The 113,426-nt window shown below is 41.7% G+C and overlaps 2 protein-coding genes across 5 annotated transcripts; both read right to left on the bottom strand.

Annotated features, from left to right (window-relative positions):
• Positions 1–24,581: 24,581 nt before the first annotated feature.
• On the bottom strand, positions 24,582–68,799 carry lrrc4ba (leucine rich repeat containing 4Ba). Its single transcript, XM_085454929.1, has 3 exons — positions 68,469–68,799; positions 36,575–37,112; positions 24,582–27,484 (listed from the first exon to the last, which is right to left on the bottom strand). The coding sequence occupies exons 2-3, from the start codon at positions 36,818–36,820 to the stop codon at positions 25,538–25,540; spliced, it is 2,193 nt and encodes a 730-aa protein (XP_085311055.1). The 5' UTR covers positions 36,821–37,112; positions 68,469–68,799; the 3' UTR covers positions 24,582–25,537.
• Positions 68,800–80,132: 11,333 nt separating this feature from the next.
• med25 (mediator complex subunit 25) lies at positions 80,133–111,594 on the bottom strand. Of its 4 annotated transcripts, none has more exons than XM_085454924.1 (20): positions 111,456–111,594; positions 109,265–109,414; positions 109,138–109,183; positions 108,783–108,907; positions 108,586–108,684; positions 107,619–107,739; positions 107,309–107,465; positions 105,094–105,218; positions 104,872–104,944; positions 104,397–104,629; positions 101,548–101,640; positions 97,602–97,687; positions 97,457–97,514; positions 97,258–97,365; positions 96,476–96,652; positions 85,422–85,535; positions 85,131–85,202; positions 83,496–83,666; positions 83,288–83,408; positions 80,133–80,646 (listed from the first exon to the last, which is right to left on the bottom strand). In XM_085454924.1, exons 2-20 carry the CDS (start codon positions 109,408–109,410, stop codon positions 80,543–80,545), a joined length of 2,229 nt encoding a protein of 742 aa, XP_085311050.1. In that variant the 5' UTR covers positions 109,411–109,414; positions 111,456–111,594; the 3' UTR covers positions 80,133–80,542. The 4 variants fall into 4 exon arrangements, with proteins under 4 accessions (XP_085311050.1, XP_085311052.1, XP_085311051.1 ...); XM_085454926.1 differs by having other exon boundaries at positions 85,422–85,532; XM_085454925.1 differs by lacking the exon at positions 111,456–111,594 and adding an exon at positions 110,873–111,014.
• Between the last annotated feature and the right edge of the window lie 1,832 nt (positions 111,595–113,426).

The raw sequence follows: 113,426 nt of genomic DNA, 5'->3' as shown, positions 1-113,426 counted from the left end.
AACGGGTTCATTTAGTTCTCTCTGTGTGCATTTGATCATAATGTCCTCACCTCTGCTGGCTCCTCATCATTAACTCCCAGGAATCCTGCAACAGTGGAAGTTTGTCTCTTCAGACTGTCACCGACCAGATTGGACTATTACAGTGCCACCACACACACGCACACGCATGCACAAACACACACAACCAGAAATGAGAGCGTGCGAGAGAGCAACAACACACACTCCCCCAGTGAAGAAGAAACTGCAGTACTGCTTACTAATCTCTGCACTTTGGGAGTTTTTTTCTCATAGGCTCTTCTGCAAAGGAAAACCCTCGCTGTTGAATTAGATTTGCTTACTCGTCCTCACCCATCTTCAAAGGACTCAGATAACTGAATATACCTTTTATTCATTTCATGGCACTGTAATTGTTTTTTTTTAACCACTGAGCAAATCCTGAGCAGGTCTTTGGGGAATAGATTTGTGTATATGACTGTTCTTTCATCTGCATTGTGTTTAGTAATAGTATTATTATTTTAGGGTATTGTTTTTTTTCCTCTTTTTTTAAACATTGCACTATTTATTATAGTTTTCTGCTGCTACGAGCTTTCTTTTCTTTGCTCCCTCAATGATTTTGAGGACAGCCTTGTGCTTTAGGTGAAAAGGACTCATCTGCTATCACAGGGTGAAGAAAAAAGAAAATGCCTTCAGGTCTTTTCATTAAAACAATTACGCTAATTTTACTTTACTTGTTAAAGAAAAAAAAGGAAATGCTTTATTTTAAAAAATCCAGGGCTGGTAAAAAAAACAAACTGCAAGCAATGGGAAAGTGCGCACAAGCTGAAACATGGAAGAGGGATACAAGACAGGATGAGCACAAGACTGAGACTGTCATGATTAAAGCGGGATAATAATTAATGCGTGTTATGTTTTATGGCTTTCTCTGATGAAAACAATAAGAGCAGCTCAACATTAAAAGATGAAGACATGTCTCCCCACTCATCTGCACATCTTCCCTCATCATTAAGGTTGGGAATTATTTTATCTGCACAGTTTTCATGTTGAGAGTGATGTTATTAGTTTCTTTGTGCTTGTATGACCACAGCCTTACAATTAGATCCTTCAGATAAAAATCAAAGCCCACTGATGCATCAGAGCTGTGGTACGATATAAATTATTACCAACCGATCTAAAATAGGACAGATTAAATTTCACAGTTATGGCACTTTTTCCTCCCTCGTTCCTTTTTGGCACATGACAGAAGTCACACAAAAGCGTTGTTGGTTGCATTTGTGTATAAATGTTTTCTTCACATCTTCTCGTCTCACTCAGCACTGTCACATCCAAAGCCCCAGTGTTAAAGAACTAACTCTGAGATGTACCTGAAAAAGTAAAAATAAACAACTTTTAATAGCTCTTAGATGATAAGTCAGATGCTGCTCGCTGTAGTCATGGGGTCCAGTCAAGCTGTGCTTTTGGTAAATAAAGGCAAACTTTAACATTTTTGGATCAAAGCGGCACAATGACACTCGAGACCGTGATTTTTGAAGCTTTGTGGTGTCTATAGTCTCGGCTCTTCTCTCATGTGAGAAATCTTTTAGACTAAAACAGGACATTGTTCAGTGTAAGTTTAATTAAAGTCTTTTTAGTATTCACTTCTTTTACCTTGCACCAAATTTAGCCTTTACTTTTCCTCCATGAAGACGACCTATTATGACCTCCCCTGCAACTTTAAGGACTAGTTATAAAACCGACAATAAATATGTGGTTCAATGATAATTAGAATAGGCTCTGTGTTTTTCCAAAGGTGGCCCTAGTAAACTGTATAGTCAGAGATCACCCTCACTAACCTCTGATGCACACACAGTCATATTGTTCTGGAAGCAGGGCTGAAACATGACAGTAACTGCTCCGTTTCGGGGGTAGACATTAAAAGGGACACTTTTAAAAGGCCATGAATGGCTAATCATTTAGCCTAGAAACAATGTCCATGGATGTCTGGTGCAGAGTGACACATACCCAGCGGTGGGAAGGCGTTTCAGCTAAGGCTTTAGTCACCCAGAGACTGGTCGACGACCCTCAGGGAACCACTGGGAAAAATATGAATTCCCTGACTGTCAGTCGAGTTCCTGGATCATAAGCAAAGAAAGTGCTGCACTAAAAGCCTCTTTGGCACAGGTGTCGAACTCCAGGCCTCGAGGGCCGGTGTCCTGCAGGTTTTAGATGTGTCCTTGATCCAACACAGCTGATTTAAATGGCTAAATTACCTCCTCAAAATGTCTTGAAGTTCTCCAGAGGCCTGGTAATGAACTGATCACTTGATTCAGGTGTGTTGACCCCGGGTGAGATCTAAAACCTGCAGGACACCGGCCCTTGAGGCCTGGAGTTCGACACCCCTGCTCTATGGGATTGCTTTGGTTGTGAGCCAATTGCCACAGTCACCCAGTGATTGCATGACTGGAAAAACATACTCTTTACTCTTCTGTTTAGTTTTTTTTTTAAGTTTTTTTTTTTTTAAAAGGAAGTTGATGTTCCCTTAGAGTAACATTATTTATTATCGTATTAATATAACACAAGGTTCCTTTAGCATTGCACAGAAATAGCTGGCTTCACTTTTTATATTTTTTACTTTTACACTGAAAAAGTACAGCCTAACTCAGCTTTTCAGTTTTTATTAGAGTATTTTTTTTTAAACCAAAGCATCTGTACTTCCACTTCTACCAACAAAACCTCGTGATCCAGCGTGTTTGCATGTAAACAGTTTGTGTACATCTCAAAACTATTGGCAACAGAAGAGGAAGTGCTGAATATTCACTGGCTACTCTGGAAGGTTTAAATATTTGCTGATATCCCTAGAAATCAACTTATGAGCTGAGGAAGTCCCAGAATGCAGTTAAGTGAATATCACTGGAATAATGTATTTAGCTTCAAATTACACATTTACAAGTTTAAAGGGCAGTTTTGAGGAAAAAAATGCCCCCCTGAATATGATTATAGTATTCAGCTGAGAATGATTGCTGTACACGTAAATGAAAACCTCTGGGACATTGATATTCAGTGATTATTTTTCTTTCTTTAGTCAAGTCAAGGAAAACAGATGTTGGCCAAAGTGCTGTGCAGCTGTGCAGGAAAAACAGCTAAAAACAAAACATGGCACTTAAATGAATAGTCAGCATAAAAAGTACAGTAATTCAATGCTGAAAAGCTCCTGCCATTAAACATATTTCCTACAATTGTGCATTTACACGTGTCTCTTATTTGAATCAAGAGTGATAAACTCGTTTTAGCTCCTGACCACAATTTCATCTAAATAACCCCAAAAGCCCAGTGTATGTGTATATTTTTACACAGCTCAAAATGTTATCTTTCTTTTAAGCAAATTATAAACACAACCTCAAACATGCTATTGTACTCAACAATTCATGTACAAAAACAGCTGATTTACAGCAGGAGCGCTCTTAGGAAAAATATGTATTTTTTTAGAGAGTGTGCTTTTTTGCAAGTCAGTCTGCAATCATTACACGTGTGTTACTATTTACATATCAAGTGGATCTTTAAGAGCATGAAGGCTTCACATAGAGATGATTTTAGAACCAAACACATCATTGAGATTTAGACGTAATTTCTCCTGGGTCACAGGCCACATTTTTGGTGCTTCCCTTTGGTGTATCACACGTAATATATTCTTTGTTATATTTATAGCTATACATAAATATATATATTGTATTATGTCACTTCTAAATACTTAAAAAAAGGTTTTCCTATTTGTTGTACTTTAAAATTGGTGTTGATAGGAAAAACCTTTCAGTGCTTCTTTGATTTAGGCTCTGGCTTTACCCACTGCTGCTTTAAAATCAAACTAAAATTTAAATTTTCAGTCCATGCTTGGCTGAATGTTTGTGGAGTCTGTCACAGAAGCTTGCGGCAGTGCCAGGGCCAGTCAGGAGTGGGCTGATTCTGTGACTGGACTCCAGTCAACTCAGTCTTACTCCAGTTCACATCATCAGGCTGTATCCCAGAGGAGGAGTCAGAAGTTTGACAGACAGCCATGCTGCTAAACACTTGAGAGGACAAGCTCAAGGTAAGTAGCGAAGGAGGCGGAGAAGAGGCTTAGGCAATAGGCACACATACATAATCATGTTAGGGGAGTGCATGGGGGACAGGATACACTAATGCACAGACACACAAACATCCATGCATTGGAGACACTCTGCTTAGCCACACAGCCAAAAGCTGAAGTCTGAAATCCATGCATGAAGTACACTTTGACACAAGAAGGGCCTGCTGCTACTATATATATATATATATATATATATATATATATATATATATATATATATATATATATATATATATAAAAACACCCAGCACGCCCCTGCGGGCGGTTTATCCTTCAAGCTCGGGTCCTCTACCAGAGGCCTGGGAGCTTGAGGGTCCTGCGCAGTATCTTAGCTGTTCCCAGGACTGCGCTCTTCTGGACAGAGATCTCCGATGTTTTTCCCGGGATCTGCTGGAGCCACTCGCCTAGCTTGGGAGTCACCGCACCTAGTGCTCCGATTACCACGGGGACCACCGTTACCTTCACCCTCCACATCCTCTCGAGCTCTTCTCTGAGCCCTTGGTATTTCTCCAGCTTCTCGTGTTCCTTCTTCCTGATATTGCTGTCATTGGGAACCGCTACATCGATCACTACGGCCGTCTTCTTCTGTTTGTCTACCACCACTATGTCCGGTTGGTTAGCCACCACCATTTTGTCCGTCTGTATCTGGAAGTCCCACAGGATCTTAGCTCGGTCATTCTCCACCACCCTTGGGGGCATCTCCCATTTTGACCTCGGGACTTCCAGGTTATACTCGGCACAGATGTTCCTGTACACTATGCCGGCCACTTGGTTATGGCGTTCCATGTATGCCTTGCCTGCTAGCATCTTGCACCCTGCTGTTATGTGCTGGATAGTCTCTGGGGCATCTTTACACAGCCTGCACCTGGGGTCTTGCCTGGTGTGATAGACCCCAGCCTCTATGGATCTTGTACTCAGAGCTTGTTCTTGTGCTGCCATGATTAGTGCCTCTGTGCTGTCTTTCAGTCCGGCTTTGTCCAGCCACTGGTAGGATTTCTGGATATCAGCCACCTCCTCTATCTGCCGGTGGTACATACCGTGCAGGGGCCTGTCCTTCCATGATGGTTCCTCGTCTCCCTCCTCTTTCTTGGGTTTCTGCTGCCTGAGGTATTCACTGAGCACTCGGTCAGTTGGGGCCATCTTCCCAATGTATTCTTGGATGTTCCTTGTCTCATCCTGGACTGTGGTGCTGACACTCACCAGTCCCCGGCCCCCTTCCTTCCGCTTAGCGTACAGCCTCAGGGTGCTGGACTTGGGGTGAAACCCTCCATGCATGGTCAGGAGCTTTCTTGTCTTTATGTCAGTGGCTTCTATCTCCTCCTTTGGCCAGCTTATTACCCCAGCAGGGTACCTGATCACGGGCAGGGCGTATGTGTTGATGGCCCGGATCTTGTTCTTACCATTCAGCTGACTCCTCAGGACTTGCCTGACCCTCTGCAGGTACTTGGTGGTTGCAGCCTTTCTAGCGGCCTCTTCATGGTTCCCATTTGCCTGCGGGATCCCCAGGTACTTGTAACTGTCCTCTATGTCTGCAATGTTGCCTTCTGGTAGTTCAATTCCCTCAGTTCTGACTACCTTCCCTCTCTTTGTTACCATCCGACTACACTTCTCCAGTCCGAACGACATTCCAATGTCATTGCTGTATAGCCTGGTAGTGTGGATCAGTGAATTGATGTCTCGTTCACTCTTGGCATACAGCTTGATGTCATCCATGTACAGGAGGTGGCTGACAACTGCTCCGTTCCGTAGTCGGTATCCGTAGCCAGTCTTGTTAATGATCTCACTGAGGGGGTTCAGGCCTATGCAGAACAGCAGTGGGGACAGAGCATCTCCTTGGTAGATCCCGCACTTGATGGTAACTTGTGCTATGGGCTTGGAGTTGGCCTCTAGTGTTGTACGCCACATCCCCATTGAGTTCCTGATGAAGGCTCTTAGGGTCCCATTGATCTTGTACAATTCTAGGCATTCCAGTATCCAGCTGTGGGGCATTGAGTCATAGGCCTTCTTGTAATCAATCCAGGCAGTGCACAGGTTGGTCAGTCTGGTCTTGCAGTCTCGGCTGATTGTTCTGTCTACCAGTAGCTGGTGTTTTGCACCTCTGGTATTCTTGCCAATTCCTTTCTGTGTCCCGCTCATGTATTGACCCATGTGCCTGTTCATCTTAGCCGATATGATGCCTGACAGGAGCTTCCATGTAGTACTGAGGCAGGTTATTGGTCGGTAGTTGGAGGGGACCGGTCCCTTCTTGGGGTCCTTGGGGATCAGGACCGTCCGGCCTTCAGTTAGCCATTCCGGGTGTCTCTCGTTAACTAGCATCTGGTTCATTTGTGCTGCCAGACGCTCGTGGAGTGCAGTCAGCTTCTTCAGCCAGTAGGCGTGAACCATGTCGGGCCCTGGTGCTGTCCAACTCTTCATACTGGAGACCCTTTCTTGGATATCTGCCACTGTGATGGTTACTGGACCCTGTTCAGGGAGGTCGCTGTGGTCTGCCCTCAGATCCTCTAGCCACTGAGCATTGCCGTTATGGGTTGCGTCCTTCTCCCATATGCTCTTCCAGTATTGCTCCGTCTCCAGCCTTGGTGGTGCTGTTCTCTTATTGTTCCCTCTTATATATATATATATATATATATATATATATATATATATATATATATATATATATATATATATATATATATATATATATATATATATATATATATATATATATATATATAGGACCTGTAAATTTCCGCAGGTATAGTGTAGTGAAGAGAAAAGAGAGTAAAGATAGCATGAGGGAGAGAAAAGGCATAGCAAGGGGATGAGTGCAGCAGTTTTGAAAGCGTTTGGCTCCGTTCAAATAGTTGCCATGGTTTCGAGATGTTTCCATGGAAATGCTAGCTGCCAATAAAATGAATTTGAGGAGGATCTTTGCAGCAGGTTGGCAGGAAGGTGAGAACGATGTGGGAGAAGGGGACGACAGGAGAGGCAGCAGAGTGGGGGTGGAAGAAAGGAGAGGAACGGGAACACAGAGGCCACTTCGCCAGCTTTTCTAATGCGACAGTAACATGCATGGGCGGACAACCGGGAAGAATTTGGGGTAAACAAGGTGATGGAAACATGCTGCGCAATGAAAAGTGAATGGCAGTGAGACTATTTCAGGCTGGATGGGTTGTCATAGTAACCATAGCCTCACAAAGCAGAGTGCAGGTAAATACCCAGTAGTCTGGCTGGTCACTGATTAACATGTGTGCAACTGCAAGAGTGTGTTTGTGTGTGTCTGTGTGTTTCAGTGTGTGTTGGAGATATAGACAGTAAATAAAAGATGGTCTTAAAAAGTCTTAAACATGCATTCTTTCAAATGTCCAGCAGGTGGCACCTCCTGCGGATGCAAAAGAAGATCTAATTGTATAAATGTCAGTAACAAAAAGAACATATTTTTCACCTGATCAAGGACCTCATGGTTTCACTCACTTGTTTTAGTTTTTTATACAACTGATTTTGCAAATTATGATCCACTTTAGTGATAAAAACTTGGGGAAAAAAAAAAGTTTGGAACAGTTTTAATTTACAAAATTTGGTATATATAAGATGTACATAGGCTCTGGGTCTAAGAAACACGTAAGAATCCAAAATGTTCAGCAGGGGGAAACTCCAAAAAAAGGTCAGATTGTACAGAGGACTATGGGAAAAAAGCTCACTTTAACTGTAAGCTCAGTAAATAATCATTTACTTTCATTGTAAATGGAAAAGTATTGGTACTTAAATACTCATATAGTGCTTTTCTACTCTAATTGAGCACTCATCCACCCAATCACACACATTGATATAAGCACTTTTTTCTGTACCTAAGCAGCTTGTATAACCTTTGCAGACACACTTTTACACACTTCAGTGTGTTTGCCCAAAGGTCCTTCAACATGCAGTCTGGAGAACCAGAGGAGCAAACTAACCTTCCAATTCCATGTAGCATTTGAGATGCATGAAAACTTGCTGTCTTTATGTTATCTGTTGATTTTGCTTGTCTTGGTATTGTAAGGTCGACTTTAACATTAAGTCAGACATAATGACAGAGAGAAACAAAAAGTTGTATGGAGGAGAGAAGAGACAAATTGAAATAGCATAAAGCCGAATGAGATAAGCTAGATGCACCAGGAAGAGGGATGGAGATGCTGCACATGCCCCCGAGTCAGAGCAGCAGGTAGGCAACCTCAAAGCGTGAAAGTTGGGAATGACTGCATATCTGTCCTATGAACGAATAAAAGTGCTGAGGTGTGTGGGAGATGAGAGGTCTTTTAAGCCTGAGCTGGAGTTCAGTGGGGGTCGGGGGCTAAGAAATCACCTTGTCTCGAGTATGAGCAACGCGATGAGACTGGTCATCACGATGAGCCACCTTTCATATCTCATTTTCACTCTAAAAATGTCAAGTTGGAGGCACCCAAAATGCTGGAGTCGAGGAAAAAACACAACTTCCTAAATTGTTCGGTGGCTTCAGAGTGGCTCCCTCTGTCTTTTCTATGAAGTGATTAAAAAATATGATTTGGAACAGAGCACATGCAAGAGAAGGTGTGCTTTTGTGTTAGTGTACACAAACTCTCTGAAAACACTTTTCTCTAACTTCCTTCTTGGAATCAACAGAGTGAGCTAAATGCTTTTGCAGGGTGCCGACTCTGACGCACATTTGTATATGTGTGTACACGAGTGTGTAAGAGCACCGTGTTTCATACTTTGGCTGCTCCTTCAAGGGCTAAACAAGCTTTAAATGTGCGTTCAGCCACTGATCTTCTGCCCACCCCCCTTCCTTTCCTTTCTTCCATCCTTCTCTTCCTCCTCACACCCTGAGTCTCCTCCTTCACTCTCTTTTACTCTCTTTCTCTGAAGGACAGCGGTATTCCCACATTTCTTGGTCGCCATGACAACGCTGCAGCAAGGAAGAAAGAGAGGCCGCAAGAGGAAGGGGGGTGGGTTGTGGTGGTGGTGGGGGGGGACTCAGGGAGTTGGGGGGGTTTGGATGAGAAGGTGGTAAGGGGGATGAGGCTAGAGATGTGTGAACAATGTGAATGTTACCCCAGTGATCATCAATTGCCCCCCCCCCCAACAAAAAACAAACAAACGAACAAAAATAGCAAAAACAAAAATGCACTCCTCCCTCTCATCCTCTATTTTTTGTAACGCTATCCTTCCATACTGTCCCCAGAGTTTTAAAACTCAACCTCCACATAGCGCTGTCATTGTTATCATTATTATTATTGGGTCATTTAGCAGGCAACGTTGGTATCCACGGCAACCCGGAGAAGTGGCACTGGTTCCTTGGTGAATACCAATATAGACAAGCATCCATCAATATCCCAGTGACTCATTATCAGTCTAATGGTGAGGCCACTGCTATCACACCAGACTATAAATAATGTTGTCTCATTAGGCACCACTGCCTCCGCCACCAGTCCATACAGAAACAGGTCCGGTGGAGGAGCAGAGGTGGCGTGCCCCTGCATGGTCAACAATCCTTACGCTGCAGACATGTGTGCTTTTGCGGTTGCGTTAAGCTGCAGGATGCTGGTAAAGTACAGCGAGTTAGCGCGCAGCTGTGGCGAAGGCAGCCAAGGCGAGGGGGCAGGCAGGCAGCTGCAGCACACTGAGGGGGTTGACTCAATAAGCCAGGTAGTGGAGTAAATAAGGCTTGTGCACTCCGTTATGTAGGTGTGCACGACTGCAGGCTCTGCCCCCGTGTCTGCTGTCTGTATCCCTGTCTGTTGTTCACACTCTCTGGCCAACGCGCACACACACAGACACACACAGGCAATCCTGCAGGACCGCAGTGGCTGCTGCCCGTCAGTACTCCTCTGTGGCTAATCGATGGATTGAAGACACTGATGAGACCGGGAGAGAAAGCGCGAGAGAGAGACATTCACCTCAGCCGTTGCCTTCTTGCCTCAAATCATTACCAAACTACTTGAATCGCTTAGCGCTGCAGCAAAAGGATGGAAGGGAGTGGTGACAGAAGTGCCCGCATGCTCCAGCTAAGGTTGCACACCGCACAGTACATGGATTGTTAAAACGTACAACAAGTGCACACTCACGTCTCATTGTGCACCATTAAGCCAGTCAGTTCACCTTGGGGAAACAAACACGGCACCTTTATGTAACCAGGAGGCTCAGAGCGAAGAGGAAGAGCAAGTTGAGGCTGGGGGTGGGAGGGGTGAGGCGAGGCTGACTCTTCTCTCTACAAGAGACTGCTGTTTGCATGTCAATCATCTCCAATGTGTAAGAAACCTGAGAGGACTGTTAATTCTGCAGGTTTGCACGACAAGTCATTGCGTGTTGATTGCCTGTCTGCTGGGTGGTAATGCATTCATAATTGCATCATGTTTGTTTGTACAGATTGTCTTCCGGTTGTTCTGCTCTAGTCTGGAATGCTGAATATTGGAGATAATTATCTGCAATATAAGCCTGCACTCCGGCCAGCTGAAACACTCTCGTCTCTTTTGTTGGAATCCTGTTGGATGTCAGAATTGGAGGAGCTCTATGGAAACTGATGTGTGGACAAGAGCCCACTGTTGGGGCCCAGACTGGAACTCTGATAGTGTCTATCGCAAATCAATATGCTGCAGACGCTGCACACCACAGACCAGACTCCACCACCTCCTTAAAGAGCTGTTTTTAATGCACACTCAGTCACACATGTTGGCTGGTGGATTGGTGTTACGTTGACGCTTCCACCGGTGTCTGACAGAACATATGCTTGCTCTCGGGAAAAAAAATAGACATCTCTTCATGGATAACTGTGCATGAAATATTATCCCTTGGCAAATCCTTGTTATAAATTACATCTTGTGTTGTTTGCGGGATTTTTTTGACCTTCTCCTGGGATGACATATTCTCTGCTCTGTCTAACTGCAATCTGCTTTTGTCATACCTGCTCTTAAAGTGTGTAGGCTTTTCATTATCTTACGCTAGGTTTAACAGTCCATTTAGGATGTGTCACAGTAAGATGGAAAATGGTATCGCCTGGGTGCTGCCTTTCAAGAATGGAAATAAATAGCCTCATTTTCAGGTTAACCAGCATTTACAACCTCACAGAGCCACCCTGAAACTGAGACTTCAGTTTGTGTACGAATCAGATGAGTCTGGCAAATAAAAAGACCAGATAAATCTGCAAATTATTTCAAGGTCACCTGTTCCCTTCTTCCTTATTTTCTGCAATATGTGCAATGTTACCATGGTGGGGAGTCATAGTAAACAAAGACAAAGGCACAAGTAATTCCCGTTACCCAAATGGTCAGGCTCAGGCACCAGACTGCTCTAAATGCTGGATTTCTGTACAGGCATTTTTAAAACAATTTGGGTATGTCTGGTCAGACATGGTCATCAATAAGCACAGCAGCCACACCCACCTACTCTTCAAACTTTCTGTTTGCATGGTTCAGCCAATCAGGATGTTTTGAACAGCTGATATATGTAAGGGTTGCAAAAAATATATATATTTTGAAATATGAGTCAAGCAAAGTTACCCTTTGAGGTCTGTCATCACATATGATAACTCTAACCCTAATCCTACAACACACTTTGGGAAAGAAGCAATTATTCAAATCAACTTTATTTATAAAGCGCCAAATTACAACATTCACTTCAAGGCGAATATAAGGTAAAGACCCTATGAGAATACAGAGAACAAGAAACTTCTGGCCAAACCAGGCTTAGGGATGGGGGGCTATCTGCTGCCACTGACTGGGTGTGAGGGGGAGGAACACAGGACAAAGACACGCTGTGGAAGAGAGCCAGAGTTTAATATAGTAACATTAAGATTAAAGATTGATGTGTAAACACATAGTGAGTGAAACACTCTATAACACTATATGTACTATATTTTTTAACAAAAAGGAAAGTTTCCAGCCTCATTTTAAAAGTAGATGCTCTGTCTCCTGAATAAGCACCAAATATTTTAAATCCCCACTGATAGCAAATGGTGCTTTGGTATATCAGTCTAAAGCAAATATCTGCATAGTGCAACATAGTCAATGTATGCATGGTTATTTTGTTGGCTTCAGTCCTTTTTTGTGGTATAAAACTTGTATGCATCAAATTGTCGATAAAATCATCATAACTGTAGGGTCCATGAGTTGAAACAGAGATTCAGTGAGCCTGCATCTTGCTGTCATCTTAAATCGGTCATGTGATTTGGACATGCCGGCACATCCATGGACTCCAGAGGGTTAGAGTCCAAGGATAAAAATATGAAGTTGGAAATGAGCATACAGCTACACATTAAAGTTGCAGAAATCATGATGACAGTTAGCAGAACTAGATGTATTCATTACCTATCTCAGCTCCATTGGAGCAGTTGAGCATGCTACTACCATGGATCTGTTAAAGCCAAATTAATATCTGTATGTTACAGACTAAGTGTCTTGGACGCTTGTGACGACAATGCTAAAATGCTAGCTAGCTTGGTTAGCTAACGTTCAAAAACAGACACTTCCTCATTTGTAAGAAACGTAAAAAAATATAAAACACTATTTAATACTACAACTCTATCCTTCAGCAAGAAGGTTCTGAGAATTAATTTGTGGGCCAGCTGGGACCCTTCTGTGGGTTCTTTAGTACTCTGGCCTCCTCACAGTCAAAACACGTGCTTGTTAAGTTAATTGGTGCTTCTAAATTGGCCTTAGGTGTGAATGTGAGTACGAATGGTTGTCTCTTGTCTCTCTGTGTTAGCTCTGATGGACAGGTGAACTGTCCAGGATGTTTTCTGCCTCTTGTCCAGTGACAGCTGGGATAGGTTCCAGCCGGGAGACCCAGATTTCAATTAGCAGTTAAGAAAATGGATGGATAGCCTTCTTGAGAAGACCTTTGGTGCACAGCTGTTATTTGTGAGAGAACCTTGATTTTCATTTTGACAAAGTAGCTATAAATAAAGTTCAAAATGAATAAGCATTATGTTCACCGAGGCTCAAAAAAGGGCTAATTTTGAGGTCCCAGTGAATGTCAATAATGGGATTGAGATTAACAGTGAATTACCACTTCCAGTGACGTAAAATCTCTATTCGAATGCCTGCCAGGTTGCTGAATCCACCCACGGGCACCCACGTGTCTGATAATCTGATAAACATTAATTTTTACACAACAAACACAGTTTGTGTCACCATTAATCATGTCTGCATGTTACAGCGGGTACATAGCACACTGCACATATGTCACACCGAGATGCGGCGCCTCGATACAGTATGCAGGATGTGTCATAGGTTGCACGTGTCATCCTGTCTTCATTCTCTCTCCCTCCATCTCTCTCCCGCTCTCTCGAAACCTGCTTTCTAATCAATAACTCATCTCTCGATGTCGATTCCCCTCTACCCCCACAGGAAAACAAATGTCCTTCCACAGGACAAACAAAGAGAGGGGAGGATGATGGTGGCAGGGGGTGAGGAGGGATGGCAGTGAAGTAAAGAGGTAAGTAGATAATTGAGAAAATACTGTAAACCCAGTGAAATGGCAAAAAAGCCTGTTGCAGTGAAGAGGAGGGGAAAGGTGGAGAGGACATGGGAGGGAAAGATGGGGAGTAGAGTTACAGAGGGAGGTGGAGGGAGAAGGATTAAACGGGCAGCCATGGGATGGATGATTAGCCCCTGTCTCCAAGGTTACACTTTACAACTGTATCACTGCAGAGCGGGACAGTGGTGATGTGAAGGAAGAGCGAGTGTGGGGCAGTGGAAGGGTGACACGGACCGTTCATCACACCAGAATGAATTAAAGAAGACAGAGACACCTCTTTCTGGCTGTGACCTTCACATCCAGAACTAACTCCAGCCTTGACCTCCAGACGAAGCTCACCTCCCAGAGTAACCATGCAGATGACGCCAACGTAGCATAAGCACCAGAGCAGAAAGAGAGACAAATGGCAGTGAGGAGCAGAGTGACATCCGACGGGCCCCAGAAGGGAAGAGGCAGGAGGGAGAAATCACTTAGATTCCAGCCAACTGCAAGAATTGGCCTTTAAAAAGGGAAGGAGAGACAACCCCCCCCCCCCCCCCCCAAAAAAAAAAAAAAAAAAAAACCCAAAAACTCATTTGGTCCTCCCTTTTCCTTTTTTTCTCCGCCTCTTTCTCAAATCACTATTCCAATCCCCCCGTCACTTTGTTCCCCACTGCCTTCAATCACAACTATTTTAACATAAGTAAAGCTGAGAGAGAAATAGACTCTTGTGATTGAGTTGCATGCTTTTGCCTCAGTGTTTTGTCACATATAAATTGCCCTGGATTTCATGCAGTCTGTTCTAATCTTATACATACTGCTGCTCTACCCTTGAGTCATGTAGATACTCGTGTCGGTGAGGTGAAAATGAGAATTGTTAGGTGGTTTTGCATAATCTATTCAGTGCGGTCGTGGACTGCACTCTTGATAGCATGTATGCAAAAGGAGGTGGCGTTGTATCAGCATTTTGAAGTTCCACCACATGACTCCACTGGAAAGAGCTAGCATTCGCCTTACTGATATCCTTCCACCATGCACTTAAACTAATCCACCCATGCAGAGGACGTGTCACTTTTTTTTTTCATATGGTAATACAAGTTACATGATGTTCATGCAATTCAAACCTGTTTTATTTAACACTGATTGTGCACAGACTTCATGCAAAAGAGGACAGTGCTTGTTTGCATTCCCCCCCTTCATGCACACACCCACACAAAGGCTGGAGGAGTAATACATAATGTGTAACTGGATTACAATAATCTGATTACAGAATTTACAGAATTTTGGAGGGGGGGAAAGGAAAAGCTAAGATTACATGCTAGATTACAGCTTTGAAAAAAGAATAAATACGTCCTGGTTTACATGTCAAAGCTGCTTGAAAGAAAATGGAAAAGTTCATGTATTAGATTTGAACAATTGGAGTAATCTGAAACAAGTAAAGCCAGATTGCAGTACCTACATATAAAACACCTTGGCGAACAAATTCACACAGTGCTGAATATTTTTAGTATTTCTGCACTGTTGCTTTGAGGTAAAGTTATATTTCTCTTTATTTTCATGTACGTCATAAGCCCACGTCAACAGTGCCAGAAGGGGGAGACAAAAGTTGTGCACTGCAGATATAAAGGCAAACAAAGTAAGAATGATACATTGGGTCTTGAATGCTTCTAAAAAATAAATGAGGCATTTTAGGCCAATTTATTAGACTTGATTTTTCCACAAGGGAAACACCAAGTCAAGTTTTCACACTGGATGCTGTCTTGCATGTTCGAATGATACAATATTTAAAGGTTTTCCCTTCAAAGCTGTGTTAACGGATTTACTTTACTGACTCTAAGGAATGTTGGTCTTTTGATTTTGCTGGTCAGTGCACCACTTTGATTCCAAAAACGATTTGATGGCTTGTTGCGAAGTTTTTTTATAAGGTTCTATGGTCCCAGTGATGGATAGGAATATGTTTTTTTATCCCTTGGCAACACCATGAAGTGCACATCGTAGTGCACATCGTAGTTTAAGGTAAAATGTCTTAAACAAAAAGTGCCAGCATAACATTTCATTTTTGCAGCTATGCTATGCAGGCAGTCTTCAATGCACGTGCAAATTTTAGTTTAAATTTGGCGAACGCTAACCACAACTGTGCACTTTGCCTGCACGTTGCTTGCTGCAAACCACTGAAAATAATGAGTGTCAGATCAGAGCGCAGGCAGGTGCTAGATCCTGTCCGAAAGCACCTTAACAGATCTGCTACCTTGGCTCAAAATTATCATGTTTTTTTAAATATACATGTTGCTGTGCAAGCACGATTTTAGCACTGCAACTTGCAAGACCCAAGACCCATCAAGTCTTTGATCTATTAGCCATCTCCAGCAGAGAATCATTGATTATGTTTCATTCCTGATTACATTATTGAACACGTTTTAAACCTGGACATTTAGAGAACTGTTCAATGCCCCAGCTAGAACACTGAACATTCTTTTTGAGGAAAGAGACATATATGCATGTTATCTGTTTTCTCGGATTAATTGTGCTCAGATCTCGACAGATTTGCGGCAATATTTAGTGAAAAATATCTTTTCAGAACTTTCATCCATAGTTTTTCTCAAATGATTATCTGGTCCAGGGCTGCAAAGCTGTTTTAGTCATAGGACAAGAGGCAGTATGCCCGTCTGTCACATACAATCACATCTTCACCCAGTTTAAAATCACTAATTAAACTAACATCAGTGTCGTGGGGCGATCGTGGCTCAAGGGTGTTCGTCTTGTAATCGGAAGGTTGCCGGTTCGAGCCCTGGCTCGGACAGTCTCGGTCATTGTGTCCTTGGGCAAGACACTTCACCTACCGCCTACTGGTGATGGCCAGAGGGGCCGTTGGCGCGATATGGCAGGCTCGCCTCTGTCAGTCTGCCCCAGGGCAGCTGTGGCTACAATTGTAGCTGCCATCACCAGTGTGTGAATATGAGAGTGAATGAATAGTGGTATTGTAAAGCGCTTTGAGGGGTCCCAAAAAGCGCTATATAAATGCAATCCATTATTATTATTATTATTCTTGGAACGCAGCTGGAGTATCTAGAGAGAACCCACGCAGGAGGGACATATGCAAACTCAGAGTACTTTGGAGTTTTGAGTCCCCAGTTTGGACCTTCTTGCGGTGCTTCATCATTGCACCACTGTGGATGGATGGATAGCACCAGACCTTGGTGCTTTTCTTGTCCACTGTCAGGCAGATAGCCACAAGAATTATGATATTAAAATTGTTTATGATAGACTTTATTTCACAAACATGACAGGAGAATCAGTATCACAGTAAAGCGGATTAAACCTAACACACCCCTACACCCATAATCTGCACCCATACACGCAAACGCACATATAAACGCACACAAATATTGTAAGCCAATAATTGTAACCCTGAGTCAGTACTATTCAGAAGCTGACCTCTTGGCAATCCCCCAGCCAGCACGAGCTAAGTGTTCACCGCAGGCTAAACAACATCCCACAGAACAACACACGCAGACATGCACCCACGTGAACACAAAGACACACAGGCATACAAGCAGACGTAGGGCGCAGGCGTAGGTCAGCAGCTCGGGTCACAATACACACCCTGCAGCCAGCCGGTCCACAGCCTCAGTGTCAAATCAGGTTTAACACAGTGACACAATCTCTTGGAAACACACTGCTGCAGCACGCTGAGGGGAAAAAAATGATGCTGACTGAAGGAAAATAACAGCGACATGGAAGAACACACACATTAAGAATTCACATGAATTCATTCACACATATGCGAGGCAAAATAACCTGCGGAAACAACATTTGTTACTCTAATGATGTGGCACACATGGTCTTCCACTTTTTTTTTTCTGTCTCACTGATTTTCATTAATAGACCTACAGTCATAAATAAGCAACACGATCTCACATTGCAATTTGTGAAAAAACGTTATTTTTATTTCATAAATTTCTCAGTATGGCACATGAACAGAGATCGAATGTTCTGAAAAAGATTTGGCACGGAACCTTGAAGCAGAACAAATCCACCGTTCTCCACACACACCATCTCTCTCTCACACACACACACGCACGCGCACACACCCCTGTGACATGTTCCTTCAGTGTTAATATGCACATCTGTGGTTATAACAGGTTAAAACACAGTCTTAAAAACAATCACAAGAACAACCATAGTCAATATTGCAGAAGAAAAGCTGAAGAGAAACAAAGAAGCAGATGGAGGCCATGTTTAATTGAACAGAGGGAAGGAAATATCAGAAGCCTTGGTTTGTTGTGGGTTTGTTTTCCATTTTCCTGAGAGAGGATCGGAGTGGTGCAGGGGGCTAACCTGGAGCACGACTGCACGTGTACTTGTTTATGTATGGGAGGATTAAGGGGTTAATGCAGAATCACAACATCTAGCTGCAGGGGGGGTGGAAAATGGCAGTAGGAGAAGGTGGGTGGGGTGAAACACCAAATATGAGGTAGATAGAGAAGAGCGGAGGAGGAGAACAGAAGGGTTAAGGGGATGAGAAGCATGAGGGGAAGAAAGGGGGATAATGTAAGACGTACTCCTGTGAGCAAGCAAGCATACGAGTGTGTGTGTGTGTGTGACTCAGAGGGAGAGAGAGGGGGGAGAGGCTGTGACTGAGGCTTTAGCTACATTTTTTAAGGAGAGGGTGAGAAAAGGCAGAGAAGCAGGAGAAGTCAGCCATGCTCCTCCTCTGCCTCCCTTGGGTCGGGGACAGAAAGGAGTCATTTCCCCTCTGGCGCTGGGTGACATATAAGCACCACAGCGGCCCTTCCTCCTTCATGTCTTTATCTCTGCCGCACACAATTACACAAACACGGATACCGTGCGCACTCGAGTGCACACAAGCACGCACGCAGCCCACTCGGACGTATGCATAAATATGCATACTTATGCCACTCATGCGGCTATTACACAAGCGCACACTGAGCTGGAGCCTTACACTGGTGCACACGCATGCAAACACACTCGCACATGTAGAGTAAAAAAACTGTACAGATATGGAGTGACAGGATGTCTCTCATTGTCAGCTTTCATTCCTCCTGTCATCCTCGTCCCTTTGCAGTCTATCTCTCCTTTCGCTTTCTCTATTTCTGTCTACTCTGTCCTCCCTCGTCACTCTGTTTCCTTTGGGCTCAGAGGGTGGGGAAGCCAGAGGCGACAGAAGCTGTTGCGTGGTAAGCAGGCTCTAGCGAATGTGGCACTGGCATGACGGGATGCACAGAAAACGCCGCAGCTTGAGCACAATCGAGGCCACTGCGGTGCCCGTCGAACGTCGCTCGTAGCCGTTCTCGAGCATCAGGGTTAAAAATATAACTTGAAAGGTTGGTGTCACATAGACTGCGAGCAGAAATGAGAGCAGACATGAAATGAGGGTACTAAGGGCCAGACCGGATAAATAAATCAGCACCAATGAGAGAAGCAGCATGCCTCACTGGCTGACATGAGGGGGTGGAGACAAAAAAGGGTAAAGAAAAATCAATATCTCCAGTAAAAGTTTATTTCATATTGATGACTGTTTACAACCGCTTCATCTTTTTCTAAACTTGAGAGGATGAACCAGGTCTGATTCAAAGCTCAGCCGGGGAAGCCTTAACTGGGTCAGTGCTGATTTCTACTCTAGTTTCACCTCTCCGAGACCAGACACCGTCTGACTTGACACTGAGTTGACATCCAGTGAGGGTTTGACCTCATGTCCTCTGGGGGCTCTGTTGCCTCAGTAGACAGATAAGCGGTTAGACAACTCCATTATCAAACCACCAGCCTACATACATATGGCTGTCGCTATCTCCTCCCTGCCCCCCATAAGGTGCTCCAACCAGACCTGAATTTACACTTCAAAGCGTTGAAATGTACTCCGTGGCCCCTGCCCAGCTTCAAACAAACATCACACACACACACACCAGAGTGCGAATATGATGCCGAGCCAAGGCTCCCAGAAACAGTAAATCTGGAAGCTAGACTGCTGTGGATAGCAGGGAATATGCGTTTGGAAACTTAACTGTAAGCATGTCCGCTGAGAGGAGCACAGCTGCTAGGTCAGCACATCCTTTAATAGTTACGAGCTTGTTCAGGCCACAACACAAGTCCCCGAGTCGGCGCTCATCACAAAACAGGAGGGGAGTTTTCCACAGCGCTCGAGGGCATGAAGTCTCTCCAGAAGTTTCCAAAGGTTTCACTTCCAAAACGGCCTGTAGCGTCTAAGAACAAATACTAAAATATAATCACTCCACTGATGTTCAAAACTGCAGTTGGAAGGTTTTCACACGACAACACTGATATTCTCCTTTATGAAGCATTCATGAGAAGCTCTGTGTTAAGCAGTGCTCCAGCTTTATGATTCCCATTAATCGGTACTTTACAATTACATGGGCTGTGAGCGTGTCCCATTTTGCTATTCACAGCAACTCTGTGGATTTTTCTCAGTTTTCCTCTGAGCTGCAGCTCAGCGGCCCTCTGACCCACAGCTGAGTGACACAGAGGAGATAGTCATCCGGGATGAAACACCACTCATCACTCTCACGTCACGGCCCACACACTCTGACAGCCCTCTCTGACTCCACACAGCTCAAAGCTCACAAGACGGCCAAAATGGACATCTTGCGCCCGGCGCCATTGTTTCCAAGGCAACAAGGAAATAAGCCATGCGCTAATGTCCCAGTCGCTCTCAAATTACGGACACCTTCACAGGATGTAAAACACACACGTGTGGACTGAAGCATGATGGCAGCAGTTCAGAGGTTTGCATTAACCTTCGCTGCACTCAGCTGCAAATTGTTTAAGAAAGCTGCACCTCAATCAATAAATCACTCCTTCAGTCAGTGTCAAGAGGGCACGCGTGCCCTGGTGTGTGTGTGTGTGTGTGTGTGTGTGCACGTGGTTCTTAAATGTATAAGTACCCAAGTGCACGGTCAGGTTTGAAAAGTGGCTGCAGAGCAGGGTTTTCACAGTGATGACACAGAAAAAATGTCTTTGCACATCTCATCTCAAGCTCTGGCAGGAAAAAGAGCATCGCAGTGACAGAAAAAGTTCCTCAGTTCTCTCATAATGTGACTGAACACAGTGACCCGGGCATCTGAAAACTGGTGCCATCAAATCGGCCTTAGACCAGTGTGACGGCGATAAAGCCAGCATAGCGAGACAGGGCTGCTGCTGTTGGGATGGTGGAGTGGAACGGTGTGGGGGGGCTGGCTCGGTGACACAGTGGCACACAAAACACTGCTGCACTTATTAGAATCGCAGCACTCATCATGTGAGGAGACAAGCTGCAACATTTGGCTCCCGTGGACCGTCTTGATGACCGTGTGAAAAATAATAGCTATAACGATGCATATAAATTACAACCCGTTTGATGCTTCTGGCCTCTGCAATGTGGAGAACATTAGCACTGGTGACTGCACATGCATCATTGACACCCTGTGTATCAATAATGCATTGAGTTCGGCTGTCACTTCTCTGCTATTTTTAAGGGGGGGGGGGGTGATAAAAAGAAATGAGGCAGCGTGGTGCTCACACGGGGCTTGTAGTGCTGAGGTTAACATGTGTGCGGGGCTGCCCTCGGGGACAGGCCCTGTTTTCAAACAGTGCTGGTCGCAAGAAGCGGCAGATTGAACCAGTGTCCTCCCATCTGCAACTACGCAAACCTCACCCACCGCAAGCGAGCTGCCCAAAAATCACTTCATGTGCAGCATTACTGTTATGACTAGTCACATCACCGTCAAGGTGATTAACCACAAAACAGCCACTGAAAATGCACATTAAAAATCACTTAAGCTTCGCCAACAGGCGTTTCCCTGAGCCAGGGCGAAACAATAAAAATAAATGGCACAATCCAAAACGCTAACCTTCATTAGCTGGCTAAAAGTGTGAGGTAAACATAAATTGCTGCTCATCTTGACCCTTGACCCCGAACTTGACAGGGAGCTAAAAAGACGATGAGGATTTGGTGAAAGAGGAGGTCGCCTCGATCGAGAGGACGTTTCATCACTCTTAGTATGCAGAGAAAGAGAGACAGAGAAGGGGGGGGGGGGGCTGCTTACGCAAAAAATAAATAAAAAAATGTATTTTTACTTTAAGTGTCAGTGAGAGGATCACAAAAGTTGCCTGAAGCAGAGGGAGACAGACAGAGCTGGTTTAAACTGGGGATTTAAAATGGAGGTCTGACCGCCCCTCCACCCTCTTCCCCTCTTTACACAACCGAGCTAGCAAAAGCCCACCTGAGCACGCACGCACCTGTGCAGGAGCGCACACACCGAGCAGCGCTGCATCAACAATGGTGTAACATCTCTTGCCATAAACAGCGTACCGCTTCAAATGTCCTGATTTCCTTGCCTTACACAACAGTACAACGGGCATTTTATAATCCAGAGCTGCACATGCACTAAACGCACTCAAGCTTGGACTCACACGCGCACATATTCTGGTGATTTTCACCTATTCCCCGAATGGGTGAATGAGCGGGTCCCTTCCTGCACAGTAAACACAGCATTTCCATTAGATTGTTGGGAGTGTGTTCAGTGCTCTGTGACTCAGACACTGCAGCACTGTGACTGTGTGTCTCCAGCTCAACCGCTGCTCTCTCTCTAACACCGAGCCTCAATAACATGGCCTCTGGTTTGTGCCACTTCACAGGAGCTATAGGGGCTACGCAGCGCTTTCCAAAGTGGCGAGCTACCACAGGCGATAGGCAGGGCACGCAGTATTTGAAGAATTAGGGGGGAAATAGCTTTTGTAACAGTCCTTGCTTTCAGCCACAAACCTGGCGCGCGCACACACACACCACACTCTTACCCACCAGCATGCCCACATGATAATTTCACTGTTATTTGCACACACAGAGGCAGATGAATATGTAAATAACTTGTGAGCAGAATATGGATCCCTTGTGCTTGGGAAGGAATATGTTAATGAGAGATGCAGGGTATGAGTGTTAATCACAAGTGCTGGGTGCATAAATGTGTGGTGGCCTATGCAAATTAAACACATAGGGGAGAGTGGCATGTAAATCGTATGATTCACTAAGAGAAAGTCAGCGGCGTGAGAAGTATAGTTGCTGGTGTAAACAAATCAAACACATTAACGAGGAACATTACCGGGGTGAATTACTTGGCATGGAAAAAAAGAAGAGGAGTTCTATACCCTCTGCTCTCGTCTGTTTAGCATTCGAAACCCAAATCAAGACGCTGTGATAAGGGCTGTCGCAGCAGCAACAGTTGCCAGGGAAACCTGATGGCAAGATGCTGAGGGTTGGAGGGTGGAGGGCGTTTTATGTGAGGACATGGGCACAATGCTCAGGTTGATTTGCTACCACTGAAGGAACACTGGCCGGCTCGTCGAGATATGGCACCTCAAAAGGAACGAGACGGACAGGAGAGGGGGAGGGCGACCGGCTGCCTTACGAGGAGCCGATGCTGACGGCGTTTGGCGCATTAGTCTGAGGGTGTAGTCATGGCAACGAGGTGTTGACATAGCGCAATCGCACTCTGAGCACTGTGATGGTGATGACATTCACGAAAAGTACAGAGCGAGTGTGATTGAGCTTGTAAACCGGAGCAGGGCCTTTCCTGTCCCCCTGTGCAGAAAATAAAAGGACCCAGTGCTGACCATTTCACATTCGCTATGTCTCATCTCAAGAAGAGCCAAAGGGACACAAACAGTGATACTACAAATAAAGTTGATTGTAACATAAAGGAGAAAAAAAAATATATAGCCACCAAATTTCACAGACTTCCACTGCCATTTTATGTGCCAGTTTTTTTTTTTAATTTTAAAAGTGACCTCTGCTAACAGAACATCTCTCATAATTATAACCAGTGTAATTAGCTAATTATAATAACAATAACAATATTACAATAAAGATAACACTTGATTTAAAAATAAAACAAAAAAAATCAAACTAGATAAAAACCCAAAATGAAAAACACTTATCATAATAGTTTTGTTTCCTTTTTTTTTTAAAAGAGATCTATAAGGTTCTATATTTTTTTTTCATTTAATTGTACTTTTTCTTTAGAAAAAAAGTTCCCCCCATCTCTGTTTCCTGTACTGCACGTCACTTCCTTCCTCTTCACTGAACGAGCATCGCTTACCTTTAGAAATGCTTGGCAATGCCTGTCGTCCATTTAGTAGTTCCCTGCTGCCATGAAATCCACTCACACACGATAACACTGAGATACAGTTGCGAGATAATCCTCTGCAAAGATGCAGTCTTCGTCAAAGGTTCGTGTCCTGTCTTTAACGTGTGACAAACATGAGGGTTCCTGACTGCTTGAGACAGTTGGAGGAGTTGGTGAGAACTGGACTGAGGAAGCCATTTAGAGGGGGCCAAGTTATTTCCTGCTGATGCATGTGGAGTAGTGGCACGCCGTCCCGCTGCTGTTCATTAGCCGAAGTCCAACAGGATCAGTCATAAACAACTTCAGCGTCATATACAAATGAAAAAAAGTACTTTTCAGTTATTTGTAGGCACAAGTAGTAATAATAATAGTCGCATGAATGCTAATAATGATAACATAATCCCTTGGATAAATCTCAAATGATCGGCTGAAATCAAATCTGGAGACGTCTGTAGAGCATGCTAAATCAGCATGTGCAACATTTTGTGTCATTTCATGTGCTAATCATTAAACGTTCATTATGACAAATAAAGCTAAACCTTGTTATCATTATTACCGTTCCGATTATTATTATTAACACTCCCGCTAGGCTGTAGCTGTACCAAACGATGGAGAGCTGTTGTCGTATTTCGTATTTTCGCAGTAGAGCATAAACACGTCCCTTCTCCGGTGACCCTGTTTATGTGAATGCGACAGGAGAGGGGAAAACACGCTCTGTGGCTACAAAAAAGTCAAGACCAAAATAAATTCACTCAAACATTTTGTCTGTTTTGCTTTTTTTTGTTGTTTTTTTTTCCCCCACTCTCCCACGTGTCCTTATGCGGCACAGTCAGTGGCCATTTTGTTCCAAGTTGAGGGAAGTAGTAAGGGGGAGGGGGGGGGAGGGCAGTGGGGTGGGGTGGGGGGCACTAAAACAACTGTGTGTGTTTTTCTTTTTAATATATTCTTCAGACGTCGTAGTTTTTAGTCAGAAGCTTGATAAAGATTCTTTATAATTTACTTCTTTGAATGAAAATATATTTACGGTATATATAATATGTACTTTAGTCCTTTTTTTTAATACATCGCTCTTTGTCCTTCATGCCACGGGGTTTCTCTCCTCCCATGATAGCCCACTCTGTTGCTTTCTTCCCTCAAAGAAGACAGTAGCCAGTAAAGTGTGAAAGGGAAAAAAGTGAGAAAGTGAGAGAGAAGTGAAACCACTCGGAAAAAACAATTGCTGTTGTTTTCTCTCCCTGCAAAGTACTAGTCTGTGTTCTGAACAGTATCGCTGCTCTGCTCTGTATTTTAGTGCTTCCTGGAAACCTGGGACAGCACTGCTCACCCAAATCATTGTTTGTTATTCGGAGTCTCTGCCAAACACTAATCTGAAAACATGTTCAGTAGCCAATATTATGTCTCCCTCTAAATATATACACTGAGTGTGTCTGGAAATATACGAAGCTATCTGTAAAAAACATACAGGCTGTTGTTCATAGCTGTCCACTGGGTGAAAAGAGTTGGCTTGATCTTGGACTTTGGCAAAGACTATAGCGGGTTGCGCACATGATTGTGATTTTTGTGGTGATCGTTCCATGTGTTGGTGTCTGACTTAGTGTAAAATTATGTTCAGATGCTATTTGTGGGACTGATCAGATGCAGTACTGTCTCCTTCAGTCTTCCTATCTGCTTCTACCTGCCAAGATTGACAATACAAAGCAGCAACTACGAGAAATTTCATCTTTTTTTTCTGAAACCCGTCCACGAGGACGGTATAGGCTACAGTCAGTTCAAATATTCGCGTACTTTCTATATCACTGTCACTATCCAGCATCCCTTTCCTCTTACCTCATACTTCTACCCTCACTTTCACTCAGATTTGAGTCTCTTGCACATTTTCCTTGGAGCCACTCTTAAAAAGTAGTGGCTCGTTCTGGCCTTTCCCCATCAGGCCTTTCAGAGAATTGTGGAGACCCAGTTGAGGAAGGGGCACTGGGGAGGGCAGAGTGCCACCTGTCGGTGTTCCCCCACCAGTGGAGGTTGGAATCTGGGAACAGGATATGTTCTGTGACTGAGAGCATGGTGAGGGGTTGTTATTGTTGTTGAGGCCCACAGATCCTGTGCCCAGGCCCAGGCCCATCATGTTGTTGTTGAAGTGATGAGTTTTGTAGTAGTGGTTGAGGTGCTCCGATCGAGCCAGGTTGGGCAAGTTGACTATCTCTGGGTGGTGCAGCCTGAGGCTCTGGGTACCTCCAATTCCACTGCTTCCGCTCTGTGTCACGGTGGCTCCGCCTGAGATGCCGCTGCCCCGACCACTGGCCCCAGCGCCGAGCTCATCCTCCACATTGATGATCTCGATGGCACGTGCAGGGCCGTGATGTTTGTGCAGCTGGTGCTGCTTCCTAAGCTTGTAGAACACCACCAGCATCACGGCTGCCATGAAGGTTATGGCTACGAAGCAGCCAATGATGATCTTGGTGGTCTTCATCACATCATCCATTAAGGTAGCGTCTGTGATGGGCTCAGTGAAGGTGGGTCGAGTGGCGCGGGGAGAGGAGGAGGACCAGCTGATAGGCAGAGAGGAGTCTGTGGTAGCAACACCGTCTGGCCACAAATCAGAGGGAGTGGGGCCAGGTGGAACACGGATGAAGGTCTCATTGATGGCAACCAACGCATAATCATTACCTCCAACAGTATCCACAGTTTCCACAGTAACTGTTGTAAAATAGGTGTAATTGACACTAACATCAGCAGCAGTAACGTTGAGGACAGCGGTTGCAGTGGTATTTCCAGCAGCGTTAGTCACCATGCAGGTGTACTGGCCCGTGTCTCGCAGGGTTACATTGGTGAAGTTGAGCGTGCCATCGTGCAGGACCGATATCCGCACGCGGTAGGAGCCGTGGGTCATGAGAGTGCCATTAGGGGTGATCCAGTTGACGGATGTTGTGGATGTGCTCGTTCGACACTTCAGCTCGGCAGCCATACCCTCGGTGACATTGAGGTCTGTAGGTGGCTCCACAATGACGGGCGCATAGCAGGTGAAGTGGCTTTGGTCAAGCTCTCCAATGTATTTGCCTTTTAAGAATGGTGGAGCATGGCAACGAGCGCAGCAGGTGGTGTTGCTCGGCACCGTCTCTTTTAACCACCAACTAAGCCAAAGCACATCGCAGTTGCACACCCAGGGGTTGTGGTTAAGGTGTACCCTCTCTAGCTGGTGAAGGGGTGTGAAGAGATCGTGGGGCAAGGAGTGGAGGGAATTATGGGATAAGTTGAGCTCTTCCAGGTTTTTCAGGTCATCAAAGGCATTGCGCTCAATGACGGAAACCTGTGAGTGCATTAGCCACAGCTTGCGAAGAGAGACCAAGCCTTGGAAGGAGCCGGGACGGATGATCTCCAGCCTATTTCCTGACAGCTCCAGCTCTTCCAAGCGCACAAGAGCTGTTAGTTTGGGAATGTCTTTCAGCCCACACATGCCCAAGTTTAGGTACCGCAGATTGATGAGGCCAACAAAAGCTGCGTCTGAGATGAAATCCAACTTCTTGAGCTCACCCAGGTCCAGGCGACGTAGCGAGGGCACACGGTGGAAGGCATAGCCTGGCAGAGTCTCGATGGGGTTGTTGCGCAGCCACAGCTCCCGCAGCTTGCTGAGGTACTCAAAGGCATGTGATGGCACCAGCGTGAGGCGGTTGTCAAAAAGCTCCAGCGTGTTGAGGTTGGGCAGGCCATTGAATGCTCCAACTTCAATCTGACGTATCTGATTCTTGGACAGCTGGAGGATTTCAAGGTGCCTCAAGTGCTTGAATGTGTCCGACTTGATAACCTGGAAGGACAAGTAATGATAAAGTTACTGCAAAACATGTAGGATTATTAATGGAGCTTACTGAAAGAAAGGTATCTGAACAAAATGAAAAAAAGGAAGCTGTGTTTTACAGCAGCTATTTAAAACAAACTCGATTACACCTTTCATAATAACAAACCAAATACACTTATAAAATGTTAATTTGGCTGTCATGCATTAGTTCTCAATGAGAATGAAGATCAATAACAGCTTCCCTAAATGTTTAATTTGCTTTTTTATTTATTAAAGAATACCAAATGATATAAAACCTTTAGCAGACATGCAGCACTAATACTGACATTGTTTATTGTTTATTGTTTGTTTTTTTCCTTTTAGGGACAATGCACATTAATCAAGATTACTGTAATGTGTCAGTGTTTTCATTTTACAACTATTAAATTAATCTTTTAAAATATTTTAACTTATACAGAGAAGATTTTAAATGATTGTCAAACAATACCAAACAGCCATTTAACCAAAAAATGTCTCATTATATTACACATGACAATGGCAGAAAGGACACAGTGAGACAAAATAGAAAAAAACAAAAACAAAACAAAACACAAGCACGCAGCAACTAAGTGTGATAGCAGCTCTGGTTTCTTCTCTTGTGGTTATTTTAAGGTCTAAGATTACTTGCAGACTGTTATGCTCATTCCCACCTGCACATTTTTATCCTTGGATTTTGTTAGAATGCACTGATAGTTAAAAGTTAAAAGTTCATTTTAGCGCTCTCCCTTTAAGCTAAATCTCTTCCGATTTGCTTGTTCTCAAAAACAGGTGGGCTGGACCTCTGTTCCCATGGTCAGAGGGATGAGTCCGAGATGGCTGTATTACACATCGGAAGTGACTGGTTTATATAGTTGCATTAATACATTTAAAGTTGGATGTCTAGGCTTGTTCCTGCAAATATGATACACAGAGAATCAGGTGAGCAGTGAATAAACCTCTCCCCCTGAGCCTACAGGTAGAATCAGAGAAGGTGGAGGGGTTAAAAGAGCCTGCAGCAATGCAGGGGAGCAATGGCACTGACAAGTCAGAGGGAGAGATGCAGAATTTTTCAGATTAAATAGACAGATAAATTCCCGTGACAGATTGGTGATCTGTCCCCCATTGTAGCTTGAATAGTCTCTGGTCACCCCACGATCCTGAATTGGATAAGCTGAAAAGGATGGATGGATGGATGGCAAAACTGGAACAATGTGTTTGATTTCACAAGAGGAAAGTGAGTGGTTGATGGTAAGTATGTATCCATCAGTGATATCCACTCTCAGTGACATCATGCAGAGCCTAGAGTAGAAAAAAACTGCCTGAGCCTGAACATTGAGAGCAGCTTGAATCCTGATCTTTGGGGTCACGGGAATTACTTATTACTTAGTACTTATTTTGACCTCATTACTTGAAATTTTTCTCCGTATAACATGAGGATCCACCAACAGTATGTGACAGTATATATTTTCCAGACAACAATATAAAGCGTAATCGGCCCCTTTGCTGGATGTTCCAAAAAAGGAGAAAATCCTATTGCGACGGCTGAGTGGCCAAAGAATATTTTCTTCCCTGAAAGACAAATGTCTTCTTTAATTCTGCATTCTGTTATTCTTATGTGTTAATCTGTTTCCAACATGTAATTAAATTATGTTAATCTGTTCTTAGCAAATAATCTTTGGAATTTGGAGATGGTCTAGTTTTTGTAATGTTACAAATCAGTGCGAAAACAAACACACAAAGCAAAGCAAAACAAAAAGAAAAAACATTGCTAATGAATGACTTACGGGCTAAATGTATGTTTAAGTAAAGAAGCCATACATTTAAATAAAAATGTATTTTTCTCCTAATACTGATAACTGCTGACCCTCAGTGATTCCTGCTGCTGTCTGCATTTGAGAATGACTCCCTCTGACTATGGAGATAAACATGATCAAATTAAGGGTTTCCCTGGCCTCCACGTTAGACTTTCTCTTAAAACAATATGCATTTGAGTAATGGAGTTACACTGAGTGCTCTGATTTAAAGCCGGGTGGCTGTAGCTCAGGTGGCAGAGCAGGTCAGCCACTAATCAGAAGGTTGGTGGTTCGATCCCAGGCTGCCTCCTCGCTGCATGCCAAATATCCTTGGGCAAGATACTAACCCCGTGTTTGCCTACTGGTGGTGGTCAGAGGGCCCGGTGGCGCCAGTGTCCGGCAGCCTCGCCTCTGTCAGTGCGCCCCAGGGCAGCTGTGGCTACAATGTAGCTTGCCATCGCCAGTGTGTGAATGTGTGTGTGAATGGGTGAATGACTGAATGTAGTGTAAAGCGCTTTGGGGTCCTTAGGGACTAGAAAAGCGCTATACAAATGCAGGCCATTTACAATCAGAGGTTGTAAATAGCAGGGATACAATAAAGCTTAAGTCAACAACTTTGGCTAACACCCACTGAGAATACAAATCTTTAGGACAATTCTGGACTGAAAAGATGGTGGATGTCCCACCCACGTCCTCAAAAACTCAATCAACAGCCAACACCAACGAACATATGAGCCAAATGTGTTCACATACTAGAGGTTCATGATAGGGCAAGCTGTGAGGCTGCACCTGCTGTCTTTGTAAAGGCGTCATTGTGAAGCCATAATTCAGTAGACTCACCCAAAGTATGTGACAATGAGTGAATCTGCACAAGAGGTAGTTTATTGAAACTAAAGCAACAAACATCAAATGTACTTCATGCCCAGCGAACCAGCTTTTAAAGCCTGAAATGCCCAGATGAGCTGCATTACCTGACGACCCTCCCATGTCAGACTATTGTCAGTAAAAGGAGGCAGGGACTCCCATGGAGATAGTTGGAGGTACGTCACATTGCATGGAGGCAGTATAAGCTTTTAAAGCTTTATCCTGGGCAAAAATATCAGACTTTTTAAGCTTCAAAAGATCTGATTTAACTAGTGACTCTATATTAGCCAAGAAATTTCTCTCCCTATTCACCAACAATTTAAGGAAGATACTGAGGCGTTCCAAAACCAGCTGAGAGACATAATCTCCCCAGCTTGCCATGGGTTTCCCCCAGGATCTTCTCCCACTAGGAAATGCCCCCAAACTCTCAACTAGGAAGCATCCAGGAGCTTAGACTGCTGCCCGCAGGACCCGGACCTGGTTGAGCTGTAGAAAAGATGGATTGATGGAACGGTGGATGGATGGATTCTGCACATGTAGTTTCACAATTGCTCTGTTTCCCATTCATTTAGAAAATAATTGCCAATTGGACGGCTATGGAATTGCAAGACTTGCTTCTAAAAGGACTGTTTTTGCCATTTAAGTTGGGGTCAAATACACCCAGTGACCAAAATAAAGTTTTAGGAATTTGATCAGTAGCCCACATTATGACTACAGCACAGCTCAACTTGTACTGATGAAAAATGGCAAAAAAAAAATGGTCACTTTTAATTAGTAGTTTCATGCTTCATTCGACAATATATCACATGACAAAAAGCAGTTAAACTCTTGACTTTTCATTAAATCTGAAAGCACTGTGGTAAATTTACTGTAAACCCAACCCTGTCTTAACCCTGACCATATTTCAGCGCTTGCTGCAGACACAAAAGTGCTTTTCACACCGTTGTTACCGTGAGACTCAGGGGGCTTGCTACTGACACATTATAATCCCTTGCTAATAAGCTGATTATCAGTGTTGGACTACAGTATTCGCATAAAGTGTCACGACAAACCACAAAGGAACTATGAAATTAAATTAATACATTTTTACTAAATTTGGTGTGACAAACAAAAAGAGATGATTTTGTCTGCAGGAAGACATGAATCTGAACTCTATGGGTGCCACGGGCCCTGGACAGAGCACAGTAGCATTGGTGTGGTCCAACTGGAGCTCATTTGGCGTGAAGTCAAAGACACACAGTTTAGTGAGCGCGACTAAAAGCCCCTTAAATCTCTGACTGTTTGAGATATGTGCAGCCAAAGCCCTCAGTGAGGCACACAGAGGCTCCTGGAGTCAGGCCATTGCTTCTTCTGTATGTAGAGCAGGAGCGGGGGGAGAGGAAGAGGGGAGTTGATAGGCAAAAGGAGGGAGGGGGCGAAAAGGGAGGGGTGAGGATGTTAAGAGGGGGTGGGAGCTGTCAAGGCTTTACTCTGAGGGTACTCAGTGAAGGAAAAAATAAGCCAGAGAATCTAGGATGCCTTCAGGTGTTAAAACATTTTTAGATTTTTAATCATTTCAAGTGGGGCTGCAGGATACAACAAGCCGAATCCAAATTTTGTAGGCTAAAAACAAAACGCAACAAATACTCTTCTTATTTCCTTATTTTTTTCTCCCCTTTCATGTTAACAGCATCTCTTAAAGCCTCACGTACCAAATCAAGTGGCGTGATGTCCCATTTCTGCTCCGTTAACGTCACATAAAGTTTAATAAGATGTTTTCTCCGAGGAATAGAGAATATCAGGCTGCTCGGTCCAATGTACAGAGCAATTTGACATTATAAGAGATGCACTGGACAATTTTAACAACGTTTAGGATACTCGTTGCTTTTCATTAGAGGAGATAAAATGTTGTGGAAATGAATTTAAAACCACAAAAGAACAAGGCACTGTCAGGAACATGAGGATGGATCCAGCTACATCAAATGCTGCAGCAAAGACTAAAATCAACCCACTCGGTTTATAAATTTAGAGATTCATGTGCTTTGTATCGATGGTCTGTGGTTAAATGATCTTCCCCTGCAGCTGTAAAGCCACAAATGCTGTCTAGGGACTCGAGATAAATTGGTAATGCATACAAAAGGCAGCTCAGTGTCATGGAAATCTGCCTTGCTTTCAATTCATAAAATATTCCCTCAGTTCACTAGAGGCTTAAGTGTATTTTTCTACCATTATAGCCGCTTACTTTCTTGTCTTTTCTTAGAAATAAAGTTTCCAAGAGAGAACCTGTATCAACAAGTTAATCCTAACATCCACAACTGCAAACGCAAATGTTCGCTCTGATAGCGGGCAAAAAATGCAAACACAAGTGTTAAAGACACATAAGTGTGCTGGTGTCTGTGTATGTGTTGATTTTTAGATGTGTGCATTATGATGTGAAAATCCTCAATCTGCTATACAAGATGCGACTGTGCTATATCATGCAAATATCTCCTTTCATAATAAAAGAAATAAATGAGTTTGTAGAGAAGTGTCAATAGGTTATTTGCTGAAAAGAAATGCTGAAAATGTGGCGTATTTCAAATGCCAGAATGAGTGTTTTCTCTGTGCATTGATTGTAAAAAAGAGAATGAACCATGACCTCCAATCAATTAGTGTTATAGGAAAAATGACTGGCAGTCAGCACCTTCAGAAATTACATCATGCATCATGATGCAGCTTATGATGCTTACAGAAATAAACTGCATGTATTGTATGCTTTTCTTTTTAGCAGTTTATGTGTGAATATTTGTGTCATATTCCAGAGTTTCCCACACACAGACTTTACTTCGGCGAGTCGGTTAGTATATTTTGGTGAATCATTTTAGCATCTTTTTTTTTTATTAATCTCAGAGAACAACATCATCTGCAGTATATTATTATTAGTATATGTTATTGGACATCCCTTCACTCTTGTTTGGAAAATCCAGTCATTATTAGCCAGCTAGCTCCAGCCTTCCCCCTTTTGTGTTTCCCCATTAGCTTAATGGCTAGGTGACTGGATCACTATTGTGAAGATCTACTATATAGTTTAGCTGCGTGAATCCTTCCTCTCTCACTCTGGTAGACTCCAATGGCTCGTTCTTGGACTGCAGATTGCCGTGGTAGTCCTTGTTCTTGAGCTGAACTGTATTCAATCTACAACCTGTAACAGATAGTGAACCGCTTCCTCTGCTGCCACCCAAAGGTAACCGAAGCAGAACAATCAGTATCAGTTGGGGGATGTGAGAGTCCTTTGAGAAGCAGCTGATTACTAATACATGATACCTTTTGGTAACTGAGATTCATAACAACAACAAAAGAAAGACTTTTTTTATTGTTGCCATTTTTTATAGCACTATAACTACTATAGGTAGCATATTAGTTCCTTGTTGTAGTGGTTAACACATTCCCCTTTACATCTGAAGGATACTGGGTTCCAGACTGGCCGGAGACAGAAACCCAGCCTCAGGGAATTAAAAGCTGGTGCTCTTTTTATGCCAATCCCAACCATTTCTCGATTCCCTGGCACAGCCCTCCCAAGACAAGTAAAATTTGGAAAATCTGGAGTAAAATCCAGAAAATCCAGAAAAAATCCAGATCAAAAATTTGAATCTATCTGCTGTGTCTCCCATGAGCAGGTACTTTTCTAGGTACTGCAATTCTTTTGAGAAGTGAAAGGGGAGGCATGTAGCTACAAGTGTTCTAGTCTACCTATATACTGTATGCTAAAGAAGGAGGCCCATTAAAAAACCATGTGAAACACAGAAGAATTCCCATAGCACCTCAAAATCCCTATGTGGGAGAGGGCGACCAGTGTAGCTGTTGCAATTGCTCTGTCATAACTCATTGATAAGAAAGTGATGATTTATCCTGATTTATCCTTATCTATCCTGCTTTGCAGTCCAAGGAGGAAATCTTCCAATTTTGCAAGAAATTTGGAACTAGTACAAACAAGCCACTGGTACAAACTACTAAATATCCAGTATTGTTAAATCCTACTGTTCATCCGTCATAACATACTTAGCAATTAAAATATTTGCAAAGGAACAACTTATAAACTGTTGTTTAGCTCACACGCCTGCTTTTGAGTGCACATGTACAGGGCTGTGGAAACGTGTTTGCCCCTTTTCTTATTTCTTATTTTCCTTCCATATTTGCTACTGTTTCAGGTCACCAAACAAATTTTATTATTGGACAAAAGCAATATAGAAAATGCAGGTTTTTAATTATTATTTCATTTATTTCATTTGACTAGAAAAGCTACCCAACCCTAGCTGGCTCAGGTTAACACATTTTTCTGGAGTTCAGTTTCCTTAGACACATCCAGGCCTGATTACTTCCACACCTGCTCTTAAACACTTAAAAAGGACTTGTCCGACAAAATGAAGCAGGCTAAAAGATCTGAAAAAGCAACGATCTAAAGAAACTCAGGGACAGGTGAGAAACAAAGCCATTGACATCTATCAGCCTGGAAAGGGTTGCAAACAATTTCTTAGGCCTTGGTACTCCAGTGAACCAGAGTGAGAGCCATTATCCACAACTGGAGAAAACCTGGAACAGTGGGGAACCCTCTCAGGAGTGAGTGACCTACTAAAATTACTTCAGGAGACAGAAGAACTCAGAGCAACATCTAAAGAAATGCAGGCCTTACTAGTTGGTTATTTAAGGTTAAGGTTATTTATTAAACAAGAAGAAAGAGGCTGGGCAAAAATGACATCAATAGGAGACTATCCGATTGTTCAGTCTGACGTCACTAGCCGTGTCTGGGTCTAAACTCCGCTGCAGGTCCATATATCAAACGATCACTATGGCATTACTGAGAGTTGAAAAACTGTCTAAAGTCTTTCATCTTTAATAAAATGATCAGCGTTCTGCTCTACCAGGTGTAACAATTGAGTTTAACATTCCAGGCATCCATGAAAACGGAATTTATGACATTTAACGGAGTTAGAAGTTAGCAGGGAGTTAGCTCGCTAGCTTCTATCTAACTACAATATAGCATGTCCTGACTGCGGAGTTTTGGAAACAAATTCAAACGTACAGCTCTGTTATCACTTCCAACATAAATGAAGACAGAAAACTAAACAGCAGTGACGTTTGTAGGGTTACTGAAGTTTGGCTAGCTGGTATATAATGATGTGCTACGTGACCGCTAGCGACACAGCTATGTTAGCATAATATAAACAAGCTAACTTTTTTTCCACTCGATAAAAGTTAACGTGAGTGTTCTCGGTGGTCAGGAACAAATGTAATCGCATGGCAGGATGCTGTAAAAGGACCAAACTTCAGCCAGGAGAACAACTGAGATAATCCATCCACAATACGAGGTTAGTCATTCATATACTGCTGCATGGGCTGGGCTGTAGTTACATCCTAAGGTTTTAAAAACTGAGCTTAAATAAATGATTAGTGGTAATAAAAGCCGAGGGAGGTCAACAGGGATCACTGACTGTTTTAGGAGCTTTTTGAGATCAAATAGAAGAAAATACATAACATTAAACATGTTAACAACACAAAAGCCATATTAAACGCAGACTACTTTAGACCCGGAAGTAGGATTCGTCGCGTCATCACTGAACAACCGGATAGGAGAGTTCCAAGCTGAAAACCACTGCTGACCAAACAGAACACAAAGGCTCATCTTCATTCTGCAGACAAATGAGACAAAAGTTAAACTTTTTGGAAGGTTTGAGTCCTGTTTCATCTGGGATTAAACTAACACAGCATCACATGAAAAGAGCGTCATAGCAACATTCAAACACGGTGATGGTAATGTGATGGTCTGAGGCTGCTTAGCTGCTTCAGGACCTGAAAAACTTGTTGCAATTGATGGAAGCATGAATTCTAGCCTCTACCAAAAATCCACTTGTGTTATGTAGGACAATAAAACGCACCGAAACACACCGACAAGCATCTCTGAATAGCTCAAAATAAAAATGTAGTTTTTGGAGTGGATTAGTCAGAGTCTGGACTTAAATCTGACTGAGATACTTTGGCTTGACCTTAAACAGGCCTTTCATGCTCTACAACTCTCCAATGTAGCAGAAATGAAACAATTCTGCAAAGAAGAGCGAGTCAAAATTCTTCTACAATGATGAAAGAAACACTTGACTGCAGTTCTTGCTGCCAAAAGGACACAACCAGTTATTAATTTTAGGGAGCAATTGCTTTTTCATATAAGCCCAGTTGGGGTTGAATAGTTTTTTCTCTTAGTAAATGAAATCATAATTTTAAAAATGTGTCTTGTATTTACTCTTTGTCTAATTTCAAAATTGGTTTAATGATCTGAAAAATGTAAGTGTGACAAATATAAAGGAAAAAAAACTTCACAACACTAACATCATCATCTCAGTGAATAAAAACATTAGTCATGCTTAGCTCTGCAATGCAGACTGAAATGATTTGACCTCCGTCCACCATTATTTACCTGTATTGAGTTCTCCTGCAGGTTGAGGTATCGCGTGTTGACTGATATGCTTTCTGGCACCTCCTCCAGGTTTTGCCTGGTGCAGATGACTCGGCTGGCCTGGTTGGAGCAGGTGCAGAGGGAGGGGCAGGTGGAGGCGGCTCCCACTAACTCCGGCCCAGGGAGGAGGAGCCGCAGCAGCAGCTGGGCCAATAGAAAGAGGAAGGGGGAGGGGCCGGGAAGGCAGGTCAGCGTGGCGATGCGCATGGCAACTGGGACATGACCCTGCTCTTTAATCCGAAGGTACAGGTGAGGTGACTCCACACTGGTGGATCTGTTAGAAAAGGTTTGCTTTCCCTTTGGTCCTCCAGTGGCAATTTGTTCTTTCTAATTCCGCATGCTCTGAGATGTTTCGTGTCCTCTGTCGAGCTCTGTGTTTTTCCCTCTTGTTTTTTGAACATAGAAATATGCAGATAAACAGATGTTATTCCCTTTTTTTCTGGTGCTGTCGGGGGATTCGAGTGAGGCTTTTTGTGAAGTGAGAAGAACCCAGGAGTTACTGTGAAGAACAAAAGAGAGAGAGACAAAGAGAAGAAGAGAGAGAGCAGATATTAAAGACAGTAGACAGACTACACTTTGTGTTTTTACCAATAGACAACGAACAGAACAAATAATGGGTAGGCAGCTACGATATAGCTTATCATGGGAGGGATTGTCAAAAAATCTTTCAGAAGCATTAGAACTTCTGTGTCACTGCTCATATCAAATCCCACATAATCCCTGAGCAGACATTTTGTCAGAAATCAAATCCTTACACACAGGGCAGATGGAAGCTGATTCTGTAATTAATGTTACGAGGTGGAGGTGTGGAGATACGGAAACAAACAATGTGAAGTGGGACAATCAGGTATTTTGGTTTTTAAAGGATTGCATTTTGTAAATCAATAAATCAGAAAGAAATTAGTTCTTGAAACATTGGCATAACCGCTGTAAACAGATAAGCAGTGTCACACAAAATCGTACTGAAACAGCATGGAAACGGTGCAGTTTTGCTTTTGAGGTTTTCCTGTGCAGATTTCAACTGCTCAAAAGTTTAGTTAGAAGAACACTCAGAGAAGAAGTGATCTTTGTACACTTGTTTCATGTTTAAAAGAATAAGATCTGTCGCCAAATAAACACGACAACTGTTGAATGCTGTGTTTGGGTGACAAATGTCACTTGCCTGAAATGTAATTCAGGAAAATGAGTTTTGTTGATTTGATGCAATACAGCGCTGAAAATATTAAAGCCTTGAAAGACAATGACATGGATCATTTTGTGCAACTTAAAGTTACACTTGTGAAGAAATGCATATGAATTCTGCACACGTGTTGTCAGCTCAACATGGGTCAGAACTCTTCACTGTGTAAAACTAAGCTCACCTGTATTTACACATCTGAAAAGGAGTAGTTGAACCAAAATCATTTTTATTTAAGGAAAAAGAAAGAAAACCTCAAAGACGTGGCAATGGTGGTGAAGAAGAACTCCCTTTTAACAGGATGAAATCTCTAGCAGTATGTGGGTCAGAGAAGGACACCCATATGTACTGACTAGTTTGGGTTGAGTGGAAAAAGACCCTCAAACAATTTACAGGACAAAACATAAACTACATGATAGTATATTTAGAAGTATATTATGGCTTTTACATTGCTTCAGAAATGGTAGTTTCAGTGGGTAGGAAAATTGTCAGTTTGGTAGGTCGAAGATAAACACAGCGGCATTAACAAATGGTTTGTAAAGTCACGTTCAGACGCCTCAATTTCTTTCTTTTTTTAGTTAAAACAGGTGCATGTTTTCTAAAATGGTCATCTCCATCCATCTTTTATATACAGTCTTTGGTTTGTAGACTTTTTTGACTGTTCAGGGGATTACCTGAATTATTAAAAGTAAGTTATTTAAAATCCATCTAAATTAAACCCAATTAAACCTGCAGTTATATCAATACTTCCAACATAAGGAACAAATTAGTAAACAAAATAGTTTCCATATCAGAAAGGAATTACATATGCAAGAATGTATGCATGGTTAGTCAGATTGAAGAATTTCCACTTAAAATCTCAAAGCTGTGATATTAACTACAATAATCTAATTATTAAAACGCTGTGGAACATACACAATACACCATTCTCTGCATCAACTGCAATATTTCTGCTGTCTACAGAGTGAATAACAATGTTGGGTTTTACAGGAAATGTGTGATTTGTAGGAGCAAAAGAGACAAAAAGCACAACATTTTGCAAAGGTAGACGTCAGAAAGAATGAAAAACAAGATCTAGGGAGCGGTGGGGTTTCTGGGACATTTGGTCTTAATTCTGAGAAGCATTAATAACACCACTAGTGTGAGATAGAGCCTTCCAGTCATCTCTGCTGTGGTCTCATTTGTTAGCACTAATTATTCCAAGGTATAACAAATAATACGACAATGATATATTGATGTTTGAACATGAACACTTACCACCTTTAATTAAAGTTATCCAGACCTTGAAAACAAACTGAAATCAGTAAGCGCTTTTTTTTGTTTTGTTGCAGTAGCACAGACACAGAGGTGGGACTAAAATGCGGCCGTTCAAGTCCGAGATGCAGAGCGCCTCTGTATCCCTCCCTGCAAGCTGTTTAGAACCTGAATAACCTTAAATAAGGGCATCCAGCAATCTTAGATATTAATGATGATAGTTGTAATGATGGGACTTTGACACGCAAACTCATTTGACACGCTGAGCATCCTCACTTGGCACAGTAAGAAAGGAGATGTTGGGGGGAGCAGAGAATGAGAAGGAGAGGAGGATTATTAATCTGATAGATGACTGTATGGCTGCAGGCAGAGAAGGGAATTATCAACACTACAGTAATAGATGAATACTGAACAGCTGCAGAGAGAGGGCCGGAGAAAGAGAGACAGAAAGGAAGAAAGAGATCGAGACGGAGACAGATGGAGGGAAGGGTGAGTGAAAGGGATGATGAGGGATAAAGACCCAGAGAGAGGTATAAATAGTGGGAAGAGCAGAAAAGAGATGAGTTGTTAAAAAAAAGAGAAGATAAAAAAGTGGAAGAGGGAAAATAGGGAGGAAGAAAAGAAGAGACATTAATATTAATCATCTCTCACTCACCAAGAGAGGGAGAAAGAGAGAGAGAGAGGAGAGAAGGGAGGAAGGCTCAATAGAGAGATGAATATAAAGCAGACAGAGATGGAGGGAGGGGAATGACAACACAGAGACGCATATAAAACAGAGTGAAGGAGAGATGGAGGCAAAAGACAATACAGAGGGATGAATTTGAAACAGGTGGAGATGTAGAGGAAGAGATGGAGGGACAGAGCGGGAGGTTTCTCCTGAGTGCCAGGGGAGTGGGAGGAGAGGCAGGCTTGGACTGGCTGGGCCAAGATTGATCAATAATGCGTGTGCTCAAGTTCAATGACATTAAAACACACACAAGGACACGATGACAAATCATATCAGCAGCAGTGGCGGCGGTGTCTCTGGTCAGAAAGAACAGGGCACCAGCGGTGGCAGCGAAAGCAACAGTCCCACTCGTCTGCAGCTGCTCGTCATCAGCCGATGGATGAAGAGGAACTCGCAGTGCTATTTCTGGACCAGCTCTCACCTTTCTACGTATTTTAATTTCCAGCTACCTTTTTTTCCCCTCTCCTTTTGGCGAGATTTAAGTGCCAGAGCTATTTCAGGTAGACGGCATCAGAGCAGGGTGGAAAGGTGCAAAAGGGGGGGGGGGGGGAGAAAGAAAGAGCGCAAGGGGGAGAGCCGGGGGTGACTGGGGCTGAGGTTAAGATGCTAGCTCAGATGTTGGGTCCATCGAGGAGAATGAGGCTGCTTGAAGCTGACAGCTGGTTAGAGGCTGGTTGATTGTATTCTGCCTCACCGCTGTCACTTTCCACATGTTACAATAGTCTCTAACTGTAACCCTCCCTCCTTATCTTCACTCTCCTCTTCCTCTCTCTATCTCCCCTGATATCTTCTTCCTCCTATCTCCCATCTCATTCTCTAAAAGTGGGAACACTCTCTTCCTCTTTGCAAACTCTTTCACATTCATCCCCCCTCCCTTCCCAGCTGCCTCACACCTCCCCTCCACCCTCTCCTTCTCCTCCTCTACCCTACTACTACATATTTCCTGGACCTCCACCCCTCTCCCCCCTCTTCCCCCCCCGTGTGGCACACTGTAGTGTCCAGTGGCGGGGGTAAACGCTGCACTGACCCCACAGTTTGATGAAAGATTAACCTGCTACAATGATGCATATTAACCCTTAACCCCCACTCTTTCTCTTTCCAAACACAAACACACTGCAGCTTCCTCCCCCCACTCCCCCACTCCTTTTGCTCTCTCATTCCTCTCGCTGCATTCAAATCTTAGCCAACAGAGTTACCATGGTTACCTATTCACCACAGTCTCCCACTCCGTCCAGCTGTATCCCACCGATTCCACATCCACCCCGCTCCACCTCCCCGTCCTCCCTCATTAGCACCCTATACACACGTATACAAATGGCATGGACCAAGCGTGAGCGCAAATGACATCAACGCTGCACAAACCACGAGGTAGGGTAACGGCAGGCCGCGGTTACCGTTTGTAGCAGCGATGTCGATACAGTTTCCTTCGTCCAGCGAGTCGCCACAAATGTCAAGCAACCACAAATCACAAGAACAAAGGTCAGGGCCGTTTTTCCCTGAGAGCGATGACGTAGTGGCACATTAACAGGTGCATAAATCGCATTCATACGCAAAGAAAACAACTTTTTGGAATTTTTAAGGCACATACAGCCTGTTTTCCCAAGCAGCTTCTCACATGCACACATTACTGTAGTTACACAGATCTTTTTTTTTCTTCTTATAAGATTTTTTAAATGTTCTTAGAATAATACTAAATAAAGCTACTACAATTAACATGTTTTAAATCATTGCTGATCACATGACAACTTGAATCTATTTGTTCATAATGAAGAACCTGCAGAAATCTATCATGCAGCTCCCCACTCCCCCTGAGCTCAGAGACATTTTAGATTTACTTTATTTAGGTTTGCTGTCACTCCTCTGATAGCTTGTTATTTGTCCACAAAGGGCAGCTTACATTAAAAAATACTTTAACATGCCCACTGTAAATCATCTGCTCAGCACAGTCAGTTAATGCAGTTTTAAGATTTGAACCCTAGTTTTAGGGACTTTAACCATCCATCCATTTCCTTAACTGCTTATCCAGCTGAGGTCACAGTCAGCTGGAGCCTATCCTAACTGACATCGGGCACACCCTGGACATTATGCGTGTCCATCACAGGGCTAACGCAGACAGACAGACGATCATTCACGCTCACATTTATATCTTCGGACCAAGTCTGAATCACCAATTAATCTAACATGCATGTCTTTGGACTGTGGGAGGAAGCTGGAGAATCCAGAGGAAACCCACGCGGGCAAAGGGAGAAAGAAATCTAGCAAAACTGCCAAATAATTCTGGTGGACGTTTAAAAAAATTATCATAAGTTATAGCTCTGTGTTTTCAGTATGGTTTTTATTTTTATTTAGTTTTTCACTCCTTTAAATTCCAGTTCAGCTTCCAGAATGGTTTTGCTCATTTCAGTCTAGTTTTTATTATTTAAAAAATGCCAAGTTTTAGTTTCTGTTTCAGTTTTTTATCTTTTCAGTTATTATGAAGGGAGTATTTGACAGAAGCTAACAGTTTAATTTTCAATTTTCACATAATATTGAAATGGATGGAAGTGGATCACTGGAACGTCAGGTAAAATAATTTCACTTTTTTGGGTCATAATACATCACAGGTATTCCTTCAGTATTCTCTTTAAATTCCCCCCGAGCTACAAAGAGCTGATATATTTGATTTTATTGGTATATTCTGTTCGCACAAAACTTTGATTTTATCAAATAAACCCTGACACCATTCTACACTTAAAGGATTTCCCACATTTCATTTCTCAGTAATTTAAAGTAAAGTTGTGTGCATCTGCACACTCTATGCTTGCCCACTATGAATTTTTAATGCCCGACTTGCTAGAGGCTCTGTAGAGTTGAAAAGGTCAAAAGACCCCCATCTTGATGCTTTTGATCCTCGCTGCAATCATGTATCCTGTGAACCTTATTTCATAAAGACTTGTGACAGCTTCTAAATTTTGGGTAATTGAGTTTGAATAATTTTACTCTCCACTTCATCTCCGTCTGGTTCTTTCCCCCATCAGATCGAATCCTCGAGGAAAGAAGCAGAAAAGGGAGTGAAGCGTTCCCCTTTTTTCACCACGAGAAACGTGTGATCTTTAGTAGTGTATACTGACCAATAATGGACTGTTGCTCTAAGTGATATAAGAAGAAAGAGACAGGATGAAAGACAACCAGAAAGATGCGCTGACAGTCGAACAAGCAGCAAGTCGGACAGACAGGAGCACACTCCTTCTCTGCAGAACCCTGTCTGCACATCAGCATGGAGGCCCATCAATAATGACTCGGCACACACCAAGATGGCAGCTCATGCAGCCACGAGGAAAAAAAAAGAAAAGAGGAAAGCTCATCATGTTGGTTGTGTGCTGTGGGAATAGAGCTATGACCTTTCCTGATCGCTGTGACATCTTGCCAAACGGGGTTGTGCCTGTGAGGCTTTAAGACAGTGGAAAATCTGCTCTCACACACCCCAATTTCTGAGGCAAGGAAGTAATTTTAAATAATAACCTGAATCTGATTTTATTCCAAGCTGCAGAGAGCAAATTTATTTACCTTAAACCTGCAATGCTGTTATCATTTCAGGGACGGTATGCTTCATGGCTGCCGCCGATTCAGTCAATTTAATGAATCAATCTAATCAATTTACCTTTTATTAAAATTCAGTTAGCCGTCTAAGATGTCTGAGATGATGAATATGACAAAGCTTTTCTAATCAATGCACATATTGATCAGCTACACTGCCTGAATCTTTTAATCTGAACTGAATTCATTGACCGGATTCCCCAGAAAGCAGTTTCGTTTTTGTCGTTATTTTGTGTCCAGGGCTCTCCTGTAACTCAGTTCATAGGCTTTATCACCCTGAGAAAAACACAACTGTAAGAAAAATTGGCTTCTTCTATCTGAATTACATCAATATCACCCTCGTAACCTACAACAGAACACAATGATTTCAGTAAAAATTTGTAGATTTTGCAGCACACAAGACTGTCTGCAAACAGGAAAAATGCTTGTAGTCTAATTGCTAACAACTGGCTCTGAGTTAGTGATCTGGGGTGATGAGGGCAAGAGTAGACATCCAAATGCACCTCTTGTCTCATTTACTCCTTCTTTCTCCTCTAACTTTTAGTTTCTGCCAACAGGGCAGAGTGGAGGTCCCCTCACAAAAGGACACAAGTCTTGGCACCCCGAGGCATCGCTAGGGGGCGAAGTCTCTGGGGGGGAAAGCAAAGTCTTTGTGCAACAGAGGATCATCCCCTCTCGCCCTCATCTTTTCGAAGAGTCTTTTGAGCTCCGTTTTTAAGACATGCTGGTCAACTCACTGGGTTTCTTCTTTTCTCCCATGACAATACAGCTTCAAAGAGAATGTGACTGATAACAGTGTTTTGTTTAACACCCAAGACTAAATACTTTTGCAATGTAATAAATACATATTTAAATTACAATGAGCTAAGATTTAGGAACAAATATAATTAAATTGGTTTATCATAAAGCAGGCCATCACTGCTGACACCTTAAACAGTACAGTGGCCTGGATTACAGTTTGGGAATCACTAAGATATTTCTTGGAACTTGATGTTCTTAAGATCTGGTTTAAAATATTCTTTAAACTCACGCATCCTTTCTTTAAAGTGTAATAAGTTGTGGAAGTTATTATTCCAAAATAGCACTCCGACACATTGCATTTTTTCAGCTTGTTTCCTAGGTTTCCAAAGCTGCAACCTTTGAGATTAAAAAATGAAGACAAAGCAGAAGCTGACAATGGCTCCAAAAGCGACTCAGTCCTCACAGACTCTCACGTTAAAATGTTCTCAGCATGTTTGTTTACAGCAGAAACAAACATGTTGCGAGCGTAGTATGAAAAAATATTTGTGTTCACTATTTCCAATTTCCCATGTCTTGTTATCTGTAGGATTATCAATTTTCAATGTATTAAGGCTTTAAGGTATGTTTAATTAAGGGCTTCAGCTACTATCTGTCTGCTAGGCTTGAACTTAGCTAATTTCTGTCACTAATCTCGACTATCTCACTGCATTCGTGGTGTCAGTGCTGTTTTGCTATTTGACAAATTATCCAGCTTGCTGTGCAACAGTCTATCCAAAATGTGTGAATGTTTTCAAGTCTTATTTTTTTCAACCATTCTCTTCCACTTATCTGAGAGGCGGGGTACACCCTGGATGGATCGCCAGTCTATCACAGGGCTACACAGACAGACAGACAACCGTTCACACTTCCATTCACATTTAGGCGCAATTTTGAACCATAAATTAACCTAATCCCACTAACTGCATGTCTTTGGACTGAGGAAGCCAGAGCACCCGGAGAGAACTCACACAAACACGGGGAGAACATGCAAACGCCTCACAGAAAGGACCCAGCCATATGGTGAAGTCTCAGGCCATTCATGCTGTGAGGCAACAGTGCTAACCATACTATCATATCATATTTGCATTAATTAGAAGGTTTCTGTGTCTTTCTGAGGTACCTTTCAAGCTACATATGCTAATTAGGGTTAGCCGCTAGCTTGGCACCGCCCAAAATGCCACACGCCAGGCTTCACAATGAAGGCACCATCTTATACTATAAACTTAATGGAGGTTTTTTCCTGTTGAAAAGGAGGTTTTTCTTCCCACTGTCCCCAAGTGCTTCCTCATACGGGGATGTTTGATGGTTGTTGTTTTTTTTATCTTGTTTGCTTTTCGTGTTTGTTTAATATTGTTTAGGGATAAAACTGACATTTCACTAGCTGGGACTGCATCCTCGTTTTAGGTTTGAAAGCATTTCTAGTAGATAATGGCATGGCTTGAATGTGAATTGAGGCTGCGGTTTGGGGAAGGCCTCAGAGGGGACTAGCAGCGGCTCACGGGCCAGGCAGGCCCCCATTTGCTAAAGAGAAGTGAATGAATAGAAAAAGGGGAGGGCGGATAGGCCACGAAAATGAGAACGAACAGCTAGTAGAACCGGTCGGGGTCATATATACGTAGAGAACCAGAAGGGGCGTGTGTGAAGGTGTTTTCTCGCTCCTTATTGGAGATGCTACATAAATACAATTGCACTGAATTAAAATGAATTGCCTCACCAACTAGTATTATATGGAGGGTTGATATTAGCTTGGCTTTCTTTTTTTTGACAGATTGGTTCAGAGTTGGCGACTCTGATGTTGGAAAACTGCAATACTGTAGTCATCAAAGTTTAGATAGCTGTTGCTGCAGAGTCAGTAAATCCTTCCAGTCTGTGGGGCTGTCTGCTTCTTATGCCACAGTGTCTTTCTTGTTATTTCTAAACATTTAATACAAGCTGCCTATGACTATTTGGAAGGTTCGGAGGTCTTAAAATGCAACTGCCAGGTTCTGCTGACTAACAAAAGCAGCTAAATGAAACTGTCTTTCAATAAATAATACATACTGTGCAGATTAATCAGTTACTGCTTTCAAATTACTGTCTGTAATTAATATAAAGTCACTTATTGAAGCTGTTTGAATTTAAAAATGTGTGAATTAGCGTGTAAAGTAGTCAAAATCCAGTCTTTCACAAGTGAGTGCATGCAGCATCCAGCTGTCTACCAGAGAGACGTGGCAGTTTTCTCATCATATAGATGTGATTTGACCAGGAGACAAATGTCTAAATACCAGATCAGCTCAATCATAATTTCTTAAAGTGACTCAGATATCCAAAAGAGGCCGGCCCCTCCAGTGAACTGCATTTGAACACACAGCGCCAAACCAAATCAGTCTCATCTCACTGCGTCTTATTAGAAGGGAATATGACAGATTGCAATACAATCAAGTAGGAGGCTGGAGCGAGGTCTTCACTTTCCTAGACGATCGTTTCTTCAGGCCTAGGCGGGTCGAGGCCGTGCTGGTCTATCGCAAGTGTGATCTCTGTGCTGCACAGCTCATAAGAAGCAGACAAATTTAGGATGTGATAAATCAGCGCTAATATGATTACCCCCAGTGTCTGCTGGTTAACATAAAACAACCACTAAATTTTCACTTAGCAGGCACTTCTCACTCAGCCTGCATTGTCTTGTTTATCCCGACCAAGGAAAGCAATTCGTGCAGAAAAGCATCCGAGTATACAGAGGTCAATCTAAATATAAACCGTACCGCCAAAGTAAAACGACAACAAAAAAAGAGTTACAATATTAAAAATCTGAATGCGGGGAAACACATTTCACTTGTTTCAGCAGCCAGCCATAATGTCAAATGGTAATCCCGCCACAGAGACAGTTTCACCATAATCAGCCCATTATAATCCCATCCAGACCTTCCACAGTCTGCTACCAACCAGCATTAATTTTTAGCCCAGTCTGTTCATGTTCATCTAGCCTCATTTTTCCTTCACTCCCAGCCCCGCTTTGGTCCCAGGGTAGTCTATCACACTTAAAGCTTACCCTCTTCACAGGCACTTATACACATTTAAAGCATTTGACTAACTGCCAGGCAAAATTGACTTTGGGATGAAAGACCAGGGGGCTTTTAAAAAAATGAAAGGGGGAATTCTGCATCAGGACACAGGAGCACTGATTTAATGGAAAACAAAAAAAAGAAGGGGGAGCGGGACTGAGAGAGAGAGTTTTATTCCGCAGAAGTAGCCGAGTCACGCACAGGGCTTTCTCTTTTTAATGATGGAGCAGGGGGGTTGGGTATGGGAATATGGGGCTATGACAGAAGGTACTTGTGAATAGTTTTTAAATGGTGGGGGCGCTGAGGGGGTGATGCTGCTGTGTTACATTGTGCTGGATGGGAGAGAGGAAGCCCCATGCTCTCCCACTTCCTTCCTTCTGTCGGCCTCATCCACTGTGTTTACCCTCCCACCCTCTGGCAATGAAAGAAAGCCGGACGAGCACTGGCCTTGCTGGTGAATGAAGCCCTGACGTCACTTGCCCACACACACACACAAACTGTAAGGAGTGTGACTAATAGCATACTAACGCCCTTTGTGTTGTCTCTGTTATACCTGATTCATGTCTGGCTCCCAGGGGAAGGAGGCCCCTGGGTTATTGAAATATTCAGAGACGTTAGATGTTAGTACAGGTGAATCAATTAAACCAGTCAATAAATCCCCCATCCCCTCAACAGGGACTTAAGGACAGGGGTGTATTACAGCACTATGCTACATTCAAGCAAAAACACCACCATTCTATACTGTATTGAGTTTTTACTCCCTGATATTGCATGTAATGATTTCGGCTTATGGAGCAACATATTCGAATTAGATTGAGTCAATACGTGTTTGATAGCAGATATCATTAAATGGCTGGTATGTTGTAATAGGAGAGAAGGGAGACTGTGAGTGGGAGAGAAGGTGGAGAATTTGGTTTCGAGAGCAAATTCCTATTATCACAGATGAAACAAGCCCAAAGCACGCTGAAGCTGAGATATGCATCTGCAAAGACAAACATGGAAGTACATTCATTGTCATCCCGAGATATCTTATCAGTCCTTATGAGGTAAACGGAATTAATGTCAAAGGACTTCTTTATGCTTTACAGTCAAATTCAAATCATTTCTCGGCTTGCTAGCTAATCATAATGTACTCCTGTTTAATTAACCCCTTAATGAGGAGTGGGCAGTATATAGGGGTCGCTTATCTTATTTGGGATTTCATGTTTTAATTATCACCAAATAGAATCATGGTAGCTAACTGTGTAAGAGAAACAGATAGAAATCAAAGAAAGATCCAAAACTATAAAATATAACCTGACTATATGTATGTCCTCTGCTTAGTTTCACTTAGACTGTCAGATTTTGATTAATAAAAAAAACCAAAAAACTAAGAGGTCTAGGAAATTTGTAGTCGAAGGGTGTGGAGGGGGTATATTTGCTGTTTTTGAAATTTGCTTAGTTTCACTGATTTCTCAGGTTTGGATGAGTTGGTAAAAATAACAAAGTGCAGGGGAAAAAGTAATTTTTGGCATTTAAATGTCTCTGTGAATTCTGTCTGAATTCACAGAGACACCCATGGTTAGCACTGTTGTCCACCCATTATACTGAGTCTAAACCCACTTTACCTCAGTTTCGATCCCCTAGGTGGGGTTCGTTACAGCCCAGATACCACAAATGGTTCTGGTATGGACAGGAATCAGGGAAACTAACAGTAAATCCCTTGCCTGCAGGTTGGACTGACAGTAATCGTGGCTCACGAGTTGGCAGTTTGTCTTGTAATCGGAAGGTTGCCGGTTCGAGCCCCAGCTTGGACAGCCTTGGTCGTTGTGTCCTTGGGCAAGACACTTCACCTACCGCCTACTGGTGATGGCCAGAGGGGCCGATGGCGCGATATGGCAGCCTCGCTTCTGTCAGTCTGCCCCAGGGCAGCTGTGGCTACAACTGTAGCTTGCCTCTACCAGTGTGTGAATGCGAGAGTGAATGAATAGTGGAGTTGTACAGTGCTTTGAGGTTCTCGAAAAGCGCTATATAAATGCAATCCATTATTATTATTAAAAAAAAAGAAGCAACCCTAGACAACTCTTTAGCACAAAAAGTTTAGTTTAGTTTAGTTTAGTGAACCTAAGGGCAGGATAAATAATGTACAAAACACACCCTTATTAACACAAATGATATCACAGTTATTTAAGCAAATCCAATACACCTCTCAAATTTATGTGTTAATTGCAATTAAAAATAGTGCGTTAAAAAATAACACATTTAATCACACTTTGCATTCCAAGCAAAGGGGAACTTTTGTCAATGCACGACTTCCTGGTATACTGATTTTACCGATGCACCCATCAGAGCTACAAAGAATCAGAACAAAGCGTATTGCTAGGACTGATCAGAGGCAAGTTTAATTTCAAAAGACTACCCAACAGAAGCCTTGATAAAAGTGTGATTTTGTGCAAACTGTGCAAAAAAGGAGTTGGCATACCATCGAAGCACTTCAACCTTACGTCACCATCTAAATGCAAAACATGTTGCAGCGAGCACAGAAACTGTGGGAACTGTTAGCGCTAGCAGTGCCAGTTCGGCAGCCCAAATAACTGGCTTCAGGACCAAAATTAGTAAGTCAACATTGGACAAACTTACAAATTCTCTCGCAAAATGGATTGCTCTGGACTGTAGACCACTATCAGTGGTAGAAGATAGAAGCAAGCAAAATTAGATGCATTACAGACAGCCCTGCTAATATGGAGGAACTACACCAGGAGCAAACAAGACTGGGGCAAGAGAAAGAACCAATCATACAGGATGTTTCCACAAAGTAGAATTCAACGCTGGATATGGTTTCTCGTCTACTAAAGAATCAAGAGGCTGTTTTTGCTGCTTTAGACAAACAAAAGCACAAACTCCATCAGAGCTGGTAATACTCCAAAAGCTGGCAACTGTTCTTGAGCAATGCAGGTAAATAAAACTATTTCTAACTTGTTGTTACTGTTTCTTCAAAAAGCTATATGGTTGAGTTATTGTGTAGATTAATAATTACTTTCTTGAACTGTCTCCTACAGATTTGTGGTTTTACCTGCTTTCTGCCATCTGCATCACATCATGGAGATCTCCAATGATGACTCAAACTACATGGTGAAATCCAAGACTGCTTTCACAAAGGACATAGCCCAACGTATAGCACCTCCAGTTTTTTCAGCAGTCTGTGCTGCTAGGCGGTAAGCTTGTTGCAATTCAGTTTAATTATGTATCTGTGATCCGTCAAGCATCTTTGTGTCTCATCCTTGAATGTGAAACAGATGTCCATGGGCAACAGGGCCTCTCTACCAAACATACGCAAGTAGGGTGAGTACCCAGTTGCTTCATTCTGTGTGCAATTGTACACGTGTGCTACATGACTGATGGAATGATTACACATGTATTTCTTCTTGGGATCCAAGGTTGCCACAATGGAAAGTAACGTCCGGTTAAATCTCTCCGGCTGTGGATCTCCTTGGGGATGATAAAGGGTTGTCCGGGATTTCAGATTCCTTACACTCTTAGAAGATCTTGAATCAGCTTACTCTCGAAATCATGTCCCTGGTCCAAATGTATTCATGCCGGAAGTCTGTCGAGAACATTGATTAGTCTCTGCTCATGTTCTTCCAAAGTCCTTCCAAACACTGTCAAATCTTCAAGGTACACTATTACCTTAATCATGTGCATGTCTCCCACCGCTTTGTCCATTACCCTTTGAAAGGTTGCAGGAGCTCCTGTTATCCCCTGGGGAATCCTCTCAAACTGAAAGAATCCCAAAGACATTTGAAAGCAATTTTCTCCTTGTCCTCTTCGGCCATGAAAATTTGGTACTATCCACTTTGCAAATCCAAGACTGAGAACCACCTGCTTCCAGATAAACAGTCCAAAACCTCATCAGTACGAGGAACTGTGTATTGAATAGTACAGGAATAGTTCTGCGATTCAAGGCTCGATAGTCCACACACATGTGCAACCGCCCCGTTTTCTTTCGTGCCAGGACAATGGGGGAAGCATAGGGACTCCTTCATTTTTTTTATTATTCCTGCTGCCAGAAGTCCTTGAAGGTGGTTGTGTAAGTCATCTAAATCAGCTGGGGCGACACGATGGGACCGCTCTCAAAAGCAGGTATGGTCAGCCAGACGGATGTGGTGTTGCACTCCTTTAGCCAAACCCACATCCCATTCATCCGTCGAGAAAACTTTACCTCTCTCTGCAAGTTTCTGCCTAAGCCTCTGTTTCTATTCAGCTAGAATCAATATTTACTTAAAAACTTTGTTCACACATCATTTGAGATATAAAAAAAAATTAAATTAGATTACATTACAAAAAGATTAAAAGCTCATTAATATTTCTGTAGTGGCGAATTTCTGTCCCAAGCTTTGAAAAAATAATTCTTCCCCTTCTTAATGTGAGCTGTCCAGGTTTATTTCTGACTCATACATACAAACAAAGCTATCATATCACAATGTCATAGTCAAAAAACTGTTTGCTGCAACAGCGCACATTTCCAATGCTGTGCTGGCTCATTCTATTCCACTACCACACGTACGGCATACAGTGCTCATCTTACCCAACACAAATTAAACACACAGTATATATTTTCCTCATAACATCTTATACAAATCAAACATGTAACACAATAAACCAAACAGTACTGAAAATATTCTTCTATGGATTGGCTCTAACAATTTCCATCGTCAAATAATAAAACTGATTTCTGGTTTAACTAAATACACAAGGCAGTATTAATTTTGACCCGTTTTCATTTTCACTCCTGTTATTTGTGTTCCAGTTGAGTTACATTTATTTAACCTTTGTCCTTAGCTGAGCTTTTTAACATGCAATGGGTTAAAAAAAAATACAGTTTTCATTCTCATATAATACAGAACACACAAAATATAAAAACTACAATAAATATACAAAACAGGGTACACCGTTTTAAATATATCTCTGAAAAGTAATACTTTAATTTATTAATAGATAAAACAGCTACAGTCCTACTTTGCTCTTCGACAACCCCTAACCTTTGCAGGGAAAGAGCTCATATCTGTAATTAATATGATTGCCTTTTATTGTCTAAATTTAGGTGTGTAGAGTGATATTTTATAGTTGTCATGCTTCAAGTCACTCTGTTACTGTCTTTAGCAATATCTAAGATAAACGCCTTGCAGGCAGCCTGTTGTTACATTTAAGGACTAATTTTAAAGACGCACACACACAAATGAATAAGACTCTCAAAGCTAAGTAGGCTGTATTTTTTTAAGATGTGACAATGATGCCACTGAAGAGGCTTTTCAGAGCCTGACTGCATCAGAATAGGAGTTGTAATAAATATGACATTTTTATAATATCAATGGTAGTGAATTCACTTTTTATGTCTTATAATGTCTTGTTTCCACTTGAGCTAAACTGTAATTTTGTGCTCTTTGGCGTAACCTACAGAAGGTCAATAGAGCTTATGGTGGTGTGATAAACTATTAATTAGACAATAATAATCCCCCCACCCCCCCAAACCCATTTTCTCCCTATTCAATAAACTCCTTAATGTGATCTCATGACAGGACATGCAGTCTGAGATGATGTTACGCTCTCGCAATTTGGTGTAGTTTGCTGCAATAAATGATTCCGTTTGGTTATCGGAGTATTATTACAATAAGCGCTTATTTTTAGAAAAGAGCATAAAAGCCTGATTAGGTTATTCTTAAACTGGAGCATTCAGCGTTCCACATTTTAATCACCACTCATCCTTGTCAAATAGGATATACTGCAGCCCCCTCTGCACCACATCCGTCTCCTACCTCGCCCTCCTACTCAAAATGTCCAAAGACACGGTGTTACTCTCATTAGGATGCTGAATGCAGAGAGGAGCCCTGATCTATTCAGAATTGCTCCTACAAGAGCGGGGACCTCCTCCCCTTCAGAGGGGGCATAGAGCTCCAGATTAAAAGTCACTGTGTTCACCACCCTGCTAAAGCACTCCCATTAACAGACATTACATTACCTACCCCACATGTTCAAATCTCTAACTGGGGGCTTCATACCACTTGTCATTACATGCTGGGATAAAAGTCTTTTTAATGTTAACATCGACACATTCACTACGCCACCTCCCTACTTCAAATGAAATCCACTTATTACTGTCCGTTCTGTGGCGCTGCCTAGTCGGGACGCCGATTTTGTGAACAATTAATCCGTATTTAAGGTTGTTAAGTGTGTTGATACACTGAATTCCTGCGCGCTGAGGGGAGAAGCCAAAGCCAGCAGCTAATCAAAATGTCTCTCAGCGATTTACAGAGCAATGCAAACTGCACTTTTTTTTTTCCTTTGGAGGGGTAGGTGGGGGGGGTTACACTAAAACCTTTTCCCAGTGTTTCTGAGCTGAGCGTAAGTTGCTCCCAGCTGTTTTGGAGAGGAGGACTTGGTTCAGCATTTCTGGGTTTCACGCTGCCCTCGCTTTCCTTTTTTTGTCGTTTTTTTAGCTCAGTGTAGAATTTCTTGCAGGAGGTCACACTAAAGCATGTCAACTCTGGCTCCATGTGGCTGTTTATGTGTGTGACATTTCTGTGATGGGGTCAGACTATGCCGTGTTCAGTGCGTGTATCATCATACTTTTTTGGTCAGTGTACAATGTGCATGAGCAAAGTTGAACTGGTTTCTTTAAAAGAAACAAAGTTGTAGTACATCTGGAACACTGTATCCGTTGCTCACTCTTAACAAATATAATAAACAGAATACTGGCACTTATAATAAATATTGTTTTTTGTATTTTTATTTATGCATGAGTTACTGCCATCATCAGCTCAATCCAAAAAACAATAATGTGCCATTTTGCTGAAACAAACATTAATCATTGCATCTGCGTGCCCTGGATTGAAGTCAATGAAAAAAAGTAATCCTCAAAAAGTAAAAGGTACTATGTCATTTACAATTAAAAGTTAGGTTCAAACAAACACAAAGGGAGGGTTAGAGTTGCATTTTAGCCACATGCTAAACAAAAAAAGATCCAGAAACTATACAATTCTACCTTTTAAATCAGATTTCTAACACAGATTTTTTACAGGTTTTTTTTTTTTACATCTACAAGACTGAATATGCTAAACAGATTTTTAAAAACTGAAATAAAGGGGTAGATGTAGAGCTGGGCGATATAAGATTTTTTCATATCACGATATGTTTTTTTCATTTCAGGCGATAACGATATCTATCACGATATAAGCCAAATAACTATATTTGTAAGATTTAAATGTGCCGTTGCTCACAAGTAAAATGTGAAATAATCAGCAGCTTGTTTTTATTTATATATTTATTTCCCATAATAAGTTCAACAGGGTAGATGTACTTAAGGAACATGAGACTTTTTCAGATAAATAAAGGCAAATATTGCAAACTACACAAAAGGCAGCCGCTAAAGCGCTTAAGTTTCAAAATAGAACAAACAAAACAGACTAAATTGTCAATTCCACTTAGAAACAAAATATTAATTCTAAAAATAAATCTTAGTTTGTTTTACAGAAGAACAGACAAAACTGACTAACTTTTGTCAATATCAAATAAACTGAGAACTAAAAGGAAATTCTCAATCTCTCCTTGTTGTATAGCTTAGCTTTTCAAACAGTTTTAACAGTTACTTTAGTCTGACAAAAGCCGAATGATGAATTAGCGCTTCCAGTCAGAGACTGAGGCTACGTCCACACGTACACGGGTATTTTTGAAAACGGAGATTTTCCGTTTTCGTTTTAAAAAATAATCCCGTCCACACATAAAGGCAGAAATGAAGGAAAACGCTGCTATGAACATGCCAAAGCAGCAGGTGGAGCTAGATTCCTAACCGTGCAGAAATGTTGGCCAATCAGAAGTCTAGAAGCCTCGGTGGGAAAAAGTAAACAAAGCTGGGGCATAGAAGCAGAACCGAGTCGTGTGTGTGGAGGGACAGTAACTGTGTGTATATGTAAGCATTTAAACACTGCAGAGAGTAGAATTAACAGTAACAGTATTGTAGAAATTCATTTCACCGAAACAATAACGTGGTGCACAGTGTGACGTCAAAAAATGCGCACACCTTTGACGCTGCGTTTTCTCCGTTTTTCTAGTCCACACGTAAATGCAAAAACTGAGTTTTCAAAAATCTTCGTTTTCAGTGACCAAAAACGCCGTTTACGTGTGGACGAAAGGTGCAAACGCATAGAAAAATCTGCGTTTTCAAAAATACCCGGGTACGTGTGGACGTAGCGCATGCACCAGTTTATTGTATTTCCAGACTTGCTTTCGGCACAATTTACAGTGCACGCTACTCTGTTTTTTGTCAGACTTGAAATAGCCGAAATACCTTCACACTACGGAACTTCTATGGCTCTTCCGTTCGACAATCTCTCCGGCATTGGAACCATCATCTGTTTTCTCTTCAGTAACCTTCGGTCACGCTCGGTTGATTTTTCTAGTCGGCACACTCATTTCCTCCATTACCCAGGCGGTACGGTGGCTGGCCGCTTCCCAAACAAATACACGTGTGCGGCTTGGCACTTGTGCTGTATGTAACAAGTCACGTGACGTGACGCTGCGGCTGTGATTGGTTCGGCTCTGCGCTACGTAATTTGGATTGGCTGCTCTTTTTTTTTTTTTTTTTTAAGAGGACAAGAGCGGCGAGGTCTATCGCGATAGTTACATTTTTCTATCGAGAAAAGGTTATATCGCGATACATATCGTTATCGTTCTATCGCCCAGCTCTAGGTAGATGTAAACCTAACCGTATCACCATCACAAACTCTGGGGTCACTGGTGACCAGGTGGAGGTTAAGAGTTTAAAATGGATAACAGGAAACAATTCAGTGATTTTTTTTTTAACAGAAATGTGTTTGTATCCCATTTTAGGTGGAGGTACCATTGAAATGTAAGGAAATACACTTTATGGACAACTGAATATAGGATTGTCAAATAAATCGATACAATTGATACAAATTACTATTGGATTCGATGCTCATTTGCAACAGTATCAATACCAACAGGCAGGCACACAGCCCCTCCCCTCACTAGCAGCTGAACACATGAGCAGCAGTCACCACACTGACCGACACGTTTTGAGACAATGTGAGAGGTCAGCATAGCTCCAGTTTCAACAATGTTAAACTCATAAGTGTTAAGCTGGCAGGAGCAACATTAGCCATCTGTTATAATTCGTTATCATTAAGGCAGCAGTTAGCAGCTACAGCTAATAACAAAACCATAATGTTAATGTGGGAGCCAGGAAGCAAACATTATCAGTCCAGCCCATAGATTATGTTAATTTAACAGGATAACATAATTATTTGAGTCTAAAAGGTGTAATTTTCCTCTTAAAGTCCCAGATAGATGCTGTCAACCAACAACTAGAAAGAAACAGTGGCAGCCTACCTTGACAACTCCATGTGAGCAGCAAAGAAAATCATCTGACGTCAGTTTGAGTGTTTGAAATTTTGCCTCTTTTTCATATTTTAAATTTTGTTGTTTTTGGTACTGAAAATGGTTTTGAAATTGGGTTTGAAATTCTAGTATCGTGACAACACTATCCTCTTACACACGGAGTTGCTAGCGCAGTTATCTTTCACTCCTCCATAATTACATGTTCAGCTAAAGATGAATTGATGCTGGTTTGTTACAGTTATTACAGGGGTGTAATCTGCCTGTCATAACTTAGATTACCATGTGTAATTCTTGCTCTGTATTATTGTCATTTTCTAAAATAATCCACTGATTTTTCGTAGCCCTCTATTTGCTTTGCTGGTTTATGTAACAGGATGCATCTGTTAGGGAACAAAAATATTTTTATCTGGATACAAATGGAGATGACTATTTGTTTTTCTTCATTGACACTTCTCAATTTATTGCATTAAAGTGGGTGTTCTGCAATCACTTGTGATAATAGTGACGTGCAGCAGTTGGCTGTCACAGTCACATTATGCTTTTATCATTATGATTCTTAGTTTGGACTAAATACAGACGCTGCAGTTTGGCAATAAATTGTAATATCTGACATTTTTTGAGGTTTTAACAAGAACCTGAAGGCATCAAGTTTATCTATGTTTCATAGGAGTCTACATTTAGTACTGCATTACTGCTCATGAAAATTATATAATTTATATATTTTTCACATCACACTGAAGTCGCGTCAAACTAATGTGCATAATGTCTTTCAGCATGAGGCTTGGCAAGTATAAGTACTCCTATAAAACTCTAATATTTGGGATATTTTTTGTTTGGCAGTTTTACAGATTTGTTGCTCTTAATATTTAACTGTTAACACGCCTTTATCCCTAAAAGTCGACCTTTTTCTGCATATGAACATGGTCAAATTTGCAAATAATGAGGTGAGCGTATGTATAAGTAACAGTTGGTGCTGAAATTTCAGACTGCTCCAAACATTTCGTTTGAAACCATTTTTTTCTGCTAGTTGATGTTTTTAATTTCATTGAGCCAAAGGTCCCTAAAATAGTCACATCAGGCACACATCTGGTTGTGAGCACACAACCCCCATCCACCTGATGTTTATGAGGCACAGCCAATCAGAAGAAGGACAAATTAAAGGGAGAGGATGTAGGATAAATAATGATCATTCTGAACTGTGAATCATGCAAAAGTACTCTTAGTACAGTAGTGAAGTCTTTAAAAACAATGGAGCTGGACATGCTTGCAGGCATTATATATGTTAAAGTCTTCTGTTGAACAGAATGTGTAGATTAAAATATATATAGATCTTTGGGGATATTAGCTATAACAGTTCTGCTGATAGGTTTGATCCTTGATCATTTTCTTTTTAAAAAATATATTGCCTTCACACATTTCCAGTATCAGTGCAGCTGCTTATTATTTAGAGTCTGAACACAGTGTAGGAAAAAAAAACAGGCCTGTATATGACTCAGGTGTGTAAAAGCTCGACTATTAGTTTGACGTCATTGTTGTATAACGACAAAAACATGCCAGAATTGATAATAGCGGGTAATAAGCTTGGAGGCGTTCAATTCCGATAGATGGGATAATTTGGAAATGGTTCTCAGCTGCCATTCCCATCAATGACAGAAAAGGTCACACACTACTGTTTTGCTTATTAAAACTACACAGAAGGCAACTTATTTCTGTGATACTGGTAAAGTGGTGTTAATTAATTAATTTGTTTTGTTTTGTTTTTTGTGGTCATTTCAAATACAGTTTCCCCTGGGCATGTTAAAGCAGTGGTTCTCAAATAGCCAGTTTAGAGCCTGCGTATGATTGAGGACTGCATGGGGAAAATGGACACATCAGTGAAAACACTTTCAGTTAGAGTGTGTACCATGTCTGCTCAGCACAGTGCTTTATGTTGTTAATAATCATTTTCATACTGGTTTAGAGTTTTTCAACCATATCCAAGGTGGCTGTTTTTTAATATTGACAGTATCTGTCACTGTTAGGAAGATTTAACCTGCTTCGATGACTAAAACAGGGGAACTGAAATTACAGACATACTCTGTTAGTTTCCTGCTGAGCTGCAATATCATGGTATGACATGAACTATGTGATAACATGATTGCATTGTTATCCTAGGCCTCAGTCCTAGTAGGCGTAGAGATTACTTTACAACCCCGAGGCAACCACTGTTTGCAGGGAAAACTGGTTAGTCAGTGGTTGTTGGAAGTTGCTGGTAGGTGAAATGAGTTGCTAAAGATTCGGTCATGCAGGCCTAAAGTCTAGTGCAGGGGTGGGCAACTCCAAGCCTCGAGTGCTGGCGTCCTGCAGGTTTTAGATCTCACCCTGGGTCAACACACCTGAATCAAATGATTAGTTCATTACCAGTCCTCTGGAGAATTAGCAGACTACCCCAGTTAAATGGTGGTGAAACTGTGGAAAGTGGAATGCAAATCAGAAATAAAGCTGGTTTGCCTTCAAAGCGAAAATGGGACTTTTTAAAATGTACTGGTTGCAGCAGTAAGTCACAAGTTTTACTTTGACATTTTTCACTTTCCCGTTTGCGTTGCCCTTTCACTACTGCCTGGTGAGTAGTTGGCAAGCGTTTGCAGATAAGTTGGCATCTTTGATACAAACCACAGTGACTTGCTGGCTACCAAAGCCATCACATGGAGGTTTTTGGTTCTGCACTCTCTTTGAAATCTATTTCATCTACTGACAGCGACCAGTCGCCATCCAGTCAGCTGTTATACATTTTTCCCTAGCGACTTGTGGTTGCCAGGTGATCACCGACCAGTATCTAGACCTGTGTGCAGAGGCATTAAGAGGTCAAAACTCCAGCTAGACTTCAATTACTCGACCAACATATTTGACTTTTTGCCTTATCAGAGCACATCATCAAAATCAATCTTATTTAAGATGTTATAGACAACATTTTACATAGGACGGGTACAAAGTCGGAAAAAAAAACAGTCATCTACATTCACAAAGATATCTGAAAGTTAAACATCTACAAGGATGGGCTGATATGGTCAAGTGATTTCAGGCCAATCACAGACAAAGGGGAGTGTCCAAGAAGAAACATGGGTGGAATGATGTTTAAATTTTGCTCCATAATGTCTTTGGACGTCAACACCAAGTGAGCACACAGTTTTGTATTTTTGGTACCTATACTTATTTTATTTAAAAAGTTGATATGTTTCCATTTTGACCCCGGCAAAAAGCCACAAGCCAAAATATGTCAGTCAAGTGAGTGTTGCTGGAGTTTTTCTCTCTTCTGACTTTATTCTCTCCTCAGTGCATCTTGGAAGTGGGTGAATTTGTGCCAAAGACCTCTATTTATTTATTTTTTTTCATTATTATGAAAAAATTATGATAGCAAGGGCTGCACTTTGAGAACCATATGCTAAAGGACAAAATACACTTCAGCATTTTCACTGCTAAGGGAGCTTAATGGTTTGCACTATTTAGGTAGTGGCAAAGCCCCAGAGTGTGCACTTTTTGCTGTGTATAAATGTAATGGTTGGAGCCTGGTTTGATGCACATCCATGTATCAGGACAAAGCTCGCTGCATCTCTAATTGGAGTGAGGAGTCACTGCGATTCAACAATGCTGTGCAACAGCCCCACTTTGAAGTTAACAAGAGCGTTTTTTTATATGTAACATTAAGTCGAGTCCCCCACACACTTACATCATTTACACACACGCACTCCAAGCTAGCCGCTCCGACTGAGCACCTTTAATCACAAAAACGTTTGTTTCTAATTAGAACAAGTAATGTCATTACAAGTCTTCCTTTACTACTCAAGGTCAAAGTGAAGGTCATCAATACATGATTTCACAAATGGAGTTGTGGACTCTCTTCCAGCTACATAGTGTAGAGTAAAACTGAGCAAATGCCTGAGAAATAATGAGAACAGCAACAGTTTAAAATAAAAACGATTACGATATTAACTGCCTGTGCAAGTGAAGTGCTATTCTTTAAAGCAAAGGAGAATGCTATGACTGCATATGTTCTATTTGAAAAACATTTTCTGTTACATGACTGCAACACACCACTCAACTGTCTGCTCACTATAAAGAAAAATAAATTAGATTAGTTATAAAATGGGACGTTTTTAGCACTGATGCTGTCATATTGCTGGTGTTTTGCACATTAACAACATACAGAACAAAGTGAATTATTTAACCAAAGGAGTTCTCTGCAACATATGATGCCAGATTTTACACTGGAACAAGGCTCAGCGTTTAACTCGGACAACACGAGTGGAAAAAGGGAGAATAAGTATTTACTAAGTGTCGTGCAACATGTGGAGCAGAGGTGGGTACACTTTTATTTTGTGTGCATCTGTGTGAATGTCTCCGGCGAATCCTCGCGGTTTTACGCATAAACCTTCGTCTTTTTCCCAAACAAACCGACGGCGTGTGCGTTCATGAGTGAGTGATAAGCAACACGCTCTCGGCCCCCATCCATTCAGGCCTCGCCCCAGCCTTCTCTATGAGTGACACACTGACTAATACACAGACAGATAAACACTCACACTGACAAACACGATAAGGCTTTGCCCACAAAACACTGACACGGACTGACTGATGGACGTCTCCATGGAGACTAGTCACCAAGACTGACACAATGTCTCTCGCCGCTGAGCGCCGTGCCAACTGAATCAGAGAGGTGAGGGAGAAGAAATGGAGATAGAAGGCGCGATAAATAGTGTGCAGCACCAGAAAGATTACAAAACAGCGTTGAAATGTTCCGGCCTGCGTGTGGATGCAGTGCAGATCTGCTCTAAAGCGCCACGTGATCGTCTTCGCTGCCCTCCAATCGGCTCCTCTCACACCCTAGTCTCACCCCACCACTTACACCTCTCCATCACTTTTCCCCCTTCACACTCCTCTTCTCTCTCTCTACCTCCTTTGTGCTCATCTCCTCGCCCCGCTTTCCTCTCTCTACACCTAAGGCATGTTTATTTCCACACCTCACCTCCTCTGCTGATTTCTCCACCCTTCTTCCTCTGCAGGTTCTTCTCTCCAGCCCATCTCTCTCCCTCTCTGTCTCATTCCCCCCTCTCTCCCTCTCTCTTACTCTCTCCCACGCTGTGCGAAATGGAAGCTCTCACAGAGACCTGAGGTTGCCATAGTAACCTGCCATAGTAACCACTCACCATCTTGCGTCTCTCCGTCACATCGGCGGGGGCTCGGGGCGTCCGCGGCCCTGCTCTGCAGCTTCCAAAGCGGGGTGTCAGTTCGCTAAACCCTGCAGTGTGGAACCGTGGAACAGTCCCTGGATCGAATCTGATTTTGGCCAGACAAAAACTCTAAATGACTACGCCTCTAAGAGGAGAAATAACTGCGTGATAACTGAAAAAAAAAACAACAACTATTTTATCTTCGGATTTGTTTGATCGGTCAGGTCACTGTAAACCCACAGCTGAGAGGAAAAATACAACCATTAAAGGAACAGTTCATTCCAAAATCAAAGATACAGGCCCGTCCTCTAGACTGTAGTGTTGTTCATCCATCTAAATTAATCTAGTATGAGTGCCCTGCTTTTAAAGCTATCAGCTGTTCAGATGCCTGCCTTCTCTTGGATGTATTAGAACTAAACGGCACTCGCCTTGTGGTACTCAAAAATCCAAACTCAACAGCAATGCCAGAATTCATGACCCGGGTACTCTAAAAGCCCACAAACTTTGATGTGAGCAGTTTCATTTAGTAACTATTTTTTCACTTTTTTTTTCTCTCGCACTATGCACCACTGCTCTGTCACTCTTAGAAGCTCTACTCATCCAGTGAACACAGCAGAGAGAGGGAGACCTCTGTTCCTGTGCCAGGAGAAGTCGTCGTGATGCTGACCAGAGTTTTTTTTTTTTTTTTTTTTTTGCAATGCCTTTAAAAGAAATCCTCTACAGGGGTGTGAAAAGTCGCTTAATCTCCCAGCAAAGTCACTAAGTTAGCAGCAGTGAGGTCATCTGAAGTGTGATGCTCACTACTGGGAGTGTGAGGGAGGTCAGTCACACAAGCTGAGTATACAGTCAACATTTTATAAAAAATAACCAAATCTGAAAATTCAGAATTAAATACTCAACAAATGGATATCCAAATGATTTAGTATTTGGCACAGTCTAATTTTTGGTCTTTATCTACCTGCAAAGACAGGTGAATACCCATGACTGCAGCATGGGTATTCATCATATTAGCTAACTGGATGTTTTCTGGATTGGCCGATGTAGACAGTAGAAAGAAAATAGCTCCTAAGGTGAAACTGATCACAGCAAGGTTTGTGGATTTTTAAAAAATTAGTGGTTTTTTTTGATAAATGTATCATGACTTCTGGAAAGAGAATTTTACGACTTCAATGGTATTTTGTCATGAGTGTAACAGATCTGTTTTTCCTTCTCCTTGTGGGATGTTTGGTTCGGGTGGTTTAGTGTGTCGATATATGATAACTGAAATGTGCAGGTACTTGGACATGATTGATGTGCCATCTTTCGGCTTGCAGATGATTGGCTCCAGGCTGAGGACAGTCTGGTGCCATCGTGGGCAGAGATTTATTCATCTTCCTCCTATTCCAACCTGCCACACGTGTTTCCACCTGTAGCTTTTGCTATGCGGTTTGCTTGATAGACTGAAGGAGTTTGTAGTGGTGGGATGCTGTTTCTTTTGACATGTTTTCCCCATGCTGGGCAGGTAAGTTTATGTATTTTGGTTTATTCCTATCAGTTAGGTCGCCTTCGGTATATTTCTTTAGATAGAACTCTTGGTTATTTTGGTCTTTGGTCACTTTAAAGATGACTATATCAAGTTCAACAAGTTGTTTCTGTGCCTCATCGGGAAAACTAAGATTCTTCACGTTTCTCAACCACCCCACTTTTGCACTTTGAGCACCACAAGGCAAGTAAGGTCTAGTTTTTTGGTATTCATGAGAGGGCAGACAATATCTCCAAAAGTACATAGCAGCTCACACCAAAGCAATCTAGATAGATTGGTCTGGGATGTTCTAACTCTTTAAGTCTCTATTCTAACAGAAAAGTTCAAACTAAGCCTCACTGAGGCTTTAGTATGGGAAGTGCCTTACCATATCAACTGTTTTGAGTTTGATAGAGAAACTTGAGCCTGAACACCTCGCCACTGCACCACCCAATCTGAAAGCTACCACAAGAGAAATATGCAAGAGGGGCACAATATATAAATAAACCAGTACAACTGAGTCAACACTCTACATATATCGCGGGGAGTCCGGGGACTTGGAAAACAAACAGTGAAGACGTGCACAGGTTCATGTGATGGCACCGAGAGTAATCGTCCTAACCATACAGCAGAATCTGCGATTTATCACAGCGATGGCGCGTAGCTTTGCTAACTGCCTCCTCTGGGGCCCTTAACGGCCTCCAGGGACGGCTGCTGGCATGTCTTATCGCCCACCCCCACCTCAGGAGCCGCCATCTCACAGTGACATCAGCACAGCCCCCATTGCTGCCCCTGAAAATACGACAACCTCCAACCAGCTACAAAAAGGACGTTTGGATTACGTGTCATCTTGTGCGACAGCATGCCCACGCTTCTCTCCAGGCATCTCATTGTGATCTCTCAGAGCGCCGTGGAAACCAAACCTGTCTGTGTCAGGCTTGAATCACATGTAAAAACAACAGCGGGAGGAAGAAAAAAAAGAGCGAGAGAGAGAGAAAACATTTAGCATCACACTTTGGTCATCAGGATTATAATTTCATGCTTCTGTTTCTTGCCATCTCCATCATCAATATTTATACTGTCATCAGCATCAGTATGCCACAACTGTTGTGCCTCCGGCCGGCACAGCCAGCCAGTGAGGCAGACAGAGGAGGAAAGGCCTCAGCCCGACTCTGCAATGCTGTATTGAACTCTTATGCCACCACTGACCCGAAACAAACTCCCTCAAGACTCTGTTCATAGATGCAGCCAAGCCGGCAGTAGCTGTAAAGCAGGGTGGTCATTGAGGCTTGACCGCCTTCATTACCCAATCACATTTACTAATACTTAATCTAACCAGGAGAAGATAATATCTCTTCTATTTGCCAAACTCAATATCAGACACTCAGAGCTGACCGCTCTCTCTGGTGAGCTCATTTCAGACAGCACAAACCGAAACTGCATCCTGACTGCCACTCACGGTGACACGAGGAAGAAACAGCCGCTTTCAGCCATCTTTACTAGGAGATGATCGGATTTTCGAGCACCTCCAGGCAGCTCTCCCAATGTGCCTTCATGAACTCATGAGGTAGGAGGGGGAAGGAATCGCCTTAGTTCATTTTTTCAGGCGTCGCTCTTCACTTTAGGTCATGATGAGAATATACTCCTCAGGGGAAATCTCACCATTTCTAATTATGTCAATTCAATGGATTATAGCTTTCATTTTGTGTCATTAACCATTGCCAATCTTCCAACTATTATTCAATAATTAATGTCTGGACAATCATCATGTTCCCCAAAGGGCCAACACCCAGGCCTGGACAGAAGACTCAATCAAACCAATCATGGCTAATTATACCCACCGCGCCATCATAGGGAGCTTAGCATTTCTGCTCTGCACGGGTCAGTGCTCATGCACTCCCTGCCCCCTGGTTGCGGGGATTCAAATTGTGCCACATCATGCACAAAAACAGAATCTCAGATATCCAGGTTCTGGCGTGGCGTGAGCACGTGGTGACTGTGTGCGATACGATCCCAGCGTCTCAGATGGGTCCCTCGTCTTGCTGCATTTTGAGCTGAACGCCGGAGGTTCCTCCCACAATTCTCTGCCTCTCTTGGCTGATCGGTGACTCTCCCTTCACCCTTCAACCCGTGTACATCAGCAAGTCTTGCAGCCATCAATCAGTGACACCGCCGCTCTATGAAGAGATCAGCGGCCAGCTTGCCCTGATTAGAACAGTTTAAGTGTCATCTATAATCTCTATCTGGCTCTGGCTCTTTGTCACAGAAATGAGTGCGTGTGCATAAACACACAGGTATGCACAAACTCAGGCAGACACCATATTTAGGGCAACAGTTACTCCCTTTGCATTCTAATGTAGCAGCGAATTAATGCAGTCCATTGTCCTTTTACAGTAAGGGGACAAAGAAAGGCAAACTACACTTTAACCAGATTAAAAGCACCCTGGCTTCATTTGGGAGATGCACAAATCATTGGGACAATATTTTAGGGGGCAATCATTTATATGCTGGACTCCTCTCATGCCCTTTGCCACCTAGGGTGTTTGTTTTTGGAGGATTTGCTTCGACTTTTATATATCTCCTCTGGAAATAATCCGCAATGGCTCCACTATTCCGACAACGTTAGAGCAGTGGGGGGCTGAGCATTATCTCAAAGTCACACCTTCCCTCTAGGCCAGGTGTGCAGGTGTAATTTACCATGTCCCTGTTAACCTGCTTGCTTGTTTTCATCAAGCTCATCGGCCATGCATAAGTGGTGTGCCTAGGAAATTAAAGAGCAGCTTGGCCTGATTCCTCAAATGACTGAAATTGCTCAGCCGGTGCTTAATTTGTGACACAGGAAGGAGTCAGTGGGATGTGTGTGTCTGTGTGTTAAATTTATCAGGTGACAGTTGAAATTTGCAAGATGACCCACATGCTATTTCTTTTTTTAAGTGGTCAGACTGTAGAAGAGGTTCAGAAAATCCTTCAGGAAAGTGTTGACTGCTATATTTTATTTTATTTATTTTTCCACCTTTCGCACATTTTAGAATTAAAAAGAAAATCTGCCAAATGTCCTTCCTTTGGTTGCCGACAATTTAGACCTTGGAGCTACCAGTGTCTAAATGTTCCCGTTACATGAACAGAGTCCATGAAGAGGAAATCAGATGAATAAAACATTCCACCTGCATCCCATTTAACTAATCTGTGTTAACCTTTCCTTGTGAATCGTGACATTGTTCAATTTTAATAACATGCATATTAGGTCAAGAGGTGTCATGACTTTGCACCTTCAGGACTTCATAGAGATCTGACCTACTGTAAGTTGTGCATTAGATTCCCCCTATTTCAAGGTCTTTACTCATTCAGTACAGGGTCTTCTTGATTTTATTTAAAATTAAAATCCCAATAATGAGGATCACAAGAAATCACGTCCCCCCATCCATAAAAACCACATCACAGAAACTAAATAGACTGCTGTCTTGTTTGAGTGGTCACAATGTGGCTGTCTTTCAGTAAGTGAGGTAATGCTTCGGTTTGTGGGGTTGGTGGGAGGAGGGTAGCAGCAAAGTTCAAGATGAACAAATTCCGGTGACATTCCGGCCTGGCTTTTGCGGCAGTGAGATGTCTTGATATTTTGAAGCGCTGCCCCGAGCTGGAGCACCTTGGCTTTAAATGCGATATCATGTAACAAGCTTTTCATGAAGCCCGAACCTTGCAGTTACTGGTGATGTTGTAAATACAGTTCACGATCAGCTAAGAAAGAAGCCTCGCTACCTCACTATTGACCATAAACCAATATGATTGGATGAAATACATGCTTTTACGAGCAACATAAAAACTTACCATCCTCTTAAAGTTTTACGTCTCTAGGCTTATTTTGGATCCAATAGAAAGGATGTGCAGTGGAATGAGGGCCTATAAATGGTATATGTCGTGGTCATTTGCTCGACTGTTTAGCTACAATGGTGTAGAAATTTATAGGTACTGTAAAGAGCTTTGAATTGCGGGGTGTAAAATGCAAGCAGCAAACAGTTCTACTTTAGCAGTATGAGAGCATGGGAGGAAATCCATACTGACACAAGCCATCTTCCAGTTAAAAACACACACACACACTTCTTCTGAACCTCCCTGAAATTCGGCTTCATTTTCTTCCTTCCAGGCATGCAAATCTGCTAAAATGTACACTGTTGGAGGGGCTTCTCGGTGCATCAACACCCCCTTCCCCTTCCCACACATAACTACAGACACACGCAGATCCTTCCAACCTTTTTCTTGTCTAATCCTGCCCCAGTGCCCCAGTTCACCTTCCTACACCCCATTAATAACCTATTCTGTCTGTCATAAAACTCAGGAGATCATCCAGCTGGTCCACAGCACACACATTGCCAGCAATCTCCTCCCGCTAGTCCCAGTCGGTTCGGATTTCTCTCAAACACTGCACATTAGCATTTAAATCCCCTCATAACCATATCATTGTGTTGCAGATAGAGGCAGTAGATCTTCATTCATCAGTCCTAATCTATCTGTTCCTTGTTCTCAGCCGGAGGGGCCCCAGGCTCTGACTCAGAGCTTAACCCACCGCGCGTAAGCCGCAAGGTGCCTGCGCATTTTCCTCCAAATCTGGGGTCATCAACAGGGGCCAGCGAGGGTAGCTGAAGCCCAACACACACACATTAACATTGTAAACTGGTCCGATTAGGGGGGGGGGTTTAATTGAGTATATTTGAGTGAAAGCTGCGCGTTAAACGGATCATATATTAAGCCCTGTCAACAGCTTGTGCTACAGTGGATGCTCCTCTTATCTCCAAGGTTAGATTAACTTGTGCTGAAAAAGCACACAGAACACAAACAGAAACAAGAAATACATCCCAAGGAGCTGGTGCAAAGTTTGAACTGCGCATACGGACCAAATCCAATCATGCAAATCAATAGAATTGAATCGATTCCCTGTGACACACGTCTGTCTTGTTGTCACGCGTAATTCCTGGATATCAGCCACCTTTAGAGGCCTCTCTCGGATTCCAAACGAGGACAGTTCCCAAATCACATCCGGTCATGATACACGCAGATTTCCAACATATTAGTAGTTTGTAGCGCGTGAAATGCACTTAACTGTCCGCCAGACTCTCTCTCGCGCGCACACACACACAAGCGGACACACCAGACAAACACCAGAATGTCACGAAACTGCACCCGGACTCTGAATGTCATCGAGACACTTACCTTTATTTTATTATGCTTCCATCAAGTCCTGAAACACATCTTCGCTCAAAGCGCGCGTGTCGGTACTCCGAGAGCTCTCACCTTCCCTCAAATAACAGCGTATTCCACTGCAGAGCCGCCGACGCTGTCTTCTCTCCCTCCTCTCGCTCTCCTCTCTCTCTCTCTCTCTCTCTCTCCTCCGTCTCCCTCACTGTTTCTTCTCTCTCTCTCTCCCTTTCTCTCTTTTTCTCTCTCCCTCTCTGATTGATTCACCCTTTCCAAGTGCTGCGCTTCTACCGCTGGTAATGAGAATTGTCTCAGACATCTTCAGGTGGATGGAACCACTGGTCGATTCAGAGGGGATGGGCTACACTGCCGGGACAGTTTTTCTTTAAAAAAAAAAAAAAAAAAAAAAAAAAAATTATATACCTATATATATATATATATATATATATATATATATATATATATATATATATATATATATATATAGTTATTTTAAATTCTTACTTTTGAAGCAAAAAAAAATGTTAAATGAGTGATTTGCGTTGGTCTGCGTTGCACATAAAACCTAAACAGTCAGTTGCAAACGCGCTCGTAGCATTAAACAACCTATTAATAACGCAAAAATGGGATTACATAATAAATAAATGCATCCAATGTAACAGTAATTATCACCTTCCTATGTGTTATGATTATAATTAGTCACAGGAACCCACACTTTCGTTGCATTTCACTATTCAGCTGCGGTGTTTTTTTTTACATTTGATCCCAGAGACAGTCACGCACGTGTCCATATGCTCGCATAATCTCTATAAAATGACGGTGATGGTGCTGTTTACTGCTTGTTACAAGGAACACTGCTGCTTGGTCGGTTCCCTTGGAAACACTCACGCACACGCAGTGCTGAGCCCCACCTGTACAGCGCTACCTCGTTGGATTTGAGTCCTGCTGCCATTGTGGATCCCGTCGTACGTGTGGCATATACAGTATGCGCGCGGGTATATTGATTGGCATCCTAAGATGGAGGAAAGGAGGGGTATTGTGTTGGGCGCGGGGGGTTGAGCGTGTTTATTTCCCAGAAATTAACTTGCCTTTTTAAAGAATGTGAGCACTAATGTGATTGGTTTCAGGTGATGACCGTTTGGGCAAAGCCTCTCTGGGGATAGGTTATTAAATGTGGGAGTGAGGCGAGGTTTAAGGTCAGGTTAAGGTTGGAGGTCTGCTCGGGGTTGAGTTGTCAATCACTTCAGCAAGATATTAGCGGGGAGATGTGCGGTGGGTGGTTGAGCGTGTGTCCATCAGATAACAGAGGGTAAGAGGGAAGAGGGGATGAGTGTGTGAGTGCTGTGGGGGGATTCAGACGGGTGATTAGTGCTGGATTGATAATGTTCTATATCGAGACTCAGTGGATCACTCTTCTCACATTCTTGCACCTCAACGCCAGCACTTCATCACAGGCACGTGTTTTCATGCACACACTCCTCACACACGTGTCTTCCTTCCAGCACTGCTCCCGGCTATCGCACACACACACATATACACACATACAGGCATGATTTAGATGGGGATCAGGGTTATGACTGACCCCTGCATATTTAGTCTGGATGCAGCAACAGGGTGGCCAACCTGTTCCTCTCTCTTATTAAACATTGCACAGTGCACACTCTACGTGGCCTTGGCTGCTCTCTTCCACTTTATGCACAATATGTTCTCGCTCACTTGACCCCCACCCCCCACTTCCCCACCCCCCCACACACAAACAGCCCCACGCTCTGCAGTGAGGGTCTAGCAGCATCCACGCTCTGTCCCAGTCCTCTGTAATTCCAACAACAACGGCTCTCGCTCAGTGCTTTTTGCATTGCGTCGCTCCTTCGCCCTTCTCTCCACCCCACCCTCCCTCCTCCCCTGCTGCCTTCCTGCCTCCCTCTCTCTCGCTCTCTCTCTCTCTATTAAATTTCCAGTCACACAACAGTGCAGTGGATATCCCTCCCTCTCTCTAACTCTCACACACTCTCCACCAACACGTCCCTCCTTCCCTCCCTACTCCCTGTCCTCCTCTCCCTCCTCTCCCTCCTCCCTCCCACATACATACCTCAGTAGTCTGTGGAGGTGTTGTCGTCGTCCCGGATCTCTCCCTAACGCTTGCTCTTGATATTGACTGTTCTCTCCCCTCCTTCACTTTGAACCTCTCAATCTCGCTCACTCTTGATATAAGGCTGCTCTCTTTTCACCTCCAGTTGTCTCACCTCCCCCCTCTCTCCCTTTCTCCTCCCTCCTTGCCTCATTATTTAAAAGAGCCCCCTCACATTTCCTCCTCTTCCTCCCCATCCCACCCTGTTTGTATCTCTGTACTGCAGTGTCTGCTCAGGCTATATGGTATGGAGTATAACCTTCCCTCCCCTCTCTCTCCCTCTCTCCCTCGCTGTGGTGGGTGTGTGGGGCTCGCTCCATCAGGCCAGACTTTAACTGACTGATTGAGTGGACACCACAGGCCGATAAATGAATAAAGATGGGAGCCACTGTGAGGATTAATGTGCCTCATATGAAGACAAAAAGCTTGCCATCTAGTATTTCTGCCTCTGCCCTGTGGATGAGGTTGCTCACGCCTTCTGTGCTCTGCCTTGTATTGCTGTGTGTTATGCTGTGCTGGCATATTGGTTGAGAGATGTGCAGGCGCTCTCTTTGCCCTGGGTTATGTTTAGGTCCTGTGGCCTCGGCGGTAGTTGCTGTGCCGGGGTGAAACCTCTGCCATCGCCTTACTGCGCTGGAATGGCGTGGTGAGAGGAACTGGGGCAGATATGCCGGTGGTGTAGGGAACAGGCCTCCTGCCTTTCTCCTCCTGACGCTCCCTTCTCACATGCTGTCTCAAGACTGAACTCTTCGCAGCCTCCGAGGCCCTAACAGAGCCCTGATCCGTATCTGATGGCGAAACAGCACGCCACAGGCTGCAGAAATCCTAACCCGTTTGATACCAAATTGAACATTCTGGCTGTCGTGACAAGCAAGCAAGGGTTGAATGCTCCAACGCTTATGGCAGTGTAGACCATAAAACACTTGGCTTTCACCCACAGAAAAACAAGAAGCTCCTTTAAACACGAAGTTAACCAAGCCTGTATCTGCAACACTAAAGCTAATACTCCTCCCTTATCACTAACAGCCCTATCTGGCAACCGCATCCATTAGGGCTCAATGGAGACATTGATCCTCCCACACCCAGGCCAAGTGGACCTCGACCACAAAGCTCCTGAAGACAGATCCAATTTTAGGTGTTATACGCTGCTCTTACCTGCCTCCTTTTCCTCATCGTCTCTCCACATGCACCCTAATCTCATCATCACATCTTCAAACATGACCACCGCAACTCATTCGCACTACGTGGTGAGGCTGAATAATAAGACATGTCTCTCGTGCCTTTCTGTCTCTCGCTCCTGTCAACACCACCTCCGGCAGGGCGTAAAGCAAACTCTGCCACAGGCCTATAAACCCCATTATGCCGAGCAGTACTTCTTGCACCATGCTGTATAATCTTCATCTCTAGCTTATAGCCAGGCCAAACTGGCCCTTAAACTGGTCCGCTGCTTTCCTCGCGGTGGCAACGCAGACAGCAATAACCAAAATGTCACCCAGCCATCAACATTTTAATTTCAGGCCCAAACCACTTTGCAGTAAAAAGTGGTCAAACAGCACAGACTATGGGCATACTGTGTGTGAGGATGTGTCCCGGCACGTAAGGGTAACTGCACTTAATATGTGTAATCGTCTTTTTAATGCAAATGTCATAAATCTATATGAGGCACACAAAAGAAAATATCTTTACTCAAATGCTTGATATTGGAATGTTCGGTATAAAGCACTGAGTTGTTTTATGGTTAACTTGCACGTTTCATATCACATTCAGTGTCTTTGTTCCACTTTCATATGCCAGTATTTTAAAGAAACCCATTCTAAAGGTACTTGTTTTAATTTCCCGTTTTTGAAAAATGTTTAAACTATTCCAAAGTGAACTAAACTAATCAACAAAATCTTGCAGAAACAGCTGCTGTTACTGTACATCCAAAAATCAAACAAAGCCCAAATGGTGCCAGGTTGTACTTTCCTTTACTAACAATTTGTACCACAGGACAGTGCAGTGTGATTTTAACCAGACAAGGCATTAAAATGCAAAATTTAACTATATGTATTATATATAATTAAAGTAGAAGAAGGTCAATTCTGCAGAGGGGGACCGCAAAAAGGACATTTAAAAGTTAGCATGCAAAGAAAAAATGTTCTTCTTCTGATGCCCAGAAAACACAACTGGGTCCATTCATGCATTTGATTAATTCTTTATCCAATTCAGGTAGAAAGGGTGGAGAAAGAGCGAAAAAGAATATTATTGTGTTGGAGCTAAAAGCACCAAGAGGAGACGAGTATATGGAGGAGAGTGGCAGGGTCAAGGAGTGCCAGAAGCAAGGCTGGAGGGCAAGGTACTTCTCTGGGTGCTTCGTGGGACAGTTGCTCTGCCAGGCCTACACTGGGCTTGGCATCACAGGAGAGAAAAAAGGCTACAGAGAAAGCGTCAAGATGGCTGATGACAAAGAGTGGATATTTGTGGGCAGCTGCCAGGGCAGAAGTTGCGGTCTGATTAATCCTGGCTGTGTCGCCTGGCTGAGGGTGTATCACGGTTGCATCAGAAGGGCATCCAGTTTAAAATCTTTGCCTAATCAAACATGCATATCATCAACAATATCATTTTCATACTGGATTGGTTGGAGCCTGGGATGAAACACCAACTGGCTCTAGTGCTGTTGGCCAACAGGGTGCCAGTGGAAGACAAAGAAAGAGGAACGGGGGAACGCATGGTAGAAGGACGACTCGTCGATGTAGTGAAGAAGGACATGCAGAGAGGTGGTGTGACAAAAGAGGACACTAGGGACAGGGTGAGACAGAGGCAGACAATCTGCTTTAGTGATACCTAAAGGGAGCAACCAAAAGAAGAAGAAGAAAAAACATATCTTTGGACTGTGGGAGAAGGCTGGAGTACACAGAGAGAACACACAGGCACAGGGAGAAACTCCACACAGGGAAGCCCCAGTTGCCCTGTGGCTTCATCTCACAACATTTTTGCTGTCAGATGACAGTACTGCACCTCGGTGCAACAGGTATCAAATCAAAGTGTAACTGTAAAAGACCAGCTTTTAACATGGAAATTCTACAAAAACAAACTGTTTCCCCAGAGCCATTACCAGCGTCTGCACCTCTGTGCTACTATTCACAACACTAGTTGAGAAACTGTCTCAAATTTTAAACAGTGTTACGGCCCTAGCAGGGCCTCCTCCTGAAGGTGCCTGTGTGGGCGTGTCCCACCACCTCTTCTACCTGAGGTGCCACCTTTCCCTTTTGTGCAGCTGACTCTCATCAGTAATTAAAGAGATTTAAGCCCAGGGAAAGGTGAGCTCTGGGCCAGAGTGCCATTAGTGTGGTTGCAGCTAGTGAGCTGTATGTCTGAGTGTTTGTAGCTAGTGAGCTGTGTTTTTGGTGGTTTTCAGCTAGTGAGCTGCATGTCCGTATTTGCAGTTAGTGAGCTGCTCTCTCTTTTTGACTTACTTTTTACTTTATTGACCAACGCTTGAGTTTTGTTTGTTTTCCTTAAATGGTGATAGCGGCTTGTCCGTCTCTTTTAGTTGAGCTACTTCAATAAAACTATTTAATTTAACCCTTTTGCCTCCTTGACTCCTTTTCCTGACCCGGACACTTTTTGTTACTTCCCCCTCACCGCCTAGACCCCTCAGGGGAACGTAACAACAGTTTCAGGAAATGTCTGGAAACTAGCTGGATATTCAAAACGTGGCAGAAATATTTCTAAATATGCATGAATTGTTTTATTTTACAGAACATGTTTGACCAGAAGCTGCATGAACTTGCTGAGCACTTGTGGCCATAGGAAGTTTAGTTATAAACTTTCCCTCCAAAAAAAATTCAGCAGTGCATGTAAATGTGACAGAAGCTTTGCCAGAAGCCAGACGGAGCACGGTGAATTTATGAGCTGCTTGTTTGATAATTTAGCAAAAGGTCTTAAACAGACCCAAATGCACAACACCAAAGAGGCACACAGTTACAATTCACTAGCTGGGCCCACGTCCTCATTTTAGGTTTGACAGCGTTTTAGTAGGTAAAAGTGAATGCTTTGACATGAATTGAGCTGCGGTTTGGGGAAGGAATCGAAGGGGACTGGCGATGGCTCCCAGGCCTGGCAAATCCCCATGTACTAAATAGAAATGAAGAAGTTAAAGAATTGAGAACAAGGAGGGAGGGTGGGGCACGTAAATGAACAGCTTGCAGAACAGGGGGAACCTATGTAGATGACAACCGGATGGAGGGTGTTTGGAGGCGATACATAATCTCAAAGAGAGAGAGAGAGAGTTTTCCATCAATGCGATATTCCAACTAGATTTAACAAGGAAATAAAACTCTAAAAGAGGAAAACAGGAAGTTACTGCAAGGCAGATAACACACTGAGGCATGAAGACAGGGAGAGGGGAACATGAAAACTAGAACTACAAAGGAGTACAACAACTATTTGAATTATTTAAAAAAGGATCAGGACCACATATGTACTTTTTGTTGTCTATACATATTTTTGGGAAACTTGACTGTACTCGGTGTGTTGTGGAATATCAAAAGCTCAGTTACTTCTGCTGACAAGCTTAGCTTTTCTTTTTAATATAATTAGTTTTTGTCATTTGACCCAGAATTAGAGAACGTGAACTTTTCTTTTTACTGCAGTCAGATAAGATCTCCCCGGAGAAAACGTGTTTCACTCTGAACATGAGATTTTTATAAGGTTTGATGTGTGACAACACTGCTCAGCTTGACAAAAGCATCTATCCTCTCTCCGAGGTGTACGCATCCACACATCAAACAATCTTAACGTCTTAAAAGCGTACTGTACAACTGCACAGAGCAAGTTCACGTATCCTTCCATTATCTGGCTTCACTTACCCTAACGTCGGCAGGTCTTAGAAAGGTGGTTATCTATTTAATAAGTTAACCCAGGGTTCATCAATCTAGGTAGAAGCATGTTCATATAAAAAGGGTGATTTTGGCAGCTTCTGACCAATCACAGCTGTAGACAGGCCTACTGACAGCTTAGCCCTGGACTTAAAACTACAATCATGGAAAAATATAAAGAGGTAAAACACAGAATACAGACCAACAGCAACACAGCTGCTGCAGACAAATCAGCGGTATCAGTGTCTATAACAGGACAAGCACAGTGCAGCGGTGTAGTATTGAAAACACACTGTAGGAATGCTGGAAAAGATCGACTATATTAGGTTTAACCTATTTGAAGACCAGACAGAGTTCTGGTAAAAATGCAGACTGTGTAAGTAAACAAACTTATCAGCACGTATCACCTCTTTTATTTATACGTGGGATGTATTAATCTGATGGATTACAAACGTAATTTCATTGGGGGCATCCACTGAAGCTGCTTGTCTGAATCATGACATCGGTGAGCGTTGTCATTTTTACACTGCGTAAATTTGAAAACACACTTTGAAAAAATTGCTAAAAACAGACATTTGCTCGCCGATGTCAAAGCTTTTAGCTCGGTGGTAAGTTGAGGAATCAAACGTGGTTGGATTTAAGACATCATTATTCACAAAACATAGACTACATGCTTATTCTTTCACCTGCAGCTGCAGTGAAATTTAATCGTCTGGGTATAAAAACAATAAACACAAAATACTGGTGGTGGCTAATTGTACCCCTCAGCTTCCTAGTAGATATGGTATGAATTTCAAAATTCTACATCACCTTGTTTTCAAGTTATTGCATTTACAATGCAAGAAAACTTGATCTCTTACCTATGACCTTGAGGCCAAAGTCAATGAGATTCAAACTTGATCAAGATTTTTAGTAGATACACCTATGGTATCCATTTGAAACTCCTAGGTTGCTTCTTTTTAGAGTTATCACATTCACAAACTTGGGTGTCCATGTTGTGTGCTCGCCCACCCGGCAGGTTAAAAATTCTATTCAAGCCACGGCTTACATCATGTGTTCTATGATCTAAGCGTCAATGTAGAACAATAAAAGTGTTATAAAATTATTTGTAGAAAACAGGAAAAAAACCCATCAAGGAACAAAGTTGTGTCCAAGAATCTATGTTTACTACTGACGCTCACCAGAAAAACAGACGCGCGCAACTTTTGACCCTCCAGAAATGCATGAATAAAAGTCTGAAGGAATGGCGATGGCATTTTGCAAAGATCTGATTGGTCGGTGGGTGCTGATTTCAGACCTGCTTATATCTAATCTCGAGGAGGAGGATCATGTATGAGGTGCTGTGACTGCTGTGGCTGTGGTATACAGTGTATACCTGACTGTACGTGGTAACAAAGTTAACTTGGCAATGATCAAACTATCAACAGCTGCAGGGAGCTTATTAAACACCCCCCATCGCAGAGCTTGGCCTGTAACAGGCTGGTGACCTGTCCAGGGTATATATACCACACCTGTTGTCCTAAAATATGTCAGCTTGAATAGTCAAATTTGCACCGACAGAAACAAGTCTGGGTGCTTTTAGAAGTGAGAGTCAAGGGAAGTCTTCTTTTTCAAGTTAACATTTGAATAAAAATGCATGAAAAATGTTACTTACTACACTTTTAAATATTTACTTCTCCTCAAAAATTTTGGAATGTCTCATTGGAGTTGGGAGCTGGTTGCTGCCTTATAGGATGTGCATTTGTAATAGCACTTGATCTCTTTATAAACTTGCAATAAAATGACGAGTTCAGAAGTGGCATGCTCTGAGCTTTATATCATCTGAAGCTGCAGTGCAGCACTGTGATATAGTGGCATTCTTTAAGGTATTTATGGAGCCCATAGATAACTCACCAAACAGGCTCTGTGCTGAGTTTACTTAAGCTACATCAAGCTATACACGTCAGCCATACTTTTTGTTCTCTTTGTCAGGCCACTCTTACCATTGTGACGACCGCTTTCCCCATCTCGTTAAACTAAATGCGCCTGAACTGAAGTCCTGAATGTTTGCTGTTTTATTTTGAAGGAGATCAGAAGTCGACTCATCTCCTTTCATCCTTCATACTTGCACTGCCTAAAGGGAAGGAATTTGAGTTTCACAGAGTTTGGTTCACCATAGATAGTTAGGTGAGTTTAATGGAGGTTGAGATCACACAGCCTCCTTGGTGAATCTGGAAACTACTAGGAGGAGCTCGAGGAAATAATGTAGATGTACATGGGTTACCACGTCCATAATTATGAAACGCAGCTTTCCTAATTATGCCGTGATTATAAGATTTTAAGCTCTTGTGCAATTAAATGTCTTCATTTTCACTCCAGGAACTAATTTGCACATTTTCTAGTTCTAGTTCTGCAGTGCTCATGAAGTTCTTTTTATTTACCAAACTGTCTAGCTCTGCAACTAAATGAATTATATTTTAATGTTTAATTGGCCATTGAAAAATTGTCTGTCAGGGCTAAGTAAAGGACACACTGGTGGTGTATAGTTTCATCTACAACCAGAAGAGAAACATCAAATATTCTTCTTCTGAGGGGTGCAAACTAAAACCACAACACTAGTGTTTAAGCAAAGAAATGTGCAATAATTTGACATCATGTGATCGCCAGATAATTAGTCCATTGCATCATAAGCAAGAGGAACATGACTTAAACTAATAACTCACCAAAACCCTCGTGATATTTTCTGTATAAGACAGTCATCATTGATTTAATGCTTTAATTACCGAATGCTTCTTTGTGATTATTGCTTTCCCAATTGGTGTTAAAGTTAATTTCCTTAATGTATTAAAATACAAGGTTAAGGTTTTCAGAATATCTAATTATAACTCTTTTATATGCTAATATATGCAGCAAGGCTGTCAAAAAACCTTATTGCATCATGTTTATTTGAATGAACCACACGTCATTTTTTGCACAGTGCAAGCATGGAAGGGAAACCGAATTTATTAATTTATTATTCATGACCACAGAAAACACCAAAACAAACTTTTTCTGCAATGTTCCATCTTAGAAGAAGCTGTAAAAGGGTTGACAGCCACACTATTACTTATTATTCTCAATGAAAGGTAAAGGGTCACATGATAACACCCATATATATTCTTCTGCTGATTAATTAGGAGGGGCTTGAGCCTATTCCAGCTGTCAGAGGTTGAAAGATGGGTTACACCATGGGCAGATTTCCAGCTGATTTTAAAGGTACTTTTCGTAATGAGCGCAATGAATTTGTAATACAATATTTTCACCACCAGGGGAGAGAATTTTACCATGTGGGTTCATTAATTTGTTTTCTTTTTTCACCCCTTTAGTCTTACTTCCATTACCTGCAGATGCTTAGTGTTCAACTGGGATGTTATTGAAAATTTTCCTGGTTAAATTAAGTTTAAACAAATAAAGATTTTTTTCTCACTGCACTGTCTTGTGCTACAAAGAATTCATGTTCAGTTATATCAACTTTAGCGTAGTACAGAAATCATGTTTTGGATATGAAGTCACAGCAGCAGTTTCCTCACATTTTGTTGACGGTTGTAATCTCTTTGGAGAAAAAGGAAATGTCCATTTTATGCAATTGTTTTGCATGACTAGTAAAATTAATTTTTGGAAAACGCCAGCTGACACAGACAGGAAATGCGCAAGTAAGAAACACAAGGAAGCAAACTGGGGAATCACCGCTGATGGCATTTGTGTCCATGTAGTTCGTGTACTAACCGCTTGGCTATCAGCTCCCCAAGTAGTGATTTGGTAAACTTATTATGTTTGTCTATACATTTAACCATTTTTATTCCATATGAATGAATTTGGCTGTTAATAACTTGGATACTGAAAAACTTATGAGCCTAGAAAGGCACTAATAGATCCATATTGAGATGGAGGCAGATAGACGGAGATAGAGAGGGAGAGAGGAAGATGAAGTGAAGCTAAGCCGGGCTCCGAGGGCCGGCCAGTGATTAAGGGATGGGAGGGATGAACACCAGCCACTGAGGGACTAGTGTCTATCTGTGCGAGTCCATGTGAAAGCGGGGCTGAGGAAAAAGCTCAGAAACAAGAACCCACTGTCACGGTATCTTAGCAACCGTCTCAGTCTCCCAGGTGACAGGGACTGACATCATTTCCTGTTGGTTAGTGTGTACACACAGTGTCCACGTTCTTTGGGGGGTGGGGGGACTGCATAAACTGACATATGTCATTAAACATATGTGAGAGACTGAAAAGTTCAGGTGCGTCATTCTCCCTTTTCTCTCAGCGCCCGTGCCACCACGAGGTGCACAACAGGCCCGTGTTTGTCGATGTACAGGACTTAACTCACATGCAATAGAACTGATGCGAAAGCAGACTGTGGGCATATATGTGGAGTCCGTGCCATGTGCACATGCGGCCAGCCTGTTTGTACGTTATGCCAAGGGAAACATGGCCAACTGATGCCATCTGGTAGGACTACTTGGCACGAGGAGACTCTCTATGGTTCCACAACATATTGGAGTAGTTAAAATTAACACTGTGACACTATTTGGCAGAAAAAGACACCGAACTATCTATTACTGTGTCTATTTCAGTCTCACTCTCTCCCACCTTAAGAGTCCAAGCGGCGTTCACACGGGGGTGGTGGTAGGAGTGCGGACTCATCAACAACAAAACCTCTTTGTAATCACAAACAACTTGGTCTTATACGATGTTTACCTTTATTTCATCTCCATAAAACAACATGATCAATAATTAAAAAAAATCTTAATTTAAAAAAACAAAACAAAAAAACACAGGTTTCCATTTCAATGATAAAACTTAGTATAATTTCTAGAAGCATGATAGCTTGTTCTATCCTGTGTGTAGTATGGGGGATTAGCGTGCTGATGGTTTGAACATTTACATGAAAAACTAATGCTCACATTGTGTGCCCCTAATTAACTTCAGCGACTCAGTCCTGTAATTAAAAAAATAAAAATAAAAAAAAATGTTTATGACTTGTTTCCTAATTACGTTGAACATTTGTAGGATTAAAGCGACAGAGCAGACATATGTGTCGAAACTGAAAAATGGCTGCCCAGATTCAAATCGAAAGCCCAGTTCCATCAGATAAGATCCATGAGGACTTCATCCTCCATCATGCTCGAGACCTGTGGCATCCCGGGCTGCGGGACGGCTCCTCTCTGAGCTCCAGACATCATCATCTGACCTGGGATGGGAAGAAAGGATAAGACAGTTTCTGGAAACGCTTTAAAAATCGAAGCGGAGAGAAAAAGTTAAGAGTTTAAAGCAGGATAGTGAGAACTAATATGCTGCTTTTTACAGAGACCTACTTTAGAGACACTTTGTTTGAGATAAGTAAACATCAAGGTACTTACTACTGTGTACAGTGAGCTAAAATGTTTATGCGCTGCAATAAAATGTATTGGCTCAGACATGCAGGATTTCGAAGCCAAGTGCTTCCGTTTTATTTTTTCTCAAAGTAAAACATGAACAACAAACCACAGGCAATCGCAGACAAAGATTATGTATATGGAGCCATTTCTATCATCAGGGAAATCTTTGACACCCCCATCCACGTGCACTGCCTGATGGCACTGACAGTGTTCAGACTGGGACGACTGCACAGCGGCTGTGTTTTCTGTTGCAAGCGTAGCTTTGTTTTTGTTTGTTTTTCTGATTACTTTCAGTACGTGCATATCAAACCACAAAGCAAACCAGTGACTAAAATCAATCCATACTCTCAGAGGGTGTAACAAGTGTTGGATTTCAGTACTCTTAAAAAAGAAAAGCCACGTCTACTCTGCACTTTTTCAAACGCAACACATTTAATTTATTTACTCCCTATAGAAAGTAATTTGTTACCCCAAACACTAGATTACGATAGTGTTTTGTGTAATTTCGAGTCAATAATAAAGCACTAAACCTCTACAGTAAATTACAAATTCATAAAAACACGAATACTTCTGTCAAAAAAAAAAAAAAAAAAAAAGTCATTTATATTGTTATTTATTAGGCAAATAATAAACTGAATTCACGAGCCGGCACACTACACTTCTCTGAGATAGAAAACTAATAATTTAAAAAAAAAAAAATTCTGCTTTTTGTAGGTCAGTAAAATTGCAAATTCATGAATACAAACAATAATTCTGTTTGGGCAATTAAAAAAAATAATGGATTAACCATTGTAGAAACATAAATGATATTGGTAATTACCAATATTGTTCATTTAGGGCAGCCGTTAGGGCTGTTCGATATAACGATATATATCGGCTGATGATATGAAAATGTCTATCGTTTCATATTATGCTATCGTTTGTTTTGTGGTGTCATAAAATAAACTGTTTACGGCAATATTTTTCCATAGTTTTGATGGTTACTGTAGAATTCCTTTAAGTTCTCTCTTTCTCTTATACTTAATATAGCCACACTACGGACGGACAAGCCACTGTTTTCAAGCGTTGGCGTTAGCAACAATGACGGTAAAATCATCGCGTGGCTCTGCCGTCCACTTGTTTATTTTCCACATAGACCTTTCACAATAAAGCTGAAGATTCTGTCCTGATTTTTCAAAATAAACTGAATCACGTGAAATACTATGCAGAACGTTTACGGACGAGAAGCTAAAAAGAGCCGCCAGGTGCTAAAAAATAAACCTTAGAACAGCCTTTTCCCCGCAGCATGCCGTGTAATAAATACTCAAAGAAAATTGCGGCCGTTTCAACTTATGTAACACCCGACTCCAGGTACACGCCGCCCAGCTGAAAATACTTCACGCGAGTCGAGTTGCCTGAGATTCACAAAATGTTAAATTTTTGTGATATATATCGTTGTCGGGACGATAAATGTCTTATATCGGGATATGAGATTTTGGTCATATCGCACAGCCCTACCAGCTGTGGCATAAACATTACACTGCATGGAAGACAATGGACATATCCCTATAAAGCATGATCCAAAAAGCCTGTTCATCTCACAGCTTCACATCATAAAAGGAACATTTCAGAAGCAGAACATTTAATCTCTACTGGGTCTTTTATTTTTAAAAATGGCCAGATTCTCCATGTTGCGGCTCAGACTTTCTGCCCTCCTCATCAACCTTTTGAGTCACGCCACTTCCTACCAAAATTTAACATCGTTTTACCTCTGCCAAGAAGATTATGTAATTAACTTTCTGGAGTATATCCAGATGTTGGTCCGGGTATCTTGTGAAGTATTCTATTGCCAGACATGATATAATTGTGCAAACACATCAAATTGCATTAAGAAAAATGAAGCACACGTTCATCCTGTTTGAACTTCTATCATAAAAACATATCATATGAACTAACGTTGACCCAGAAATCCTTCTGGTTCCATGGGCTCAGCTCATGCGTGGCATTGAGGGAATTTTCAGGCTCAGCAGAGGCTGACTGCTCTTGTTTTTTTAAGCAATGAAAACATTTAAAGTTTGAAATCAATAGATTAATGCACCAGAACATTTCAATCAATGTGCACAAAAATAAAATGTCACGAATCAAAATTTGCCCAGTACACACAAACACACACACTTGAATGAAATCTTCAACTTTAACAAGTCCATGAACTTTTGTTAGATACAGATGGCTGCTTTGGTGGCTTTAAAATTTGCTTTGAAAATAAAAGTCTGCAGAAATATCTTTAATGGAATAAAACAAGAATTGCTAACTTGTTGTCAGTTTCTAGAAATGTGACCTTTAAAAGTTATTATTTTCTTTAGATGTCAAGCTTAATATCCTTCAATGAGCACATTTCCTGACCCGTATTCTAAATGCCTACTTGAGTCAAATATTAGTGAACTCTTTCCATCTCTCTGTGGGATGCTTGCTGACCTGTCATGGGTTGCCTCCACTGGCTCTGCATTTGAGCCCCACTTCCTGGGGCCTGGTGGACCATCTGTTGTCCCAAACCTTGGTGAGACATCATGCTTGGCATGTGAGACACCCCACCCTGCTGCAAGGACAGAGACACACAACAGTTTCAGAATCAAGCATTTACTACAAGGTAATTCATTCGAACAGCTGACTGGTGCACTCTTACTGGCTGCTGTTGGCTGAGAAGGAGACTGCGAAGCTGTGGATTGGCTCCTGGATTTGTGAGGCGAAGGATGGGACCCTGGGGCGGGGCTTGTCCGCTAGTCGGAACTTGATTAGGTGGAGCGCCACTGACGGGCGGCTGTTGATTGGTTGGTCCGGCAGCTCTCATTGTCATCTGAAGGAACGCCACACAGTTTAAGAGTTAAGCCTAAATATTAATTAGAGTAATCACAAACACTGCTATTTTTGAAAGCAATGCTACAGTTAATAGCAGCTGCAGTGGTGTGACAAATTAGAATTCAACATTGTCACATACAAAAAAAAAGCAGTGTTTGTGCAGGCTCACTGAGCACTCACTTGGTTCAAGTGAAGAAAAAGAAAAGTTAAACTTGACCTGCACTTATTCTAAAAATGGAAAAATAAGATAAGTTCTGGCTCTCCAAATTACTGGGTGGATGACCCATAATCTCAGTTTACACACTTGGGGTACCTTAAATATGATCCCCAGCCAACTACAAATACAAGGAGTTATTGGAGTCTGATATTGGCGACTACAGTCTAAAAACCTTCAGATGACAATAAAAGATCAATTTCATTAAATTACACAAACATATGCATGCATGTCATCAGTTTAATGTATTATTTAGCATCAAGGGCATGCGGTCTCAGACGTACTCAACAGGAACTTAAAACATCAGCACACATGCTGTGACAGGAAATTAGCAAGCAGCTGAAAAATGAAGCAATTATGGAATGTGCAGTTCCTCTAGTGGCCACATGAGGCTGGCTCCAAAGGTTGTTAAGATACAAAGAAACAGCACTAAAACCAGCCTTGCTTAGCATGAATAGCATGAATCACTCCTGGCTCAGAAAAACTGACAAAGCTAAAAATTAGGCCTCAAATTTGAGTCTAAAACCAACAGGTGACGTCAACCTCAATTTTTTTTTTTTTTTTTTTTTTTTTTTTTTAAATATAGTCCATGTAAATTAGCTACACACCAGGCTGATGCTGAGCAATTGGTTGAGAGAAATAGCTATCAACATTTTCACACATAAATGTAAGAGAAATCATAAAAGAATCAGGTTGGGGGAAATTCCACAGTCGTCACAATGTAGGAAAAAGTCCTCTGCAGAGATTCACTCTACTGGATATACTCCATGTGGTTTAAGTGAGGGAGCCTCATTGCATTTTTGAATTCTCATGTACTGTATGAGCAAAATTATTTGGTCACACCTCTTAATCTTTGAATTTGAGAGTTTTCACTGGAAAGGGAAAGCATTTAGGAGCTATAGTAATTCAGCCACAAAGTCCCAGACAAGATTACAATGTGTTGTGTAGGTGGCCAAGGACGTTTGTCCATGTAGTGTATGTTGGATAATGTTGCAGCACGTGTGAAAAAGGTTGAATACAAGATTCCTGACACCGTCAAACAAACGAATGTTTCTTGATTTTCAGGACAAGAGATGCAATTGTAAGGTAGCTTTGAATGAAGACACAAGGAGCTTATTATACTATATATTGTATTATAATCGATGTAGCTCAGTAAGACCTACAACTGAATTCTAATATTATAATTATAAGCCCTTGTGAACAACGTAAATACATGTTGGTTAAGTTGAGAGCTACTTTGGGTCTCACCATGTTGTTCTGTCTCTGTTGCTCCTCCATCATAGAGACCTGACTAACAGGGGGCATGCCCACCACCACAGACTGGTCAGATCAGAAGAAGGAGGGAGGGGGAGTGGAGAAGAGTGGTGGAAGTGTGAGGAAAAAAAAAAGAAAAAAAAGAAAAAACAGTGGAGGAAAGAGTTAGCAGCAACGCATGCAGAAATCCCAGGCAGTTCAGGTGTCAACATCAGGCAGTGCAGGAGGAATCTGATGAGGGAAAACGGGCAGACGAGCCAGCACAAAGAGGGTTCATTTATTTACCTGCTGCTGGACATTGCCGTGGGAAACTGGAATAGGACCTGGGGCTCTGTTGATGAAGTTCTGGTTGGGGGGGACCTGATTGGGCTGCATAGGTCCTGCTGCACTGTTTAACTGCTGAATAACCAGAGAAAGCAAGAAACTGCGGTTATTATAACATTTAACCATCTTTAACTGGTCTCCACTCCAACACTGCTCCATCTCTTTAGTATATGACTTGAATGACACCACTGTATTTCACACATCACACACACACACACACACACACACACAAAAAAATCCAACAAAAATCCAGAAAGAAAAAACAACTAATCCCAAAAAAAAAAAAAAAAAAAAAACAAAAAAAAAAAAAAACAAAAACAAAAAAAAACCCACCCACACAGAGTGGGCACAAACTCTGGATTGGTCACTTAAAAGAACCAGGCCATATTTTGATGGTTCAGGAACTGAACATTAGCACAGTGACAGATCCCAGTTACGCCTGTATAGGAAGTCCAAGTCTATTATCCTAGTACGAACTGCGAGAAACTTATTTAAATTTGTGACAGGGAGACATGTCCAGGTGACTACCCTGCATCCTCTGGTAACACACTTCAACTGAGTAGCCCTGTTAGTTGAATACAGTTACCAGTCCACCGGTTAACGGCAGCTCACCCCTTGATGATATGTACACTTTATGCATTGCTAGGCTTCTACTTTGGTGGCCTAGAACCTGTTAGAACCATTTAAAAAAAGATGTAACAATACTTTATAAACAGGTTTAAACCCTTATGGTTTCATGAAAAATCCAAAAAGCGAGTCCACAGTTTAGCTTTATAGCTTCTACAAACTCCTACTTCCCTTTCTCCCTCCTCTTGGGAAAGCCCAGACATGTCTGCAACATCCAACCATGACTCATACAGCCTGTCTGCAGTTACATCACTCAGCAGCAGTACAGAAAAATAATTTTATTCACTGATTACATTTATCATAATATAACTTGATTGTAACCAAATTATTATTTGCATAATATATAGATTTGCATATATAGTTTTCTTGAAGTCTGTGTTACTTTAACAACAGTAAGGCTTTTATCTGTTATCCTTGGGTGGCGAGGGGTCTCTTTTAGAAAACTGACAAAGTTTAGATAATTTAATAAGAATGAAATCCATGGCAGACAGAATCTGTTTGCTGCATCTGAGAATCGTTGATTAATTTCTTGCAGCAGCACTCATAACCTTAAATGCAGATTTAACAGCATTACAAGCAGACGCTCAGGTAATTTCTGAGGAAAGCAAATCATGGCAGACATAATCTGTCAGCTACGAATGCAAATCACTGGTGAGTTTCCTCTCCCACAGCCACTAATTCAAACCTGCAATTTTGCACTGCGGTTCCTAACCCAGTCCTCCACAAGCTGGCTATGTGACAACAACCAGCACTCCACAGCGCTACTGTATCACTGGATTCTGACTTAGAGATGTGGTTAGTACAATTTGCAAAGCTACAATTATTACTGCTAAGACACAACATCAGTGCCGTGAACCTAACCTATCTTACAACGGTCCCAGCTCTAACTTCCTGTAAGTGTGTGAACAACCCAAATCGTTCTACACAATGATGAGGAGACAACTTCAAATGGATCAATGCTGCTATCAGCACATGGCTGTTACAGACCAGTCAATCCTTGTGTTAGTTTTTCTGACACCTCTTGCTTAAAACCAGAAACGTCAGAAAGCTTCTGAGGGTATATTTATTGTGAAAATTGCGCTCAAGTGACCTGTGGCCTTTCTGTTCCATTGAAGGTTTCTGCACTCTCTGAGCTTGCCCTAGGACACCTGTGTTACAGTGTGACAGGTGAACTGCAGCAGTCAGTCCTTCCACCTGTCATCAGCTAGAAAAGAAAAATAAAAACAAATCGTCGTTTGTTTTTGTAAGCATTCCACTGCCTAACTGTCAAAACTGCCAAAAATAAATATATAAATATGCTGTTTTGTTATACTTATTGTGCAAATGGAAATGAAAAAAAGTCCAAATTTAAGTGAATGGATCTTGAATTGAAAACTGCTAAATGTTACAAATATTCAAGCGGCTAAAATTGCTTTTTATTCCCAAATGCAAAATCCAATTAACAAACTGAAGATCAAAATCTGATTAGTGTCCAGATGAAAAATAATGCTTCTCTTCTGCTAATAGGAAGAGCACTGTTCAATCTACCATTCTGTCTTGGCTTCCTTTTGATAATCGTGTATATGCATCTCCGATCCTCACCCTAAAAGCAAACCACATCTGTGTATGCACAACGTAAAGGAGAGCTGATCCTCTTTCACCAGCACCGGATATCCACTTTATGTTATGTGTAAACTATGGCTAAATCTTTAAAGTGTGGGATGTCAAATATTATAATGATATCATGAACGTCACACGATCAAAGTGAAACAGTTCTTACTTTACTGAAACAAGTGGATTTAAAGTTAAACGATTTAGCTTATCTTCTTTTTTAAACATTAACACAGGGAGAGTTAAATAGTAGCTACAAAAAATAAACTAGTTTCAACAGTGTTTACCTAAAAGTGTCACATTGAGACAATCCTAAAGCTGCTGTTAAAAGAAGAAAAGAAAAAAAAAAAAAAATGTAACACACTTGCTGAATCTGTGTGTGATTGTGCCTACTCAAAACGTGGCTGTGCAGATTGGGCAGATTGTGGGTTGCAGCATTCTGGAGAACTGCTCATCCAAACAAAATGAGTGAGTGATTCAAGTCTTTTGTCAGAGGAATATGAAGGCCAAAGTAAACAAAAACAAATAAAAAACCATGGCCAGTTATTTTTGTAAGAGTCAGTTTGAGTGTTGGGCCCTCTTTTTAAGCCAGCTCTTCTTTTTAACACTCCTTCAAAGGCCTGTTTGCAGGTTAATTCTTGGTTCTCGGGTTAAAGCTCGAAGTACATTAGGGTCAAGGTGACAGTTTGGCAAAATTAACTTGGCTTGGGGACTGTTAATGCCAATGGCTCTCTAAAATAAAGCAAACAATCATCTCTCTGTGTGTTTCCCCAACCCCCCCCCCCCCACACACACACACACACAGTGGCTACAGTCACTCTGGGGGAAACACTAAGAACAGAGAACAACTTTTAGCCAAAATATGAGAACCGCCAAATCCAATCTACCTCAAACTCAACACAGCACTTACTGGGTCCCCAGCAGCACATCCACTGAGACTGACGGGGTTCTGAACGGTTGTCCAGGCACATGAAGAGCAGACAGATTTCTTGATCATTAGTACAACTGTTTTTGCACCACTTTAAGTGAAAGAAAGTTGTGTGTATTTGTGTCTTGATCCATGCTCATCTGTTCATCTGGGTGTAGAGTTTTCAGTGGGAGAAATGTTTCATCAATCACCCAAGTGACTTCCTCAGGCTACGCCCACACTAGCCCGGGTAGATTTGAAAACTGCGTTTACGTCTGAAAACGCTCCACGTCCACACTAGCATTTTCAGTCGTTTTCACAGAGTTGTGCGTCCACGTTGAAATGGCCCAAAACGCTTACGTTCCAGTGCTGCGCATGCGCAAAAGCGAGTGAGAATTAAAGAATTTGAAGAAAAGCTATCTGGAGCATGTACAAACTGATATTAATCTTTTTTAGAGCAATCAAAACAACTGCTGTATAATGCACTACGCCATCTTTAATTGGTCACATGACTGCATCACATGACTAAAATGTGTCATCGTTTTAGAAAGTCTGCGTTTTCGAGAGCATTTCTAAAACGCCGTCTCAGTGTGGACGGAAGGCCAAAACGGAGAGAAAACGCATTAGTGTGGACGCAGCCTCAGCCAACTGCATGTTTCCCCAAGCTTATAAACAGTACATCTGCATAATGACTGAAACTAGCACCACCAACGAACATGGGCTGTGAGGTCAGGAAAAAAAGAAATGCAAATGGTCATAAGTACCATTCACAGAGAGTTGGGGAATGGTGCTTACTTGTATGTTTTGTCCGGGCTCATACTTTCTAGAGCCTGTTAAAGTGGATTTTGATCTCAGTGAGATCGTGGCTCAAGAGTTGGGAGGTCGCCTTGTAATCGGAAGGTTGCCGGTTCGAGCCCCGGCTTGGACAGTCTCGGTCGTTGTGTCCTTGGGCAAGACACTTCACCCGTTGCCTACTGGTGGTGGTCAGAGGGCCCGGTGGCGCCAGTGTCCGGCAGCCTCGCCTCTGTCAGTGCGCCCCAGGGTGGCTGTGGCTACAATGTAGCTGCCATCACCTGTGTGTGAATGTTAGCGCTTTTCTAGTCCTTAGGGACTAGAAAAGCGCTATACAAATACAGGCCATTTACCATTTACCTGTTTAAATAAAGGATTCATTAAGTAAAGACTCACAAGATATAAAAGAGGAACTCTGAAACCCTGTTAATGTGTTCAGGACTTATGAAGCTTCATGTTAACTTCATCTGAACCTTTTGAGTATTTTATTTTATTTTTATTTTTTTATATAAAATCGCAGAAGAAAGACTTCTTGTTACTTTGGAGTGGTCTGTGTGGCCTATCAAAAAGACAGAAGAAATTAGTCCAGTCATCAATAACATACATATGAGTATGGGCATGTCACGATCGATTTTAATTTATTCCCTTTAAATAAGAACCTATCCAAACAAACAAAAAACCCATCTAGGCCAAATAAATCAATACTGTTTACAGGTTTCGATATTTTTATACTAATGCTATGAAACCATAATCCATATTTACAGAACTTCATATTTGCTATATGTAGTTGATGTTTACTGTGTTAACAATGCTGAAAGAGTGTGAAACCACATATTGACTTTCTTTGTACATGTGTGTGCACAGACGGCAAGCAAAAGCAAACAGGACGATGATACACCAGCGGAGATTTAACTTCAAGCACCACCAGCTGAGGTGTTTGTTATTTTGGATTTCACAGTTTAAAACAAACTGAAGCCGCCAGCATCGTCTGGCGGGGTGGGGGATATCATATACAATATGCATCTCCAGTTAAACACAGCAACATGAAAAGAGGAAACCTATTGCTGTTACTAAGAGAGAGTCTGAATAATTCACAAATATAGCACCTGAAATACTGAAGTAAAATGAACTGCAGTCAGTATCATCTGAGCTTTATCTGCAGAGTCCTGCACTTTAAACAGAAATCAGCCAAGACAGACTATTGCAATATGAGACGAGTGGTAGGTGCTTGAAAAGGCAGAATTTGAAACTGGCAGCGGTGCTCCTGAGTTAGCTGTGCTCTGCAGGTGCTGTGGTGTTTTGTGCGATTCTACACTAAGGGAGAGACGAGGAGGAATGAAGGGGGTGTTTCATCCCTCCTCCAAGCACAAATTATTAACCAGACACTGAGGGAGGAAAAAACTGTGATAGAAGATGGGGGGGGGACAAACACCCCCCCCCACCTTAACCCATCCATCTTGCTGAGTCTGAAGAAATCACCCTGGGATTGCACTAATGCAGGGTATGTTTTCTGACCAACAAAAGCAGTGCAACAAACAGCTTTAGGTCTTTTGAGGGAACTAACAAAACAGCTGCCTCTTTCTGTTCTACTGCCTCTGATTGATCTCCTGTCTTTAACCCACTAACCTGTGAAATCCTGGATCAAGGTTTAGGAGCTTGCATTGCTTTTAAGGGAAAAATATTTAATTTTGTCTTGCAGTGAACAGAACAAACTGCAATCTTGTTCCTAAAGAATGCCACTCCAGGGGTTTACACAGAGAAACCTTAACTACGGGTCCAAATTGAAATTTTAATTATGTTAAGATTGCTCTACCGCTTCACTATTAGTAATGCAGCACTGAATATGTGATGATACACAAGAGGCAGGAAAAAAAAAAAAAAATCTTCATTATAATTTCATGTCTACTGCCTAATCTAAATGCCCTGATGCTCACACATATACACGACTTCAAGTTACGTATAAGGCTTATGCGCATTCGCGAAGACATAAAATTAGCGGGGTGAGTAAACAAGCGCTATCATCGCTGATGACAGCAGACTGCGTGGAGAAATGTGATCCAACTCGTGTAAAACCGACAGCGGGCTTCATTTTTAAAGAGAGACACACTGCTTCTCTGGCTAGATGCTGCATTGTTTCAGTTACGCTGCACCTCTCCTCCCTGGATGCTACAAACTGGAGTACAACCCTGTGATGGAAAAGACAGCTAATCCAGAGGACACACTTTAAATCGCCCCGTCTCCAGCGATGAAGATGAGCAGAGAGGGAGAGTGAAATTTCCAAGTCATGTGGACAAAGCAGCAGTGTTTGTAACCTGTAATGAACTCTGCCACAGGAACAGGGAACCTTCGCCAGTGAGATTGAAGGCAAGGAGGTGGGAGGGCGGGCTTTGTCTCTAGACCTCCTCATCCCTGTCCATGAAGAGTGACACACACTTTGCCTCCTACAGCACGTCTTATGTAATGCTAACATCTAGACAGCCTGCAAAATTAACACCCCATCTTCTTTGCTTAAAGCTGAATTTCACAAGTTTACACTTTTCACATTATACAAAACATAGCACAGCAACTAGTGTGAATGTTTTGGTTTCACCTTGCTGTATAGCAAAATTACATTACCTCTTAAAGGTACCATAAAATAAGACAAGTTTTCATCTTTCATTAGTCTAAAGATTATTTCTTTTTATTTTGATTATCAAGGTAAGAAAATGTGGAAAAAATGCTAATCACAGTTTTCAAGAGCTTTAAAATTCCTTCTCCTTTCCTCCTGAAGAAACCTTAAACCTGAGATGATTCACTCTTCTTCTGTACGGGACTGCCTGTATTTTGCACTACAAACCGGTGCCAGAGGTGGGGGTGCAGGTGCTCTAACTATGCTGGTGTATAAAATGCTAAAATCATAGCCTAGTGAGCTGCAATACGTTGGATGAGGGCTGTGGAGCAAATCAAGACCTGATTCAGAAAGAGAAGAACACAATCTAGCAATTTATAAATGTGAATCATCACGTTTCAACTTGAAAGGTCCACAGAAAATGTATTACTCATCTTTTCCTGGTAGTTTAATCATAGACTGCATATGTGCCTCTGCTTCCTGTCATTTCCCAAAAATGAAGCTAAAACCAAAGGAGGCTGCCATCTTTCATTTTTGGATGCCCAGTCCTGATTTAACGCGGAATGCCCAGACTTGACTCCACGCACCCGCCCCCAACATTTTTACAAGCCTCGCTGCTCCAGTGGTGATGGCCTCTGCTGTGACTGAAAGCCACTTACGCAGTGTTGGGAAGGTTACTTTTAAAATGTATTCCACTACAGAATACATGCCCCAAAATGAAGTTTGTAACGCATTCAGTTACGTTACTCAGTGTGAGTAACGTATTCTGAATACTTTGGATTACTTAATATATTGTCATGCTTTTCTACAACTACATGAATGTACTATTGCTGTGTGATTTATTACCATTACTGAAGGTTACTCGCTACCGAGCTAACATTGTTAGGTTAGTTCATAGACTGCTCTTAGAACTATGCATGATTATTTGCAGCTAGCAGGTTGTTAATGCTATCCATCAATTCTAACCGCCTGCAGTCTATGAACTAACCTCAGCTAACGCCAGCAAACAATGTTAGGTCGGTGGCGAGAAGCCTTCAGTAATAGTAATAAATCACACAGCAAAAGTACATTGAAGACACTGAAGTCACACATAGCCCAGGTAGCTAACACAACTAAAACAAGGTAATTGAACTAGGCTAATGGTTAAGTTCTTAATAAAAGAACTTACTTCCAGATGTTTCTTTAGATTGGAGGTCGATTCTTTGACTGCTGGTTCTGTTGTGCTGGCTTCGGGTCCATTGTGTAACTGACGCCACCAAAATTAACAGGACCCTTATATTAGAGCTTTTCATTTCGTGTTTTATTTGGGTTTCGGCAATGCGTGTAATTACCAAAATTTGAGAGGGGATAGCCTCACATATGAAACAGGAAAAGATCGCCCTGCAATCCATTTATTTCAACAAAGTAACTGCATACTACTAGTCAACTGTAACGGTATACAGTTCCTCATACATACAGTATGAGTTCCGTTACTCCCCAACACTGCTTACAAGGTAAAGATACTAACCAGCCACAAAGTCACACTGGACTATGCAATATCAAATGTCAACCCTCGAATATTTAGAACACGTACACTTACTGCCTCCTCCCCCTTTACAAGTCTCAAAAAGCAGAAAAACTGCTACACTTAGCAACGGCAATAATGCCTCCAATAGTGGAGGATCTTTTCTTTTAAAATATGAATACAAATTATGAGTTCATACCACCACTGAATCTTATGTGGTAAACATAATTATCCCTGCCACACACACACACACACACACAGTTGTGATATCAGTCAGCAGCTGCACAGTGTCTCCTCCTCCTCTCTGGTGCTGGCAGTTTGATAACTACAGAGGAGCCAGAAAAAAAAAAAAAAAAAAAAAAGGTTTTAGAAATTCTTTTTTTCTAATTTACTAACTAATCTCAAGATCATGTTGCCTGTCCTCTTTGTTTTCAGACAGTCTCAATAACAAACATGAGAAGTGCTTGATTCCTAAAAATCATCCCAAAAAACACATGTGCAATGTGCTTTTAATGAACAAGAGTGAAATGAAGGTGCAGGAGTTTACAAATTAAAACAAATTAATTTTTTCACTGACGTGAACAGGTGACGCATGCACGTTTAAGTAAGTTAGTTCCACAAGCTTAAGAAACAAAAGCAGCCTGATATCAGACGTAACAAGCACTTCATTGCACTCTGACTGTCGTGTCTGGAGCCAAGCAAACACAACACAACAGAAGAGGAAATTGTGCTTATATATTCACTGGCCAATTTATTAGTTACAACTTGCTAGCACTGGGTTGGACCCCGTTTTGCCTTCAGAATTGCTTTAATGCTTTGTGGCACAGATTCAACGAGGTGCTTGAAAATTTTCTGAGATTTTGCTGCATATTGACAGCGTCACGGCATCACACAGTTGCTGCAGATTCGTCAGCTGCACATTCGTGATACGAATCTCCCAATCCACCAAATCCCAAAGGGACTCTACGGGATTGATTTCTGCTGACTGGAGGCCATTTAAGCACAGTAAACTGACTGCAATGTTTGCTGGAAGCAGCCATCAGAAGATGGGTGCAGTGTGGTCACAAAAGGATGGACACGGTCAGCAACAGGTATCATCTGGTGTTGCTAAACAACACTAAACTGGCACTGAGAGGTACAAAGTGTGCCAAGAAAATATCCCCTACAACAGTACGCCACCACCACATACCGGAGTGGTTAACACAAGGCAGGATAGAGCCATGCTTTCATCTTATTTTGTGCCAAATTTCAACCCTTCCACACCGACATCAAAGCACAACTTGACTAATTAGAGCAGGCAATGTTTGTCCAGTCTTATATAACTTTGGTTCCCTGCTCTTAGCTGACGGGACTCGGTGTGGTCTTCTGCTGCTGCTGTAGACCACCTGCTTCAAGGTTTTCTCTGTTCTGCCTACAGATAAGCTTATCAGTATGTTACTGTTCCAGTCGTATCAGCTTGAGGCACTCTGCTCATTCTCCTCTCACTTTTGACATCACCAAGGTATTTTCACCTAGTGAACTTCCACTCGCTGGATATTTTCTTTTTCTGACCACTCTCAGAAGTTTCTGAAATACCCTGACCACACCATGTAGTACCAACAATCATGCCACATACAGTCACTTGCATCACCTTTCTTCTTCATTCTGATGCTCTGTTTGAACTTCAGCAGGTTGTCCTGACTGTGCCTACATGCATAAATGCACCGAGTTGTTGCAATGTGGTTGGCTGAATAGACATTTGCATTAACAAGCAGTTGAACATGAGTACCTTATAAATTGGCCGGTGAGTGTCTGTTGACTCAGCAGGGCTAATATTAAATGAGGAAAGTGGATAATTTTCCGTCATTGTTAGAAAAAAAACAACAAAGAAAGGGAAACATTTGAATGTGCTATTTATAGGCTATTATGCAATAGCGTTAGTGGTCTGGCCCACTCAAGATTAAATTGGACTGCTTGTGGCCCGTGAGCTAAAATGTGCTGGGTACACCTGAATTAAACGAAAGCTGGAAAGATTTGGACTATTATTCCTGAAGGCTTTTGTATTCATGGTTTCTGTATTTATGGTCCCATATAAGTGCATTATTTGCCGTCAGATTTAAGCATACCTCCAAACTCCATTTAGACAAAAAAAAAAAAAAAAAAAACAAACAACACACACACACACACACACACACACACACACACACACACACACACACACACACACACTAAATCAATATATGAAATTCAGCTGTTTGGTCTTTGCTTACCATGCTGGTTCAGTTTTGAGTGTTTCACTCTTAATAATTGATGCCCAACAATGGTTTTCCCCTCTGTGACTTTGATTTAATATGAATATTTGATGTTAAAGAGAAATATTTAATATTTGAAACTGAGTTTACAAGAGCTTTAAACTACGAAGAGACTAACAAAGTCAGAGCCAAATTCTGACAACCCTAAAAATACTTGGAAACAAACAAAGGTGTGATAGTTTCATCACACACACACACACACACACCTGAGTGAAGCACTTAATTTAGGGGCAATTAAACCCTTAATATTTGATGTTTTAGCCAGTTATTAATCATTAACGTGAAATAAACAATTAAAAAGCAGTAACTGTGCATTATCCCAGCATTTTGAAATAAACAAACAGCGCCGATTACTGCAGAGGCCATTGTGTTGTGGTTGAAGCAAATTCGACATAAAGAGCTTTTATGCTTCGCACCTATATGTGCCTTCAGTTAAGCAGCGATAATGAGGTGGGAGTGCAACAGTCAGCTAATGTTGCAGGAGGTAATGCCTGTAGTAGAGTGGCTGCTGTGAAGATACCAGGCTCACTAAATGAAATGTCAACAACAATGCAACTTAACGCCTTAAACAATGCACCTCAATTCCCTGTCCAATCTCTAAAATACCTCCTCATTATCACCTGCTTTTGGTCTCCCCGCTGCACATGTTTTCTACCACACTGAATCCTTCTTCCCACAAACTCCACTTCCACTCACCGCTCTGTGCTGCTGGACCTGCTTGTGGCTGGTGATGACCTGCCGGATGCCATTGACGAAGCCACTCTGGTCGTTGGGGATGAGGCCCATGAATATTCTCTTCTTGGATGAGTAAAGCAGCATCAGCACCCGCACTTCACAGGGCGAGGTAGTGTGGGGGAAGTGGACGCAGCCAGCCTGCAGAGGGTCACAGGGCAGATTAAGACCCTGACATGGGACACTGTTGTAATTATGTGATGGGCTCCAGCTTGGGGACATAACCTTCTCCTAAGCTCCTTTGCCCAATCAAACATGCCAGTTTTATAAAGTGAATGCAAATGATATTAATTCACACTGTTCTTTCCCTGGGCTGCAAATCAAATTTAGGCAAAGAGGTAGAGCTCAGCTGGACCGAATGCCATTAATGCCTCCGCTATTTCTCAAAGGTACCAGCAGATTAAAAATAAACCACACTAACAAAAGTCCTATCATTATGCTACCCCTTTGGAAAAGGATCACAACTAAAAGCTTTTTTCTTTTGCTTAAACTGATGACAAATAATGTTGTAAAATGATGTTGAGCTTTAAAAGAAAGAGTGGCCTAGAACCCCCTCTAGAGTCTTCACCATAAAACTGCAACACAGGTTCACGCTCAGTCCATCTACTGGGTAGAGGTGGAACCTGCACGCAATTTGCACTCATGCAAAATAAATTGAGGTATGCTGAATGATGGACAAGAGCGGGTACAAGCAGAGGACACACATTCCAGGTTCAGAGGAAGGCAGAGGGAGCTCGAAAACTTACAAAACCATTGGCCATAATGCGGTACAGGCCTTTCAACGACTCCACGTCTTTGTTCGTGAAGAGAAACTGAACCATCCGAGAGTTTCTAAAAAGGTGACCTAAGGTTGTCTACGGAGAGAGCAGGCAAGATATGCATCATTCATAAAGGCATCCCTGTTGCACATAAACAAAACAAAAGAGTATAAACACACGGTCTCACCAGCAACTGCTGTGGAATTAGCTGCATAATGAGCTTCTGTGGCCACTGGTCTGTGTTTCTGTTTAGAGACAAACGTGCATAGTCACGGTGTGAACAAAAACATTTCACCACTTTTAACGTCCAGGGTGTCTGATGAGCTACTCACAGATTTTCTCCTGGGTTGACGTGCACCTGACATGGCAGGGATCGCGTCAGCTTGGTGGCCGAATCCATGGATGAGGCTTTAGGTTTCTGCATGGGTTAACATAGAGGGGCGAGTGTGAGACAAAAAGAAGAGGGGAATTTAGAAAATTTTCTTTAAAGAAGTCATCTAGAAGGGCACAGAAAACATTACTTAAAGCTCACAGAAAGCTTATTCCAAGACATTCGTGTGATCTTTCAAACCATGGCCGACTCTCTTAAACCAAAATTGAAATACAGAGTAGGCAGACTGGATTTAGCTAAACTGTGAAAGTTCTTGTGGCTGAGCACATTATGTATTAAGTTTAGTGTGGACACGCAGAACAAAGAAATCAGTAAGAGTGCACAGAGAACAAATATATTTTTAACACTTTTATATAAGAATTCGCACCTCTAGCCCAACTTCAAAATAGACCTGATGGTGTGTTCTTACTGTCCCTGAGAAAACAACTGAAAAAGCCCAAGTTCAGCCTGCAGAGTGGACAAGATTTTTACTCTTTCACAAATAATTAAAGGGAACTGGGAATTTTCTATTTTGGTCTGCATTTTAAGCCTGGGAAGAAGTGCATAGTTGCAGCCAGTTTATGGGGTTCGTTGTCGATAAAGCTGTTACAATATTAGATGTTCACTATACAGCTATGATGGCCAAAATAATTTATATCAACTAGAACAGCTTTTGAAATCTGGGAAAAGAAATGAGTGAACAATAACATAATTTTATAAGTCACATGAACTTTTAATCTTAATTATTGTGGTCTTTTGCAAATGAAATACACTCAAAGCCTAAAACGCTCAGCACATTATTCTTGCACTCAGCCAAAGTAGCTTTGCAAGATTCAGTTCAAAATCATTCTTATTTATCGTTTTCTGGGCTTTCAACCTAACAGATGATCCTCTATATTAAAGAAAAAAAAAAAGCAGCTCTTTCCCTTCTGTGTAAGACAGCTTTTTTCTGATTGGCTGCCACTTAAAAATACAAGGTCTGAACAGCAGATAGGTGGGACACCATATGAGGAATATCCACTCTCTCTGACATCATACAAAAAAAAAATAAGGAAAAACATAATATACTCCCTTTAAGCACCCAAAGGCTAGTGCCACTGAGTTCTATATTTAGACAGAAAGAACAGATCTCTCTGAAAACAATCACTAAAGGCCAGAAAAAAAAACAAGAAAAAAAAACAAGAAAAAAAAAAAGTATATTTGATTTGTGTGTGAACACTGCCTTAACAGATTTTTCACCAGAGTCAGATCACTCAATTTTCAGACAGTCTGATACTGAGCATTTAGAGTGGTCTGAAGCAGAGCTTCAGGCTCACCAGGATTACGTGTACATATGCTGACCTCATTATTGAAACCATGCATTCAATGCTGCAATACAGCATAAAGTTAACCATAACTGTGCAAATTAAACAGACAGTTATGGTGCTGGAACATTTGCAGTATTATCACGTGTGTTACTACTAATAAATCATTAAATTCATTAATTGACTAATTAAAATATCAGATATTGTTAACACCAGAAAATCGGAACACTGTAAAATTTAGAAAAGTGACTGTTATGCAACTCTTTACTTATCAGCACACTCAACTCTCAATAATTTCAATGACTGTGATTGCAGTTCATAGGGCCCTAGTCAGTTGTTTTGTAGGCTTAAATACCTCACAGCTTATTCAGTTTGAGCAATGAACTCCCAAAAGAGTGTGCTTTGGAGTGGCACCGTTCCTATTTGGTGTGTAATGTTGCCGTTTTGGATGCGTTTGACCATCCAACATTCAATTTACACCAGAATGCTCTGATGGGTATCTGGGATTTCAAGTTGGCCTGGGAGCAATTGGAGAATATTGCTGAGGAAAAGGATCTGTGGGCTGCCCTGCTCAAGCCTCTGCCAGTGACCTCAATCAGAAAAAGCAATTTAAAGAAATGGATGGACTTTTAAGACCTAAACAAATTGTCAAGAATTAAAAGGAGAGGGGCGCTCTCTCCAAGCACATCACTGCAGCAATCCCACTGGGAACACTGCCAGCACTCGTCTTCAGCGCATCAATACACGATCAATGGTTAATCTATCACATATTAGTCAGGTCTACTATAGACCATTACAAATGTGTTGTGCTGCAGACAAATGGGTTATTTATCTCCAGGGCTTGCTAAGGTGGAGAAGAAAAGGAGCCAGGAATGTGGACAGTAACAAAACAATCTAATCTGCTTTAAATTACGGGTGGATTTAAAAAGTGTGTCAGTAAACCACAGCGGAAACCGCAAACACGCCACATTTTAGACGAGAAAAGCTTTCATAGAATAACAGATTGAAATTCAGCCAAAAACAGAACATACCATATTGATAACACTGTACTCCGAGCAAGCGCCACCCAAGTGTGCTGGCAGTCCTTGAGAGTTTTTATCAACAGCCATTTCTCCAAATGAATTTTAGTGTCTGCATTGTAATTATTCTCAACATTACAGATTGCGCCACAGAAGAATCACTTACAGAGCTGAAAGCCTGATGACTTAACTGCAGTAGGAGGCAGCAGATTAAGAGCAATGTTTCATGCTTCTAATTTGTCCACTCAGATCATTTGTGACGGTTTGTATTGTCATAGACAAGATTTAGATTCTCCAGAGCTTCTTCATTCTTATTCCTGTCCGTTTAACCGACTTGTATAATTTTGACAAACAGAAGACGGGGGCTGGAGTCGATGCAGGGAATTGATCCGAGTCTGTCCACTAAACACAAACACTGGAAGACCTCATGAGTGTCGCATAAAAGGCATTAACATCCATTTTCCTGGTTCAGCAATGCAACTGTAAACTGAATCGATTTGACCTTGGGCAAAAACCAATAGAAGTAGCACAATAAAATGATGTGCAATTAATCAAGCTGTACAATAATCAATGGCAGGTGGTTATTAAGACTTACTGCTGTGATAGGTCCTAGACAGCGGTAGGGCAAGTCTCAGACTGTGCTGGTTTTTATTCTAATCTAATACAGGCTGATTTACAGCAGGGACATCTAATTCACTTATTCTGAAGATAGTTTCAAAAAAGACTTATCAATTACAAAAGGACAGAAAATGTAAAGCTGAGTCCAGGAGCCAGTTAGCTTAGCATTAGGAATGGAAACACAAGGAACCAGGTAACTTGTCTGTAGCCCCTCTGAAGCTTGCAAAGACAAAACTTTTTAGATAACAACATACAAATTTTGCACATTAAATAAATGCAACATAATGTACAGCCCCTCTGTCTAAACCAAGACGTCCAAGGTTCTTTTTTTAAGACAGCTCTCTTCTGATTGGCTCCTTCCTACAAACAGAGGGTTTGTGCATGAAATGTGAGGATATGAGGAACATCTGCTCTCACTGACTTACAGCGCCAAGGGCAGTGTTAGGTAAAGTAATGCATTAGATTACCCTCCAGCTACACTAAGCAACACACGTTAGTATTGCATTTGAAGTAATCAGTTATTTACTTTGTTTTTCCAACTTGCAACTCTTCAATATCTTTCCGGATTTCCCTTAATTCGTTTATTTTCGCTGTGACAAAAAGAAAACATTTGTTTTCCTCAGACTCATTTGCAGCTGCTGCAGCACACCATTAAAAGGTATCAGACTTTCAATGTTTACTAAAGTATCGGTCAGCTGCTAAAAAGCTCTATTTCACATTTTAAAGAAACATCTGCAAGCTGACTGGTAAATGGAGCTCCACAGTGTACTGGTGGTGAGACCCACTGAGGAGGAGAATGGTTAGTATTAGCAGTTTTCCCAGACCTCTTTTGTCTGAACTCTGATGACTTAAGTGATTCTTTCCTTGATGGTTTTACTTTCTGATCACAAAGCTCTCAATAAAAGTAAGACATCCATTTATTTCCCATTGAATGAACATTAACTCAAAATCAAAGAATCTGTTTTACCTCTTGCCACTCGAGAACACCAGTCCAGGCCACTACTTTATTGGTGACACCTTGTCCTTGTGGAATTGGGTTTGGATTGACTTGACTTCCAGGCTGTAAGGAAATTAGAGGACGCTATCAATACAACACTTTTCCAGGAATAAAGAATTACTTCTCAATTCATAGGAAAAGTAATTATTTCAATAGTAAAACATAATTCTTTAGAGCTGATCGAACTACGTTATTAGATGTAAGTTTAGACAATTGAATCTGTTAAAAAAGGAACATTAATAAATGAATTGGAAAACGAAGGGGAAAAAAAACGCTACCCACAATGATCTTCTGGGGAATTGCGACTCTTATCTGGTTTTGATCTGATAGTAGTAGTAGCATTTAAAATTCATTTTGATATTAGGCTTCAGACAGTGTGCTGGTCTGAAAACTCAGCTCAAGGCTGCTGCTTGCAGAGCATCACCAAGTAAAGTCCTGAGTCTTTCTAAGTGAAGCAGGGCTATTTACATGTAAAAATATCAGTATGACTTAATCTTTGATAGCGTTTACAGGGGTGAAAACAGCAAATGAAACATAAGATAACCCAATATTTTTTCAGCCAACTTGAGTATATTTGAACCACAGACGCTGATGCTCCAACCGCTCAATTAGACAGATTTATTGCTTCCTTAATCAGCAGTTTCAGCTCTGTGTTGGGATAATTGGATGGGGGTTTCCCCCCCCACAAAGATCAATTAGCCTTTTCACAAAATAAACCTGGATTAGGAAACACAATATGCCACTGGAACATGGAATGAAAATGAACTTCTGTATGCAGAGTACTGTATGTCTTCAGCATTAGTCCAACTATTTTTTCACCCTTTTCTTTTCTCTGGGTTTGAACAAAATGTGTAAACAGAACAGAAAAATAAAGGCATGAATGTGACTTAGGTGTACAAAGGCTATGTTCACACTGCAGGCGAAAGCTCATCAAATCCGACTTTTTTGACCCTATGCGACCCATATCCGATCATGGTATGACAGTGTGAACGGCACAAATACGATATTTTCAAATCCGATCTGGGTCACTTTCGTATGTGGTACTGAATCCGATACATGTCCGATGTTTTAGAAAGCGACTGCTGTTTGAATGGTCATGTCGCATTAAATCCGTCTTTTACGTCACTGACGCAAGACAGACGGCAATTATCAGCGCCTGAGAAGACATCGCGAACAGTTCCTGGCCATCCAATGAAACTGTTGGGAAGACAACGTTGGAGAAACGTGAACATTTTATTTGTACTGTATAATCTGCAGATTCTGACAGAAATCTGCAACTATCCTTTGAAGCACCGCTCCTCTCTAAAACAGCAATAAGGATCATTATTAGGCCATTTGTAAATAACAAAATAACTTTATAACTTCAAGCAAAATTGGGAAACGTAAAGTCCGAAACAAGTCTTTATATTAAGGACCATCAGTCAAACAATACTGTTTGGTCTGGGTCTAAACAGAGCGCGTTGTGTGTGACGTCTTCTTTTGCGCATGCCGGCCGCTTTGAGGGTTCACACTAGAGCGCATTTGCTGTCGCATTTTATTTGTAGTGTGAACAAGCAGACAAAAAAAAAAAAAAAAAAAAAAATCAGAATTAAGCATTAAGACCTGCAGTGTGAACGTAGCCAAAAACACCGCTGCAATTAATCTGATGAAAGTGTTTTGCAATGTGCAACTGTCAGGACAGGTCAGCATTGGAAATAGGAATATATATGCTTGAAGGCCAATGTTTCCAGTGCACTGGACAACATGGAAGTAATTCTTTAGTTACATGATATCACGATTGATCGCTAATATCCCCTATATAGAAAAACACTTCTTGTTTTTAGTAGGCATGTGTGCGACTATACGACTAATTGTCACTACTCAGCACCAGACTTACTACTCATTTAATCCAAGTCTTGTTAAGATTTTAATTGATGTGAAATACCAGTAAATTGTTGTGTCCTAAATGTTATGCAGATATCTTATTGCACCATTATTGCTAGTTCTTTTAAAGGTGAAAGAATGAGCTCATGGATACAAGTGGAAAAAATTAGCTTTCTCCAAAGGGCAGATGGGCTTTCCCTTAACAGTATGGTAAGGAGTTGAGTCATTTAGGAGGGGCTCAGAGTAGAGCCGCCACTCCTCTACATTGAAAGGAGGCAGCTGAGGTAGTCCTGGATATAAAGTTGTCTGGCCAGGCATGTCCTACTGGCAGGAGGCCCCAGGTTGGGCCCAGGACACATTAGAGAGATTATATCTCTTGGCTGGACCTGATGTTTCCTGGATAAGCTGGAGGAAATGGCTCGCGAGAGGGGCTGCTGCCCTGCAACCCAGAACCAAATAAGTGAATTGCTGGATGGTTTATTGTTTTGCTATTTTAGATTTTAAATTATATTGAAGAGGTTGTCATGAATTTTAGAGCAGCGTCCATCATGTTCCACACTTTTTGGTCGCAGTTTATTCGTTTTTTTGGATGTTAATTTGTCACCTTTTAATAATAGGATATGAAAACATGTTACAAGACGTTCATGTTTTCATATCCTATCTAATATCGGTTTATTTTAAGTGTTTTTCTTCTTCAATGTCTGAAGTATATTGAGTTTGTCATCGGTGGTCAGACCCAGCTCCACTGAGTCTGTCTGAGCTACCAGCTTGATCTCTGCAGCTTTGATTTTTCCAGGGACACATTACAGAGCTACGGTTCTTCTAATCTAACTCTTAGCAACACAAGAAATACGAACAGTTTCCCAAATAATGCATTTATTGCCTTGTTTGCAAATTCCTGTATTTTTAACCCTTAAAAGGGGGTTGGAAGTTGAAGAAGAAGAAACAGAAATTACCATAGTGGGCGCTGCAGATGGTTGCGTGGTCTGATTTCCAGAGGGTTGTGGCTGCTGAGGGAGTGGCTGTGGTGGCTGGCTGGGCACTGGCTGTCCTGCGGGTGGGACTGGCTGCTGATTGGGAGTAACTGGTTGGATTGGCGTATTTACCGTACTCACTGTTGATAAACTCGGCTGAATGGGCTTGACTACAGGGTGACTGGGAAATGGAGGCCCTTGGCCCATTCCTGGGACTGAAGGAAGGAAAGAAGGCATAAAAAGACAAGACTGACCAAAAAAAAAAAAAAAAAAAAAAAGAAAAGAAAAAAAAAAAAAAAAAAGCATAAATCCGAACAATATCATATATAAATATGCTGTAGGGTTAAACACCAAGGCATAATCACACATGGTCTATGTAAACACAGACACGCTGCAAGTAAAAGCTTGGCTAGTATAAATTGTTCACAAAGACCCAAAGAGCCCTCTGGTAACTCACAGCGACTCTTCTGGTTGTTGGCTGCCTCCATGACCATCTGTGCAGCCACCTGAGCAGCAGTCAGAGGCGTATTCTGTCAGCGGGCAGATTAAAGGAAGACAATGCTTGGTAAAACGTTTTAAGGGAAGAAACATAAGCACCGCTGTCTGAAACTGAGCCAAAAGCAGGCAGCACGAATTAGTCTCCAGCCAGCTTTACACTATATGGCTGCTTGCCCATTACCTGATAAGGAGGGGTTGTGTTTATTGGTGGAGGGGGCTGTGGAGTTCCAACAACAGGCTGACTACTAGCCAGCACCGGAGGAGGGATGACAGGTTTGTGCGGCCCGGGTCCTCCACCTGCAGAAACTAGAGAGAGAGACTGGGAGATAAGCTCTGTACATAAAAGATGGCTGCAGCCATCGGGACATCACCCATTGTTTAGTGAAGTCCAGTTGAAAAGGTACAAGCGTTTTTTTGTTCTGTTTTGCACTTCTTACAACTGGAAGCATGATATGTATTTATGACTCTGATCACAGAGATGTGTCGGAGTAACCTTGAACAGTAGCTAAGTCTTTAGAAATTCCTTTAAGAATTACAAATAAAGAAGCGCTCAGAGTGAAATAAAAATCTATAAATGGATGATTCATAAACTGATATACAAAGTTACAGTCATGTTTCAGTAATTTTAAAATTAGACAGAAATAACCAGAAGAGATAGAGAATGCAGTTTGTAAAAGATGATGTCATCTATTAAGGGGAAAAAGCTATTCAAACCTGGCTCTGAGTGAAAAACTAAACTTAATAACTGGTTGTGGCACCCTTGGCAGGAAGATCTGAAATCAATCATTTGTGATAAATGTAGAATTTTTATTTTTTTTATTTTTTTTAATTCAGCAGCATGGGAGTCATGCCAAAGCATTTCTGATGGATTTAAGTCTAGACTTCAACTAGGCCACTCCAGAAACTTCATTTTGTACTGTTTTTTTTTTTTTTTTTTTAGCCATTCAGTAGCAGAGTGACTGGTGTATTTTAATGCATGCTCAATCATCGAGGTAAGGAAAACCCAGAAAGTTCATTCTGTTCATCTGAATTTAGTGGGAACTTCTTGAGTTTCCGCTAACAGCAGGTATCCCCAAACTTCTAAATGGTATAGTTGCATTATGACAAAAACTAGCACCATTGATGGTTGTGAGCTCAGTTTCATGATTGTTAATATGCAAGTTGTCATCAGCATGGACAATGGCGATGACAAGTGAGGTGTTTCAGATCACTTTCTGCTGCATAACCTTCAGGGTAAAAATTGATAGTCAGACGTTCTCCTTCACGATTTTCAGGAAGAGAGCAGAATTCATAGTTCCTCAAATTTTGCAAGTTATCCTGGTCCTGAAGCAGCATCATACTACCACCACCACGTTTGACTGTTGGTATGAGGTTTCTTTTATGAAATGCCACGTTAGTTTTATGCCAGTTGTATTCCACAGAATATTTTTCCTAAAACTCCTGGGGTTCATCAAGACATTTTTTTAAGCAAACGTGAGATGAGCCTTTGTGCTCTATTTGGTCAGCATTGGTTTTCACCTTACAATTATCCCATTATGCCACGTCTCTTTCTTTTTGTTGAATCATAAGTGTAGCCACAACCGTAACTGAAGCAAGTCAAGCCTGCAATTCTTTAGATGTTGTTTTGGGTCCTTTTGTGACCTCTTAGATAAGTCGTTCATGCTCTCTTGGAGTAATTTTTGTAGGCTGGCCACTCCTGGTTATGTTCACCACTGTTTTTTTCATTTGTGGATAATGGCTAGCAGCATGGTTCACCAGAGTCTAGGCCTGGGTTTGGCCAATAAAAGTGAACTCAGCTTTCAAAAAATGTGATTACTCACAGTTAATTCATGACTTAACAAGGGAGGAAATAACTTTTTTTTTTTTTCCCCACATAAGGTCAGGTAGGTTTGGATAACTTTTCTTCCCTTAATAAATGAAATCCTCATTCTAAAACTGCATTTTTCTTTGATCATCTTTGACTAATATTAAAAATGTTTTGAAAAGGTGAAACATGTTGAAAACAAGAAGGAGTCAAATTGTTTTTTCACAGCATTGTACACTTGTCTACTCACATATTAAACATCAACCTCCACGGCTAAAAATGTCAAAGTGCCAAAACTACAGTTCCAACCAAGCGGACAACTTAGCAGTCCATTCTCAAATCTAAATAAGAACAATTCCTCCACCCGAAAACCAGCGTAATGGCACCCAGCGTGTAAAAGCTAAGGCTTTAACATGAGTCCAAATACCTTTACATATCACTGTGTATCAAAGAAGACTTAAAATTGAAAATTCATCAAGGCTTATTGTTCCACAACATATCTTTAGTATAAGAGCAAAAAACAAACAAACAAAAAAAACAAATAAATGAATAAAAACATGTGCTACAAGTGGACAAGGCATAGTTTTCTCACCAGGAAGCGAGATGCCTCTGACTAGGACCATGTGGAAGGGATCTTGACTGTAGTCAGGAAGAGATTCAACTGCCCCCCCTACTGGTGACGCACGTTCAAACAAAGCCCTTAGAGGGGGCAGTTTCCGAGGAGCCACAACAGAGAAATTAATTCCTCTCTAAAAAAAACAAAAACAACAAAAAAAAACAAACAACAAATATATATCAAGGTTAATACTATGATCATATCTAACCCAGTAAAAATAACCTTCACCAAAAAAGCCAGCCTGTCCTCCAAGTATCTACTGAGGACAAAATCTGTGTTTACTTACATCTCTGATGATTTTGACCAGGCTGTCTGCTGTGCAGCCAGTGTAGCTGACACTCTCCACAGCAGGAAGCAGGTAAGGAGGGGAATTACACAGCAGCACACACACTTTGTGGGTCTGACCTCTGCAGCAGCACACAGAAAGAGGGAGAGACAAAAGTTTCGATTTTCATCACTACTAAGCTAATTCAAAAAAGAAAACTGGCGTTGTTGTAATTGTTTTTTTCTTTTTACTTGAATTTCATGAGATATTAGAAACTTTTTAAAGATGATTTTAGCAAGAAGACCCAGTTATTTTGGGGATAAAGGAAGACTTATTATACTGATTCAATCATAGTTTTGCCTCTTAAAGAGAACCTATTATACTTTTCCTTTACCATTAATTTGGTGAATGTTCATCTATATAACCAAAATTACATATGGTCAAAGTTTTGAAAATGAGGTTAGTTTATGTGAGTGTAATTTGTGTGAGGTGAAAACTCAGATTTCAAAACTGATCTAAACACTCAAATTAAATTTTTTCTATTTTTGTCTCATAATAATGTTAATAACAGCAGACATCCGTAATATATTCATCATAGACACTGAGAGCAACGAGGCCCCACCCATTTGCCATTTTAAGCAGGTATTTCAAAGAGGGAGCCAATCAGAGAAAACGGGTTAAAATTACAGGGAAGTATGCTAAAACATGTCGTTTCAGAAAGAAGATGAACTGACGGGATCAAATATAAGAAAAATAAGGATTATTGAACTGAGAGGTAGCAGCTAAAGCAGCTTGTTTGAACTTGCTATTCTAAAAAAGCTACTCTGGTAGGCCCAATACAAACATGGAGCTGGAAAAGAGAAGAATATGTTATTTTAAGGAAGTGCCAAAATTAGCTTCTCACTGTCTTTTACCAAGTTACCTTGGATGAAAAGATTCTGCCTCTAGGTTTGTTTTATCAATGAAGAAAACACAAATACAGGCTTACATCTGCTCCCTCATTTTCTTAAAGTCATCGAAAAGCTGCAAGGCCACAGAAAGTCCCTCTGCAATCAGACTGCAGCTTTCTGCTCCACCTCCCATAAACCTGTGTGGAAAAGAAAAAAAGTGTGATTTTCTACGATTTCTCTTCATGATTAGAACAAAGGGGCAGTTTAAAAGGTGTAATAGGAAAATAATTTTTACTGGATGTTGTCGATCCAGGAGACAAATTCGAAGGCTGAGCTGGTTGGCGCGTGACACTGGACATATGACTCCGGAGCGCAGTCCACTGTGTTGAAGACCACAAGGCCATACTGTGTGCCCCCGTACTAGAAAAAAATAAAATAGTAATCATAAATTATCCACAGAATTCAAAAAACATATTCGAATTTCAGCAAACAGTGACAGGGAATGCAAGCTAAAGAATAAAAAGCAGAGATTAGACTGTCTACAGTGTACCTTGCCTCTTGCCCTATGTCAGCTGGGAAAGGTTTTAGCCCAACCTTAAGTTGGATAAGCAGTTAAAAAGATAGAAAACAGGAATTACAGCAACACTCACATCTCCACCAAAATCCGTTTCTGCTGGAGGCCCTCCATTAAAATACCTGTGGTGAATGAAATAAAATTAATTCATGGCTACATGACATTAATGAGTTAGGAAACAATGGGTAGCTTTAGATACTTACTCAATAGCTGGAAGTATGTAATTTTTTCTTAAAGATTCAAAGTATGGTCCAAGGTTCGCTGTCCCTTCAATGACAAACACCACATCAGCCACCTGGTTGGGCCCAGGTTTACTGGATGGCTCCATGAGTGCCGAACCTGCCACCATAGATCTAGATACAGAGGAGAAGGTTATCATAGTTTAAAAAAACAAAAAACAAAACTACAATAAAAACCAAAATTAGGTGTGAAAAATATTTCTTGGTTAAAAATAAATAAATAAATAAATAAATATAGTCTGACTGATTTCTTCAACACCAGCATTAGTAGGATTTCGTACATGTAACTCTTAAGCCTCTTACCTACTGTTACGTCCCTCTGCAGCCTCTAATCTGCTCAGTGTGTTCAGCTGGTGCTAATTGGCCACACCTAGTCAGGTGTGGATAAAAGCATACCTGAGGCAAGCTTCCCAGGGAGCTCACTTGTCTTTGCCTTGGTGGCAGCAACCATTTTAGCCAACCTGGTTTTCCATTTTAAGATGAAACCTCTTCTCACCGATACTCATCTCCTTTTTTTATGTTGCGCCTTTTGAGTCGGGTCGTAACACCTACCTTTCTATTTGAATGCATTTCTGATATTCTTAAATCTTGATTCAATAAATATAATTCATAAAAAGCTATAATTGACATTGAAAATGACAAAACAATTCTAAAAATCACTTTTGTTAAAACTCGGATGAAAGGCCCTTGTGGTCTAAGGAGCTTGGAAAGAAAAGCGTCTGGACTTCAGATCTGGGACTCTCCACCATTTGACCTTAGAACTGAAGAAGCTTCTCTGATGAGAGGTGAAATGTCTTCAAGCAACTTAAAGTCCAGATGCTTTTCTTTCCAAGCTCCTTAGGCTACGATGACCTGGATGACTGAGAACCTTCACAGACAAATGCCTTTGTGGTATTTATGGCATCTATTATGATCTGTACGTATACTCTGCAGCACAGTGAGAAGACAGACACATTGGGCTACAATTTAAACTACAATTTTCCTTTAAAACTAAACAAAAGCAAAAACATGTTAATTTACTGCTCATTTCATATATATTCATTTAGAAAGCATTACATTTTAATTTTTTAATATTGTCTTCTTATTATCGGAACTAATATCTTTAGTGTCTTGATGCATGCTGAATCATCCAGGTAAGTAAATCCCAAAAAGTTGATTCTGTTCATCTGGACGTAGCGTTTTCAGTGGGAAAAACATTTCATCACTCATCAAAGTGACTTCTTCCGTCACAGCTGATGTTGTGTTTGTCATTGAAGAGACAGCGAACCTTGTACCATTACTTTGAATCTTTAAGAAAAAATATATACTTCCAGCTATTAAGTATTTGAAGCTACCCATGGCTTAAACAGTACTGTACTCACCCCACAAACCAATAGTCACCAGTGGTGTTAGTTTTAGTCAATATGCAAATGCACTGTTTATAACGTGCAGTCAACTGAGATTAAAGAACTCACTTGGTTGAGTGACGAAACGTTTCTCCAACTGAAAACGCAAAGTCCATACGAACAGCTTCAACTTTTTGGGATACCATCTTTAGCGTTACCTTGTTTAATTTCCTGTTTGATTTCTTACCTTAATTCGAGCTCGATTATCTATGTTATTTGCTTTTTTGAGTTTGTTTTGTCAGGTACACAAGTCACTCGGAGCTGAAACACCCCAATGTAAGATAGTGATTTCAGGGACATCCAGCAGCTACAGTACGATGGAAGCATGTGACTTCACCTCTGTGAAGCTGTAACAGTCTGCTATTCTTTCTCAAAGAAAAACAAAAACAGCACATGTGTTTTTCAGTGTAGCACACTTGCGAGAAATGTTTTATTTTTTGTTTCTTTCTTTTTGTTTGTTTGTTTGTTTTAAACCGGTGATAAAATACCAGATGTTTGCTGCGATAGCTGTGCGCTCCAGTTTTAAAGGTAGGACCTAAAACCAAGCTTTTTTTCGCTAATCATTAATCCATAATTAATATTGCTAATCGACATTATCGCCAAGGGGAGGTTAAACGCAAGCTAACGAAGTCAACAACAGCTGAAGTGCGCACAGCTTTCGTTTTAGCGTTAGCTAGCACAGCAAACGTCAGTGAGCGATTCAAGCTAATATAGTTCAAATAACCCCAATTAACAAGCCTTTTTCAAGCTGTTAAGTGATGTAGACTGACCTGATGGACTGTGACTGTCCGACGAACCGCTGAACCGGTTGGACCAAACTGTAACTTTAAAAAATTAACTTGAATTACACAGCACAGTTAGCGTGAGCGTTTGTTGTATTTTTGGCGGAAGTGACGAAACGACATGCCCACAAGAGTCCAAGAATTAAAAAAAAAAAAAAAAGAAAAACTTTATTAATAATAACAACAAAGCGGAATATGGCATACATCAGGTTGTCAAGAACACCGAAAGGAGTACAAGGAAAATAAACGAAAACGATACAACTTGGGAATTACCATAAACACAAAATACCAGGGGTTTCAAGCCGTTCTAACACACAGAATTATAGAAGTATACTAAAATCTTTAAGACGGTGACACGGTTTTAAGGTATTTTCAATTCTTGCTGTCCATTATTGAGAAAATATAATGCTTTAATATCAAAAGTAATTCAGTGAAATTTGGCTTACGACTGGAGAACTTGGATGTGTGAATACACTGTCAATATCACTGTAACCAAGAAAACGTTTTTCGAGCATAACGAAAAATTAGGGTTACCATGATCAGAAACAAAACGTGAAAATATGCTCTAGAGATGTTTCGTAAACCAGCAATACCAGAATAAATGAACCACTGTTTCAATATCGGTTTCACAAAAAGTAACAATTCACATCAATACCCCTTACAAAGACTAAAACCAACCCCTCATAGTAATGAAAACTAAACTAAATCGAAACATTTTCAAACATTTAAAACTAAACAAAAGCACTGGCAGTTAAAGAAGTCCAGTTACCTTGTCGAATTTATTTGTTGTCTTCTTAGGCTTACTGAAGGCCAAGACCCTGATTATATCCAATTCATTTTGAGTTTATTTTATTCAAATAGCACCAATTCAACAACAGTCAGTTCAAGTGCGTTCTAACACAATATTAGACAGAGAGAATCCCAACATTCAGATGATCCCCTATGACCAAGAACTTGGTGACAGTGGGAAACGGGAGCACGGAGAGGTGAGGATAAAAAAAGAAAAGGGACAGAAGACAAAGTTGTAATAGCATGATTTGTCCAGGTGTTTTCCTAAATGCTAATTTCATCTAGTTCTATTTTGAATAAGAACAACAACAACATCAAAACAATAACAAAAGAAACAAAACAAAAAACAGTCAAGCCATTAATTCTTCACACAGTACTGTGGTATTTTCTTGCTTCCAAGTGTTTGGGTCACTTCCAGCCCACGCTTAACTTGGTGGAATCCACTTCATGACTTTTTAGACCACGTCTGGCCCATAAACATTTGCCATTGCCATAACTGATGTGTAAGTGCCCAGAGCAGGCCCAGACGTCTCTGCTATCTGGCTGCTTGTAAGCAATTACTGAAAATGAAATGCCCTCAATATATATTGCTCCACATAATGAAACATGGAGGTGCAGGGTCATCAGTGAATATTGTCTTGGCTCAGACTTCTAAACCTCATCTTTGCTTTTCAGTGCCTGAGTGATGAGGAAAGGGTCCAGTTAGCTTTCCTTAAATCTATCTAATGACCAACCTGAGGCAGCCAGAGGGCTTTCCCCAAGGGTAAAACTGAAATCTACACAAGAAAAATCCAGACAGCTGACTATTACAGATAACAATGGCAGGTGCATTCAGATGAAATTTCCCGAAGTCCAAAGGACAGGAATCACACATTAATTTGCTTAATGCAAACTTATGCTCAGTACTGAAGAGACAGAAATTGAAATCTTTGAGTGTTGCCACAGCAACCCCCCCCCCACCACCACCACCCCCCCCCCCCCCCAAAAAAAAACAAATCCCAGACTATTTTCTTTTTTGTGTTTCGAATAGGGTTCTGAGTACAAACGCTGGAGATATCCAAGTGCTTGTGATCCAGACCTCCAGCAGATGTCAGCAAATATCTAGTGATGATGAACCGATGATGGTGTTATCAGAGAGCAGGCTACACATTTTAACTTAAAGTTCCTTTA

Source organism: Copadichromis virginalis, linkage group LG4 (assembly GCF_057382275.1).
Source record: "Copadichromis virginalis isolate Kocher_CV1m ecotype Utaka linkage group LG4, C_Virginalis_male_GT1.1, whole genome shotgun sequence".
Classification (NCBI taxonomy): domain Eukaryota; kingdom Metazoa; phylum Chordata; class Actinopteri; order Cichliformes; family Cichlidae; genus Copadichromis; species Copadichromis virginalis.
Note: the sequence above shows the minus strand (reverse complement) of the source record. Positions and strands in the feature narration are given on the sequence as shown.

Bases quoted from the DNA above. Each gene is read 5' to 3' on its own strand.
- med25 (XM_085454924.1), bottom strand. From the start codon at position 109,410: ATGGTGGCAGGTTCGGCACTCATGGAGCCATCCAGTAAACCTGGGCCC. The intron at 104,945-105,093 runs GTAATGGGCAAG...GCCCGCTGACAG, and splicing joins ACACAACCCCTCCTTATCAG to AATACGCCTCTGACTGCTGC. The intron at 101,641-104,396 runs GTAATTTCTGTT...ATTTCCTTACAG, and splicing joins CATCTGCAGCGCCCACTATG to CCTGGAAGTCAAGTCAATCC.
- lrrc4ba (XM_085454929.1), bottom strand. From the start codon at position 36,820: ATGCGCATCGCCACGCTGACCTGCCTTCCCGGCCCCTCCCCCTTCCTC. The intron at 27,485-36,574 runs GTAAATAATGGT...TTGTCCTTCCAG, and splicing joins TGCAGGAGAACTCAATACAG to GTTATCAAGTCGGACACATT.